General features: G+C 42.2%; 2 protein-coding genes across 2 annotated transcripts; both read left to right on the plus strand.

Moving 5' to 3' along the window:
* The first annotated feature begins 11,209 nt into the window (after positions 1-11,209).
* LOC8024705 (tryptophan 5-hydroxylase 1) lies at positions 11,210-38,887 on the plus strand. Its single transcript, XM_042293604.1, has 13 exons — positions 11,210-11,257; positions 16,448-16,478; positions 19,842-19,927; positions 22,148-22,302; positions 23,641-23,776; positions 25,016-25,083; positions 25,876-26,025; positions 26,114-26,160; positions 26,987-27,122; positions 28,997-29,123; positions 35,700-35,795; positions 37,314-37,447; positions 38,701-38,887. The coding sequence occupies exons 1-13, from the start codon at positions 11,210-11,212 to the stop codon at positions 38,885-38,887; spliced, it is 1,401 nt and encodes a 466-aa protein (XP_042149538.1).
* Positions 38,888-51,027: 12,140 nt separating this feature from the next.
* Positions 51,028-104,225, plus strand: LOC115314936. The gene is made up of 9 exons (XM_040210152.2): positions 51,028-51,118; positions 57,684-57,793; positions 66,852-66,917; positions 67,023-67,156; positions 78,753-78,790; positions 84,273-84,393; positions 87,355-87,405; positions 100,869-100,942; positions 104,206-104,225. Exons 1-9 carry the CDS (start codon positions 51,028-51,030, stop codon positions 104,223-104,225), a joined length of 705 nt encoding a protein of 234 aa, XP_040066086.2.
* The last annotated feature ends 39,954 nt before the right edge of the window (positions 104,226-144,179 follow it).

A 144,179-nucleotide genomic window follows, 5' to 3' on the forward strand; every position in this document is an offset into this window, starting at 1 on the left:
TTCATTTCGTTCAATGAAGCGAACAAATCAGATCTTTTTTGTATTTCCGTTTGGGAGAATCGAGTTAAGGAAAATGACAGGTTTGAAAGATTGAGTTAATGTTTTGTCAAAACTTACACCAAGAGGGACAACACGTCTCTACTTTCCCGCACATCACTTGCGGAGTGCCAATCTTCACAACCTACAGAGAAAAAAAAATTTCAGCGAATAACGGGGCTGAAAATATATGCACCGCTTAAAGAAACAGACCGCGCGTTGTGACACTGAGCGTAACGCAAGCACGTGAAACGTCTTGATCATTTCACAAGACGGACTTTTTTTATTTGTTAAAACGGAGGTTCGGGCGAGTTGGTTGTTCATGACTGACAAGGAAACAGCGCACCCTCAAAACAAGCACTCTACGCTTTCATGCACACAAAAGAAAGAGCCACTTACACTGCATTATATGCCTCATTGCGCGAATATCTGGCGTCGTTTGCGGCGATAAACAAGAAATGGCCGACGGCGCAAAGAGTAAATACACGTCAACCGTGTTCGGATTGATGTGAAATTTTTCAGAGAGGTTTCTGTAAAAAAAGTAAATTAATGGCTTTAAAAACAAAATTTGGTATAATAATAATAATAATCTTTATTTTGTTGGGTGTCCAAAAACAGCACAAGGCCTAAATAGTGGTACACCGCTCGTCATCAAGGATACATGCAGGCAACAAAACAAGGTCGTGACTATGAGCAAATAATTGACTCAAGCCTATGTCGAAAAACAATCAGGTCGCTAAAGATATCTACAGCAGATTGATCCAGTTTGTTAAATTCAAGTTGCATTCTTGTTAGTGGTGACGCGACATTCAAAGCAGACGGGTAAAAAGGACTTTGAAATCGATTGGACCGCAAGGGAGCGTGAAAACAGACAGTGCTTAACAAAAGTGTTGAGTCAACAGCACCGTTTACAACCTTATGTAAAAACATTAGATCACGTAATCGTCTTCTATCGAGTAACGTACACAACCCAAGTCTCTTAAGTAATTGTTCGTAGCTGTAGTAGCAAGTACGGTCGAAATATCTGTCGTAAATTATGCCTATGAAGCGTTTTTGAACACGCCCAATACAGCATGATGCAGTGAGGTTAATGCAGTTCCATACAGAAGAAGCATACTCCAGCTTCGTACGCACTAGGCAACAAAATAAACGCACAAGACAAACAGGCGAAGAAAACTTTCTCGTGAAACGAGATATCGCCCCAAGGTTTCTAAAAGAGGCGTTGCAGATAGTTAAAACGTGATGATTAAAATTTAACGATGAATCAATAAAAATTCCAAGATCACGAATGACGGAGACTCGGGTGATGACGCTGCCACCTATTGTGTAGGAAAATGCAAGCGAATCACGCTTTCTAGTGAGAGACATTGTTCTTGTTTTTTGTTCGTTCAGTGGAAGATAATTCTTTGCACACCACTGTGAAATTTGCAATGCGTCCTCCTGAAGAAGTACGCAATCGGAGTGAGATTGTACACGTCGAAACAGTTTGATGTCATCCGCATACAAGAGCACTTTTGAATTTTTCGCACAGAGCGAAATGTCATTCACAAACATCAAAAATAATAGTGGACCCAGGTTGCTTCCTTGGGGTACTCCAGAAGGCGATGAAAAATAATCGGACATGGATCCTGACACACGAACATAATTTATACGACATGTAAGATAACGTTTGAACCATTGGCAGTAAGTCAAGCACAAACCATAGCTATCTAGTTTCGTCAGAAGTGTGCTGTGATTAACCTTGTCGAATGCCTTCGTCATATCAAAGTATATTACGTCGACTTGCTCGCGGTTGCAAACCAATGGAACGGCATAATCTAAAAAAGAGCATAGATTGGTTTCAACCGACTTACCCTTCAGAATATTCCGGTCTGGGGGGGATGGAACCCGGGCCTCAGGGATGCGAGACAAGCACGCTTCCCCGACGCCTCGGCGGCTGCACGGTTCTGGCTGACTAAAGGTGTGCCTAGTGGTCGCGTCATTGCACACGTCCCGCGCAGCGTTGCTAAGTGCCTCAACGAGCCATTCGTAGGTTACGATGTCATTCTTTGGGGAGATTTGAGGCAACTGCTTTCGTTGAGAGCGTCCGAGGTCTACAAACGGGCGTCCCTTATGAGCAGCGTCTTCAACACAGCTCGGATGCAATGCGTTCACATTCCCACACGTAAGCAGTCTTAAATGTATGTGCCGAATTTTAAACATATTTTCAGCGTCCTTATTCGCCGTGTTCCCTCCCTAGATTGCAGCGATTTGTTCCCCCAAGTGCTTTGGGGAAAAAGATAGATAAACCATGAATTCTTAGGGTAGAGGTGGAGACTCGTTAGAGAAACAAATAGAAAAAAGGACGTTGGGAAAAATAGGACACGTGTTCAGTACGCGCAGTTAACGAGTTATCTCGATGAGTTTCTGTCAGCGTTCTGCCGCTTTTCCTAGCGCCTGTAATTGCGAGAGAAAGAGAACGCAACTCAGTTGTTCGGCTCGTGGAGATAACCGCTTTACCCTGCTGACTGGAATATTGTTGTTGCCCCGGCCGGTATGCCGGATGCACATGTCTTCGCTTTCAGTCACAGTGGTGTCTACGCCGAGGGAAAGCATTCGCTTAGTGAAACGGCTGCCTTGAAAAAAAATTCATTTGTTCTCTTATAAGCGATACAAATAAAACATTAATGTCCGTTATGAGTTCTGTCACTACTGATTGGCGGCGTAAGCTATTGAAAGCGTCGCTGTGGTCGGCCTTCCACGATTGGCTGAATGCTGGCTATGACGTCAGCACACGATTTCTCATCGATAAAAATAAATTGATAAAAAATTCAATTTTATTTACTCTTTTTTATTTTCAGGATACCTACAGCGCATTGAAGGCATTATTGTAGGAGGGGCAGGGAATAACGCACACACAAAAACACAAAATGGTCACTTGTCCGCACAATTAGTTGTACAGCCGAGAAAAAATGCACTGCTGTTTGATGTGCTCACCACTTCTTCTGGCAGCAAATTCCACTCTCTTATTGTTTTGAGAAAAAAGGCCGAGTGGTCGAGTGGTCTAGCGCACACCAGCTCGGAGCACGTGGAGCGAAAGCTCGCGCTGCAGAACCCAGGGATCCTGGGTTCGAGCCCCACCCCTGCCCGTTTCGATCTGGATGAGCATCGTACCGGCGTGCGGTCGTGTATCACTACTGCGTGGTGCACGTTAAAGACCCCAGGCTAGCGGCTGTACCGCACTGGCTAAATTTCTCATCTACAGCTGGGAGACTCGTCGCCCCTGTGAGGCAGACCAAGTTCTAGGCTGTATAAACACACACACAACCCAATTATTATTAGAAAAAAGGAATTACAGAAATTGTTTTTTTTTATAGGGATATTCAAAAACATTTCTAGTTATCACACCTTGCTGAAACGAACGTTGGCCCCAAAGGACACTAATTCTTATTAATACAGTATCGTTATAATAAATGCGATGAAAAAAATTCAGCCTTAATTTTTGCCTTCGAATGTTCAAAAGTTCCCAACCGAACATGGTTTTAACCTCTGTCATACTAGCGTATAGATCGTAGTTGTTGGTAACAAATCGCGCTGCTCGATTTTGAATTTTTTTTCTAATTTATTGATTAGTTACTACGAGAAGAGATCCCATATAACGCATGCATAATCAAGTATGGACCTCACGTGTAAAAAGTAAAGTTTTTTTTTATATCACGGGACGCGTCTTCGAAATTTTTACGGACAAATGAATAACATTTTACTTGCGTTATTGATTGTATAATCTATATGTTTATTCCATTTGGGTGATTGGTGAAAATAAACGCCAAGATACATTCAGAGATAATACAGATTGTCTTGTTTTTGATAGTGTAAATAGTAGGAAATTAAGAGTCGTTTCTTGTAAAATTAACGAGGTTACATTTTCCATGAAAAAACAGTGAGAGTGCGCAGGCGAGCTGGTAGATGTTGATCACGATGTAGAAAACCCGAGACTGTTAAAAGCAGGGAAACGGTGTCGAAGAAGAAAGACAGGGGAAAAGCTTTTACCACAGGCTCGGGTTTTCTACATCATGGTTACATTTTCCAATATTTAGGCTCATGTTCCATTGGTTGCACCAGCATGCTAACTTATCTAGATCGCTCTGTAGTATCTCGACGTCTCTTGTTGGATTTAATTCTCTGTAAATAACGCAGTTATCAGCAAAACGTTTTATCGTTGGCAGAATATTTTCTACAATGTCATTGACATAAACGCAGCAACGGTCCAAGAATGCTGCCCTGGGGGACCCCTGAGGTCACAGGGACGGGTGAGGATTTACTTCCATTAATGACAACACACCGTTCACGGCCGTTTATATAATTTGTTATGCAATTTTGAACCTTCCAATTAATGTTTCCAGAGGCTACTTTTATCTGTAGTAGGTTATGTGGTACTGTGTCAAATGCTTCGCTAAAATCTAAAAATACCGTGTCTACATGCAAATTTTTGTCAGTTGCTGTTGATAGATAATGTTAAAACTCAGCTAATTGCGTGTTACATGAATATCCACTTCGAAAGCAATGCTGGGATGGAGTAAATAAATTACAGTTATCAAGATATTTGAACATTTCACTGTATAAAATATGCTCAAAAAGCTTGGAGCACATTGAAGGAAACGATATAGGTCTATAATTTTCAACAAATTTTTATCTCCGAATTTAAAATCAGGAATTGAATTCGCCGTCTTCCAATCGTGTAAAACCAACCCTGTTTGAAGTAGAGTTTTATATATAATAAATAAGGAGTGCGACACAATGGCGGAACACTTATTGAGGATACCTTGTTACATATGATCAGAGCCAGTAGCCTTTGACTGACCTAGGCCGCGTAAAAAAGAAGCAATACTATCAATATCAATTTCAATATCAGCCATTATGCCAGCAGAACATCTAATGGGTGGCAACACCACAGACGTTGTAAAACCCTGAGAGAATACTGATTTGAAGTATGAATTAAAGCTTTCTGCCTTCCCTAAATTTTCCTTTAACATTTTCTTGTCAAAACTAAGAACTGGGAAAGAAACATCATTCTTTCTGCTCGTCTTCACATATTTCCAGAATACTTTTAGATTTCGTTTAAGATCACTGTTTAACCTGTTAAAAAATAACTGCTTTGTTAATTTAATTGTTAAGTTTAATTTCTTATTATTATCTTTTAACCCCTGCAAATTAAGAAAAGAGCTATCTTTACAACTTTTTTTGTAAGCCCGCCTTTCCTTCTCTAGTAGTTTTTGTATTTCAGTATTAAACCAGGGATTTTGTTTTCGCCTTTGCTGCAGAAGGTTTGAAGGTACAAAGGCTTTAATTCCAATATTTTATGGCGAAACGGACCCAGATCTTGTCTGTAGTACAGGACCCGGATAATAAAAAAAGTTAAGAAATATGTTGGTAATGCGTTAATAATGGCGTCAAAGTTTCCTTTCTCATACATGAGTACCCTGCGTGGCGCTTGTTCCTGTTCAGGTACGTCTGCTACATTCACTTTAGTAACAACAACGTCGTGGTCACTTATTCTATGATATACCAGGACCATAGAAACAACATTTGGGTCGTTGCATAAAACAAGGTCTTAAACAGCCGTCAGTCTTGTCGGTTCTATTACATACTGACTCAAACCAAACGTATCCTACAATTCTGTGTACATAGAATAAACTCAAGATTTCTTCCTTGCCGTCGTCCCATTTAACCACAAAACTTCCGGCAAAGTAAAATCGCCCCCCAGAAAGTCGGTGATTGGTATTACTGATAACATAGCTGATAGTAAAGCCATGCTTTTTTTCATTGCTCTCTGGAGGACGGCAGATAGTTCCAAACCCCACAGTGTTCTTTTTGGGAAAACGAACGCGACACCATATCGACTAAAAATGATTTTCAAATGTGACCTCACAACTACTGCACCAAGATGAAATCAGCAAAAAATCTCCTCCCTTTCTATGTCTGTCTTTACGATAAACTGTAAATCCTCGTGGAAAAAACCTCTGCGTCAAAAACTGTATCGTCCAACCAAGGTTCGGTACCCATAAGGACGTGTGGTTTCAGTCATTATTAAGAATGCAAACTCATAAACTTTGTTCCTAATGCTACGGCAGTTCGCGACCAGCACCGTAGGTTTCTCTAGCATAGCAGCAATGTCATGTTAACTCTTGCAACGTTAAAATAAGGGTGTCGTCATTCTGCTACATTCTGGGAATTAGGCGCACAGAGCAGGACTGGCTGTCATGTGTCGCTGTCCCAGATAAACGTCTGCCCATTGATAACTAATTTATTATGCTTCAAATAAACCCGGTTTTCTCTGTTTTGCGTTTTATCTTTCGCGTAGGTCCAAAGTTGACGCCGCTTTTATTGAACTGGGAGACTGAAATCTTCTGAGGCGCCAAACGGGGTGTTTTTAAACCTAAAGGCATTTCGCTTCACATTTTTTCTAGCTTTCCAACGAGCAAAACTAGCAACGATTGTCCGATTTTTTTCATATTTGAATGATCCTACGCGGTAAGCAATTAGATCGGAACGCCGTCCATAGGTAACGTTTTTTCTTTTGCAGATGCGCGTGATTTATTTCTCAGATTCTTCCCAAGTTTCTTTTCGCGAGTTGTCTGGAACACCAAAGAATACTAGGTTTGACCGTCGACTTCTATTTTAAAGGTCGTCTAATTTGGCCTCAAGTGTCAGCTGGCTTTCTTCAACATGCGACGCTCGTGTTTCTAGTTTGTTGGGCCTTTGAGATTACGCTGTCAATTTTATTATCAAGATCAGTTTGCTTTCTTTCTATGGCTGTTGACACTGTTGCCGGCGTTGCTTTCAGAGCTCAATCAATTCAAGCTTCCGCCATGCTCTTCAGAATCCATCGACTTGTTGTTCGCCAGGTAATGACGTCGCAAGAGGGAACCGCAGGAGGGCGCGACCAAAACGTCTCGCCGCTGATAGTCACCGCCGGCTTAAGAACGCAGGGCGTGCTGAATCCCGATAATTTTATTATCGTTCTACATTTTGGCATCAGCAGACCAGAACACCGGAAAACAAATAGCAAAGCAAGCGCAGCGTGATCATTTTAGGCTACACTTTGCGTTTCTTAAAAAGGATACTGAATTGAAAATTGGAGTATGCCTCTCACATTCAGGAATAAGTTATGCACAATCAGCAAAACGTGCTTACAATTGCGCGTCTGCATTCTGAAGGGATGGCTATATTTCTCGTTCCAAACGGCCGATTCCAGCGAGCTCTCGGAGAGTAGCCATCGGAGAGCGTGATGTGTTGCGGTAGTTCCGGCGCCTCCAGTGCGTTCGTGACGTCATGTCTAACGTCACGGGCAAGGATACAAAAAGGCTGGCGTGGTTGTGACCTTCGCTATTTGGTGGCGCCAACGCGTTACAACCAGGCTGTTCGGGATGGCCGATGACTGGTACTGCAATGCCATCCAAGGCGAAGAAGTGAATCATCTGCTTTTCATGCCCCCCTTCCAGCTCCCGGCAGGAGATAAACAGGCGCGGGAGACACCGCCTGTTCTTTAACATGTGGTGTCTTTTGTAGGGTATTATGGGATACCGGTCGTATGGGACGCACAATTTTGAAATTCTTATAATTACCTCGAAGCTCTGCTTTCACTGGGAGGTCTGGTGGTCAGGACTTACCTATTCTACTACACAAAAAAAGCTCGAAAACCATTTTTCTCTTCAGCTACACTATTTTGTTTTTTGCTTTCGTTTTTTTCCTGTTAGTCACAAGACTCATTTTGAGTTAGAAACACCAAACTTGAATTTATTCCTTCATTGTCTGGTTATCTTGGCCCTAATTCGCCAAATAAGTGCCAAAATTGGGCTTCACTGCTGGCACGTTTACTGTCATTTTGCATCTTTTGACCTAGATCGCCAGCTTTGCTCCTGGATTTTTGGTTTTCACGTGGCAACTTTGTGCCTAAAGTGCCAAAGAAATGCCAGGTTTAGGCGTTATCGTCAGTAGTTTGGCTGTAATCTGGTATTTTTGGTTTAAGTCTGGCACTTTGGTATTTATGTGGCGAGCCAGAGAAAAGCCGTACAAATGCCAAAGAAAGGTATTCTGGCACTAACACCTTAGTGCAAACCAGCATTAGGCAGAACTTAGGCCCATGGGATTTCCAAGCTTGTGCCAAGTTAGCCATTTCCCTTGCGCGCTACGTAGGCAGAGCCCCGTCAAGCGTGCTAAATGATTCTAGCTGAAGACAAGGAGGAAGGAGGGGTACAATTAGAATAAGTGCACGTCGCTGTCGCGATTCCATCAGAAAAGCTGAAATTTCGACCTAATTAAAGTTGCAAGTATTTTCTCCTTTCCCATTTTTACACCTCCCAGATCTCATCTGGAATCTTTATTCGTTGCGAAGATGGCAACACCTTGAAATATTTTGTCACTCGCTTGACAAGAACCGAGATTAGCTTTATGCACCCTGATTACCCTGGCACAACCCGCTGAACTAAACACTTTCTCAATCGCTACAAGGAAGAGCTTTGTTGTTGTGAGGTTCGCATATCTTTAAGCTAGAGTCTTCACTTTGTTTTGGGCTGCCGCGAGCGCAGGTCCGCTGCAGAGAAGAGAACCAGGCGAGCTGGTAAGTCGTCGGGTTTCTTGGTGTCCGCTTTCAAAAGTATTTCCTCCAATGTTGACTTCGAGTATTTTGGACATTTAGGCTTCAACATTTCTGGTTTTGGAAAACAGTTGTAGTGAGTTCTGAGAAAAGAGCTCTCATGTTATCCCTAAATTAGATCCTAAAAGGGCCGTAATTATACATAAATGTTTTTGTCTTAAAGTATTCCTGCTTTCAGACTGATATATGCATAGCTTCTTTTTGCGGTTCAGAGAGATTAGCAACTTATGAAGAAGAAATACAATGGAGAAGCTAGTGTGAGCTGAATATATATTTTTTTTTCAGTCACCGTATGCTTTCTTCTTGTAGACGGAAATTCAAACCGAGTGAAGATTGAGCGTTCAAATTAACATTTTTGCATTATGAAAGGTATGACACGTCACCAGCGAAATAATATACAAATAAGAAAATATTTCCAGCTTTCACGACTGTGTGTACAAAATAAAATTATAGATATACAGTTTTATCGGTGAACTAGACTGCAACTTCGGCACTGAGATGTGAACAATTAAAACCTCAGATGATGCATAGTCAGCGACACTTTAAGAAACCGGGGTCGTGGCGACTTCCGAGCACCTTATCATCAATCTGCAGCCAATGTGATTGCAACATTAGCCGATAAGAACGCTTCTTGCGCATGGGATTGCATTGGCGTCAGAACACCAGACTCTGATTGGCTCTGATGGAGGGATAGTGGGTCTACCTGAAGTCTACCCACTATTGTTCCAATCGGAGCCAATCAGTGCTCGGCGTTCTGACGTAACCGTAACCCCTGCTCAAGAAGCAAACGAATTTGCGCTCCGCATACGAAAGCAAGAAGAGTGAATATAATTAACATCGCCCTGCATTTCTTAAGCTGTCAACGGCTATAGTGTAATGCGGCCAGCTGGAAGCCTAAATACAGCGCTGTTCTGTGCCTCAGTAATCGTATTTGATATCATCGGTGCGTAACGTGGGCTCGTGGCGCGGGACTCAGGAGGCGACCATTTTGAACAATCGAGTGATCGGTTCGAGCGGTCATTAATTGCATTGTTGAATTCCCAGCTTCTTGTTTCCGTCAGAAGTTCAAACTACTTTTAATGAGAATGGAAACCATTTTGCAATATTCTTGTAAACACATATAGACCTCATCTTTTGGCATTGAGAAATAATAAATTTGCGTGACACTGTCTGGATATTTTATAGGTAGCTATTTTGACTTGACATTCTTCAGTTCTTCTATAGGTGACTCTTCAACTTAGTGTTTCTTTGTCAAAACACAGAAGCTCTCTTTAGCACGATGCCTTTTATGTTTTTGGTGCCTTCGTTTTTCATATGATAGCCAGACATTCAGCTGTTATTTTTTTCCCTACTAAGATTCGAGAGTATTGAAGTAATGAAGGATGAATATTGTTTCTGACGAAAGTCGCATTATCAATAGCGTTAGAATCAAGGCAGTTATAGCAAACTACAGAGAGAACAGCAATGATTGTAACAAAAATAAACACGTTAACATGTGGTATTGGAAAGGGAGATGGAAACTTGCAAGATGGCGTAGGCGACTTTTTGCTTCACTGTTCCAGATAGGGTTGTTTAAAATACCGCTATTCGTTATTATTGACATAATCGTGACCTCAAAATATATAAAATTTGAATATAACGTGCTCTATTAAGTTTTCAAACATCAGCAGTTGAGGTTTGAGGATATTGATGCATTGTCAGGTCCACGGGACGTTATTAACGTACCAGTAACAATATAAGAAAGTTTATTAAAAAATAACATGACTAAAATCAGAGACAAAAAGTACAGAAATGAGACAATCCATCAAGAAAGCTGGTTTTTCAGCTCCAACCAGTGGTGCTGAAGGTTTCATATGAGGATGAAAGTTCGTCTAAACGCTGCGCTTTTGCGGGTTACTCGTACAGTCCGCAGCCAATATAAACATGATTCGCTTCAGGTCCAAATATAGCTGCCACGTTGAAACTCGTGCCATCGAATGAAATCCCCAATAACGAGGTATTCATCCGATTCCATCTCGCTTGTGCCTTCTTCGTATACCACGAAGCCTTTCTGGAATTACCAGCGATCACAACGAAAAAGAAAAAAAGAAAAAGAGAAAAATAGAAACGGAAAAGGAATTTGCGGCCGTCGTCGAAATTCGATTCAAAATGAGCTTCATCGCATCGGAAACACGCCACCAACGAAAGGTCACGTGATCTGCTGCACCATTCTCTGCGAGAAACCCTCAGCCTGCAGCGGCGCGTCCCTCGGTGCCATCGATTGTAGGTGGCGCTGGCATCACCACCTTGCACCATGCCCAATCTCGCTCCAACAGAAGAGAAGTTCGGGGAGGGAAGGGGGGACAAAGAATAAGAGGAAATAAGTGAAAGAGAAAGAGGGGGCTCCTATAAGAGCGATAAGGAAGGGCTTTCGGGCCCCCGTTGCGAGCGCGTAGTCCCCTAGTGACGGTAGCAGAGCTCTCTTTCACCGAAATGGAGGCGACATCGATGAGACGGCGAAAACTTTTTCAGAGCAGACGTTGTTGCAGTACTCCGGCGATGGCGAGCCTGTCCGACTTCCCCGATTCCTTCATCGACGAGATCAAGGTGGGGACCATTGTGTTGATTAGGTCGTCCCTTGTTTACAAACTTTTTATGAATGTATCTAATAAACATGTGAAAACATACATGATGAAATAGGAACGTATATACACATTATATAATTTATATACGTTAAGATATGCTTATTGGACAAATCATATTACGATTTCTTTTTTTATTTTGACTAAATGGTATATATGGTTTTTGGTGTGTCATCAACATTATACAACATGCCAGATTTTGCCATCGCACTTTTTGTTACCGGATACTTTGTTTGATAACGTAATTTTATTAAATAGTTCTAAAATCCAAATAGGTTTTTTATGTATTTAATTATTTTACCCGTATTTCTTAACTTCTTTTATGGCACACCTTCAAGAAATAGCAGGACGACAATATCTAGGAGTGAAACATTTTGCACAAGCATATTAACAGTTCCTCGACGAGATTTAACCAGTTGTCTTGTTTTTGTGTATATTCAAATTTACAGCCTTTCAAATTCTAATAAAAACGACTTTCTATGTAATCCTTAAATAAAAGTTGCTTCCTGTTCGTGTTTTCGAGACCTGTTGGTCTCCAGATTTGACGCCCATTCTTACTTTTTTTTTTGTTTCGTTCTGGATTCTACAAAGTAACTTCTTTTACAACTTGAAAATTGCGCGCGTGTCCTTTTTTTTTGAGTATTTCACGGAGAATTTGACGTTTTTTAACTGGATGGGTATACTTATCCTTTTATTATTTAACTTCCCCAGGTTCTCAAGTTAAGAGTCTCAAAGTTCAAAGAATCTACAAAAAATAGTTTCGCTTAAATCACCTTGTTTATTGTGTTCTTGCTAAGCATAAACCTCTTTGCAATTTATATCGTATGACAAGTTTTCTGTTAACTTTTGAAGGTATCAGTTCGATGCTGCTTTTAGAGGACTCCATAGAACCTCTAGTAATATAAAATCTTCTCTTGAAATGGCTTGACTGTGAAAAATTATTAGAAAAAGAGTTGTTTATTGAAGTTAATTAAAAACGGAAGTCAAAGGCAAGCATCTGAAGAATATTTTGAAACTATTTCGTCTGTTGCTGCGCGTAGTTACATTGCTATAAATTATTATGGATGCTCCAGTGTTAAATGGAAACAAAGGTCTGAAAATTTCAGGCGCTAAAAATAGCAGAGAAGACAGAGGCGAGCTAGTGAACTATCAATTTTTTTTTAAATCCGAGACATATAAGCAACAAAATATTTCTGCCTTTAATTTTTTAAAAATAACATTCGTTTTACTGAATATGTCGTTTGACAAGAAAACAAAAAAGAAAAGCTTATTTCTTGTTTTTTTGAAATAATTTTTTTTATGAATGTGCTACGTCGAAAGATGCCTATCCCTATCCCAGGTGTTTATCACTGTTTTTGTGTGAGCAGCGCCGTGTAGTATTGAAAAGGTACTGCGTCGTCTATCTGTAAACCAGTCGGAATTTGGCGGTGTTCAATTCGTTTAAAAGTTTATATTTGTATTAACTTTGAGTGTATTTTATGTTAATTAGGAGTATATGAGACATTTGGTCAACACATTTTGATATATTTTATGGAATGAACATGTTTAGGCTACAACATGAAATATTACTTCCCTTCTCTGGTTACGTGTCGCATCTTGAGTTTAAAATTCCGAACTTTATATGTAATTGTGATATTTTCTTATGTCAAACAGATATGCAGTGCATATACATATGTGCGATTTAGTATCTCACGCTTAGGAAGTACGGTCTATTTTGTGCACATACGGGCTCTTTCGTAAAAGAACGAGCATTTAGTGGCGTGTAAGGACGAGCATTTTGTGGCGTGTAAGGCTTCAAATGCATTAGTAATGTGTTTAGGTTTCATTTCTATTTGCAGTGATTCATGCCAGGTTACTTAGACTTTTCCCTCGTGACTTACGTTTGTCCGTGAGTTTAGATGTTACGTACTTCTCCGTCAATACATAAGGCGAAGCTCACACACTTTTCAAATCACCCCAGTGCCAAGTAAATAAATATTGTAAGGATAAATATTGTTACTTCACTTGCTTTTACGCTCAGATATTGTGGTAAGTACTAACATTAAATAGAAAACTTTCCATTGGCCAAAATTCTGCTCAGCAAAGCGCCTGTGCGAAGTCCCGGTCAAAACGCTCATAGCACGAGATTCGAGTCTTAATAGCGGCCATACAAACAATATATTACAATTTCTGTTGGTAGTTCCTGATAGACTACTATACTAACTAACTGTGAATAAAAAATGAAAAAAATAAAAAGTGGGTTTTTTTAGAAAATCGACTTCAAACTTGCTAGTTTTTCGAAATATTCGTTTTTCAGGCACATGTAGCGCAATATATACTTGTGGCAAAATATTCAAATTATAATCAAAAGAAAGAGCATAATTGGCGCTTTACGGTGATATAAAGATTATAAAAGTATGTTGATTAGGTCACACAGCACAGCTTGCTGAACTTCGTCAAATATCGTCACAGAGAGGCGGTTTGACAAATAAAAAAAATCATTAAGAATGTTATGACCTAGACGCTTAATTAGCATGAAAAAGCCTATGTCTAGAGTGTTCCCAAAAAGTTATATTGATGTAGCGTAAAAAGTAGGGAAAAGGGATGGAGTGAAATATGGCACCTCCGATAGGCTGGAAAAACATCAATTTCCTCCTTGACCGCTTCAACGGTCCATAACTTGAGAACAAATAATCCGACGAAATAACCGTTTGCGTCTTCTTTTATTATAGGAATTGCCCCAAAACATATATTTTTTTCGTCAAAATTAAAAATTCGACCCTAAATCCGTGCCTGGGTTGAGATGAAATCACCTTGAGATGAAATCACCAGCCTTGTTAACTGGCAAGTTCCCAGATAACATGAAACTCGCGAAAGTTTCCGTTTTGCATAAGGGAGGTGATAAAAATGTAATTACAAATTATAGGCCAATATCTGTTTTACCCATATTTTCCAAAGGGCTGGAAAAAATTATTTTGCGTCGTTTAGATAACCTTTTTGATAAACATTCAGTGCTGACTGACTTCCAGTTTGGCTTCCGTAAGGGAAAGTATACGGAATGCGCCTTGTTAACGCAGAAGTAACTAATATTAACAAAAGATATAGAGCAACGACAGATGACACTGGGACTTTTTATTGACTTTAGCAAAGCTTTCGACTCTCTTAACCATGCAACGCTTCTTGATAAACTTTCCTGTTATGGTGTACGGGCATGTCTTTGGCACTCATTCAGTCATATCTACAACATCGCAAACAGTGTGTCTCAATAAATGGTTATACCTCATCTTTGCAACTATTGAAGTCTGGTGTTCCGCAGGGCAGCAGCATACTTGGCCCACTTCTGTTCAATGTGTACATAAATGACATCGTCAACATTTGTCAACACTCACGTTTTATAATGTATGCATATGATTCTAGTATTTTTATTTCTGCGACGAATATCGATGAACTGATTATTAAAGGTAATGTTATCTTAGAAAAGTTTCATTTATGGTCAGAAAAAAATGGCCTCGAAATAAATACTACCAAAACAAAAGCGATTGTTTTTAGACCTGTAAATAAACATATTGATGCTGGTTATGGGCTCTTAAAATTGGAAACAGGGAAATTGAAATAGTAAGTCATCATAAAACGCGAGGCATAATTTTTTCAGAGTTTATGCAATGGGATCATCATATAGCATTTCTAACGCACAAACTGGCAGAGGTAGCTGGCATCATCGGTCACTGTCGCTCTCTTTTGCCTACAAAAGTTAAGATTCAAATTTATAATGCTCTGTTCGGCTCACAAATCAACTACTGCCATTTAGTTTGGGGCACAACGACCAAAAGTAACGTCAACACAACTAATAACTCTTCAGAAAAAAATTATTCGTTTCATTGCTAATGTTCCGTACGACACACATGCTGAACCATTATATTTGAGCTACAATATCATGAAAGTTTCTTGTATTTATGACTATCGTTTGATATTTTCTTACGCCTTCTCAACTTTGGAGTTTATTGCTTTTTTGTCACAGCTAGCAAACCTGACTGAGCGTGAATCAGTCCTCGATGTTCGTCGTAGAGAATTCTGGAAGGTTCCCCATTTACCTACAAATTATACACTGCAGTCTCTTGCTCATAATCTACCTACATTGCTTAACAACATTGTAATGAACCGCATCGATATTCATTGTAGAGCTAAGAAAACATTGCTTTCTTTTTGTGTTCTTAAATTAAGAAAAAACTTATTCTCCAGTGTCGGTGATTTTAAAATTTTATAGGAACGTTTTAAATTGTTTGATTTGAATATTGTAAGAAATATTTAGGATTGTTTAAATATGATTGTGTTCCCTGTACATGCAAGGACACCGGACCCAGTCAAGCTAGCTTCTGTTAGCTTTTTGTCCGGTGTCCTCGGCATAATGTTGCTGAAATAAAGTTAAAGTTCAAGTTCAAGTTCAAGTTCAAGGACAAACTCACAAAACCTTTCGTGACAAGAAAACCACACGCTGGATTTGGAGAAACTGTCCACACTGAACTACAATAAGACTCTTCTGACATCCCCATCAATTTTTCTTAGCGTTTCATTTTACAAGACCGAAAACATTTGATATTCACTGGTATATAATACAAGTTACATAACATGAAATTCAAGCCTCGAGAATGCAGTATACAAAATGTAAACAGAACATATAAAACACTGCATGATTACAATCACCATACACATTGGAGACACCATAATTTAGAAATAATGCCTAATTTCCAAAAGATCTCAGTCAAGCTTGACATTAATTCGCGACAGATTATCAGCTATTATGCGAATTAAGCACATAAAAAATGCAAAAGCACCCAACGATTAGTACAAGACCCTAATGTAGTTAACTCACCAACTTCGAGGATTGCATGTTAAATCTTTTTCGCGTTCAATTGCTATTTTAAGCGAAAACTTCTCGAGAATTAGTCAATTGCTATTTTAAGCGAAAACTTCTTGAGAATTAGTTTGGTCGATTATTCAGTTTGAATAAGTGGGACAAATTATCTTAACGCAATGTTATTAAGAAATTATTGACGTTCTTGTTTGGCCTTTACATATATTGACAAGGATATGTTACTTTTGTTCTTGTGGCTAAGTTCATCCAAGTATCGAGAAAAAAATTACGTTAACCGATATCAAAGTTCATCCCTTCCCCCAGAATAATAATGATAATAAAAGAAAAAAAAACCGTTAGGAGTGTGAAAGAAAAAAAGATCAGAATTGTGCAGTTTGTTACTATATTCTGTTTCACTTTACAATGGACTGCTGCGGACTCTATGGGTCATCCGAGCCAATCAAGTACTGTCAACATGTCACGTGACTGCGCGCGTCCCTGCGCAACTTCTAAGGTCACGTGGCACTCACACAGCGTTGAAATGATTTCCAAGGCTCCTAGCGTCGTCTGAGATCCATTGTGAGCTGAAACACGGCATAACTCGGTTTCCGACCGACATCCGAACGGCAGAGAAGCATTACGTCTGTCTTACGCTTCTTGTCTTATAGGCAGTCTTTGTGTCAATTAGGGGGTCCTATATTACGGCCGCATTCCTTCAGGCCGTCGAGAAAAAGTTGTATCCCAGGAAACCGACGGTTAAAGGTCGGCGAGTGCAGCAGTCAATGACAGGACTAGGGAATCTGGACCAGGCAAGCTCCCGTCTAGATGGGTCTGAAACGAGGAGCTGACTACGGGTTCCCAATCCGCGGGTTAAAATCCCCCTGCGAGGCGTCAGTAATCGAACTGAAGGTAGTTGAGGTCGTTTCGCTCATCAGAGATCGCAGTTCTAACTTGTTAGAGGTCCCCAAGTGGAATTATGTGTCTTTGAGTCCTTTTAAGGGACGTTTAAGATGCCATTCGTTTTAAGGTAACCCCGTTCCCCAACATTTCTGAAAATAAACACTGTCTTGTTTAAGCGAAGTACATTGTAAGGAAAGAAGTCAAGGGGAGTCAAGCAGTTTCCAATGTTTTGCGCATTTGGTACTTACCGCTATAAAATAAATACCGTAACCTAATAAGAAGACATTTGGAAAGGCAATAAGAACGGGAGGGGGTGCGGCATTTGAAAGCACTAAAAATGAACGTCTTTTATTTCATTTCAAAACGCCGGCCCTGTAAACAACATAAGTTTAGCCATGTCGATTTATATACTTACTAGTCATATTTGGGATTCAGAGAAATCTACCAAATATTTAAGCAATTATTTTCAGGACGAAGTTTACCTTTCTTAAAAAAAGCACGGGATGTCATACCGTACATAACGGGTTACCTAGACTTTTTTTATTAACATATTTAGACTGCCAATAAATATTTGTCCCATATCCAGGTATGCGGAATATTCATAAAATCAAACGAATAGAACATAAAAATAGATACGAAACACTGTTTGGGCTTGGCATTGCTTCAATGCTGAAGGCGTAGCACAAAAACGAATCAAAAGGAAAATCACAAACTTTCTGACGCATTTTCACCTCGTTGAGCTGAAAAGACCACCCCGCGTTTGCCTCCTCGTATTGATGTGTTTTCGAAATTCGCTCTTATCGATCGGTTTCTAATTTTAAACGTAAATATATCCACACGAAGAGGCCCGGATCAAGAGGGACCGCCGTGGGTGGGGATTGTGGTTGGCAGACATCGGAGGGAGAAGAGTACGATAAGGCGTAATCAATTCAGCACGATGACTCCAAGTTGGAAAGGTGTGAAGAGGCACGGGAAAACGCTATTCTCGTCTACGAGGCGATAGTGTGCCTCAAGACAGGAGAATAATGATGCAACGGAGGGCCCTTCCAGCCACCACATTACCTCCCACGCAAAAGCGTATACTGATATTGCAGATTTGTTATATTTTCTTATTTGGGGTTGTCCGTGTAGCGTCTACGGGTACGAGTGAGAAGGGGAAAACAGAATCATAGCCCACACCTATAATAACTTTGAAAGTAGCATCAACATATTTTCATATTAATATGATTCTTCCGTCATTCTTTCTTAGTTTGGCTAAACAAGCTGAAGGATTCACCCAGTTCATCAAGGGCACTCGTTCACCGGAACAAGTGCATTAGAGAAAGATGATTTTGAGCAATCTAGGGCGCATTGTATTACCGGTAGATTCCTGTTCTGTAAAAAAACAAATAAAACAGTCATTATATTAGCTGTATGACACCGATCAATGATGTATAATGATTGAGCGAAAAGTCTAAGTTACAAGTAGCATAACCTAAACATGATTTACCGTTTCGAACGGAGAGGAATATTCTGCACCTCGTGCTAAGCAAGACGTATAGATAAATTTTATTAAAGACGACGGTAAGGAATTAAAAATGGTAAATTCCTTCTTCTTGATATTAGACACGTCGAACTACCTGGATGCCCAAACAAAAAAAGGAATTTAGACATACTGACTGGAAAAACTTGAAAACGATTCCTCTGGATTATTCACGGTGCAGTCAACGTTTTGATAGGAAACTCAACTGACCTGGCGATGCTGCTATGGAAAACGTCAGCAGTCACTGGGATGATTACAGGAGGGTTATTTTAAAGCAACATCTAAATTCACATGCGTATTGCCTTGCTGCGTTAGAACTGTCACACTAAATATTTCCCTTGTGCTCCTGTTTTAATTTGTTTTATTCGCTTCGTCACTATAGTTACAGAGGTTATAATCTGGACACTACGCTGACATTTCAAGCAACAACTCTGTTTACGATGACTTTTCATCGTCGATTTTAGTATCTCAGTATCTCAGTAGTAGACGGAAATCTGTCAGGGATGGTAGTCATAAAGAGTTCTTTAAAAGCGCCTACATACATTCGCGCGTGTATTATAGGTATATTTTGGCTATTTTAGTTCTCGCGTTGTGATTGTGGTTTTGTCAAACTATTACGCCAACGGTAATAGCGAAACATTTTAAATATTGGTATCGGACAACTTTATTTTTTTAAATTGTTTTCTCTTAAAAAAACGAAAAACACCGTTGGAGATAGGGCCAAACTGGGTTATTGACGTCAAATCTCAAAATGTTTAACTTTTTTGACGAAAAGCAATCGCCAAATGTTGGAGCCTGAAACGCGGAAAAACATAAATAAAAACAACTTAGAATTCTCATTTGCGTAACCCCAAGAAAACTACCAGCTTTAGTCATGCTTGGCATAATTTTTATTTTTCGTATTTATGGTCGCTAGCGTAGAATTTTGTTACTTGTAATGCACTATTATAGGGAGGCGTAGGAGCTTATTTTGGTTCACTTATAGCATTATGATATTGAACCAGATGTAAATTTTGACAAGACTAAAATATTTCATATAAATTGCATAACTCTTTTAAATTTCATAAACAGTTGTGACGAACACAATATGATTATCGGTTATGTATCAAATCGCAAATGTTCACGTAACACGTGAACATTTGCGGTAACACGCAACACCTTTCACGTAACACCGCCATGAAGCCATAACCGTCGAGCCAATGCTCGTACTCCCGTTGCAGAGCAAGATAACAGTTGCAGAAAAAGAGCATGAGTTGGATTGCGCTGATGCTGAAGAGAAGGAGGACCAAGAACCAGTCGAAAGCTCGAAGGAGAACTCCGCGGTCGTCTTTTCCCTTCGCAACCAGGTTGGGGCTCTGGTGAGGGCACTTCGAGTCTTCAAGGTATGTCATGCCTTTCACACGGGCACGGTGCCCGGAATGAGTGTTTGACTTGTGGGCTTAGCGTCCTATCCCGCTCATACATCAAAAGTTGTCTACGCCACAGAAGACGTCGTGCCAAGCTGTCGGATGTCGCGATCCTGTCGATTCGAGCTGGAAGTCTCGGCAAAAAGAGTACGAGCGAACGCGAGTGTCGCTGTTTACAGAGCGTTCCAACTGCTGGGCGTTGAAACTTCCGTAGACTGTCGAGCTGGAGAGCGACCTGAAGCAGAACAGGCGTCTGGCACATTTACCGCCGCTGCTGGGACACCGCCAGGATCGCAGGCGGAAAATAACATGACACTTCTATGATTTCATGAAGGGAAATCGAGGTACCACTCTCTTCAACGCAGTAAATACACCAGTCGGAGACGCGTTCCAGGCACCATACTATGCCTGGAAGTAAAACGCTTCTGTAGGCGACATGACGACACCAGAGGTGAAGCCAGGAGTGTGGAGGGACACGCTCCCCAACGGTGACCAAAACCACGGCTGTTTGGGTTTTTACACTGACCTGCTCAAGGCTTGATCGCTTTGAACATTAACGCTGATGTCCACAGTCACTCACCTGTTTTCTGAGGGTACTGCTGAGACTTCCTCAGTCCGCGCATCAAATAGAAACTTTTGTACTTGGCTTCCTCTGCTTTTATTTTACAATGAAACCATCTGCCGCAGGGCTAGCAAGGAAGAAACGGAAACCCTATCAGACAGGCGCGCTCATTTGACGTTTAGGAGACGCTGCCGCAGTTCGTCGCTCTGTTTGCAGTTGGGAGAGTTGCTGCTGAACGCGCTTAATGTTAGTTCTTGTATACTTTGTTTTACCGTAAATCAGAGCGCAGTCAGAGGTCAAGACCATACGAACACGAACAAAAGTACTAAAAGAGCAACGTCACGGCGCATTTCCTACCTTTCATTGTCTAAAGGATGCTGGCGCACGCACAGATAGATGACGGATGCCGTGACGCTGCCTTTTTGGCGTAACTTGATTGGCCTTATCGGCTCGTAGCGTCGGCTGCGCTCTAACGTAAAATGAAACAAAGTATATTTTTGCCTGGGTGGGAGGACGCAGATACATTTGTTCAGAGTTGTGTATTCGCTCTTTCTCGCGTGAGTTGAAACGTGGTGGCGCCAGTGTGCGAATAGCCCCGAATGACTTCCTGTGTTGAGCTAGACGGTGGGTTTCGCAGTATTTTCAAAATCAAATATGCACGCTATCCTCTGGAAATGATCACTTATAACACTGTCTATCAGACTTGATTCGCGCCTTTTATTATAAACGAATGATGAGTAAAATAATTGAAAATATACGTGAAGCGGAAGTGTGCCAGGGCTACCTAGTATATGGGGCATCACTGAGTTGCAAAACAAAAGGGGACGAATACTGAGAGTTTCGTCGATTGGCGGAGCTGATGGCTTATTAAAAACAAATCGACTTCGTGGAAAATGGGTCATGCTATCTTATTGAGAGCCGTTTGTTTGTTAGGAGCCATATGAAAAACACAAAATGTAAAAAGACCCCCCCCCCCCCCCCCCCCCTTTTGCTAGCCTCTCAGCCGTGATTGCTAGACTTTCGGCATCTTCAAAAGACTGCCAAACACTCCCAGTATTTGCATTTTTAAGTATGCCTTCAATATTTGCGAATTGGAATGAGTAAAAAAAAAAAAAAACGTGCGGTGCTAGCCTTGTTACTAGACTAGGCACTATCTGAGTCACAGTTAGCGGGAACATGGCATAGCTTGACATCGGGTGCTATCAGAGCACTCTAGCGACTTGCGGCGCGCGCCACTGAAGGGCATCCGCATTGCGGCAGTTGCAATTTCGTACCGGGCAGTTAGAGCGCTTTGATAGTGCCCGATGTCAAGCGTTGCCGTGTTCCTGCTAACTGTGATTAGGCTAGTACTTGAGGTTTAGTCATCATTTAGTGGTTGAGGAATGTTTTCAGTATGTCCTAATGTTTTTTTATCCGAAGTATCGCCTTGCCCATTACATATATATATACTTTCCTCGGGGGCGGGGGGGGGGGGGGGGGGAGTTGGGGCTTTTGGTTGCCAAATTTTAAAATCCTGCCACTCAAAATATTTCTTTCTGAGTTCCTGTTGTCAATTTGTGTTTCTTAAACGGTACTGATGGGGCACTACGTGCCCAAGTGGTTAACTCAACTTGATTGGATTTTGTTGTTTACAGGAGAAGAACGTAAACGTCGTTCACATTGAATCACGAAAATCGAAAGTGAATCCAGCGCAGCACGAGATCTTTGTGAGCGTTGATTGCGACGAAGGTCACATGAACGACGTCGTACATGCTCTCAACCACGAGGTGGATTGCATTCAACTCAAGGAGTACTATTCTTCGAACGGAAAGTCATTGGATCAAGGCGACGAAAACGCGTCGTGTCAAGCGAACCCGCCCGCTGGGACCGAGGAAGAGTCGATGGTGTTTTCGGACCTTCAAGCAGGTTAGCAATTTTATGAACTCTGATGAGCTAGTTCTGGACCATTTTGGTTGAAACTAAGGCGTAACATTTTTAGAAGTTCACATCTACAACCAAACACGAAGATAACCTATAAAAAGGTTTTACACTTTCATAAACTAAATTTCCATAAAAAATACATATTCTAGTATATTCTGATTTTTAATTTTTTTTAAGTGTTATCTATATTTTTTATTTTCCGCAGGATCCGGCAGGTGGCGAATAGGACGAGCGAACGATAACATTTCGCATTTTGGAACAAAATATTAGTAATATACTATACAACGACATGCCAGTATAGAAAGTAAATCGAAGACGAATCGATAAATTCAGATACTGCGGCTACGTCACTATTTGTGTATATCCAACATCCAGAAGAATGATGTTGAATTAAAGAGAAGTCGTAACAGGAGACATACCTGCCTGCTCTATTATAATTCTTTACATTATCAACAAGCAAGCTCCAGGGATGGAAGGTTTGTTGTAGAGGACCTTATTGAGAGACTAACATATCTCGCAGACCTTGAATAAATTTTTCAAAAGCGGGATAACAACCTGCAGGAGATATGATGTATGATGTCATCGTTATGAAAACAACCCACTAAGCTATAAACATTCAGTCTGTGCAGCGAAGGAATGGCTACAGGAAAGAGGACAGGTAAAACTTTCGGCTGCGCAAAGATCGCCAAAGGAATAGAAGACATATTTTTTGCTTTGTTTGATGCGCTTATTTGAGCTACTTGCTCTTGAGAACGACTCGTTGTAATAGTTGGTATTTGAAGCTTTCAAGGAAAGAAAAGCTGTTTCTCTTGTCTAAAGCGCCACAAGACAAGGGCATAAAGTAAGAGACACAGCACAAGCGCTACTTTATACTGACTGTTTATTGAAACAACACAACCTTGTCCTTCCTTGTCCTTGTTTTGTGGTGCTTTGGTCAAAAAGAACGATATACGAAATGGCCCATCTCTGACTAATAAAAGATATCACGTTTATCAAATTTCATGCTTCAACATTTGCTTGAGTTCAAGTCAGAGTTCCAATAACTTTTGTCGGGTAGTACCACAACCGCTTTAAGAAAAAATATACAGAGAGGACGAAACCCGTATAAAACATGTTTTAACCTCAAACGTGCGAAAAATAAAAGGAAGGGTAGCTAACCAAAAAATATAGTGTGTATAAACGAATTTAGTTTGTATAATTTCACAAGTTTAATAACGCCCTGCAACGCTTTTTGTGGTGCAGATTTGGCTGGAATGCCATGGTTTCCAAGAAAGATATCGGATCTTGATAAGACTTCGAATAAAGTGCTCATGTACGGAGCTGAACTAGACGCTGATCATCCGGTAAGAAATAACCAATCAATCAATAAATAAATTAATAATAAAGTTTATAGATACATATATGAGCACACACATTAATTGTAAAGTCATGACCCCAGAAATTCTTTAGAACCGTGGAAGAGGTCCTTTAATTCTAATATGTGTTGTTAACAAGCTCGATGCACATGTATATTTATCTGTGGTTACACGTTAAAAATAAAGGGTCTCATTTTGCATGTCAGGCTTAGTAATAGTTCGCACTATAACTTGAAAAAATAGTAAGCCCGACTTAGAAGTTAATAAAACTTGTTACAGTTTTTAATTAATGGAGAATTAACACAGATGTATAAGATAATGAAGTTGAGCGTGGAAAAATTACTGCAGAGACGTTCCAAGCGTAATGTTTTGAAAATATTTTTTTTTTAAATTTTGCCAGCAATTGGTTGCAAGTAAGATGCTCCTTATGTTTCACGTTATAAAGTGTAAATCAACAAATATATATTGAATGTGTGTTGTGTTTTAATGAACTAAATAAATATAAATGTTTCTGGCTTAATTATATATATATATATATATTTAAATTTCTCCACGGGACTGACGGATGTGTAGAGGTGAACTGTCTCAGCTACATGTGTGTTTATTAAACAACAAGGCGGTGGACAGTCCACAATAACATATCTTACAGTTTGGGGCATCAGAGTACGTTAGGCGTTCGATTTTAGCTGTTTTACAAAACAGCTAAAATTTGGCTTTGGGATCACGTTGTTAGTTCAGATTACTTTGAAGGGCTGTGTGAAAAAAGATCTCAAAGTTTTTTTTATTACTTGATTTGACGGATGGTAACCACAAATTGTCGGTTTATTTACGACGTTTAACATTTTGTTTTGCCAGTTATAACTGTAACATATTACACAAAAAATAGAAATACCAGTAATGTCTTATAGAAATAGCAGTAAGACACCGTAGGGGCTAGCATTCTTATTATTTTATGCCTAGAGTTGTAATAAAAAAATATTCTCCTTGTTCAGAACATTATCATTTTAGACTACTTGTCATGTTTTGTGAATCGGATGCAATGTTGGAAGATTTTTGCCTTGTTGTAAAGCAAAAAATATGCAATAGAGTGTATTAGTTTTACCTGCATAACCAGTTACCTTAACCTGCTGCAAAAATATATTTTTATACTGCGACTATAGTGCACAATGTATAAAACGGTCACTGGAAAAATGTATGCACGGTCATGATATCTGCGAATATTTCCAGGGATTTAAAGACCCTACATACAGACAAAGAAGAATGTTCTTTGCAGATTTGGCGACAGGTTACAAGTCGTAAGTACATTCCTTGTAGGTTGATTTTGTTAAATTTTAAATGCATTATAAAATATTCTCTACCGTAAGTATATTATTACCTTGAATAAAGGGCCTAGATTATTTAAAGTGAAATAATGATTAATTTAGTAGCAGTTTCTTCCCGCGCAGTCATTAGAAATATTCCATGTGGCATCTAGTAGCGTCGTCGACTTAAAAATTGTAGACTTACACAAAATTCTTCTGAAGGCATATTAAAATTTTCTTGCACGTCGTTTAGTGGTTTCTTATTCCTTTTTAATTCGAACCAGAAATTGATAAAGCAATTGGAACAATTCGTTTGTTTGTAGACTTTCTGAAATATTGCATCACTGTTGCTTATTAAGTGTCTTAATTAAAAAAAAGGTTATGTCGGTGTTGCTTATTAAGTATCTTGATTATTACGTATACAAAAATACTCCAAGTTTTATGTTAACATTTACAAAAATACGACACATAATAATTTAAGTATAAAAAACAATTGTTTAGACAATTTCACATGCATTGATAGTACAATAACCTCAATAGTTACTTCAGTTCATTTCCAAGTAAACCATTAATTATTTTTTCTTCATGTTATGCGTTAGCTTTTGGTGACGGTAATGTTCTATTGCATATTTACCGATGCTTTCTAGTGGAGCTTATCAAAATAATATAAAATAAAAATGCACAAAATTAAACATATAATTTACGTAGTTTTCATGTGTTTTATTTATGCACCTTGTTTTCTTATTTTCGTAGAGTATGCCATTAACTTTGATGTGCACATTTCAGCGGTCAGCCTATTCCGAGAGTTGAGTACACGGTTGAAGAGAAAATTACGTGGGGACGGGTGTTCACTGAATTGAGCATGCTCTACACAACACACGCTTGCCATGAGTTTTTGGAGAATTTTCAGTTGCTCATCAAGCACTGCGGATACAGGTAATTACGATGGTTTAAAATAATTCACTACTTACGGCTCCTTAAATATATATTTGATCGATCAACAAATTACGTATGCCGGTTTCAGGAAAGATAACATTCCACAACTCGAAGATGTCAGTCAGTTTCTTAGAGGTAAGTTGGCGTTTTAGATATTTTATATAGAAAAACGGTAACGTTAATTTAAATTCTCCCGAATAATAAGATGCAGATGGGCAAACGTGGTGAGGCTATTATGTGCTGCATCATGACAGGCAGTAAAAATCCGGTTGATGCAGACATGCTCTACATAATACCACTCTTGGGAAGTTGACTAACTGCGTAATAGAAACCTTAGGCCCTTGTTTTGATTTTTATATTTTTTATAAGATAAGGAATGAATACTAAAGCAAAAGATGAGTAGCTAAAACGCATAAATGAGCTTTATTATTTAAATGATCGCGAACACATATACAGAAAGTTTTATACTCCCAAATGCCATAGGAAATTTTTATACTTTTCTGATACCACGTTTAGAAAATATTTCAAGTTAATCTCTGCCGGTTATTTCGATAGCATATCCAATTAACGTTTTGATTGAAATTATTTTTGCAAGATGTTGAAAAAAACAAAACAAAAAATACAAAATGCAGCTTTACTGAGTCTGTAATCCCCCAACCAGAATTAGCACAATATCCTTAATGAAATAGATATACACGGAATATGTTTACATGTTTATATCAACGGTTGACCGGCGCTCGAAACCGACTGTAATATTATCTTCGAGCCTGTGGTTACATTGAAAGGAACGATGGTAGTGCCGAAACCCGCATGTCTAGAAATTGTTTTTTTTTCTGCGTGATTTCGGATCTGTCCTTCACTTTTAACACATTAGACATTGATGTGCATCGTATGTGTCCCTCTAGTCGTTTTTAGCGTTTTCTAACACACATAAATCTTCTGAATTTTGCATTCTTTTCAGAAAGAACCGGATTCCAGCTAAGGCCTGTGGCTGGCTACCTGTCCGCAAGGGACTTCTTGGCTGGAATTGCGTTTCGAGTGTTCCACTGCACTCAGTATATTCGACACGGATCTGATCCATTCTACACGCCGGAACCGTATGCCGTTTTATATGTTTAGTATAACATAAAAAAACTAATTAAACAAACTGATTGATTTTCTAATATTATCGTCTCTTCAGTTGACAGCCAGAGAGAGATTTTTTCAGAACTCATCAACTTTTCAAACTACAAGCTGCATTGATTTTGTTATCTATTGCTCTTTCGAATAATTTTGTAATGAGATACGTGTCATTGCACAACGTTTACCAAACGTAGTAAAACTGCGCTGCGATTCAAATAAAAAAAGAATGCTCGGGTATTAGTTATAACAACGTTCAGTTATTGATCAAGTCCAAAATGTTTGTTTGTCATGCTAAGTAATTTACCTGTGCTTAGCGCAAGCAAAGGACTATTTATATAGTAGCTCTAGAATCTAGAGTTAAAAAGAAAGAAACTGGTTCCAGCTGTCCTCCTTCACTCCAGCGTGTTTTGAATAAATTTACGTTTGAAACTTTAATGTTTTCGCTTCTTTAATGAGAAATTAATTGTAATGCAACCTGAAGCCAATGTTTTGTAGAATAATATATATGATTGTGCAGAACTAATATACTAATCAAAATCTAGCCCAACATGAAAAAGATGTAGCTACTATTTTATTTTTCTCTATTACCTAAAGATAAAGTTTTTACTTGTTTTTAAGGTTGTAATTAAAGCGCCTTATTGTTTTGTGTGGTTACCATAAGAACAAGGTACTGAATAAATTTAACGTTCCCTAAGTACTCCAACAAAGTAATTAACTTAGATGACAATGACGTCTGAATATATTAACAACGGTTGACAATAAATCATACATGGAATTGTTTACATCGCGTAAACATATAGTTTTAATTTGAATTGGTTAACAAAATAGATCACGTCCTTCAGTTTTAAGAAATACCGATGCCACAAATCAACTTGCCGAATATCTATGTGTAAAGCTGATACCTGGTGTCTTTGTTGCAATACTTTAGTTGCACATAAATATAAATACACGGGTATAATTATTTAGGGCTTATATCTAATAGCAAGCTCAGCTAGAACGAACACTTAGAAAAAACATTTAATAAAGCCAGAGGCACTTTGTTTGCACCGAGAAGAAAATTAATATTGGCAGGATGTACTGCAAAGCTCCTAGCCTTTGAAAGCTTTGTTAGATCCAATTTAAATTACGCGAGTTCAGTGTGGTGCCCTTTTACTACGGATGTAATTAACAAAGTAGAGCTTATTGAAACGCTAGCTGCTCGGGTTATTTTTAATGCGTATAATACAAAATCATCATCATCCGAATTAGAAAAAAAAAGCCCAGCTTCCGACTCTACAAACACAAGTTATTATTGAGAGATTGAAAACTCTTTACAAAATCATAGACGGTTCTCTTCATATAGATAGCTTCATTTACTTAAAACCTCTACAGTCCAGTTCCTCACAAATAAATCATTGCCGAGCACTTGCACAATACTGGTTTTAAAATGACTGCTTTAGATTTGGTTTTCCTCAGGCAATTCAGGGATGGAATAACTTAACTAGCGACAGTGTGAGTTTGATGACTTTCAATGACTTTGTAGATGCTATTGAATTGTACTTTAGCTAACTGTTTTGTTTGTGCGGTATTGCCCTTTGCTGTATTGTATTCTGTAAGCACTCCTACAATATCCCACTGAATAAAGCTGATAGTATTCCCAAACAATAAAAAATAATGCCTGCATTATATTCAAATAAAACAACTGTAAATGGTAAAAAAAGACACACCTAAAAATTAAATGTGTCTAAAAACACTAAAAATATACTTCAAACTAAATTTTGGATTTCTTTTCAGGTTGGACTTCACTTTGTTGTTTTATTCATAATTATAATTTTACTTTCACGTAACTCTGATTTCTGTTCCAATCCAGAGACTGTTGCCACGAGCTCCTGGGCCACTGCCCAATGCTGGCTGATCCTAACTTCGCACAGTTTTCACAGGAGTTGGGTCTGGCATCATTGGGAGCTTCGGACGACGAGATTGAGAAATTGGCTACGGTGAGTGGGACTTGGAGTTGATGGAGCGTAGGACGGGATCACGTAGGTAAATATTAAAATCACCGCCACACGTAGATTATATAATTTAGTTTTCCTTTTTGGGTGTGTCGTCATCAACAGACTTATGTTGCTGTCAAAAACTACGCGACTGTAGTCGAAATCCACTTTCATGACCTCCTACCAGCCAATACTGAGTGACATTAGTTTATTTTAATACACGTTGTTGTACAAAACAAAGCGTTGATTAAAACCCCATTCAGAAAAACTGAACGCGTTCGAGCTGCGCCACTGACGTCCTTAGAGACTGATTAACTTCATGCGCTGATTTTGAATGCGAAATAATTAACTACCGTATATACGCGTGTAATGGCCGCACTCGTATAATAGCCGCACCTCTAATTTAAAAAAAAAAAACCCGAAAAAATATATTTAAAATTTACTGGTGTATAGACCGCACCTACAATTTTAGAATCGTAGGTGCAGCCATTTTTTTTCAAGTACTGCCGGCAGATGGCGCCCACCCGGCTGCGGCAGCCAACAACATTGTGGCACTCTGTCCTGTCTGTTTGCGCCTCTCGCTTCATCTCGAACAGTCTCGAACCAAACGTAGTGCATCTCTTTGTGTTTGCGAATACCCCCGGCTTCCCACTGTGACCCACTTCAGGCTTCTGGATGGGGAAGTAGACGAGTTACACGGCCGGCTTTAAACTCAAAGCTATTGCCTTTGCTTAAGATAACAGCAAAAGAGCAGCCGGGTGAAAGTTCGGTGTCGACGACGCCGAGACGCCGGACGCCGAGATAAGTTCCGAAGATGAGTGATTTACTACGGACGAGTGAAAAGGACTTTGCGCATCTGTCTATGCAATACCCATAAATGTTTTCTTGATCTACCAAGGGGTGTGAGTACTTCCATTTAATAAAGGGAAGTAGTGAAACCTTTGGCGGAACAAAATTATTTCCAAAAATCTTTTTCATTTTTCTCCGTGTAATGATCGCACCCCTAGTTCTCACCCGAAATCATAAAAAAAAAATACCTGCGGCCATTACACGCGTATATACGGTATCCCATGGAGCGAAGCCGGCGGCGTCTGTAATCGCGAAGAGATGCGAAAGAAATTCCCATTCTTCCATTGGCCGAGCGAAACGGCTCCTAGAGGTCCATAGGCGGCCGCTTCACGAGAGCGCGCGCTCGGCCGTCGCTCTCGTGTCAGGCGTCGCCAGATGGGGGGGAAGAGGGCGCTGCGGCCGCCGCTCTCGTGTCAGGCGTTGCCGGAGGGGGGGGGGGGGGGGGGGGGTCCTGCGGCCGCTTCACGAGAGCGCGCGCTTAGACGCAGCTCTCGTGTCAGGCGTTGCCGGAAGGGGGGGGGGGTGCTGCGGCAGCTTGACGAGAGCGCGCGCTGGGCCGCCACTCCCCTGTCAGGCTTTGCCGAAGGAGGAGGGAGGGCTGCGGCCGCCATAGACCTTTTTCGCAAGCGCGCCGCCTTCTTGAATTGTCGTCACTTCCAGTATGGGCGAAAACATTGTTTTGCCGTCGCCACGCCGATAGAAGGTATTTAGGACATAAACGTAACCATCAAACATTCTCGTTTTGCCTCCCCCTATTTTTTTTCCCTACTATTTGCAGGTTGAAACGTTTTGATATTTTTTCGTCGCCCATACCGGATATGCCTACTTGGCGGTCGGGGGCGAGAATAAGCGGAAAAGGGCGCTCGGCCGCGGCTCTGGTGTCAGGCGTTGCCGGAGGGTTAGGTGGGGGGGGGGGGGGGGGGGGGGGGGGGGGGCTGCGGTGGCTTCTGCTCCTTTTGGCGCCGAGGAACATGGCGTCCCCTGAAGCATCTATATCGGCGGCGCCTGCAACCTCGGCAGCAGCGAAACGTGGCTGTCCACGCCAGTACACCGCAGACGAACTAAGGGAGCGGAAGAGCGACATTCAGGCTTTCGCATTCACAACTCATAAGAAGTGCTTAGATGTCCTCAGAATTATTTTAGAGCGCAGCTCTTAGGCGCCCGTTTCCGGCTTGAGCGGCGTCGCCGTCGCCGTCGGCGTGACCGCGCGGTGCATTATGGGACGCGTGACGTCACTGATGACGTCACCAGTGACGTCATCGGCATCTTTACTGATGACGTCATCGGCATCCGCATCGCCATCGTCACTGATGACGCCACCGGTGATGATGACGTCATCAGTGACGCCACTGGTGACGCCACTGATGACGTCATCGTCACGTGACCTCATAGGGGTCACGTGACCCCGGTGACGTCACGTGACCTCACGGTTACGCCGTCTGCGACGCCGCTCGAAGGGAAAAGTAGCAGACAGGATGAAAAGTTGAGGAGGAAGGAGGAAGGATATAGACCGACGCGCGGAGCGGCTCTGTTTACCAACACGGCCGGAAGACCGCGCATGCGCGGTAGCTATGTGGGCAAGAGCAGCCCGGCTCTCCGCGTTTTCGTCATTGCGCTCTATGGCGTGCGCTCGTTGTTGACGTTGTAGGAACGCTTGTATCTTTATTTGTGCGTCGTATTTCCTCACAACGTATGTCGTATGCTATGCCCGACTATTTGAGCTCGTTGCCCGAGCCTGAACGGCAGCGGTATCGAAACAAACTGTGCGTGGTCGGCGTTGACTACGAGGACCCGTACGGTCGTATAAACAAGACCTGCTGGACTTCCGACGTAAAGTTGCTGCCACCGACGTCGATGGCTCACGTCGTCGTTTATTTAGTTTTTTCGCCAAGCCAGTTCACGGCCGACACGGTGCAGGCGTACACGTCTCTCGAGGTCTACGATTACTTCGAGTTGGTTTCCGCACTGTCGGCGGGATCAGCAGGCTGTGCGTCCGCGGAAGTGTGTGTATTCATTAATTGATTAAATACACACAGCGCCTTCAAGTCAAGGTATGATATCTTCCCTGCCCTCATGACCACAAGGCATGACAAGCAGTAACGCTTTGTCCGTTCTGCAGTCTTGGCGGTAACAGGTTACAAGTAACGGCGTTGTTGGTAACACGTTACTTTTTTCAGTAACGTAGTAACCCACTCGTTACGTTTTCGACACAGTAACGGGTAACGCACTTACGTTACTATTTCAAGTAACGTAGTTACGTTACTCGTTACTACTTCCTAAGACTTAAAGAAATTACACTTCAATTTTTTACGTGTTTTAGGCGTCAAGCAATGATTTTCTGTGCGTTTTTTCTCGTAAGCATTAAGGTGAAACCGTAAAAAGAGATAAAGTAATTATGTTCAGTTTCTGCATGAACATAATGTCTCTTGATATATTACCTGTATCGTCGAAACCGTAAAATGTGTTAAATCATAATTTAATAAAGTAACGCAGAATCAGAAGTAACGTGCGTTACTTTTTATCGGTAGCGAACGCGTTCCTTTTATTTTTAGGTAACGTAGCTCAGTAACGCGTACCTTTTATTTGCAAGTAACGAGTAACGTATTTCCTTACTTTTTTTCGGTAACGCCTAGACCGACACGCGGAGCGGCTCTGTTTACCAACACGGCCGGAAGGCCGCGCACACGCGGTAGCTATGTGGGCAAAAGCAGCCCGGCTCTCCGTGTTTTCGCCATTGCGCTCTATGGCGTGCGCTCGTTGTTGACGTTGTAGGGGCGTTTGTATCTCTATTTGTGCGTCGTATTCCCTCATAATGCATGTCGTATGCTATGCCCGACTATTTGAGCTCGTTGCCGGAGCCTGAACGGTAGCGGTATCGAAACAAACTGTGCGTGAACGGCGTTGCCTACGGGGATCCGTACGCCGTAAACAAGGCCAGCTGGACTTCCGACGCAAAGTTGCTGCCACGGAAGTCGACGGCTCAGGTCGTCGTTTATTTGGTTTTCTCGCCAAGCCAGTTCACGGCCGACACGGTACAGGCGTACAAGTCTCTCGAGGTCTACGACTATATCCAGTCGGTTTCCGCACTGCCGGCGGGATCAGCAGACTGTGGGTCTGCGGAAGTGTGTGTATTCATTAATTAATTAAATACACACTGCGTCTTCAAGTCAAGGTATGATAGTTGTCATACCCTCATGACCACAAGGCATTAAAACCAGTAAAGGTTTGTCCGTGCTGCAGTCTTGGCGGTAACAGGTTACAAGTAACGGCGTTACCAGGAACGCATTACTTTTTTCAGTAACGTAGTAACCTACTCGTTACGTTTTCGACGCAGCAGCAGGTAACGTACTTATGTTACTATTTCAAGTAACGTAGTTACGTTAGTCGTTACTACTTCCCAAGTCTTAAAGAAATTATACTTCAATTGTTTCCGTGTTTTAGGCGTCAAGCCATGTTTTTCTTTGCGTTTTTTTCTCGTATTTAGGTGAAACCGTAAAAAGAGATAAAGGAATTATGTTCAGTTCCTGCATGAACATAATGTTTCTTGATGTATGACCTGTATCGTCAAAACCGTAAAATGTGTTAAATCATAATTGAAAAAAGTAACGCAGAAGTAACGTGCCTTACTTTTATCGGTAGCAGTAACGCGTTCCTTTTATATTTAGATAACGTAGCACAGCAACGCGTACCTTTTATTTGCTAGTAACGAGTAACGTATTTCGTCACTTTTTTTTTTGTAACGCTTACAACACTGCCGTTCTGCCGCCGATCCCCTTCTGCTCGGTAGCATGGGCGTAGCGAGCCTCCGATGAGCGCTTGGCCGGTGCGTTGTGCGCGAACACCGTCGGAACAAAATCCGGGTGGTCTCGTTCGGACAACGGTTTCCCTGCACATAAGCAGGCCTCGGGACGGAGATTGAAATGGAAGCCGCACTTGCCTCTAAGAAAGTGTTTGCCGCACAAACGGTCGCTCGCGCGAGGCGACCATTCTTTTCGATCCACCGATATTATCCACCTTCTATGCCTTTCAGAGTCTGCCGGGAACTTGTGGAAACTCACTCCGCTGCTTTTCTTGTACATTTCGGTGCAATTAACGGCAACACAGCTTCGCGGCATGCTGAAATGCTATGACGCCCATGCGAAACGTGCGCGCTTTTGCCCACACCCCCCGGCTCCGGCGCGATCGCAGCGCCGCCGCAGCTCCGTGACGTCAAGCTCGCGTGTCGGTGTATACGTTCCCCTCGGTACTCTTCCATTCCTCCTCCTCAAGAGTTGCGCTCTAATTCGGCGTTACAGGGAGTTGCAAATTGCTTTGATTTTTTCTTCTTTAGATTTTTTGCTTCTAAAGACGTATTATTTCTAACAACGTCAAAGACAGCCGTTCACAGCGTGTAGCCAAGGCAAAACGATAGCATCTATAAAGCTAACGTTTCGCCTTTGTAATGTATAAACAATATTATATTTAAGCTAATGTTAGAACTCAAGATATATCTTTAGGAATATATGCAGTACCTATACTTTTGTATGCAGGCTCTAGTGTGAGCAAAATACCAGTACCAGTTCTGGCCTTTGACAATAGGCAGAAAGGCAATCGCAAAATTTAAGTTTTCTGTCATTGCCTATTATTAGCACCCAGCTCGAAATAATGTCCCGTTCATGACAAATGCTGCAGCACTGTTGTTTTTTTTTGCAGGCAGCTTCTAGTATTGCAATTCCTCGTTAAGATTGATCCAGCGAATATGGATACCCCGCTATAGACAAACCTCTTGGGACGAAGGAAGCAAATACTTCTATTTTGTCTCGTTATTATGGGCGATAATTTGGGGAGCGAAGGTGTTCATATTAAAAAGACAGCACGAATGATTTGTTTCGCGTGCATGTTTATGCGGCCGGAAGTTTGTCAGCTCCAATGGACGTCTAGTGTCTCAGCTGTAGATGAGCAATTTAGCCAGTGCCTTACAACCGCTAGTCTGGTGTCTTTGACCTGCATCAAGCAGTAGTGATACACGACCGCACGCCGGTACGACGCTCATCCAGATCGAAACTGGCAGGCGTGGCGCTTGCAGGGGTGGGCACTGCCGCTCGAGCTTTCGCTCCACGTGCTCCGTGCTGGTTTACGCTAGCCCACTCTGCGACCGATGAAGCTATGTAGTTAAGTAGATGAAGCTGGACGTGAAATTGGAAGGTGTCTTATGCCTCAATGATTTCTTGTGGAATGAAAAAAAAAAAGCAAACAACAACAACACACACACACACACCGCGCAACTATCGCTTTGTTGATCACAATCAAGTGAGGACGCTGTGGTAGAAATTTTCACAATGAAAATAGGCTCTCGATGAAGGTAATAGAGTCACGAAATAAAATAATATAAAGTACGAAATTAGTCGCTGTTTGTTTCCTCCCTTTAAAAGTATATACTCCTTGTTCTTGGGTGCTATATATATTAATGTTAGCGCAACATTGAAGCTGCCGCTACAGTGAGTATTAATCTTGCCATTGCCTTGCTTGCAATTCGGTATAGCATTGACCCGTGCAAGATTTAACACAACTCACGCGGATGCCTATATTTCCTTCGACATTAAACGCTGCCACGCGTAGTGTTCCACGCTAAACTTAAAATAAATGTACAGAGTGAATGCTTTTTTGGTGAAGGGTTCATGTTACTACATGTGCATGTTGCACATTTTTGTACGACTGCAAGGAAATACTAACACGTGGTTTTACCCGTAGTGCTACTTTTTTACCGTGGAGTTCGGACTGTGCAAGCAAAACGGCGAAATGAGAGTGTACGGCGCCGGACTCCTGTCTTCGGCTTCTGAGTTGCGAGTGAGTATGTAGTGGGCAATCTGCTTTCTACAGCATTTCGACTAACGCATCTAAGGCACTTTAGACTTTAGACAATAGCGCTGCACCATACTACAGAGGTGCGAGCAGGTGGTGAAAGTTTACAGTAAACGATTCAAATATTGAACTTATATCTCGTTCAAAAAAAAAAAGAAAAGCAAAAACCTGTTTTGGGCAATCTACACAACCACTTCGCAAACGATGCACGCATAGAGAGAAGGTCTGGTGACAGACGGCGTATGGCGCGTCGAGGGAGCGCCGGCCGAATCGGGTTCTCGAATCGAATCGGGCAAGATCATCTGCTATCAACACGTGCATCGTCTGGTGAAGTGGCTGCTTAGATTTCTCAGAACATTTTTTTTGTGATTCGTTTCTTTTGAACGAGGTAAGCTGATTTTTTGCTTTTTTCACTGTAAACTTTCATCACATCCTTACACCTCTGCAGTAAATCGCAGCGGAACCATGATAAGTTCCAACAAAAATGTTGATTGTAATTTGAGGCGAAACTAAACGTAAATAACTCGTAACAACACGAACAATGCGGTGTACATATATAATTTTGAAAGCAAACCCGAGAGTGAACAAAAAAAAAAAAAAGATTACACAAAGGTATATTAGCACGTGGATACAGCTTGGTTAAATGTAATTACTTTAGTTCTGAAGATTGGTCGTAGGGAATGTTGCTTTATTTTTGAACAAAGCCTTATAAACGTTTAGAGATAGGTAAAATATTAAGTGAGAAATGGCGCAAACCAGTGGCGTCACGAGGGTCAGCGGCACCCGGGGCGGTAGCCCGCCGCGACACCCCCCTCGCCCCCTCGCTCTCGCGTGGCCCGCGGCGACACCCCCCTGAGCGCCGCACCCGAGGTGGTCCGCCCCCCCCCCCCCCCCCCTTGTGACGCACCCGAGGTGGTCCGCCCCCCCCCCCCCCCCCCCTTGTGACGCACCCGAGGTGGTCCCCCCCTTGTGACGCCACTGGGGCAAACGCAGCTGCACAAGTTTCGCTCTTGAGCTTGATTGACAATTTCTTAATTCAAAATAAATGTTACTGCTCAACCAGTACGTTGCTCATTATCGGCAGAAATAATGGCAGCCACAATTAATTACTTTTTTATTCATGATACCTTGCAAGGTCATTAAGAGCATTGTGTAAGGGGGTACATTTAAACAGATACATAAATAAAGAACGGGACGAATAATAATAAACAGAACTAGATTTCAGGTGTCAGTCATATACATACAGCACAAGATAAGATGGCTTGTGCTGCATGTATATGAAAACTGTTAAGTCGCGCAATTAAGGATATATTTAGAAATCTTATTTTTTCAGAAAAAAGTAATTGTTTTTATAGATGGCACTTTCTAAAGGAACGAAGATTCCACGTTTTTCCCGTCAGTTACCTACTTGCTAATGACTTAGACTTTTTGAATTCTGCATCATTTTGTAAACATTCTGGCATAACTAAACTAAAATATTACGTGTTGTAAAATTTTTTTCAGCACGCATTAACGGACAAGGCCAACATTCTTCCGTTTGACCCCGCAGTCACCATCAATCAAGAGCCTATAATTACAGACTTTCAAGAGGCCTACTTCTACACAGACAGTTTTAACGAGGCCAAACTTCAAATGAGGTAATTGCCCGATGCACTCTTATATTACTCACCGTGAATTCTACAAGTAATTTTTAGATAGGTCGCTTGTCGTTTTTTTTTTCAGAGAAGGATATTTTTATGGACTTTTTACCAACATAAGAGCTGTGCGCGATGACAATACAATATTTTTTCAGAATTCAAAAAAAAAAAAAAAGAAAGATGTGCAAAGGTTTAAAATTGTTGGTTTTTATGTGCACTGGTTACCCGAGAACAAAGTTTCAGGAGTATATTTTGAAATCTCCATTAAGTGTTCCAGAGGCTCGGCGTAAACCTCTATCAGCGTATAGGTTTTGTAAATTGCTTAATACACCTTTCGGGATTATACTGCCTATAACATCTGGGGTGGTGTAGCCCTTTATTAAAAAGTAATACAGTTTTATTTCTAGAACTATTTCATTTTAAGCGAGATGATCTTAATTATTATTAAACAGGAGACATCAAATTAGGGATTATCTGTGGTTCATACGCATACATATTGGCTGTGCTCAATAGGTAAAAATATTAATCACAGCCGAAGACCGAAACATCCTCACGCCGTGTGATTACCGCTAGCATTAAGAAAAATGACGACCTTGTGTTTCAAGGTATGAAATTAACAAGTCCGTAAAGAATATGTTTTTTTCTTGTTATGCAAAGGCATTAGGACGACGTGATTTGCCACGGATATATGTGAAGCACAATTTTGAAGATATGAATCTCCAGGATGCATATTTTCTAGACCGAAAGGAATGAAACAAAGTTCACTTAAATAGAAGAGGCGATTTATCCTTGATAACATTATCGGCAGCAGTTGACTTCAGATCCCAAGTACGACAGGGCAATGAAAAAAACATTTAGCAAAACTTACAAATTACTTTTATAATTTGTTTTTCTACGCTGGAACATTACAACTGTTGATGTCTGGTTGTCGAAGCTGGCCATAGCAGAAATTAGATGTAAGAAGACTAAATTTTGCTCTATTCTATTTGATGGCAAATCTTACATGCCAGATCTAAATTTCAAAACTAAGACGGACACGTGTGAAAAAATTATGGCTTAAAGAGATTTAGTAGTGAGCACTCTTAAGCAAAATTTTTTTTTCTTATCGGCTCCCGCCGTAACCTCATTGGCCATGGGAGGTAAAAAGATGCTTAGGACTCCCGAAGCCTTGTGGCTCATGAGCTGTCAGTATGTGACACCCTGGGACTACCAAATATTAAACAAATGTATTTTATTTTATTATACCTTTTCAGAGAGTTTGCGAAGACCATCAAGCGTCCCTTCGGTCTCCGCTACAACCCGTACACCCAGACCGTCGACTTGCTCACGAACACTCGAAAGATCGCCAACATCGTGAGCGAACTCAAGGGGGACCTGTGTATCGTAACTAACGCCCTGAGCAAGCTCAAAGTGTCCGAAAGTGAGGCTCCAAACCGCTAAGCTGGTGCTCTTGTTTCATTTGTTCCGTTACCCTACTGGAAGAAACAAAAACAACAACAACATATGCACCAAGACAGTCTATGGAATCTTAAGTGTCTGTTCTCCCGCAAAGCAAGTGGAAGAGCCAATCGCCACAATCTATGGATGGTGCGCGGCGAATTACGAGGCTTGAAATCTGTTTAGATCTAGAGGAAACTTAAACCAGACATCGCTGTGACACTGAGCATGGTGAAACATCATACCCAATGCTGAAGCATGACTGCTCTGTTAGGTCTGAACATATTATCAACCTCGTTATTCGCACAGCGTCCTTCGTAAATTGTAGCGATTGGCTCTTCCAAGTACTCTCCGGGAAAGTGGACAGTCAAGATTTTACAGGGCCGGTACACACCCTTGCAACCAACTATAACCGACTCCGACACGATCGGCTCGTAGGCCCCTGACAACCGCCATCGCTGCTGCACGGCCCGTCGTGAGCAGTGACAAGTGTCTTTAAAAAAACGGTTCTGTCGAAGTAGGTCGTAATCGGTCGCATGGGTGTGAGCCAGCCTTTGGACTGCACGATCGATATCTCATATTATTATATTAAAAAACCATGGGACATATTATATGCGAAGAAAGCACAGGTAAATTTGATGTTTGGCCGGGTCTGTCTGGCACACTTTCCTTCTCAGATGGCCCCTAAAGGTCATTGGTTTTCTAGCCATGTTTAGTAATTTTACAATTAGCGATATTTTAGTTAAATTTATGAGAGGCACAGCACCGAAAACATTTTGTGCGTGTTTTGTGTATAGTACGCACATACACTCAGAGAAATTCCTGCACGTCTATTTACTCAAAAAACACTCGAAGAGCCAATCTCTGCGATCCACGAAATCAGCTCAGTGAATGATGAGGCGGAACATCTGTTTAGACCTCAAAATGAAGTCTAAGCTGTGGCATTCCGCAATGCAAGCATGACGCTTTGTATTACTGATTCCACAGTGCACACTTCATTTTTAGGTCTAAACGGATGTTCCGCCTCATCATTCCCTGAGCTGATTTCGTGGATCGCAGAGATTGGCTCTTCGAGTGTTTTCCGGGTAAGAAGACGAGCAGGCATTTTTTAGAGTGTAAGGTATAGAAGGTTATTTCAAACCTATTACAAATGTGAATTCCGCTGATAAACTTACATCGCTTTTAGATTTCTTTCATAAGGATATTTCATATAGTATTTTGAGATATGGATTGTATGAGTGCATATGATTGTTTATTCTCAATAGGGTAAATTATGTCTGGGATTACAGCCACTGAACCATTGCTACAATACCCGTATGTGTCGTCAACAGAAGTGTTTGCGCTCCATGGTAAAGTATTTTTTGGATGAAAAGTGGCTAGTAAAAAATTTTTAAACTGCAGAAGCACCTGTTTATGAACAAGCAACAACTGGAACCTTAAGGTCACCTTATGATGCGGCCATACAAGTTTTGAGAAAGTATAGGATGAATATAAATTACAAGGAGCTGGAACTAGAAAGTGCACTGGATCGTGAAGTATGTAATTTAGATTGACGAAATGTTAGCGTAAAATTACTTTTCCGGCGACTAGGGCAATGTGCTAAATGTTGTCGGCCTAACGGTCAGCGCGGTTACTAAAATAAATGTTCGAAGCAACCAGGAATGAACATGAATGTCGTGTAACAGTGTTTTAATTTCTTCTTCAGCCGGCTATAACCTCCTGTAATAAGTTGGTGTCATTTCCCAACAGATAACATCGGTTATACATTAACTGTTGCTAAACCATCCATATATACTGTTACTTTTTGTTGAGTGTATTTTTGGGAAACGTAGGAACACGAGTGACTGTTACGCACACTCTTTGTGTTAATATTTAGTTGCACTAAATAAAAAAGGAAGCCACATAATACGAGAAAGGAAGTATCAACATTGTTTCAGCGTACTGTTTATGTTGTGATCTCTACCAATTCGCAATTGAAAGCATGGAGTCGTGATTAATGCGGACAAATGCGATTAGATAGTCTTTCGAAGAGCGCCATCGCAGCGTTTTAATTGTTTTCATGGTGCAGGTGCGGCTTCAGTTTAGCGCACTGCGGAATGTAAACTTCTTTTAAATGAATTGGTAAACATATATCCATGAGAGAATAATAAACAATATATTATTATATAATTGTATTAAAACTGTAACAAGCCTAAAGTCTAGATTTGTGCAATTTTATCTAGGGAAAAATGTGTACTTGCAGAGGTATATATTTGTAGTTAATTTCTTCACAATATTACCGAATTGTGAAAATTTATTTCTTTGTAGTTTATTGCGTTTTTAGTTTACTGACTAATAACATATATTGATTTTATTATTTATAGTTTCGTAGAAGTCGTAGAGTGTCATTGTCTAAAATGAGATCAATAAAATATCACAGTGTGACACTCACTTCCTCCTGTTGTTTTATGGGCGTGTGATTGGTTATTGAGAGTGATCAGCTAGGTAGGACAACAATAGTTAATGGTTTATGTAGATGTCGCCTTACGGAAAGTACACGCTTAATTGTTTTTCAAGCACAAAACACGGAATCCAGCTTTGAGAATTTAGTTTCATAACACCAAATATTTTAAAAATAAGTTGCTCAGGTATGTTAGTGTTACACCCATATGGCAAGCTATTGTATGGAGCAAGAAACATAGCTATTGACGATTACTTTCTATTATAACTCTTCAGGACAAACAACATTTAAAAGCCTTTTTGCTAGAAATTATTTTCCCACAATTTGTGTTTAAAGGAATGGTTTAGTTTGCTATATAGTTCCAATTATCCTTAATAAATAACCGCAATATGCTTCCGCTCTTTTGAATCCTCGTGATGCAGTATCTTCCGGATTCCCAATAGTTTTTGCGTCATCTTTCTAAAAAAAATATTTTTAGTTTGTTACGCGTGTATAAACTCCTTCAAAACGAGTTTTCGTAATAACCATATAGCTTTTTTTCAGTAAACGACATAGAAAGAGTCAAGATGTAAACTATAAAAAAATGTGTATTTTCACACGCAATACATTAATTTAAAAAGGAAGGACTCTGGAAATAGAAAAATTATTTATTCGGGATAATGGTATCCACTAAGGCGGACGTCGGGTTACGAGTGTAACGTTTCGATTAGAAGGTTAATTAACTGAAATAAACTAAATAACCTTCGAATAACAATTTTAGTTGACATATTTCAGTTAGAGATGTGTTGACCATCGCCAAAATATTCCGTAGTAGTTGTTAGGATTCAGACAACTTAATTTTGCTCTGCTCAATTCTCTCGCAAATTTAATTTTTGAGCTGACCATATTAAAAAAAAAATACATAAAAATACAAAAAAACAGAAAAAAAAGGACCATCGGAATTTTCATTTGAAAGCGACGTCAGCCTCCGCAGTGGGCAGCCGTCAGTAGATTACCTCAGCTGTGGACTTCCTGCGGAGGGGCGTACATGCAGTGTTTATGTTGTGACCTTTCCACATTCGCAATTGAAAGTATAGAGTCGTGATTAACGCCGGCAAATAAAATTATATAGTCTTTCAAATAGCGGGATCACAACGTCTTACTTTTATTTGAATGGTGCAAGTGAGGCTTCAGTCTAGCGCGTTGCGGAATGTTAAATACTTTTCCACAAAGTAATATACAATAATTGCAAAATTCACCACAAAAAATATTTTTTGCCTCTGTGTTTGTCCTGGAAGATTGTATTGATATGCAATTTTGTTACACTTGTTTCCAAAATGTTTTTGCCACAAAGAAAAACAAGATAGAACACAAAGGAACATATTTATAAGATAACGATAAACAAGATAACAGGATAGTATGAATAAATGTATTAAGACGGCAACATACGTTACGTCTAGATTTGTGCAATTTTATCAACGGGAAAATGTGTAATTGCAGAGATGTATATTCGTAGCATCCGAGTTCGCCCGAGCGGACTCTATGGCCAGGCGGCCTGGCCCGCACCTCCGCGCCTCGCCGGGCCGCTGCGTGCGCTGCGCTGCCACGGAGAGCGCTTCTCTGGCGGTGATTTTTGGAACCAGGCCGCACGAGAGCCAATAGGAGCCTCGTTCCTTGATGACGCGCCAGCCAATGAGAGCACAATCCATCAAGGATATAGCTTCACTTCTCTCCTTTGGGACATAGGAATTTAACTACCGTTTGGCGCGGATGATGACGTCGGCTCGCTCCATGGGACCAGTTAATGCTTTCGCATTAAAAGTTGCTCAGGCATTACCTCCATTTGGCAAAGGAGTATGAAACGTGAAACGCAGCTGTTGAATAGTTTCTATTAGTAACTCTTCAGAAAACACAACATTTCAACGATATTTTTTGTCTGTAATTTTTTCCAATTTCTGTTTAAAGGAATGGTTTACTTTACTATATAATTCCCATTCCCCTTAATAAATAACGGGAATAGGCTTCCGCTTTTTTGAATCTTCGAAATGCAGTCTCTCCCGGATTCCAAATATATAATTGCGCATCTTTCTAAAATATTGTTTATTTTTTTTATTTCTTACGCGTGTATAAACTCCTTTTAAATTATTTATTACAGGGTGTCGAACCGGAACCGAACCGAACCGAAAACCGGAACCGAACCGGTATTTTTTCCGGAACTGAACCCGAACCTGAACCGTTATATTGTTATCGCGATGAACCCGAACCGGAACTGAACCGGAAAAAAAATAACGGTTACCGGCTCATGTCAAAACGGTTCGGCCACGCGCTGTTGACAATGAGTGTGCTATCAATGCCATTTGTTTTTTAAGTGCCGTCAACTGACACATACCTCGCTTACATATTTTTCTTCTCCACTCAGTCTTAGGAATATAAACGCTGCATCCATGAATCTTGACAAACACTGCATCCATGAATCTTGACATAGGAACCAGCATTGCGCTGGTCGCGGCTTGCACGGAAAAAAGAGAATTGGAAGGCAGTGCAAAAAAAAAAAAAAAAAAAAAATCGCGTCACGGGATTTCATTTTCCTACAATCTCGCAAATCCTAAATGCTGCTGTGTGCTCATTTCATAACACGTGTCTAGAACGCGCGAGTTCTTGAAGCTTGCTTCCATCGGAATGAGAAAAGAAAAGGCTGTGGAGTTTGATAATAATGCATCCGGTTTCGTATAGGCACTTAGAAGCTAACATATTTCTGACAGCGAACCAGTCTTAGATAGTAACGCGTTAGTAGTAAGGCGTTACTGTAATTTCGTTACTTTTTTGGTAACTTGTAACTGTAACGAGTTACTTTTTAAAAATGTAACTTGTGACTGTAGTTCTAATACTTTTTTCTGAGGTAACGATGAAAGTAACGACGTTACTTTTGCCGTTACCTTTTAGCTTTTTATGAATAATATATCACTGAGCGAGGGTACAATTTAGCCATTTTTTGCGCTTTCCAAATTGTCTCTTCCGACATTTCGAGTGTGAAGTTATTTTTTGCACAGACGTTCTTTCTCGCCAGTCATGACCCGAATATAGCCACGTGAAAAAAAAAAAAAAAGTAGTTATCTTTAGCACGCGCTTGTACTTTGTGTCTGAACACTTGCATCTTAGTGTCTTGAAGAACTATCTCTTTCGCGATTTTTCTTTTTTTCTGCGCAAACGCTTCTTAATCGGGTGAATCAAAAGTGAAACAACAATACACGCGGAGGGCACTGCGAATGTTTCGTATTTTGATTAGCGCCGCCACTCCGCACTGCGCATGTTTCGTATTTTGATTTGCGCCATTAATCCGGTGTAGTGTCTACAGTGGAGGCAAAATTTACTGCTGTTTGCGCGGGGCTTGTTTCTGGCTTGCCGGGTACAAACTGAAATATGTCCAGGGACTCTATGAAACCAGCGCAACCATCAATGAGCCAGCAATGTGCTAGTGCTACCAAGAATATGAATGTTGATAAGTAAAAAGAAAAACTACCATGGCCGGCGTACAGAGTATTTTGCTGACGTGGAGGAGGCTACTAACACCTTGACCGCAGAAGACGGCACTCTATTGCCTCACCGCCTGCCCGGCAGTCAAAAACCTTTTCCGACGAAACAACACTGCAATCCGATCGAGCGCGTTAGACGAGCGCCTGTTCAACAAGGGCAGGGACGTGTTCATTATCAAACAAGGCTGCTAACTTAGAATACGAAGTAAAGAGCACACTTTTTAATTTTATGAAAATAAACTTGGTGAAAAGCGTTTTCTAGTTTTTCCTAATTTTTTTGTGTTATAGAAAAAGTAACTGAAACGTAACGGTCGTTACTTTTTAAAAGTAACTGTAACTGTAACGAGTTACTTTTTGTTGCGGTAACTGTAACGGTAACTTCATTACTTTTTTCTGAAAGTAACTGTAACGAATTACTTTTTAAAAGTAACTTACCCAAGACTGCAGCGAACTCTTCTATTTTACTATTTATCCTATTACGTCCTTCTGGCGTTGCGTTCGGTGAAGCGTTTTTCATATTCCGTATCTTGTTTAATGAAAACTTCTTTAAGGGTCTAATTTGGGTTACCGAAGGCTAGTTTAAATAAAGAAAGCTGTATTTTCTCCCCACTGTTCCTTCAATTGCTTACACGCCGAGGTGGCGGGATAGTTAGCGAGTTCTACTTGTAAGTGGGTTTGTAAGGAGGTCGCGGATTTTACAGCTACTGCGTCGGACCCAATTAGATGAAGTCCGAATGCGTAAACGTCGGTGAGGTAACCTTTGAGTGCACATAAAGAAAACCCTTCCTGGTAGAAATCCCTGAGCCTTACACTACGATGTATCCCGTTTCGTATGTGGTGATTTCAGATGTTTTATTTGTAATTTATTTTGATGTTGCAATTTGTCATTTGTAATTTCCGAACCGGTTCGCGAACCGGTTCAGCGCCCCGAACCGGTTCGCGAACCGGTTCGCGGATTGAATTAATCGAACCGGAACTGAACCGGAACAAAATAAATTTACCTGAACCTGAACCGTAACCGAACCCGTGTTTTTTTCGGTTCGACACACTGATTTATTAGTAATAGCTATATAGCTCCCATTGAGTTGGCGACATGGGAAAAGTCAGGATGTAAACTATAATAAGTGTGCTTTCTAAGACGTAAAAAAATAATTCTAAAAAGACCGGCACTGGAAAAATGAAGAAATTATTCATACGGAATAACGGTATCCACTGCAGCGGCCGTCGGGTTAACGAATGTAATGTTTAGATTAACAAATTAATTAACTAAAATCAACAAATTAACCTTAGAATAATAATTTTAGTTGGCACATTTTAATTAAAGATGTGTTGACCGTCGCCAAAATATTCCGCGGTAGTTGTTAGAATTCAGACAACCTGACTCTGCTCCGCACTATTCTCTCGCAAATTTATTCCTCGAGCAGACGAGATTCAGAAAAGAATGACTAAAAAAATCTTTTGGAATTCCCTCCTGACGTCAGCCTCGGCAAAGGGAACGTTACTCCCGCGGAGAAGCGCCCGCGGGTGGAACGTTGCCCGCTGCGGAGGCTGACGTCGCTTCCGGCTAAAAATTCCAAACGTTTTTTTTTATTTTATTTTTTATAATAAAGTACGCGTTTTTCCGCGGGAATAACCTCCCGCGGAGGGGCGCGTACCTACAGTGTTTATGTTGTGACCTTTACGCATTCGCGTTTGAAAATAGAGTCGTGGCTAATGCAGGCAAACAGAATTAGATTGTCTTTCAAATAGCGGGATCACAACGTTTTACTTTTATTTCTAACGGTGCAAGTGGGGCTTCAGTGTAGCGCATTGCGGAATGTTAAATACTTTTCCACGAAGTAATAGAGAATTAATTGCAGAATTGACCACAAAAAATTTTTTTTCGCACCTGTGTTTGCACTTGTTTGTACTCACAATATTTTAATGAATACGGTGCTCTTTTTTAAAACAGAATTCTTCATACTTAGAGCGTATTTTATTGGCGTTCCGTATACTAGAGGGCATTTTGTGTAAGTTCGCTTCAGTTACCGTATTTTTCAGACTTCAGTCCGCAGACTGTACATATTTAAAAGTTGAAATTTTACCCAGTGTGGAATTTCTAAAACTGTTTGCCTAAGCTTTTTTTGCGTGCTTGTGTGTGCGGCACAACGTTATGTTTTAAATGAGGTTGTTTATTCCGTCATTAATGAGCACAAAAATTGAAAAAAAGTGTAGTTTTGAAACTTTCTGTTATATAGTGACTGTATTAGCCGATTAATAAGTAGATTAAAGACTAGCAAATAATCGCTTTAAAGTTTTAATAGACATCGAACCTTAACAAATAGTATGATCCAAACTGGAAACGGAAACAGTGGCTTCATTCGTGGTCCGAAGAAGCACATGGGCCCACCATTGCACTGAACGAACCTTGACGAGATAAACGAAAATCTCCCTTTCGTAAAAAAAAAAAAAAAAAAAAAAATAAAAAAAAGAAAGAACAAGAACTGAAGTGTTTTTCAGGACAACTAACCCTGTGCCTTGACAAACCTTATTCGTAAAATATCGTCTTTTTGTTTTTATCTTGCCATTGCGACCTTGGAGTTCGGAGTTTTTTTTTATAAATCTGAATTGTCAAAATTTTTACCGGCGAGTGTTTTTCGGAGTTTATCGGATTTATCTGAAAACACGGAACCCTAACTATAGCCTACCTAAAAAAGCCGTTTGAAATTGGAACAGGTTTAAACTAGAACGGTACCTGTTCAACGAGACCGGTAACCGGTTCAAACCTTCTCTTAGCCGTTTAACCCATACTCGTTTGATCAAACTGCACACCGACTGAGTCGAACAGCTCACTGGTTTGCTCAAACTGTCACCGGTTCTATCACACCGCTTTCCTGTTTGGGCGTAGCAGTATGCGAACCTGTTCACACCGCAAAGCCGCCTGTGCAAAATATCGCAGGAAAAAATATTTTAACATCAATTAGCCCATATGGACTTTATATTTATACACTTTGTGCGGACCATAATCCGGGATCTATGGTATTCATTTGCCCCTACGACGCTTGTGTAGGTCTTTCTGTCCAATATGTGGTGTAGTTTCTGCAAATTCTTGGGAAAGTCGAATAAAGCTTGCACAAATTGCCCGTTTCTTTACTAGCCTTTTGCTATCAGCTTTCAGAAAATGGAGCACGAAGGAACTTGAAGCATACTTGGTTTTCAGGTACTCGCGCAGGGAAGATACGAATAAACGACAGAACTAAGACAATGACAAGTCCTCGTGCAAAGAGCAATTTGTTTCAGACGTTTGCTGATAAAACTTGCTGCTGCAGGCGGAAGCGCGTGCAGTGTGTGTAACCATAAATTCAGCATGTACCTTGTAGTTGAAGTTTTTTTACCGTCATCATAAGGCAATTCAGCTCATACAACCAACCTAAATGTCAGGTAAAATTAATTTTGGCAAATAATTAGAGGAGAGAAGTAGAAATCACGAACGCCTCCGGCATTATAGACCAATCTCACTAAGCGTTCCACACATGTGTTACGCCGCCAACTGAAGTTCACAGGGGACACTTGCCAGTGCACAATACAGCTCATGCTCTGCTCGCGCAGACCTCCCGTGCGGTTAGACTCCCCAAGATGCATGCCGGCAGCGGTGGCACCATGGAGGTAGCTGGTCAGATCGGTCTATTCCATTTGAAAGTCCTGTGATACAAGGGAATTCGTACATCTGTCACACAAGTTATTTTGTAGAAAACATTTAAAACCCTCTTTTGCATTGTGTACTGGAGCTAACCGCGCACACTGTTTCCCGTTGGTGTGGAAAGAATATTACAGGATTTTGTTTTGATGTTTTTTTACCTCTGATTTTAAAACATTCGCATTGAAGCTTTGAATGTTAATAGTTGTGTGCTGTACTCTCTGTAAGCTGTTCTACTTACTCCTTCTCGCACCATTCTTTCTATTGAAGTTCTCGTCTGGTGACCTAAACTCGTCGGAAAATGCAATGTAGCTAAGGCAATTCCTTAAGCTCAACACTGAGGAGCCTCCGGGCGTTAGCTTTAATGTCGCCAGAATGGCAATCCTGGGTCCCAGCCCCGTGCTCTTGAAAGCCGTGAACCAGGTTACACAGTGTCCTTCCCACCAGTTGATACAGAACAGTTTGAACTTTGAACTTTATTACAACAAATTGACGCTGAGGACCGGACAAAAAGCTTCCTATAGAAAGCTTGACTAGGCCCGTTGTCCCTGCACGTACAAAAAACGATACAACAGTAAAATAAAACAGCTAAGCAAAATATCCGCTCAAATTAGCGCACAGATAAAATACAGTGCAGTCCCACGGAACGTCTTTTTCGTTCCGGTAATCCGCGTTCCGCCATGTTGATGAACAGCGTCCGCCACTTTCGCCGTTTGTTTACGCGCAGACGTGGCGTCGTTTTTGGCGTTGGTGAAACGCTGCAGCCTGAAGATTCAGTGGATCCATTGTCGACAGAGCTAAGTAAGTACGATTGTTGACTATTTGGATTGAATAAAACCAAGTTTATTTTGATTTGCTTTCTTTCTGAGTCGTCCACGCGGCGCATCTTGGGGACTTCATGACCGCCGACGGGTGGACTTCTCGATCGCTGTATTGTCTTAAGTCGGAATAAAAATAACTATGCGTACAAATCGAGCACCAGGTATTGTGATGCTCCACTGTGTCGCTGACTACCCTGGCAACTGCAATTAATCACAGCACACCCACACACACACAAAATCGGCTGAGCTGAAAAGCACTGCCTTAGCGCATAGAAAGACATACTGCGAAAGTTCATCAACCTGGCGACCGGCTAGATTTCGAGACGGAAGTACGTAACGTGAAACCGCCTTATGCGGGCAGAAACCGATGAAGAGGAGGAGACGAGAGCGCGCGAGGACTTTAGAATGCCAGCTGTGGTTGGAATGATTATTTTGGTAGACGCATGTCTACCAAAATAATCATTTTGTCATTGTGTATTTTCGGCTCCCTGAAAGTTATCATGAACCAACTAGCCCAGATTGCCATTCTAATGGTAGACGCACATCTAGTTGCAGTTGTCTCCCATCACGGCTTCCTCCACACTCACACAGCCTGGCAGTTCGACGACGGAGCCACAGAGTGCCCGGTCGCAGATTTGGAGCGCGAGGATCTGCTACCAAAAAGCATCAAAGAGCCATTTGTTAGGGAACAAAGAGCCATTTGTTAGGGAACCTGGAGGTCAGCGCACAGCTTTTGCAGCGGCAAGGACCCGAAACACACTTGTTTGCTCGGGAGAAGTGTGTTTCGGCGTCTCGCCGCAACGGGGCGCCAGTCACGTGGCTCTCTTTTCATCCGTTGTCCTCCGCTCCACCTTTTCCATTTCGGCAGCCGCTTCTGGTAGCGATCTACCAGGCTTTGTCAGTATAGAGTAGGCTATGCTCCCATTCACTCGTCCAACGCGTTAGACTGCGAAACCCCGGTGTCCGGCGTTTGGCTTTCGCATTCGAGCCCGTTCGACGAAAGCAGCGGTAGCAAAGGCACCCCACGCGCTCTTGGCTTCTCCTACCTGCAGGTTCTGCCCACATAGTGGTATTTTGTTTCCGAGTCAACAAAATTAAAGAAGACAAGTAAACCAATTTGTATTCAGACAAAATGGAGTCATCGGAATAAGTTTAACTTCACAGATTTGCACTGAGTTCTGTGTTGATTAAAATGAATAAATTTTAATGTCTCACCTAAAAAAAAGTTATTAGCTTAAGGCCTAAAATAAAGACCACGATGTGACACTGAGCTTGATGTTTCAGCGTGCTCAAGTTGGGCTCCGTGTTGCACCAAACACATTATTATATTCTTGTCTAAGCATACGTTTGGTCTGGTTATTTATCGAGCTTCATCCTCAGATCCCAGTGATCGGTGCTAATGAGACGCGTATGGGTAGTCCAACCTGGACTTCGTAAAAACTACGTGACAAACCTCTATATTTAGTCTCTAATTCGTTTTTTTTGTTCGTACAACAGCAAGGGTGCTGTGTTTTCCGATCATTCCTAGGAGCGGTCATTGCTTTATTTCGGAAGCAAACCGTTGGTATGCCGCAAAAAAACTTATAAACAAAAATCTCTGAAACTGTTGCGGTCTTCCGTATTCCACTCAGATAAAAAAGCGTTCGTGACGTACAGAAACCATGATTTTTCTTTTCCCATTATAGCTGTGTAAAATGAAAGCTTTTATTAGAGTGCTTACATTCACATTATTTTCCTTCTGTTTTGCTACTAAGTTCAAGAAATACTACCTAAACAATGAAGAAGGTGAGTATATTTGATATATTATTATGATGAAGAACTGCGCCAATATACACAAAATTATGAGGGGTAACAATGCACTGCGATTGAATGCCTGTCAAGTTTAGTGCATAGACTTGTTCGTTCAACGTTTGTTAACTCCTGTTTTATTTTAAAGATAGAACGAAGAATCGGAATGCCACCCGACGCTTCGCTAAACACCTAAGTCTACTAATGAGACGTTGACTCTGATGTTGATCCTCAAGAGAAAGTTCATGTTAGACTTTGTTCAACGAAAAGAGCCAACACTGAGTTCCAATGCTCGAAAAATATTACATTTTTTCAGGAGCCCAATAACGAGTGAATAACCGTCGAAAAGAGATATTACATTTTCAGCATGTTGGGGTATGCGAGTCATGTGCACTGTCCGTTCTGTCAATTCTGCCAAGCAATGGCACACATTATAGAGGGCGATAACACAGTATTAGTTAATACTAATCAGAAACTGAGAAGCGTATACTCTGTATTCCTAGCCCCAACATACTTATTAGCATTGGGTGCTTAGGATCGTCTATAGAAAGTTTCGACTTTATGGCTAACTAGAATATTTAATAAACGTAATATTTCATTGTATTGTGATGGCAGGATATAATTTCAAATCGTTATAAAAAAGTCATGTTTAAAATAACAACAACGACAATAAAAACAACAACATATAAATGCTTTGCCAATACTTCACTAGGACAAAACTGAAAACCATTTTCGCGTCATACTTTAGTTCCCAAGATTTTGACTTCTGAAGGACCAAAAGCGGATTTTGGGGTTTGGGCTATCGTCACAGGTCGTGTATCTGGGAGCTTCGCCAGGCTCACATAGCAACCGCACTAAAAGAAAATTCGTACATGGTCTTAACTGTAAAAAAAAAAAAAAGCCGAATGTTTACAAAAAATAAAAAAACCTAGTATTTCGCATTTTTGGCGATAATTTACCTGGTTTGGATGATAAACTTTGTAACATTCAATATTGTGGCATGATCGAAATATCAAATGAAAGCTTAAACGAATACGTATTCAACAAGTACAATACTGTTATGGTCACATGAAGTTATTTTAGCTCAACGAAAATGCTTTGAATATGAGAGGAATATAAAATCTACTGATCTAGCGTTCATTAAAAACAATTATTTCTTTTAACGCGGCAGTGTTAAGGAGCTCCTGTCGCAGAAAAATCCGGCCTCGGTGGAGTGGCAGAAAAGCCGGCGTCGGTGGCGTGAGGCGAAAATCCTGATTGGTCAGCAGGGTCATGGTGTCACAGCCACTCCACATAACCTGGCGCCGTAAAAAAAACACACACACACAAAACAAGTAATGCATTTACCTTAAATAAAATATATTGAAGAATTTTGGCACACTAGGGTACACCTCGTCTTGAAAGTCAAAACGAGATGTACCCCGGTTGAAAGTCTTAGGGGCGTGTGCAGTTATGGGAGACGTGTGGGAGAGATTCGTATATAAACGACTGTGCCAATAAAGTTTAGTAGCTGCCTTTAAGACGTCTTGTGTGCTGCCCACTTTTTCGTCCGTCGTCTCCGGTTTTTCGAGAAGTGCGTGACATCAACCAGCTCGCCTGCCTACTCACTTTATCTTCGAAGAAATTTAGTCGGGATTCAAACCCACGACCCTTTATTTGCGCGCCAGACACACTACTGACGAGGCCATGTCCGCCGCACTTCCAGCTCACTGGGAGGAAGATCATGAGGAGCGAAGGCAATGCAAACAGATCCGATGACGCTCTCACGCTCTACTTTTAAAGGCGAAGCTTAAGAATCCTCCAAGTTTTATTTTTTTCGTACCCAGCCCTCGGCATGGTCTGAAACATCAAATAAAAATCATATGTAATATTTGGTTCGGGTATAGAAATTCGTACATTCGGAAGAGCGACATATTCAAAGTTCCATTCCATGCAAGATACAAGTTTTCGTCATTTTTATGTATATTAATTCTTGGAAACGTTTTATAGTATTTGTTGGCTTCGATTTAACACAGAAATAATTAAAGTGAAGCTGATGCGTACACGGTATGTTAAGCTGAATATTTGAAGGTTTTCTTAGAGACGACCAATTTAATAAGTTTAAACATCGAATAAATCGCAAATAAAATGGCTTGTTAAATTGTATTATGAAAATAAATGCGTATTGATACTTCCTTTCGAAAGTTTTAGGGGCCGACGGTTCTAGCTACAATTTCGATGTGCTGACGGCCCCAGCACGAAATTTTCAACTTTTTCAAACGGTGACTTCTCTTCGCATGCTAAGCCTTGTGAGGAGGCAGGCTCACTTAAGTCAAAGAGGTAGAAGCCTTAGAGCGATAAATTGGAGGCGACAAACTTCTACGTATTGGTAATCTATATAAAAAAAAGCAGTTTCTCAAAAATTATTTTGGTGTGAAAGTTATATGGCAGGTTACATAAAAAGTCTTAGTGCTCTTTCTTGTAGTAAACGTATTTGATGTACATTTGTTTTAGTGGTAGTACCCCTGACCAGATGACGATAGTTCAAGTCAGATAAGAATATTGTTACATAGAGGAGAAATGTGGCACTTGATGGATGCATTATACGATGTAGGTGTAATAAAGCAATGATACAAGCAACTTTTGAAATAATTTAATCTATGCGTTCAATCCAAGTCATATGACCTAAACGAAAAAAACTGCCAAAGTTTTCACATCTAATTTAGCGGGTTGTATTAAGCAGACACCATACATTTCCTTACAAAAATGGCATATCTAGACTTATATAAAAAACAGATATGGTTATATAACAAATTGGGCATATCTGGCCGTCATTGTTTCTATTTATTTGAATAATGCAGGCCTACTTTTGTGGGCCAAGGCATGTGAGTACATATGTGACATATATAACAGCACAGCTCTAGTTATACATGGCTTCAAAAAACAGAGTTGAAAAAAAGTAAAAGGCATATAATACAAGCGCTTCAATAAACAGATGTAACACTTGACAAATGATTAGTTGAATGGATTTAAAACTCCATCTAAGGCGTTGACAAACGAGTCGGATGTGGCACTGCCTGTAATGTTATGAGGCAGGCCATTCCAGCCTCGGACAGTACTCGGAGAAAAAGAGTAGTTAAAAATGTCTTTTTTACATTGAAACTCTCAAAGAAGATTGTCATGCTTCTGGCATGTGACTCGACTGAGATTGTACACCAGATAGTCTTCGAACTTCATTCCTATCTTATCGTGTATTAATCTATACAAATAATTCAGACGCTTCACTTTTCTGTGGGTCGATAACTGGGTTAACCCGGATAACTCATAAAGAGATGACATATACGTATGCATGCCGTATCCGTTATATATAAATCGCAGTGCTTTTTTTTGCACTCCCTCAAGTTTGTCAATCAATGACTGCGAATACGGGTCCCATAAAATGTCCGCGTATTCCAATAATGGACGAATCAATGTAGTGTACGCAACAAGCTTAGTTTCCGGGGTACAGTGTCGCAGAGTCCTTTGAAATTTCCACAGTTTATGAGACGCTTTTGCGATTCATGTTGAATAATGAACAGACCAGCTTAAAGTAGATGTGGTGGTAATGCCCAAATATTTATGAGAAGTGACATTTTCTAACGGTACTGAGTTGATAGAATACCAAAACAAGATTGGAGACTTCTTTAGTGTTACTGTCATATGCACGCATTTTTTACGTCCAAATCCATCTGCCATGCTTGACACCAGGAAAATATAGATTGTAGGCTACTGCCCAAACATAATTGATCGAAGGTGCATGACACTTTGGCGAACAAAACACAGTCGTCGGCGAAAAGACGGCACTGAATTCCGGGCTTATCTACACGCAGATCATTTATAAACACACACACAAACGAAAGGACCGAGTACCGAGCCCTGCGGTACTCATGACATGACTTTCAGATCCAGGGATTCCGCTTTCCCAACAGTCACGTACTGTCGACGGCTCGTAGGATAGGAATCAACCCAACGTAAAAGTTAATCGTTATCGAGTATCTGCTTAAGTTTGAACAGTAGTTTCCGATGTGACACCCTGTCGAAAGCTTTCGCGAAATCTAAGATGATACAATCCACTTGGCCATCGTTATCCACTGTAGCACCAAATTCATGGAATGTGTGGAGAAGCTGAGTAACTGTTGAGTAACCACGTCGGAACGCATGTTTGTCTTTTACCAAAAATTCTGCGAATTCTAAAAAAGTCGCAATGTGTTTAAAGAGAAAATGTTCAAGAACTTTGCTACATGTGCTCAGTAGCGAGACAGGTCTGTAATTCGAAACGCACTTTTTATCTCCACTTTTATGAATTGGCACAACTTTCGCTACTTTCCACTGTTTTGGCACATCGCCAGTTTTTAAGCTGCAAAAGTATACTTCACAAAGATACTACGCACTCCATTCCGCATACCTGTGAAGGAATGCGTTAGGAATCCGGTCCGGGCCGCATGACTGTTTAACGTCCAGTCGGAGGCTATGAAAAATACCACTTACTGACACTACAAAGTCGCGAATTTTACGATGGTCATGAGTAAATGATGGCATTATGGAATTATCCGTGGTATAAAAAGTAGAAAAAAAAAACGATAATCTCGCTTGCTATACTCGGTTCATCGGTGAGCCTGTTCCCGTTGTGGCCCAGTTCCTTGATAGTTAAATTTGTTTTAGTCAAATGTGCGTAAAAATTTTCTGGTGTTTTCCCTGAGGAAGTTTGCCATTTTGACGTTGTAAAAATAATACCTAGATGTGCGCACGAGTACCCGTAGTTGTTGGCGAAGGGAAGGAAGCGTACATTTTAAAATTGGTTGGTACCTTTCAATAGGGTGTATTTTACGTTTCAGGTGTCAAATATCTCGTGTAATCCGAAGACTCTGCTTCTTATTTCTTGAACGCTCCGGAACAAATCGGTCAATACACGATAAGACAACATTCTTAAAAAAAAGCCATAACTTATCAACACATACAGCATTCTGATTGCTTATCTCAGAAAACTCTTCAAATGCCTTTTCCAAGATATCGAGGATGCCAACATCATCCACCCTAGTGAAATCTCAGAACCGTTTCAGCTCTTTAGTACCGCTCGTATTTTGCCGGAAAGATAAATCACAAAAAACTATTGCATGGTCAGATATGCCCTCTACATTTGATATATTAACATTTGTGGCAATGGCCAGAAATATTAATAAAAAAGAAATGAACTACATGCTTCCTAATATTAGTTTGATAAATATTGTGATTCGTTTCAGTTTAACCGCTACACGGAGAGTAACAATATATAACAACTTGGCGTGTTGCATATCATTGTCCTGTGTAGGCCATTTTTAGGCACCCTAATATCGAAATATTTAGGACGTTTCTAGCGGAGCAGCATTTCTTGGGGCGGGATTTTTCAAATTAGTGAAGTGTTTAACATGGCGTTATTGTGCGTGAAGTCCTAAAATTCAGAATAAAATGTAAATCAAAATTCTGCATGGCCCTCTTGTTAAACCTTGAGCTGAATAAGGTTACATACACTTAATCTATTTCTACGCACGTTGTTGCTGCCTTTATGGGGGAAGGGGGCTAGCACAGACGGCCACTAAAGTGTAAAGAAAGATATTATTAAATTTACTAACGCTCAATCTTTGTCCAGCCTGTAGACTAGCAAAATACTTTATAAAATAAAAATAATTATATGTGTTTTGCTCTACCGAATCAAAAGGGCACATATGGCGGGCTTAACTGACTAAGCTAGCTCTAATGGTCTGACCAGTAATGCCTTTTTGTTGAAGCATAAAATGATGAATTAGCGCGCGATTAAGGACATGTCAGTGCAGTACATACAATAGCTAATTAACGCCATTGTGTTGTAAGCAATTTTACAACTTCTTTACTCCGAGTTCAGCGTCTTTGGTGAACTACAGATATTGTTGTAGTTGTCTCCCTTTTATTACAGTGTCTCCGATTTTTTAGCGTGATCGCTCATTAGATTGCATGTGAGCTCTCTTAATTATTGCTATAATTTCACTCTACTCGGCTGCCTTGGAAAAAAAGAAATAAAAATATGGCTTTATGAAAGAAATAGTTGCCTCTATTGAGAGTGGACATTGCCGTACAATTTGAAAACAAAATCATAATATAACAGTTGAGAAAAATAAAGATTTGTGAGGACAGTAGAAACCACGAGACGTCCTTCGTTTTTTGCGAGTTTGTTTTCAAAGTAGGGCATGCAATGAAGAGTATGTACTAGGGCTAGTTGGTAATTCATCGTGTAAGACAAAAGCGCTAAATCGACGCCTGGCAAGTTGAAGGTTGCTCACTGCGGTGTTCGTCGTGATCTATTTTTTCCGTCGTCTTTTTAGCACTTTGATGCCATACAACGTACAACGAAAGGTATAAGTGTCTTCAGCAATGTCGTAGCATCAGTTATGTACGCGAATGCCACTGTCACTAGTTAATCCGAAATATATCTTATAAATAAAAAAAAAAGAAGGAAAAAAGAAAACAGGTAAGTTAAAATTGAGATATATTTATTTTCGAAAAATAATAGTGCATATATATTTTTTTAAAGATGCTACAGAGAAGGGTATCACGATTGCCTTTCTTTTGGACGGAATGAGGCCAGAGGATGCAAATCTGAAATCTGATATTGGAGAATGGCTTGAGGGGGCTTCCGAAGTGGTAACCTGTCTTTGCATATAATAAACATACAACATAGTACAAGTGTCTGTTTTCAATATGCCAAAAACCGCTGTAATAGAAAGGTATAAGTGCTGGATTTAGAACATCATTTTGCTTCAAGTTTATATAATTACCTTATGACAGTGACCATACCTTGAGACAATGACCCCAAGGAGGTGCGTATTTACTATAACTCATGCAAATGACGTGTTCAAAATAATATGCGGCGCTCTGAACGAAATGCCCCGTCAATATCTACAGTGGCTGTTTGGAGATTCAGTTTATTTACAGAAGTTCCTCAATTTATGTCTCATAAACAGGAGGAAACTGAGGAGTTGTTTAAACACTTGAAAGTACGCGTATGAAAGGTCATCTGCGTAAAGATTTTTCTCGGTGCTATTGGTAGAAGCGACATAATCGCCAATTCTCATATTCACTGCGCACTCTCAGAAAAAAAGGGAATATTCTTACTCCCCTTGGCCCATATAGACACCCCAAAACTTCAGTTCAAGGTACAGCCGCGCTGACATCGAACCGACGTTCCCAACTTTCACAGGTGGCTTGGCAGCCGAGTGGTACAACTTATTAAAATAGCTAATGCACGTGTTATTGACTACAAAGAGAGTAATCGGGGTTTTCTTGGCATTACTGAAAAACCTCAGTGTTTTTTTTTTGTAGTCGTTCATAGGCGCTTTAGCTGTTTAACGAGGTACATCTCACCGCTTTCAAGCCCCTCGAAAACGTTGTGGCCGTCTGCTGGACGTCAGTGCGTTGTTCGTCGAACTGAAGTTTTGGGGTGTCGTATATTGGACAAGGTATGTAATAATATAAATTTTTTGGGGGGGAGTGTACCTACGCTTCATACTGCCCTCCAATTGCAGGACAGGTAGAAAACAGAGTGGGAACCCGAAGAACTATTTAAGGTGATGTCATCCGAATGTCAGATGACCCTTACTCGCGAGTGGCTTGCTGGCTCGGAGATTCCGGCGATGACGCCACGACGCTTTAGACGGATAACTGACGACAGAAAGTTCCTCCGGATGCGTTGCGCGGTAATCGCTGCTCGTTTTGTTTTCAAGATAAAAACGGTTTACGTGTACTTTGGCCCATCTTAGGAGCGTTAATTGAATTAAGGAAGCAACAAGAGATAGACGGGCTTTTCTAACCCAATTGTTTAGAAGTGTTTTTCAGTTTCTCTTCAGATTACTATCGTCGCTTAGAAGATGTTTCTTTTATATATATATTGGATCAAAAATGTAGGAAAAGCTACCCTGAAAGTATGTCAGGGCTGTGACTTTTTGGTAGTATGAGGAAGGCTGATAAAGAGGTACCAATTTTATCCGTAGCGTTCTTGTTGAAGTGCAGACGATCGCATAAAAATGCGGTGGTCCTTGACTATACGTTTCGTTAGAACAGTCGCCCGAAAACTTGAACTTGGTTTCTGCTTCAGAATTATGTAAGGCTATGCAGTCCCATCTAGAAGGTAATGAAAATCGTGACACTCATTGGGTAAAGTGTAGAGTTGAGTCAGTTTGTTCAATGACATCGTTTCAATAACACCGCTCAGGCAGTGAGAAAGAGAAGAGAAGAGAACAAAGAGCGATGTCTCCGAACTGATGTATTCCGAAAGGTAGAGAAAGACAAGGGATTAGAAATGATACATACGCATCAGAAAAATGAGGAAAACCAGTGACACATCAGTGAGTTGTCCTAGAAAGGAAAGATGAAGAAAAAAAAAAAACACAAACGAAAATTCAAGTACAATAAAAAAAAGAAACAAAAAAAAAGATAATGGAAAAATAAAAAAGAACAAAGGGAACATAAGAGGTATCAAATACTTGGCCGGCCAAAATCAATCGTTGTAGACGTTGGCTAGGAGAGCTACTTCCTTATCACTCAAAGATAACGAGGGGTGGCTCACACATAGCTTTCAACAAAAGAAAAAAAAAAAGAAAATGTTAGCGATGTCTGAGCTGGTGTGACCCGCCCCTCGCTTTATTTGAGTGATAAGGAAGTAGCCCTCCTAGCCAACGGCTAGAACGATTAACTTTGGCGGGCATAGAATTTGATTTCTCTTCTTTTTTGTTTTTCTTACTTTCCTCCTATTTGTTTAATTTAATAGACCGATCTCACCAAGCGTTCGGCGCATGCGTGACGCCGCCATAACTTTAGTTCGCAGGAAGCAGGCAGCAGTACACAAGACGGCTCGTGCCGCCTGATGCTCCACACGCGCAGAGCTCCAGCGAGGTTGTCGCACGTGCAGAAAGACTAAAGCTCCCTCGATGCATTGCGGCAGCGGTGGCGTAGTCAAACTGGCTGGTGAGATCGGTCCATTGGGTTCCCGTTGGTGGTTTTTTTTTTCTGCTTTTTCCTCTTCCCTTCATAGCACAACTTAATCATGTATCATTGTTTTTCCTTTTTTAGGGCGCCTGTGTTTCACTTTTGACGCCTCATCTTCCTTTTTATTTCACAACATCAGCTGGGAGCAACGTTACTAGAACAACTCATTTAAGAAACTGCCATAGAGCCTGCTTTGAAAAAAGAGGCTCTGATCAGTACTCGAGCACCGAAGTAAAGGTGATCGCAATGCCGCCATTTCTCCCACAGCGGCCACTCCGGGAAATGCATGGCTGCGCATATTGGTTCAGGTCGATTCGTGCTAAATCGCGGAACGGCTGGTGGCGCCATATCGCAGTGCCATTGCGCGCAGAAGCGATATAAATCAACTTTTATGTTTTGACTCGTCGCTAAAGGGTGGCGCTGTTATCACATTTAGGTTTGTCTCAGCGGATGCGAGCGGTCCGGGTTTCAAGGGTGAGTTTCGGAATTCAGTGTTTTAGTGACGTTGGTTGGCGGTCAGCGCACTGTGTTCTCTTCTCCCTTTCTCCTTGCCTGTGCGCCATTTTACAGTGAAGCTGTTAATGGCTAGGGTTCCGTGCATTTTTCGTGTGCGTCAACAAAAACTCGGTTTACGTCCACGCTCGCATTACCCCCTTTTTGTCGTCGTTCCAAGTGCTTGCACGCCTTGCTTCCTTTCCTTCCACGGGATGGCCGTCCCGTCTCGCGTGTGTACTTTCCGCCGGCTGGCGGTCCCGTCGCGCGTGTCTAGTTTCCTCCTGCTCCTCGGGGCGGCAATAGTCCTCGACGTGTGTGTGCGTACCTTTCGTCACGATGACCACCGATCAAGACAATAAATGTGTTGGTACATTTGTTAAATTTCTGTGTCACGTCAGCGTCGTGTGGTAAACAGCTTCGCTGGTCATCCACCTTGACAAAGTGGAATGGCTCGTGATTTTTTTTAAATGACACTCATCGGAAAATCACAAATACAACGTTTTAAGGATTTGATCATATTAGGTTCAAAAATGAAAAGAAGAAGATACATATTTATTGCACCCAAGGCTATCTTAAACTACAAAAAAAAAGAAAGAAATAAACAAAAGTATTAGAACAAACAGCAACCACAAAACAAATGGGCTATAAAAATATTAGCAGCTTTATGGAATAGTACTGGTGAAAGCATGCGAGTCGGACATGAATGCTTAAGATCGAAAGAATAAAACACGGAGGATAAACACAGGACAATTACGTTTTTTCATTTAGCAACGACGTTTATTTAGGCGGAAAAATTGCACCCTGAACGATACCCCAACTAAGATAGGGTGATAAGGGGGAAGGCAAACTGGGAGATGGAAAAGGTGATAAAGGGGAAGGAGAAGGAGATGGAAAGCGGCAGTAATACCGTGATGGTGTGGTTACTACGGGATTTGGAAAAAGTTCCCAGTTCAGGTCTGATGAATACTTGTTCCCGTCTTGATAAGGTTACTGAGGCCGATGAAACGTTGTTTTCTGCGTTCTGGATTAGGAAGGATTCGATGATTTTGCCTCCGTAGCGATTGCGGTGTCCTCCCTTTGTCTTGGTTCCTGCGAAGTCAGGCGCGGGATCCGGATAATATGGTCCCGGATATTATGGTCCTGGACAATATGGTTCCGGAAAAAATAGCACCGGACGTTATGGTCCCCGAAAAAATGGTCCCGAGTGCTAAGCCGGCCAAAATGGTCCCAAATCATTTTCGCGGCTTTGTATTTTTTTTGCTTGCTTTTCACAGGTTTGTAGATTGCGTGTATTTATTTTTGCTAAACATTTATGACATGAGCTGTTGGTCATTTCGAAGTTCGTTTTTTAATGCTGGATCTTCACAGGTTTCGGTTATTAAATGTGATTCTCAAAAAACTTATCCTGCGAGCCGTTTGTCAATCTAGAGTTTATATTTTTTGCGCATAATTTTCACCATTCGTTCTTCGTTTCATGCGTTAAATTTGAGTTTGAACTAGTCTATCGAGAAATGCAACAGCGACTTCTAACAGTTTGCACACAGTACGTACAAGGCAGCCGTACCATGAATGACCCCCTGAACAGCGTGGGCCATATTATCAGGTTACCACATCAAGTGACGCTTCAAGGTCGTAGACCTTTTGTTGGAACACAATAAAACGAGCCATGTGTTCAAAAGCATGTTTATTTCCATTGCAATTTGTTAACATTGCATCAAAACATACAGTGTCTGCACGATAAATTCTCTTTATTCCCCCCTATGACGAATCGACATGTGACCAACGAGCTTGAGCCTTACCTTATAGCGGTAAACCGGAACCCACTGCCTGCAGCGGAAATGGCACCCCCCCCCCCCCCCCTCGGTTGCCGCCATCTTGCCTGTTTGCCACATTAGTGATCACGTGACGTTAAGATGGCTGCGCCCAAAGGTGGGCCAGATCAGATTGGCCAGATCGCGCTCAGCAGATGGGCATTCTGGGGCTGCGTTCGAATCTTACTCAAATGGTGCCGAGTTATTCCGGCGGATCAAGTCACGTGACGAGATAGATGCAGCAACGCTGGACGCGGTTAGGTTTTCGAACGCAACGGGTACGAGAACTTCACCCAGCAGTGCCAGGAGTGAGATAGAAGCTGCGTTCAATTTATTTGCACCTCCGGCACCGGTGCGGAAAAGTGTGGGCGGTGTACTTCCGGTCGTATCTCAATACATATACCGGAAGTAGACTGCCCTACACTTTAAGATTCGAACGCAGCCCCAGAGTGCCCATCTGCTGACCGCGATCTGGCCAATCTAATCTGGCCCACCTCTGGGCGCAACCATCTTAACCTCACGTGATCACTAATGTGGCAAACAGGCAAGATGGCGGCAATCGGGGGGGTTCCTTTTTTGACCGCTGGTTTACCGCTCTAAGTTTACTCAAGCTCGTTGCATGTGACGAATGAGCCGCATTCCATTTCTATCACTCACCTTAAAAGTAGTCGCTGCAGATAACAGCGACATTTTAGAAAGAGCGTCAAAAGTCTCGAATAATTTACTTGGGACCATTTTGTCCAGTATTACACTCGGGACCGAATTGTCTGGGACCATATTGTCCAGGACCATAATGTTCGGGACCATTCTGTCCAGGACCATATTGTCCGGGACCATATTGACCTACACCCGTCAGGCGCGTATCCAATGCATTGTCTCGCGTGTACCGCGATCGGATAAATGGGGTTGTTAGTTCTTAAAGTAGCTTCATTTTTGTGCTCACGCAAGCGGTCATTTATACATCGCCCTGTTTGTCCTATATACTTGGCTCCGCATTTAAGGGGAGTGGAATGAACTTTTTCTGCGCTGCAGGCCCGGAAGAATGTTGCGTGTTTCTTTTTGCAAGCCGGCTTGGCTTCGTTTCGGTTGATCACGTTGCACATGCTTGCCAATTTGAATCTACTGGAAAAGACAACTTTTGTGTCATAGCGTGAAGCAATAGATCGAATACGATGGGAAGCGCTATGAATGTATGGTATGCTGGCTATCCTTCGACTGAAAGATGCTTTTGTGGTTACTTTTGGGTTCATAAGCTGGTGGAAAACGGACACAAGGCGTTCCACCGGAAATCCAAAACTCAGGAGTCATCGAGTTTGGCTCTTAACGCTATCTGTTGCCGAATGATGACAGGATTTCGTCTTAGCTGATGTGATTATCATGTTCATTATACCTATTTTTACAGACTTTGAATGAGCTCTCTCAGATCGGAGTACGGGCTTTTCTGAACGGTGCCTGAACGCTCAGTAAACGCCTTCGTTGGTTGTTTTCAATCACAGGTCTAGAAATTGGAGCCCTTCCGAGGATGAATCTTCCTTTTTAAATTTTAGTTTGCCTCCTGCCCTTCCGAACGAGGCCACGGTCACCTCGAATTTATTGGCTGAAGGTTGAATAATCAGGTAGTCATCAACGTAGCGGACTACCGTACATTCCGGGCAAGTGCTCCTGAGCTTAGCCCGGAATGTACAGTACGCTAATCCGCTACGTTGACGACCGATGACAAAAAGTTTATTCCATCCCCCTCAAATGTGGAGCTGAGTACATGGGACAAACCGGCCAATGTATAAATGACCGCCTGCGTGAGCAGAAAAATGAAGCTACTTCAAGAACCGACGACCCCATTCATCCGATCGCGGTTTACGCGAACGAATGCATTGGATGCGCGCCTGACTTGTGCAGGGACCAAGACAAAGGGAGGAGACCGCAATCGCTACGGACGCGAGATCATCTAATACTTCCTCATCCAAAACGCAGAAAACGTCGTTTCATCGGCCTCAGTACCCTTATCAAGACGGGATTAGAATTCATCAGGCCTGAACTTGAAAAATTTCGCAACTCCCCGTAATAACCACACCATCACGGTAGTTCTGCCCCTTTCCATCTTCCAGTTTCCCTTTCCTCCCCCCTTATCACCTGTTCCATCTCCCAGTTTTCCTTCCCCCTTATCAGCCTTTTCATCTCCCAGTTTGGGTTCCCCTTATCACCTTAACTTAGTTGGGGTCTCGTTCAGGGTGAAATTTGCCTGCCCAAAAAAAACGTCGTTGCTAAATGAACGAACGTGGTTGTCCTGTGCTTGTCCTTCGTGTTTTATTCTTTCAATTTTGAGCATTATGGAATAGTTATTTGGGAAATAAAAACGAGCATTGTGAAGTGTGAATTTGTTTTAGTAAGAATTTTTGGTAGAGGCATGTGTTTTTCTCGTAGTTTCCATGCTTCAACCAATAGCAAGAAAACAAAAACGGACATACACACAGACATCATCTCGAACCCGGAAAATAATCTTTATTTTCCAACCTCGACATAATTAAATCAACGATAACCTTCACCGTTCTCAATCACCTCTTTTTCTATAAAATACTAGACATTGATATAAATTATCTGCCCACTTTAACAGGTGTGTGTGTGTGTGTTTATCTTGTCTCGGGTTAAAGAATGAAAGTCAGTTACAAACTCTATAGCATATTCGCTCTTTAATTTTCATGAAGCTTTGGGAGAATTCGGAAGGCGTCTTTGTCTAGGATATCATAGACATTACCGAGAGTTTGACTGCTTACAGTTTTAATGTATATTTTCGTAATGGTATAGCATTAAAGCTTATTACTGGTCTTGGCGGTGTTCGGGTCTTTCATTATGCATATTTTAGGACCAGTAATAAAACTGATTGATCCTCAAAATGACAGGGATAATTGCGGTGAAAATATAATTATTTTAGGTGCTACATCTTAAGAGAAGATACGCTCTTTCAATTTATCGGTCCCTGTAGATTGCTATCGTTGTTGTGAGTGGTTGAATAAGATAAAATAATAAACCATGGCAATGAACGTAGTTGTATACCTTCAGTGAACGTGACTACATGGTATAAGAGGTAACAATAAAAGTAATTTGTTCGCATACCTGGCCTTTTTAAATATAAATATAAAGACCAGGACTCTAATAATTCTGGGTTTTCTTTAAAAAGTCTTAACTGAGCGAAAAAGAGTGTGATTAATTTAGGCATATACACAGCTGTGGGAAAGTTCTTGCGGAAGAGCTGTTTGCCCTCGAAAGAAAGACGAGACAGAGAATTTTTGATATAACTTTTAGTTATGTGGTTCAAATCCAATTAGAAAACAAAAACGAGAATAAGAAAAATAACTTAGTCAAATAAAAAATATATACAAAAAATATTCACTCATGACTGTATTAAAAGACCCGTTGGTAAATTAAATCACAGTCGTAGATCGCGTACAAGCGAAATAGGGCAGCGAAAGGCACTTCACCAGTTCGTATGGCGTGGTCAGCGTTGGCAGGAATGTGCAGTCGGTGGTCGTAGAACACGCAGCTTCCTTCGTCCTGGTGGCAGCCGTCTTCTGCTCTGAGGTGCCAAGGGTTCGGCCATTACGAACCGCCCTCGCGCCTCGGGATTCCGCCGAGTTTCCCAGGTTGTATGACGGTTCCAAGAAGGTTTGCCCTTGCCACCACCTTGACCTTCCACTACTCGTCCTCCTTTTTTCTTCTTCTCGTACCGATCCTACCCCAGCTTATATTTCTTTTTTTTTTTCACAGCGTTTCTCACTTGGCTTCGCTAGTCTCTTATATCAGCTCATCTGCAGCTAGGGATTTTACCCGTGCTATAAGTTGTAGCCTGTAGGTAGTGGTAGTAGTTGTGTTCAAAATAACTGCCAGAGTTGTTAGCAAGTCATTCACTTTGTGGCTGGCCAGCCATTACAGTGGCGCCACCTGAAAACGCAGACATTATAAAAGCGTTAGAATTATCGTCTTATTTATTATATTATACACTGTTTGTATTCGGTAGTGTAAAATAGTGCTGTAATTATTTAAAGTCGCATTGACAAAATAAACAGTGTTGCGAAGAGTCGACAGTGCACGCATAGAGATGCCCTAGCTCTCATACCGCAGATCTTAGGTTGGATAGATATATTGCGTCTAAAACCAAAAAACTCGGATTATCGATTACCTTATCAGATGATTCACGATTTTCAGGATATATTATTGTTTTTTTAAAGTTAAAAACATTTGATTACAAGTGAAGTAATTCTGCCACGTGAAACACACCTCGCGGAGTAGCAAACTGTATTATTACATTTTATCGGCCAATTACTAAATAAAAAACAAAGACAAAATCAGCGAACCTTAATTTATTTTTAGTGCAAGAAATTGTTATTGCATTTGTTTCATTGTAAGCATATTTCCAGGCGCAACAGGAGCTAACGAAGAACTTAAGTGTGCAAATTAAATTGGAGATAACGGATCTTACACTCGTAAGTGGTTCGGTTTTATGAATTATAGTTTCATTTCCTCACTTCTGGCGTCGTAAGTTAAAATTACCTAACACTATACTTTTTTTTTTGCTGTGTCCTTCATAGGCTCCAAAGGTCATTTCCGAGAAGATAAAAAGGCAGAAGAGCGGTGACCAAATCTACGGTCCTTCAATTTTGAAGTTCACCAAAAAGACTTATAACAAAACCCTGAACCCAGATATTATATGTGTTGTTACAAAGTGAGTACAACTCGCAGGCAATCTTTCATTTGGAGTCGTGAAACTATGATCACTTTTGAGAATTGTCATTGTAATGCCAAGTTAACGTTACCGACCAGATTTCGACTTTTAACAGGCTGAAAACGACGTGAGCCAGCACGTCAGATGAGAAGTCGATCGTTTGATGGTTTTCGCTCCACTTCTTAAAAATAAATTTACGTTGTTGTCATGGCATGGACAGAAATGAGGCATATATAAGAAATAATGAAATGCTGTCGCGCATACCTATAAGACTAAGCCACGAATACGGGTTATTTAGCACGCCCACGCAATATTTTAATTCATAATTTCTGCAAAGGAAGGAGATCGTCAAGCTTTTTGCTTGATTGATTGCTTGAAGAGATCATCAAGCTAAAGCAAATCGTCAAGCTGATTGAAAAGCTGATTTCACCAGTTTTTCAACCTTCGCCATTGCTCTGATGGGAAAGAAAGTCGTTTCTACTAAAAAGCCACAAAGCCAATTGCTATTAATTTTCCTGTGTTTATGTTCATTTAGACAATGGAATGCTAGTCAGCCTCAATGGGCGCCTGATATGTATTCCCTGTAAATGTTCAATTATTACCGTGCACTTCAACTGTTAGCCTGGTGTCTAGATAAGACTTTTTGTAAGTCCCTTTACAATTTGGCTGGCCGATCAATAAACATAATATAAAATATGCGTCTTCAACTGCTAAGGAGGATGATACTCAGCATAAGGTATCTCAAACGTTTTGTCCAGAAGCGATGAACCAACAAAAATACTATTTTTTACGAATGCATATAATATATTTAAATTCACAGGGTGCTTACTTTGAGTTAGAACATATAAAAACAAAAATGGGTGATAGTTGCGCGGATGCCCTTTTCAAGATAAATTTATCAGGTTCTGCGGAAATTAGATAAGAAGCACATGGATAAAATAATTTCCTATTTAACTAAAGTTGCTCATCAACTTTTTAGCCATTGGTTTCATGGGTCATGCTACAAATGAGCTATTGACGGAAATTGCTTATAGAAGCTAGAATAATTTAAGGAACTTGCGAAAAGTTATTAGTTACTGAGATATTCAGCGGCAAGTTTCCGGATTTTTCGTCGGATTTTAAAATTGAGCTCGAAAAGAGCTCCTGAAGCAGCGTCCAATGTAACTTGTAGAAGAGCCATATGATCGCTTCAATCCTGTCGTCACTATCTCGGCAGTGTATCGTCTGCGAATTCATCAATGACGCACTGCCAATATAATGGTGACGTGATTGGGACGACTAAGTCACTTTTCTAAGCGTGATCGAAGGCAAGCCTCGCATTTTTAAACCTCTGGAGAATTCTCGCTCGCAATTTCTAAACCGGGGAACACATTGCTGAAACTCTCGATGATTATATAAAATGCATTGCATTTTCGGAGATTATTTAAAGTATTCTACATTCTAAGAGTCATTGCCCTCAATATTACAATTGCAACATGACCATTGAGACTAATACTTAAAAAAAGTTATTTAACCTATTTTATTTATTACGCCAACTTGCCTTAACGGTTATTCCCTTATCCAATGCCCGCCGAGCCACACAAATGCATGGTGAAAAATGCACCTGTGTAACTCGAATCACTGTTTTATAAATCTGTTAGAATTAAAATTAAACACACTCAGTCTGTACAGGTTTTTGGTTTTAGGCTTTACAGGCGTGTTTCAAAAAGCCGCGAAAGTTGCTCGAATGCGACGTGTGCAGGTTAGTTATACGGTCAGGTGGAAATCATTGAGGAAGTAATCGTCAAGATTAGTAGAACAATTAACTATAGCTCGCAAAATAACTTCCTTATTACCGAAAATAAACTTATGGTTTTAATTAGAAACTTTCTGAACGACATCAAAACCATTAAAGTAGTGAAATTTAGAAACACTTTGAGCGCTTGGAATGTGCTAAAGGTGCGGATGATGCGGAAGAGTGGCGGTGAAGAAACGCGGTTGATATACCCCGACTCACACGGTGCGAGTTTTCTTGGAATTGGTATGCTGCGGCGTTAAGCCCCGCAGCATACACCATTCTTTTTCTGCCGCACGAAAGACGTAGCCACTGCCGCAAACAAAATCGCCCTATGTGAATTAGGCTTAAACGGGCTGGGACACGAACGTTAGACGGGTAAATTATTCTTGAAATGAAATGCTCATAGGCGACTTTGTATACTGGGTATTCGCGCCTCTTGCGGCCGCGGTGACAGGGGGATAAGGATACGTCCGGATCTTCTCTGTTTAGCTTGTGTTTGGGTGGGTGCGCGACGACCCTTGGTTTTCGAGCGAGCAATTGCGCGAGAGCTAAGCTCTACGAATACAACAGTGTCAGGCATTGAAGTTGTCGATGCGCACCTGCGCGATTAATGTGCCAAAAGCGAAGTTATTTCGATCATCTCGAGACGAGGGACGCCACCGACGTCCCAGAGCCTGGGTGATCGCAGGACGACGGCACTGGCAGACGGTGCTAGCCCACTTCGATGTGCTACCGACAGATGGCGCGACGCAACAAATGCGAGAATGCGGCACCTCGACCAATCATCTAAGTACAACGAGGGGCCATTACGGCACGTACAAATGCAAGGTTCACAGAGATGTGGAAAATAAACCTTAAATGCCAAGGCAAGCAAGTCAAAATATGAGAAGAGTGTGCATTACAGAGACCCGCATCACACTGAACGAAGAATAATAAACACTTTAAAGGAAAATTGTCCGCTAAAACCAAGAGCCGGCACGGCGACCTCTGCTGAAAAGCTCAGCGCGTACCTTCTGCACCTGGGTAGGTAGGTGCCCATCGCGGATGTCTTGCCGTTCGCAAAGTAGTTGAGCGTGTTTAATGACTTGCAGGTTTTAAGTAGTTTTCATGTATATGGGCCAGGCGGCTTGAATTGGTAGTCGTGTAAAGGCGCCCATGATACCTTTGGCAGATTTGTCATTTATTTGAGGAAAAATTGCTCTTTCTATTTACCCAAGAAATCAGGACGGCAAGTCGATCCCGTATAAGTAAATTTCAGTTGGCATTGCAGTTAGTCCTCCGAGGTGAGACTTAAAGTACGCGCTACTCAATGTGGGCAATCAAAAACGAGAAAAAACGATAGCCAGCCGGAAGCAACATAGTCACCCCGGAAGTTCGGACATGTTTGATTTTCTTTTCCTCCGCACACCCTCTATATACACCAAATTTAGCGATTTTTAAAGCTCTAGTAATTGAAATAAATTCACGAATCTTGATAATTTTCGTCTGGCGAACAGGCAAAAATGCCCAAATTAGTCATACCATGGTGCCAATAAACCATGTGATCGTGATGTCGAGCTCTGATGGTGTGATTCTCTTGTGCTGCGTCGGAGAGGCATCTTCTGAGATCACGGCGATCGCGGCTGAGTGCTGAATTTCCTCGACGCAACCCACAGCTGTACCCTTGGTAAGGTGCTGCAACTCTTGCCGGAATTTGGTGACAAGGGCTACGGTACTCCCGTCCTGGAGCTCGGTTACGCCTCTTACAATGCCAGTCCCTCGTCCAACGAGAAGCTGGACGCTTCCTTCTAACATTGCTACACCGTATACGTGGCTTCTTCGGTCCCGACGGGCACAAAGACACTCGCCAGCGGAGGCAGGTTTACGTGGCTGGCAAGGACTCGCACTGCAGCTAACGTCGCTTTGAGATTTTCCGCCGATGAGACAGGCTTCCGAAGCGCCAGCTTGTTCTCCAAAAGCTCGATGATGGCGCCGTATTCACACAAGAAGTCCATTCCGAGAATGGCGTCCCTCAAACAGTCTTGCCGAACGAAGAAGTTCACAGGGCAGGTTTCACCGTGAATCTCAACGCGAGCAGTGCACCTGGCGACATGTGTGATGAGGTGCCCCCCGGCGGTTCGTATTTGAGGGCCCTCCCGCGGCGTTCTCACTTTTGGCAGGCGGCGAGAGAGCGTCCCACTCAAGACTGAGTAGGTGTCCACGAGTGCTGATGCGCCGTGGCCGTCGATAATAACGTTTAGGTTGTTGGACACCGAAGCGGGAGCGTGGTTGCAATGCGCAGCGTCGGGAGAGTGGGAGCGCTCCGGCGTTCTTGGAGGCTCTTTACTTCGGTCGTCTTCGGCAACGCCACCTCCAGGCGTTGCCGCACTTAGTTTTCCGCCGGCGCAGGGGAGACAGGCTCTCTCGGGCGGGGTCGTGGCGCTGGAGGCGCTGAATGTCTGGGCGACGGTGAGCGGGATTCACGGCGGAGAGGCGATGCAGAGGATTGCGAACGTCGAAGTAACGCCTCAATGTCGTGAGGGCGTTCACCGTATACCTCGGGCGTGGGTCGTTCGGGTGGAACCCACGCAGCCCAAGTCGGCGGTAGGGGCATTCACGATAGATGTGGTTGGCTTCCCCGCAGTGGTCGCAGGGCGGGCGTTGGTCGACCGTTCGCCACAGGTCGGTCTTTCTTAGCGCAGCTTGTAATGAGCGGACGTGCGCCCGATCTTCCTGGCGTCGGGAATACTGCGCCGCTGGAGGTTCACGTCGGGGAGTCGCCACGTACGGACGCAGGGTTGGTGGTGCTCGTCGAACCATTGCGGCGTAGCTTAGAGCGGGCTCCGCTGGTGCTGCTACGGTGGCAGGAGCCTCCGGTTGGATTGCCCGCTGCACTTCTTCGCAGACAGCTTAGGCTATTGACAGCGAAGCCGGTTGGTTGGCAGCAGGCAGGAGCTTCCTGAGCTCTTCTCGGACGACGTCGCGAATTATCTCGCGAATTTCAGTCAGGCTGGAGCCGTGGTCGGATTTCGATGGCGAGGGTGCAGCTACGCCGAGATGCCGCTGGAAGTGGGTTGCCCTTGCAAGTATGGCACGCTCCATGTTCGTCGCCTCGGTGACGAATTCTCGAACGGTCGTCGGTGGGTTGCGTACGAGTCCACCGGAGATGTCGTCCTTCACGCCGCGCATCAGAATACGCAGCTTCTTTTCCTCGGTGGCCTGAGGGTCGGCGCGGGAGCTCAGGCGCAGGACGTCTTCGAAACTCGTGACGCTCTCATTGGGGCTATGGATTCTGGACTGCAGCGGATCTTCGGCCCTCTCTCTTCGGTGTTGATTGACGAACGTACGCGTCAACTCGTTCTTGCAAAGCTCCCATGAAGTCAAGGAAGCTTCGTGGTTTTCGAACCGGCGCCTTGCAGTTCCTTCAAGCGAGAAATAGAGGTTCTGCAGGTGCTGTTCGTCATTCCACCCGTTGTGGCGAGCCACAAGCTCGTACTGGTTGATGCAGTCTTCAAAGCCCTCGTAGATCTCGCCGAGGAAGGGAGTAGGCGTCAGCGGAGCGACAGGCACGACGACGACGGGCGGGGTGGTCATTGTCGGGATCTTTTTCGGCTTCTGTAGCAAGGGTCCGGATTCCGGGAGTTGGATTTTGGCACGGCGGCTTGCTCGGGTGTCGGCGTCTTTTGCGAAGGGTAGCCTTCCGGGGCTGAGCACCTCACTTGGCCGGCATGTCTTCGGAGGGGTACGCTTCACGGGCATAGAATGCGATACTCCGCACTTCCACCAATCATGAATGAAAATTGATGAGGCGATAATAACTGAATAAACTAAACGTTTAATGAGGCAAACTTGTGCCCCCTTCCACCCCCCCCCCCCCAAAAAAAAAAAAGGAAAGAGAAGAAAACAGCAAAGCGTTGCGGATGTCGATGTCGGCGAAACCGCGGGATCGAGCACTGGGGCGAGACCGACTCGACAAGATCGCGGGCGGCCTCTTATCTAAGGTGAGTCACTATCTCGAAGATTCGGCGAAGAAGGCTCGAGCGTCGCGCGCTCGGGGCGAGAATGAACACGCGCTTTCTAGAACAACAAAAGCAGGAATACATGATAAAAGTTAGGTCCGGAGCAAGAATAAACGAGAACCTTCTAGAGGTCCATGACCCTGCGCGCGGCAATATTTAATTAGACGCTCTCTCATTCTAGGCATTTCCACGCTCACCCTAGCTCGCCTCGCCTAAAGTAACTGAATCCTGGGAAAATAGCGCCAAGCTCACCTTATGTTCGCCGTTTTGGTTCATGAAATGAGCAGTTTTTTCCTATCCATTCTTGGTGAGCCGATCTAAATTTGCTGGTGACGGGTAGCTTTATTCAGACGTTCCTTGTATGCCGTGATTTTGCTAATCACACACCGGCGAAACAAGCGTACATCTTGGTACCGCCACCACATGCGGTGTCGGTGCTTGAAGGCATCGAAAAATAATTGTCCCGTCTTGAGGTGCGTAAGGAGAGCATTATCATTGTAAGAGATCAGTGGAGGCAAGCATGGTTGATACGTTGACTGCATACACAGTGTCGAAAAGGCTTATATTGGCGAAGGACGCTTTTAGTACAATGATGCTCCACAGCAATCTTAGCGCGACTGCTTCAGAATGATCCTTTCGAAGCTTCAAAGATTTGAATGGACCACAATAGCGATTGCCATGGCAACTGACACCAGTCAGCCATTCACCTTGCGTGGTTTTGTGTTATGTATGTTAGTGTTTGTTTCTGTCAGGCTAGCACGCAGGGAAGTCAGTGGTGCTACTTTCCCAAGATCCAGTCACTTTAGACTCGCCATGGTACGATCACATGCACTCACTCTACTCTCACTCTCGCCCCTTTGCCCTTTGACCTTCCACCCTGCATGTACTTGCGAGATCGTCGCTGACGACGCCTCACGATCTTGTCTTTGCTGGAGCTGGTCGCCAGCGGGTTGAAGTCAAAATAAACACCTTCTAACATCTCTTGATAACAATCACACTGATCGCTGCTGAGATAAGTGTCAGAGACTTGAACGAAGGGAGCAATGCTGTAGGCGTAATCACCTTGAAACCACGTGCTCAAAACGTAACTCGGAGGAGGGTCCGGCGTATAAATTGATTTATTTGCGAATCTTTCATGCATTTTTGAAAACAAATTGACAAAAATATAGGAACATGCCATGGGTCCTAGCAGTATAGTTATCTTATATTTATTTTTAAAGTGTCCTAACCCCTTTACGATAGAAAAAAAGCAGCGTGGGTGCGTTTTCGCACCAATAACTTTGCGCCTGTTGCACACGCGGCATATTTATAGCAGCACTGCGCTACCTACGCGCTCCAAGTTTTTCTAAAGCTCACTGATTTAGTGGGTTTCGCCGAAACTGAGCAAAGCATATAATTAAAACCGCATGTTTATGGTCACTAATTAAAAACTTTAGTAACATACTCGTACTTTTCTTGATGTCCTGAAGATTATCCCCCTGTGTTATGTCCCCCTGGGCGGATAACTCACCTGCGCAACCCGCATTAACAAAACTTTCACAACGCAAAAAGAAAAAAAAACAAAAAAACAAGAAAAAAAAAACAGCCTGTTATATTTAAGAACCTGCTGCATATAAATATTTGTTCTAGAAAAAGAAGGAGGCATGGATTGAAACAATTCCTGTTTCTTACATCTACTCGTCCCGCGAAGACATTTGGCTATGGAGAGTTTTTAACCTGACTGTAAAATAATAATAAAAAAAGGGACACTTAAAGGGACCATGAAATCACCTTTGTACTTTTGCCGGATAACTTTTGCATTAAACCTTCAACGTTCACTGAACGCCGAACAGGCATCCGTTTTCGTCTCGGTTTATTCACTTCTACGCAAAAAACGAATGAAATATCGACTTTTTCTTTCTCTCCAACTGACCGGAAAACAATTTGCGGCGTAATTTTGACGGTCGTGACATACTCTGGCACAGGAACCGGAAGTTCTCTCGGAAGTACGAGAATGGGAGTGTTAGCTGCATTAGCGGCGGCGAGTTGGGGGTGCGCCGGTAGGTTTTACTGCGCTGATGGCGCTGATGTCACCAACGTATTTTCGGAATCGGCGCCTCTCATCGCCGTGATAGCCATGGACACATCGCAGCTGAGCGAAATTCAATGAGATATGTTGCGCTACAGCGACAGCATGGGTCTAGTCCCATACGCCGGTATGCCTGTTGGGAAGTGCGGCGAGTCTTCCGGGAAAGACTCCAGAAGTCAACCCAACTGTCATTAAAAGGCGGCCCGTGTCAGTCGTTTGCAAAGCGACGTAGATAGAAACAAATTTCGTGGCCTCGGAGATACAGGAGCGAGCCGACGTTAAAAAAGATACGGTTGAACTACGACACTGTCAGCAAGAGCCACGTATGTACCTGTTGACACTCGGAACGAACGCGCCCGTTTGATGGAAGTGCTGTATTCGCGCTGTTGGTATACGCTTCGAGACCGATCTTTTATGATTGCAACTCGATATTGACGTGACACTCGGCAAAGGAAGGTTGGACCGTACACGTAGAAAAATAAACGTTCGTTGGTTGTCGCAACATGGTCACGTGGTCGCAACCAAGTAACTGAGCGACGCTGTCGGCCCTACTGCGCAAGCGCAGTAGTTGCTTCGTTTACCAGACGATAGATGGCGCTTGGCTCTCAGCATTATCAAATTTGGCAATTTTCGCCACATCTCTATTTATTCTACAAAATGTGGATATGAATATTATGTAACCAAACGTTTAGTAAACATTTCTGGCTATTTATTGTTTATGGTCGCGGTGCTGGTGAGGTAGGCTCTTACCCAATAGGCGACGTGGATTCGGCTGACGTGTTGCGGTTCCGCGGGTGCCTCATAGTGAAAAAGTAGAGAGCTTTCGAAGGAAAGAAAACGTAGAAGAGTCCAGTTTTCTTTTAAAAGTTCGATAGCGAAGAATTTTTTTTTGGCTCTCTATTTTTGTGTTCCTTTTCACACCCTTTACGACGATCGGTGGATGATATTCGATTTCAGAATCGTTTCATGGCTCCTTTAATATAAAAAAAACTATTTCAGAATAAATTCGTTGATATAAGAAAGCACCGGGGTAATAATGAGAAAAATAGTATTACATATTTACGTCAAAGTCTATTTAAAATATGTGACAAATGACAGCCATGGGCATACACGTGAATGTAGAAATTTAGCGCTTGGAAATCATGTTTCAAGAGCAGCATCGGCATTGTGCTCCGTTTTATTTCCTTACCATGAAAGTGTAACATCACAAGATTCGAACAGACTAAGAGCCACACACTTCCTTCAAAGTAATCTGCAAATGTTATTCAAAACTTACAAACACAGGTGCAGCAAGGTGAGCTTGATAAGGAAGCGTTACCGAAGCGAAACTATTCAATCAAATTTTCCAGTGGTTTTCTGTAGGATTGTGTAAATATTCAAATTTTCGAGTAACACGCTTTTTGATATTCCCTCCGAGATAACTGCCATATTCTTATTTTATGAAATGGTGCTTGCGGTGGGTTAGCCCCGTTGAGCGCGCTTCTTACCGCACACTGGCGAATTGCGGAGAAGCAGCAACCGTGGAGCTCGCTTGCGCCGGTGTTGCTACTCTGCAGTTCACCGGTGCCCAGTAAGAAGCGCGCTCAACGGGTTTGCCGGCCGCCATCAACGCTTCAAAAAGTACAAAATTGGAATCGCATACTTAGCAGAAACGCACACATTTAAACCTGTATGGTGCACGTGCGCGCATGGTGTATTAACAACGAAACATTGGTGAATGTTGCTATCTACGCTACATACATATATATATATACTCTGGTTATTATGCAAGAGTATATGTTAGGCAGAAATGTCCTGACAACCTGCATTTATAATTCATGATTGTCCGAAACCGAGACGCGATAACGGAATAGTGGCGTGGCATGTCGACTAGGGAGTATAAAGAAATGCAGAGGAGGCGACAGTTGCCGGAAATGACGTGGCTACACCCGATCGCGTTTTTTTTCCTCTACTTCTCCGGCCGTGCGATGCAGACGACAGTTTTTACATTGTAGTGGTCAAGCGCACGAGAGTGGACACCTCATTCGCAGTAATGCGTGCAGTCGACTGTAGATCAGAATGTTTGCTGCCGATTCCACGCTGCAATAAGCACTCCCCAGGCTGAAAGTCGGACAGCATTACGCATTGACCACATTCGCACGTTGTAAAGAAATCGTACACATGCATATTCAACACCAGGTACGCGCTTCGCGCTTGACGTATGGGCGTTTTCAAGCTCTTACGAATTCCTGTTCGCAACGCGAGCGATGTCTTCAGCCATGGGGAAGGGGCGACGACTAGGCGATGTCTTCGTGCGAATCAGCTTGGTGGAGGGGCATGTCGTACGGAATAAATCCAAATTCTTTTGAACGCTAAAAACACTTCCTTTCCAAAAAAGACAGACAGGTTAGTACCGCGAACGACAGCTCTGAAGTAGAGGTCTCACGCCATTCGTTCGCCGCTATCTTACCGTTTCGTCCAGCCGTCAAGCCCGCGACTCCCGCGCTGCTCCCGCGATAAGACGCCATGTTGACAATTACGCAGTGCATGTGGTCCCATTACTCTGCAACTTTGTTTTTTTTTCGATCAACGTATTTGCAGCTTCTTAAGAACCACAAAAATAGGTGTAAGTTTATTTTTTCTTAAATTTTATTTTTAGGTGTTTGCCTGCGATCGATGATCCAGGACTTTAATTATAATTTGCGGTTGTGTCTGAACGGCACGTGATCACGGAGAAGAGAGCGAGCGCGACTCAAACTGGTCAGTTCTCAATTATCAATTTTCGGGAGAAAAGAGAAACGAATTTTAAACCCCAAATTTTGTCTTGGGTGGCTGGGCTCTCATATGTTATGTACAAATAAAGACCTCGGCGAGCATAAACACCCTGTTGGTGTCCATTTAAAGCAATCCCGAAGATTTGTGTTCTCATCGTTCCCGCGCTCCAGACATAAGCTATGTTTCTTACAGCAATTCACGTGTTTATACCCCCAAAAAAGAAAACGTATGCCCTTATTTCTGGCGTTTGTGGAAATGTCGTTTGTCTCGAATTGAAGTTAACCAACCTTCTTCCCCACCAAACATAATGAAATTCTTAATACTCCAGAACTCTGGGATACCACTGTTTGCCACCATTCTATGGAGACGAACTCGTCCCTTTTCCTCTCTTTTTACTAGGGAATCCATCCATCTCACGTTCGTAAAAATATTTCGCTCTTAAATTGTCGTCGAATAGTTAATGGAAAAACAACATCTTCCTGTGTTCGAAAATGCTTCCCTAAGAAGACGGGGTTGAACTCGCTGAGGATTTGAGAATGACAACGTGTTCAATTACTTCCGCCTCGTGACTTTATAAATAGGCCGAAATGCCGATGATATCACAAACGGCTCACGGTCACATTTATAAGACCAAATAAATCTCAATTTCAGCAGGACGGCGAAAAATTCTTACCGGTTTTAAAATTATCATTCCTTTTAGGCACGCGGAGCTTCTGTTACTGACTTAGCGGCCAGATTGACAAAGCAGCCCTATGTAAAAGCTCATATCATGTTTCGACTTCTCAACGCCGCTTCACTGACGCTAAACTTTGGCATCGAATCTTCTCTTTAAATAAAATGTTACAATGGAACCATGTTTGAGTCGCGTCAGAGTTGGGCACCGATAAAAACAACATCGCCCATTTCATTCAATAAATCTGGGTTCTCTCATCATTCAGATATCATCTACTATATGGTTATTCAGATAAAAACAACAGAAAAACATGTTTGTTTTTTCAGATACTACATCTATGCTGGCCGCTTGAGGGACCTAGAAGGTAGGTGTTTCTTACTAGTTCAGAGCTTGGCATCTGGTGACGGTAGTAGGGTGATAAAATAGCGGTGATATAAAACGTAAGTAGTATAACGATGTTGAAGTTATCTATATTTTTTTTTTCAGAATAATATATATAGCGTATAATACGATAATCCACCTCGTGGCATTTAACAGTATTTCCAACAAAATAATATAGTTTAAATTTTATACAAATAACCAGATAATCTGCTATGCGAATAGCACCGCACCGTCAGCGGCAATTCAGAAATTATTACATCAGCCTTCTTACTGCACACTGGGTGCAGGCCCAATTCTCGAATAACATAATTGGCAGCGACCTTTAGTGTTTCATGTTTTCGGATGAATCCGAAAATTATCTGCCGGTAAAATTTTGGACAATTCAGATTCGTCCGATAAATTCAGAATTTTGATGTGCCGAACCTCCCCGCCCCCTCAAAAAAAAAAAAAAAAAAAAGAAAAGACGGTTTTTTGCAATATATTTGATCAGTGTAGGGCTAATGGTCCTGGGAAAATGCAACCGCAATCATCTTTCGAATCTGGAGCCATCGTCAAAAGGGGTCTTACCGCTCATCTAGACAAGGTAAATGCAGGACAACAAACAGGTCATTGTGCATGCGGGTAAAGACAAAAGACACTGTTTTGGTTTCCAGTTTGGGCCATACAATTTGTGCTTTAGAGAAAGGAGAGGTTATGTATTTGTAACAGTGAATGCTATGGACCATAATGATTTTATAAAAGGGGAAGAGGGGCAGTTGAAACTTCTCTATTAGGTCCTTAACGGTTAACCACTCCACCTTGCGCGGCCGGGGGGTAGGTTTTGTCCAGAACAATGAACGAAACTCGAACTACTTTCAATCTATCCGAGTCAAAAGCAGTCCATTTGTACGTTAGGTAGCCCAAGACTACCAAACCGCAGCCCGTCTTTCGTATTAAAACGCGTTCCAATTCTTTTTTTGGGGAAGTGTTCATGTGACCGGGAGGGTGGCCAAGAGGGTGGCCGGGGAGAGGGGGGAGGGGGTTGGTGGGGTAGGGGAGGGAGCCGCGAGCCGCACTTTACCACGCGAAGAGCCGCAGCTTGGCCACCCCTGATATATACGGTGCAGCCTTTCCCTATGGGGAGCGGAAATAAACAGTGCGCAAAAATAGACAAGGACGAAAGGAAGATGCGAACGACACAAGCGCCTTTCGTCTATTTTTGCGCGCAGTTTATTTCCGTTTACTATGAACCAACCCGCCCTACATCACGACACTAATCCTATAGGGAGATTGGCTACCTAGATATCTTGAGAGACGGGCCCTTTCCAACATTTGCGAGCTTAAATGACGTGCCACGTCACTGCCGCAACTCGGAACTAGCATGGGCTTCAGGTTCAAGGGGGTGCTGGGCCATTGTTACTGTGCTATTGGAAGTTCCTTCCGATTCTCCAAACTATTTTCTATGCGTCCTCTTTCTTCTGAGAAGTGTTGCGTAGTCGGGGCCTTGAACCAGGTAGCGTGCGAACAGTGGGGTCTTAGCATCTTTTGCCGCAGGTCCCCAGCTAGGAATTCCATGAGTAATTGTTTGCTGGCATCCATTGTCCGCTCCTAACCGTGTCTCTTGCCTTAGCCTACACAGTACACCCAGCCGGAAATGCTGAGTCGCAGTCCGTTGCAACACGAGCCTGGTGGTGGTTGACTTGAAACAATATCCGAATGTCTCTGCGCCCGTAATATTGCATGGCTCAAAGGTACGTCATCAGTCGACGTGAACGTGACCTGCTTCTCTGGTGAACCGATACCCAGGAAGGGGGCCAGACGCGCCTCGCTGTGTCGACCCAGTCGTCGTACATCTGTGACTCGTCTCGAGCACGCTGTTTCTCAGAGAGCTCGCACCTGATGGATTTGGATTTGGATGATGCTAGGCGAAACTTGAAGACTGCCATTCACGCGTTGGAGGCGCGGGGTCGGCGGGAAGGACCGTCACAACAGGGATGCCGCCGTGTCGTTTTTTCAACCTTAACAAAAGATAAGAGATGTACTCCAGAATGCTTCAGGTGGTCCACTATTGTCGAAAATTCTAAATTCAACTAACTGCCTGCACGATCTTCAACGAGGTCACTTACAACGAAAGTACGTATTGTTCTCTCATACAGCAGCGTGGGTAAATTTTCATGTTTAAGGCAACACCTACAAATAAAAAATGCCAGTTCTTTCCACCGTACGCCATGTGATCAATGTTGACTGGGACGCACTTAATAAACAGGGGCGTAATGAGGTTTTGATGGGATTTAGGGTGACATGGAAATTATTTAGAGGTCAAAGTCTTTTCACATGGCTCGTCAGACAGACAGGATGTCAGGGAAGGGACCGCGATCAATCCTTGATGGAACGTTTTTTGTGCTCATTGAAGACTCCTTTTCGTCCGGAACCACTACCTCCAAGGCGAAGTGCCAACCCTGCGGGAAAGTAACTTCGGGTTCAAAACTTCCACTTCAAACTTCAAGTTTCATCTCAGCTGGCGTCTCAAACCAACTTTAAAAATGTATTGCAATATCAGTATTTCAGTATTTGTATTTCTGCCCTCCCTAAAATGTATTCCTGTATTTGTATTTCCAAAGACGTTTTGCCTCTTTTTTATAATGTATTTCCGATACGTATCGCTAAACATTTTAACATATATATTTGAGTATCAATATTTTAGCTACAATTTTATGGATCTTAGTATTTGCATTTTCAAATACATTTCTGAGTATTTCTGCCGAACCTTAATACAGGCGTGATATTTTAGCTGTTTTATACGCACGACGCGGAAGCAAAGAATCAATTGAAATTGATTTTGGTAATTGATTTTAAATAGGATCTGAAATGTTTGGTAATTGTGCCATCGACAGAAGACGTGTTTTAAACTGCCTTAACTTCATTTACCGAAGTCCAGGTTTTATAAACATCAAAATGCGACCTAAAACTTATCTTGAAAATGATGACGTTTTCTGTAGCGAATAGTGGCATTCACACGATTTCTGCAACATTGGTATTGCAATGGCAAATTTTTATTTTTAGGAAAACGGCAACAACGTGCCCATAACACATCTTTCTCTTTCATCGGACATAAAACGCCTGTGGTAAACCAAGGTTGATTCTGTCTGCGTTTGTTTTACAGTCAGTGTTATTTTCGAAACTCTTCGTCACAGCATCGCACAAGGTATTGTCGTTTCAACTCAGACATTCTCTCCTCCCTAGCCAACATGGCTTTAGGGTGGGTCGCTCGACCACGACTAATATCACCTGCTTTATGCTAACAGCTGCTCATGTCGTTTCTAATAGAGGCCAGCATGATGTATTTACTTTGACTTAGTACAACATTTCCCCTTGTAGATCATTACATATTGCTAGCAAAGTTGTCGAAACTAGACGTTCACATTTATTACTTTCGTTGCTCATAAGTTACTTGCGTGATAGAAAGTGGTTTGTTAGCGCGAATGGTAATTATTATGCAACTTAACAGGCTACAACGGGAGTACTTCAAGGCTCAGTCCCCTCCTGTTATCCGTTTTTAATGCGAAAACATTAACGGTCCCTTGGAGCGAACCGACGTCATCAGATTTGAGGCCGCTCCAAACGGCCCTTTCTCCTTCCCCAATGTCGCCTGTAGCAGAAATCTGATGGATAGGCTCCCATTGGCTGGCGCGCGTCATCAAGAAACGAGGCTCCCATTTGCTTTCGTGCGGCGTAGTTCCAAAAAACGCCACCTGAGAAACTCTCTCCATGGCGGCGCAGCTCACGCAGTGGCCAGGCCGCCGGTAAGAGGTGGTGGCGGCGCAGAGCCCGCCCGGGCGCACTCCGGAGGGGATGCACGGCCGAGCTCAGCGCGGCGCGGCCACTTCACGAGAGCGTGCGCTCGGCCGTCGGCTGGCGAAACGTGGCCGTCAACGCCACTACGCCGCAGACGAACTAAGGGAGCGGAAGAACGATATTCATGCTTTCGCTTTCACAATTCATAAAAAAGCGTTTAGATGTCCTCAGACTTTTGTCAATTCAATGATGGTTTCCTACTCTTCTTTTCTACAGTACGAATATGATGTTAAGATGTTCATAGAGGTACGAGACGGTCTTGACTGTGTTTTGCTACAGAAGTATGGGAATGCCTTCGAAAAATGGTGCACCCATAGAGACTTAAAGCTGAATACTTCAAAAACAAAAGTAGTGTCCTAGACACGAAAGACACATAATATTATCATTCCTTTTAACATTCAGTCAGATCTTTTGACAAGTGGGAAGGAAATCAAAGATATTGGAGTGGTATTTGACAATACATTACGTTTCTACAGCCATCTTGATCACACAGTGAGCGCAGCTCTCCCCACGCTGGGTGTTGCGTGCCGCATCACTTAAGAGTTTAAGAACCCTAGCGCTTTTCTCACAGACTGCAGTGTCTTGTGTCGACCAGACATTGAATATCCTTCTCTTGTTTGCAATGGAATTTGTACAACTAATTTTATAGATCGCGAGTGTTCAGAACCAGTTTTTCTTTCTACTGACATCGATACTCACCGTGCAATGCGTCCAGCAAAGTCAATGACTTAGCTGTCCCAGTTCAACGTAGCTTGGCGCTGCCTACTCTGCGGCGTAGGAGACAAATATGCTGCTATTCTATTTCTATACAAACTTATCCATGTCTTAATTGACAGCACTGCATTGGTGTTTAAAGTACATTTAAAAATTCTCCTGATAACTACGAGACATAAACACCATTCGACAATGCGCGTCTAAATAATCTTAATTACCTCGTGTCAAGGACTGGATACGCACATAATTCCCCATGTTTGGTCGCTCTTGTTATTTAACATTAATGCACTGAAGTTCATCAAAGCGCTGAACGTCAACGCCTAAACTTTTTCTACTGTTTCCGGTTCTAGTTCGCGTTGTTCAAAGCCGAGTTTTAGAATCTGACTTTCTTTTTTCGCTTTACCTACAAATTGATCGTGGCGGTAGCACCGTCATTATTATATGTATGACTTATATGTGGCTTTTAATCTCTTTTTATTTTGTCCCTCTCGTGTGTTGATTTGTATTGTGTTATACCACTTATGTTGACTGAATACAACCGTACTGAGGCCGGAAGGTTTTTCCTGGGCACTTGAATAAAAACATTGATTGATTGACTGAATAATAATAATAATATAATGTTTTGACGGCAGAAATAGCTACGACGGTTAAAAATCGGAAGATAACACTCATGTAAAATATACAAACAAAATTCAGGTATACGAGAGGCTAAAGGTATGTGAAAGCAATGTACCTTAAATAGGTACATTGCTAACTCTATCTAGAAATTCACGTTACGCGACCTTTCTGAGACCCAATACTATGTATAATAGTTTGGTAGTTTAAAGGCACAATGAAGAATCTGACTTAACAAGGTATTAGAAAATAAGAAAACGTCATACATATGACAAAGTTCCCTCTTAACGTGTATATTAAAGGATATTCAAGGTACACGACTCTCTGTGAGAAGATGGTGCCAATGCTTCTGACGTACAATTGGGACACTGTGGACGACACTCCGAAGGCGGGAATATTGTTGTCTAAGTTAATCACAAGCAGGTGAGTAACGTTAATTTATTACTCCTGGTATTTATTCTCACACTTATTTACACTAGATGGTTAGCTGCATTCGTATCTTACGCCAGGCGACAATCAATATTATATTATATCTTATGTAATTAGGCACTAATTTACTTTGTTTAAACACGGCTATCCGCTTCTGTCTGCCAAAGACTTACGCGGAGGCCCGATTTTTATTGAGAAAAGCAGTTGCACATGCTACTTTTGATAACTAGCACCATGCCCTTAGAGTGGCGGCAAAACATGCATTGGTTTTCAAATATAATATGGAAACGTTCCTCTGTCCACTAAGCAGGGTGTCGAACCGGAACCGAACCGAACCGAAAACCGGAACCGAACCGGTATTTTTTCCGGAACTGGACCCAAACCCGAACCGTTATATTGTTATCGCGATGAACCCGAACCGGAACTGAACCGGAAAAAAAATAACGGTTACCGGCGCATGTCAAAACGGTTCGGCCCAGTTCTGCTGCGCCTGCGGCACAGCAGAACTGCATTCATTCATTTATTGTCAACATTCATTGTCAACAGCTGCGGCTGTTGACAATGAATGTGCTATCAATGCCATTTGTTTTTTAAGTGCCGTCAACTGACACACACCCTCGCTTACATATTTTTCTTCTCCACTTAGTCTTAGGAATATAAACGCTGCATCCATGAATCTTGACATAGGAACCAGTATTGCGCTGGCCGCGGCTTGCACGGAAGAAAAAAAATTAAAAGGCTGTGCAAAAAAAAAAAAAAAAAAAAAAATCGCGTCACGGGATTTTACTTTCCTACAATCTCGTAAATCCTAAATGCTGCTGTGTGCTCATTTCATAACACGTTTCTAGAACGCGCGGGTTCTTGAAGCTTGCTTCCATCGCAATGAGAAAAGAAAAGGCTGTGGAGTTTGATAATAATGCATCCGGTTTCGTATAGGCACTTAGAAGCTAACATATTTGTGAGGCAGCGAACTCTTCTATTTTAATATTTATCCTATTACGTCCTTCTGGCGTTGCGTTCGGTGAAGTGTTTTTCATATTCCGTATCTTGTTTAATGAAAACTTCTTTAAGGGTCTAATTTGAGTTACCGAAAGCTAGTTCAAATAAAGACAGCTGTATTTTCTCCCCACTGTTCCTTCAATTGCTTACACGACGAGGTGGCGGGATAGTTAGCGAGTTCTACTTGTAAGTGGGTTTGTAAGGAGGTCGCGGATTTTACTGCTACTGCGTCGGACCCAATTAGATGAAGTCCGAATGCGTAAACGTCGGTGAGGTAACCTTTGAGTGCACATAAAGAAACCATTCCTGGTAGAAATCCCTGAGCCTTACACTACGATGTATCCCGTTTCGTATGTGCTGATTTCAGATGTTTTATTTGTAATTTATTTTGATGTTGCAATTTGTCATTTATAATTTCCGAACCGATTCGCGAACCGGTTCAGCGCCCCGAACCGGTTCGCGAACCGGTTCGCGGATTGAATTAATCGAACCGGAACTGAACCGGAACAAAATAAATTTACCTGAACCTGAACCGTAACCGAACCCGTATTTTTTTCGGTTCGACACACTGCCACTAAGTATTGCTTTCCAGCGCATCATATTTTTGCACGCTAATGAATAAAAAAAGATTAGCTATTTGTCCACTTTAAAGCGTTAATTGGACGAAACCTAGTTCTATAAGTTAGCTTAATTTATATCGTACATTTATCTACAAAATACCAGACTGAAAGCTTTATTATCAAGCGCTGTAATCCAGCAGCACATTAACGTCCAATGCAACCGATTCAAAATTTGTTTCGATCTTTAAGGCCTAATAAAGATAGCAACAAAGGAATGACTGGTGTTCATTTATTCAGAGATATATTGAAACAAAAGCCATAGTAAAATAAGTTACTAAAATATATGCATAACTTAAGTAAGTGCTTACTTTTGTACAGTGCCAATCAAAGCGCAAATAGAAGCTGAATTCATGCTTTATTTTTCATAATGAACCAAGTGATAACTTGCTTTGCTCTAAGGCCTATTGTCAACCAGTCTAATGTTCTTTAATTGTTCATTTTTATCGAAAAAAAATCGCAATGACCACATATTGCAAAAACATTCTGCTTTTTTTAGGATCTCCAATATATATTATTGACATATATGAAAAAAAAAAAAACTGGCGCTCTAATATTTGTACTTTTAAAGAACTTAGTTAATAGAATACACTGTCTTTATAAGGCTTACACTTGGTTAAGAAGAATGACAAGTTGTTTTATGTTATACAGTTACGCGCTCAGTCTTTGTTCCTGTGACGCTGGCACAACTGCTGCTCGTAATGAAACATCGCCTAGAGAGTCTCGTTCCTTCCTTGTTTGATATTCCTTCTATTTTGTGAAACAATAATCAAGGATCAAGACATTTAATATGGGCCGCCTATGCGGCTGTATATCTGAGAAGATGAAATGCAATCTGCAGAAGAACACTGGGTGGTCCAATTACGTGTCCTCTTTCAAGCTTAAATTCCATAGAAACTTTGATCATTCTTCATCTCACGAGACCTGCATACATAGATTGAGGTTCGTAAACCCAATTTGCGTACATCTGTTTGAAAACAGTTGAACGCTAAGGTCACAAATATCAGTTTTATATTTTACGCAGAGGTAGTGAAGCTTAGGTACTTCAAATATGGTTAAACTTATAACAAAATACTACATAGATAGAAACATAATTTCTAGTGGGGATTTGAATAATGCAAGAATCAATTTTTATACGTTTCTTTAGTAATGCACGCTAGTACTTTTAATTATAGGTCATCATACGATTGATATATATTTGAGAGCAAGGATTCACCGAAAAATATTTGCAATTATGCTGCAATGTCAATAATTGTAGGCCAGTTTAGAAACTGAAAGCCTTTTGTAATGAAAATGGGGTTAACAATGTTATTATAAACTGATCAGTTTTGTTTTACAGTCTGGACTATGTTAAATGGAAATCAACTGTCCCAAAAGAAGACTACTTCATGTAAGCCGATAATCTGATTATCTTAATAAAATTCGTAATGCTTCGAAACTGAAATATATATATATATATATATATATATATATATATATATATATATATATATATATATATATATATATTGATATGTTCATGCATTCTTCTTCACTTGAACTGCTGACAGGCCTTTTATAATGCAGGCTGACACAAAATTACAAAAAAAATATAACGGAAGCAATACCTACAACGAGTGCCAATTTCATAAGTCTTTAAATTTCGTACAATTCGAATAAAGGTGTTTTTAACCCAGCATACATTAGCTGCATATATTCCAAAAGTATTAAGTCGCATGGGTAAAACAGAACTTTATATTCAACTCGTTGTCAATGAGGGTACAGCAAAATAAGACTTAGAAGCGGAGGAGCCTAAATAACCACGTTATGCCACAGTGAGCATAAATACGAAGGCCATTTTAACGACTCGCATAATCCTCGTGAACTCTCCCGCCGTTACGGTGATCGTAATTGTTTTAAAATTGCCGCTGCACATATTCTATTCTCTTAGACAAGAGAACTTTATACAATTAAAAAAACTTGAAAGACAGATAAACTTGACTAGTATTATAGTTGACGTATACTGTAAGAACTGATGTTTAGAGTAGCGCAAGAAGTCACATATGCAAGCGTATAGATGGTTGAAAATGATACAAATTTCAGGATTCCAACTCAGGCGTTAATAGACCGTACTTTATGGGCACGCGCGATAGTACATTTTGCTATGGAAAAACTGTCTAACCAAATAGGAACGAAGAAATATTTCTGCCTCGAGAGAAAAACAACAACAAACAGCCTTTGTTGTTCCGATATTTTAAAATTGTATGTTCGTGCTATACTAAAGGGGAACAGCATCAAGGTATGGCTGTAATAGCGCACGGTTGAGAGAGGCTGAAATACCAATATATATATATTACGCCATCTGCGAAGTGGAGCACTTAAGAATATAAGATGCTTGAGTCAAAAACATTAATAGTTCTATAAAAAAAAACAAAAAAAAACGACAATACAAGGTTTGACCATTGCAGTACTTCGGACTTAAGGACATAATAAGGGTTCGGTTCCAAACCAGGACACCGTGTTTGATAGATTAGTGAGGTAGCTGGGTAACCATTCATAAAAAAGAGCTATATATTGGACAGTTCAAAATAAATCGAATGCCTTTGACCAGTGAAAATTAACTATATTGTCCTGCCCTCGACACTAAACCTTTGCGAACACTATAATGTTACAAAATGCTGATCTCGGACAATAAGCGCCAGCGATGAACGCAAGCCATAACGATGAACTAAGTATAAACACTGTCTTTCCGTTTCCATTTTATTAATACACAAGTCCACACCTATTTTACCATGTTGAATTAACCTGAGACTGGGGTAGAGAAGAAATATCAAAACGTAAGAGGGACAGAAAATAGACAGGACGACGTCTCCAACTCAGCTCACTTCTACGTTCCCTTTACGTTCCCTTCTACGTTTTGATGTTTCTGCTCTACGCCAGTCTCAGGTTAATTCAACATGGTTAATATTCGCCAGCTCGCCTGCACTCTTACGATTTTTTACCTATTTTACATTTTCTGAAGTGAGCACCTCATCTAATCTTCGTACAACTCTCACACTTTCTGTTTGAGAGGGAAATTATTAAAAAAAACACTGCATTTAAAGCAACTGTCGGCATGTACCACCTAAGTAAAAAGATTAAGGTTGTCCCTATAATCATCTACTAAAATAATTAGCATCTGAAAGCTATTTGGAGATGTTATCGTTTCAGCCTTCTCAAACGTTTAAAAATAAGGTTCAAAATATCGCCCCCAATGTCTTCAGCACAGTGGCATTCTTTCGCATAGATCACTACGCACATTCGTTCTGCTATTTGTAAGTGTCTGGTTTACCTTATGGTCGCCAATTAGATAAGATCCTGTTGATACGAGACCAACTTAGTATATTACAGGGGTGACCAGTGTGACATAAAGTTAGAGCTGCAGACAAAACTACAAAAGTTCGAAGAGCTTAATGAAAGAAAGGGGGGGGGGGGGGGCTACTATTAACAAGAAATGTAATGGAGAAAGCAGTCCTTTCCAAAGGGGACAACCGCAGTTAATGAAAAAACAAGCACCAGGCAGAATAACGTTTCTTCAAACGCTAAGCAAGTGCTCGGAAATGAGTACACAGATGAACATATGGGTGCTTCAACGACAGATCATTGAATAATGGTCCGGGTCATGTTTTCTTATATTTATGGTGCCATGCACTTGGGAGGAGCATTCAGCTATATGCCCACTTTGTAGCTACTGTTCTTCTAGAGATATAAAATTTCGAAGCTCGAGCCATGGAGATTGCCAAGGTTTCACTATGTTACTTTGCACAGCCGTCTATTTTACACCAAAACATGCATGTAGTAAGATTTTTTATTTATTTTATAATATATTTACACCATATGTACATAATACTAAAATCACAATAAAATATTCATAGTCATACGAACAAAAGCTACAAACATGTCAAGTAAACATGTTAAAGAGACACGCTCACAAATTATTTACCAACAAAGCACTTCGTATAGAACGGTGCAAAATATATTAAAATTAGCATCCTTAATTACGTTTTACGAATATATATGAAACGATAAACTTGACCAGTTTAGAAGTTGTGTTGTTAATGCAGATTCGCAGCTGATCTTTGTAAATGTGGCAAAATTGATGGTCGATCTTAAAAAAGTCAATTTTATTCTTTTTACACCGGAGATGTTAAGGGCTAGTTTTCCGAGGATCGTGTCCCCCACAAAAGAATGTCGACATAAAACTCTCGATAGCTATCGCCATCTATGAGTGACGGCGGCAACCAGAACACAGGCTTGCCGGCCTCGCTCATAGATGGCAGCAACCTTTCCAGCTTTTCCTCTCTGGTTTTAGCCAGGGTGGAAAGGCTTAATTTCTCTTGGCGTCGTCCTAGATGTCGTCCTCGAGATCGTCCTCGAAGTCGTCTTTGAGGTCGTCCTAGACATCGTCCTTGAGGTCGTCCTTGAGGTTGTTCGAGAGGTTGTTCTTGAGATCGTCCTAGAAGTCATCTTTGAGTTCGTCCTAGAGGTCGTCCTAGAATTCGTCCTTGAGGTTGTGGGGCTCTTTACGGAGATCCCTCTACTAATAATCGCCGCCCGATCGGTATGCGCTCCGCCCGTTACCCGTCACCACAACACAACGAGAAGACAGCGAATGGGTTTACTGCACCTCCCGGTTGCCCGTCGTCGAGAGCCGGCAGTCCAGGCCCGCCGACCCCTGTTGTGGCCCATCGATCAGAGCTCACAGTCGGAGTCCGTGTCCAGGCCTGCGGATTGCCTTTCCCACGCCAGTGCTGCGTAGGCTGGCTGTCCCGGGCTATCAATGCCCGAGTCTCGCTGCGGAACCACCCCGGGATCGTGGTAGCCCAGGTCATATGGCCAGGACTCGCCGTTTCCACCGGTCCGGACTTCGAACCTCGCTGGTGGACCGCTCCGGGGTTCGCCATGGGCCAGGCCAGGCAGCCCGGCTCCGACGTTCTTATCCAGCTCCAGCCTCGCTCAGCATGCACCGTCTCGCGCCAGCTTGTGACTTCTTCGCCGACCGCCTGTCACATGCCCTCTGCTCGTCTTTCACCCTCGGTTCCCACAAGGTCGTCGTAGACGTTGTCCTTGAGGTCGCCCTAAAATTCTTCCTTGAGGTTGTCCTTGAGGTCGTCCGAGACTTCGTTCCTAAGGTGGTTCTAGGCGTCGTCCTTGAGGTCGTCCGAGACTTCGTTCCTAAGGTAGTCCTAGGCGTCGTCCTTGAGGGCGTCCTAGACGTCGACTTTGAGGTTGTCCTAGAAGTAGTCCTTGAGGCCGTCCTAGACGTCGTCCACTAGGCGTCGATCCTTGAGGTCGTCCAAGAAGTCGTGTTTGAGGTCGTCCCATCCTAGCACAGCTTCGCTGGTCTTCCTTCTTCACCAGAGTGGAAAGGCTGAAAGTTTTCTTTTAACTCTCTTCAACCGTTTGCAGTGTCTTGAACTAACTTGAACTAACTTGTTATGGCAAGATATTGAGTAACATATGACCTCCCAAATAAAAAAAAAACGACAACAAACCTTCATTCGAATCAAACGAGATTGTCTGCGACATAGGGGTTTTGATGCACGACGTCGCCTGCAATGAGACGTATTTTAGAGCCGGTGAAGGCTGTACAGCGGTGCTTCTCTATCTTTGGGCGTAGAAAGTTGTGCTCTCTCTAGCTTAGCTTTATATTTGTGTTTCCTTGTACTGCCTCCTAAAAGCCCCCTCCTCCCCGCTTTCCCGGTCATTTTTCTCACGAAGGAATGCCGACTGACGCCACTGCTGCCGACAGTTGAAAATTGTATCGACAGTTCATTACCTTGAAACCGAAATCCCGCACTCACTAGAGAAACATCTGTCACAGCAAAAAAAAAAAAAAAAAAGACAGGAAAAGTAGTATTTGAAACTCTGTATCTTGGTGTCCAACATTACGTGACGGAAAAGAAATCATCCTACCATTTCTAAGTATCGGTGCGTACCGTACAATGGAAAACAGGTGGAGTGTTTTGTTGCTGGGTGTCTCCATGTCAGCTCATACAATGATAGTACGGGTAATATATTTTATATTTCTGTACCACATGAAAGTCATATGTCCCTGGGGGAGGGACTCAGCTATATACAAAGGGTGTTTTACGAAACATAGGGCAAATTGTTCCTGTGGAAAGTACACCTTACACAGGAAAAATGTTAATGCATATTGGTCCCTGCCAAAGGGCAGATTTAGGAATAAAGACCAGTGTTTGATATAATTAGGTTAATAATGACTTTTATTAATGATTTGTTTAATTATGAAACTTAAGGGTTTCATTTCAATTAGAGACATGGTGGGCATCTTCGAAAGCTATTAAACCTACCCAGATTATGAAGATTAGCATACACAGCATTTTACGGCGCAAAAAACAAAAGGAACACTGAATTGGGAGTGTGTTGAAAGTGGTGTGGGCCGGATTGGGGGGGGGGGGGGGGGGTGTCAGCCGACACTCTTTCGTGAGAAAAATGACCGGGGAAGGAGGAGGCGGATGGTCTTGGGAGGCAATGCAAAGATACACGAATATAAAGCGAAGCTACGGACAACACGACTTTCTACACCCAACGATAGAGCAGCACCGCTGTAGCCTTTATCGATACTAGAAACTGCCTATTTGGGGCCGACGTCGAGCGGCAAAGCCTCTATAACAAAAACAAGCGAGCTCAATTTGAGTGAAGATGTGTTATCGTGTTGCTCTCAAGGAGGTCACAGGCTACTTAATCTTTTTTATATCACATGTCAGTTGAAAACACCACAAAAACCAATGGAGAGTTAAAAAAATAAAGTATGATATTAAATAGTCATAAGCAATTTTGCCGCATTTAGAGAAATCAGCTGAGTTTCTAGATTAATACCAAAACTACAATAATGGCCATGACACTGATCTGCACTATAGGGGCCTGGATGGCTCATAGCTGCTCTCTGTGACTGGCGCAAGTGAAGCCACCGGAAGTTCGAAGCTTGTCCCGAAAGTCGGGCGTGTGCTGGGCTTCCTAGTGCATTCAGTCAATGTTTTGGTCCATGCTTTTTTGTGTCTTTGATTGTGTTTTAATGCTCCCGCTTTGAACTAAACCCTGATAATAAGGCATTTGAACGTGGGACATACGCACACTTGATCAGCTAGAATCTCAAAATGTTCACATCGAATGGCTTCCCAGGAGACTTCTCGGGTCCGCTTTCGCTGTTACTCTGCAACAAACAGGCTCTGTTGGGATGACAAGAAAAAAATACAGCCCCCTGAACGCTGTTCGATGCAGTACTCGGAAGAATTGAAGAGCTTCCGGGACAAGCCTCTTACTTCCGCGGTGGCTTCATGCGTGTCTGCTCAATGCGCCATCCAGCCCCTATAGTGGAGATGAGTGGGCCAAGATTCTCATTTTGATGTATTTTTGCGCAATTTTATTAGAAGAAGTTTTTAGGTAAATAATTTGTGAATGTGTCACTAAAACTTGTTAACTTGATCTGTTTTGTAGTTTCGTTGCATAAAAACCTTTCATCGGAAGCTTTATTGTATTGCGCATGTCGAAAACCTTTAAGAAAATATAAAGAACAAATGATTATTATGTACATGCTTTGGTGTAAAATTTATAGCTATGCAAAGTACCATAATGAAACCTCCCGTATTGAAACTCGGTGTATGGGGCCCACCAGGATTTCTGAAATGTTTTGATGTATCCATCAAACTGTTTGAGGGGTGTGAGATGTTTGTCGAAGTATTCTAAGGGGCCTGCGCACCCTTTAAGAATTCATAAAAAATCTAAAAGACCCGTCCTAGTTTTTTTAACTGGTCTGTGGAAGAGATCACCTGATCTTCCACGATATAGGCGTCGGGGAATCCGCATGGCCATTTTTTAACTGGCGGTCGCAACGAGTGTTCGAAATCGAGGAGACGTTTCCTGTCCCTATCCGGTCGTTGCCTTGGCTAACGCGGCCCCGTTGCTGTGTCTGTGAGTTGTGTGTATATGTTTCCTGAATGTGTTAGGGACGCCAAAGGACGCCAAGTCCTCGCTCACGAGGGGGATAGGGTGCGTGGGAAAAATATTGGGGGGGTCTTTTTGCTGTTTGTCTGAAGCTAACCTGTTTTTAGCCAGTCGATATATGGCCTTCGTGTGAAACTGGTTGGCCTATTTTTCTTCGCCAATGAGCACAAACGAAATGTGCAACAACGAGCGGGCGCTCAGTGTCGGCTTCCCGTCTCATGCGTGGGACCTATCTTCTAGAGCAGCTGGGTTTGCAGACCAAGGCACTCTCTCAAGTGCCCTGTTCCTCGTGTCTCTTCGTCCGTCCAGCTTCAGAAGCGTCCGGCGAGCGAAAAAGACGCAGGATGCGCCACCGCGATGGCATCAGAGACGACATCGTGACTGTGCTCAGGTTTTCTCAACGGTGGGGGATATTAATTAGACGTTCTTGGTCTTCGCTAAACTTGCTACTGACAGTGTGCATCTGTGGGTATGATGCACCTTATCGGTTTTATTAGCTGAATTACCGTACATCTTAGGAATTTACCTAGCGGCAGTGTGGGCACTGCGATATATATTTGTTTGCGCAAAGAGCTGGGTGGACCCTATTTAATATTTTTTTTATTTATTTATGATACATACCCTCAACCGCCAAAAAATTGTAGCGGGGAAGGGTAAAGCAAACAAAGATAAAACAAAATGACAAAACAAAAAAGATGTGGCGAGAAATTCAGATATCAAAAATATACTCCGATTGGCAAAAGCTGGAAGCAACAAAACAAACAAACAAAAAACAAAATAAACAAATTAAAATGAATCATGTCAGCTCATCAAACCGAAATGGAAACAAAAATCGGCGAAAAAAAATAATCGGGTATAATTGCGATATCTGCTGGAAGGTGGTTCCAGTCGTTTGATGTATGCGGGATAAATGAATAAAAAAAGTATTCGTTTTACAACGTGTTAATCCAACTTCATTCTCATGGTCCAGACGGGAAGAGTAATAGTTAGGCAGTGTAAAAAAATGTTTCACAGCGACTGATGATGATACACTTGATGAAACCGGCAAAGTCGAAAAAACTTTCTACATATTGACAAAGAGGGTAACAACAAAGTGGACTTAATTGATGATATGCTGGCTGTACGATTATAGTTAAACAGAATAAAACGAACGGCGTTTGTCTGAACCATTTCGAGAACTTTATGTAAAAAGGCGTGCTTAGGATCCTATATAGAGGCTGCATATTCTAATTTTGACCTTACAAGAGCGTTATAAAGATGAGGTTTTAAGTTAACTGGGGCCGTTCTGAACTTCCGTCGTAGGTATCTTAACATGCGGCTACCGTTGGCGATTATTATATCGATATGAGGTTTCCCGGTTAAGGTTGATGATATAGTAACTGGTAAAGGCGAGCGAGTTGAACATGAATGCTTAAAATCGAAAGAATAAAACACGGAAGACAAGCACAGCAGAACCACGTTCTTTTATTTAGCATCGACGTTTATTTCGAGCAGGAAAATTGCACCCTGAACGAGACCCCAACTAAGATAGGGAGATAAGGGGGAAGGAAAGCTGTGAGATAGAAAGGGTGATAAGGGGGAAGGAAGACTTAGAGATGGAATATAATACAATCAGCAATACAATGGAATACAATACTATATGCAAAGCCGTACGCAAGCCCCTACCACCAAGTTTGCCCCACCGACCTTTCTAACAAATGCAAAACTGTCCTCCGACACAGAGGCTCTTCTTTCAAAAGAACCTAAGTTCGCATTAGATCTTCCCGTCTCGAAGGTCAACAACTTGGCAGCCATCCACCAGGTTGCAGCAGTTGCAGCAGCCGGAACAACAACGACAGGAATTTTCCAGGCCAGCGACCAGTTCGGTCTGCTACCATCCAGCTACCCGGCCCATGGCAAGTGTCAACATTCGGTCGGCACTAGCGTAAATTTGAAAAAAAAAAACAACCTCAAGTTCCCCCAGGTAGATAAAACGGGAGGTTTCGTAGTAATTAATGACGAAATGTACAAAAGGAAAATCAAAGCCGCGGTCGATAAAAACTACACAGCCATTAAGAAGAGGCCTTCAGGATCTCTCCGCAGCAAACTGAAAGAACTATGCGTTCAGCTAAACCCACCAAAAATGAAAAATTCGGTAACAGCTCCAGTCAACCAGTATCTGCAAGTATTCTTCGCAGCTAACTCGCATAAGCCGGACGTCCCTCTCCGCACAATCGTATCTGAGATAGGATGCTGGTAGAAGAACCTCGCTAAGTTTCTCCAGAAACACCTTTCCGGCGTACATCCTTCACAGCCTTTTTAAATCAAAAACTCTCAGGAGCTTATCAACGCCCTAGAACCGGTTCATACTGGTGCTCCTAACTTAGATTCCTTTTCCCTAGACATAGAAGATATGTTCTACAACCTGGACATTTCAATTCTTCTTGAATCCGTAGAAGAAGCCGTCACCGAACACGGAAACTGTAGCTTCCAAAACTCATCCGGAGTGTCACTTTCCGGCTTCCTCGAGCTTCTGCAAGTCTACCTGAAATCAACAATCATCGTCACGAACGAAAAATCTGGATACAGAAATCCGGGGTGTGCGTATGAACTTTCTTTGCACCCATATTAAGTGAAATCTACCTGTCTTATGTCGGTGGAACCATACAGGTAAAGCTTAAGAACACTAGCCCGGAATGCACCGAAGTCCGCTACGTTGATGACTACCAGATTACTCACCCTAAAGCCTATAAAGTCAAGGTGATCGTGGCCGCGTTTGAAAGCGCAGGAGGCAAACTAAAATTCAAAAAGGAAAATTCATCCCCGGACGGGCTACATTTTCTAAACCTGAGATTTAAAAAAAACAACAAAAAAACAAAAAAAAAAAAACGAAGGTGTTGGCTGGCCATTAAGGCAGCGTTCAGAAAAGCCAGTGCTCCCTTTTGAGAGTGCTCATTCAAAGTCTGTTAAAATAGGTATAATCAAGACGTTAATCACATCAGCAAAAACAAAATCCTCTTCACATTCGGCAACAGATATCATAAATAGTCAAACTCGACGGCTCCTGAGTTCTGGATATCCGGTGGAACGCCTTGTGTCCGTTTTCCGCCAGCTTATTAACCCAAAAGTAACTACAAAAACGTCTTTCAGTCGAAGGATAGCCAGCATACCATACATTCATAATGCTTCCCATCGTATCCAATTTATTGCTTCACGCTATGACATGAAAGTTGTATTTTCCAGTAGATTCAAATTGGCAAGCATGTGCAACATGATCAACCGAAAAGAAGCCAAGCAGGCTTGCGAAAAAATGCACGCCACGCTTTTCTGGGCCTGCAGCACAGAAAAAGTTTACTCCATCCCCCTCAAATGCGGAGCCGAGTACTTAGGACAAACCGACCGAGATATAAATGACCACTTACGTGAGCACAAAAACGAAGCCACTTCAAGAACTGATAACCCCATTCATCCTATCGCGGTTCACGCGAACGAATGCATTGGATGCGCGCCTGACTTCGCAGGAACCAAGACAAAAGTGGAACACCGCAATCGCTACGGACGTGAGATAGTCGAATCCTTTCTCATCCAGAACGCAGAAAACGTTTCATTGACCTCAGTAACCTTATCAAGACGGGAATCAGAATTCTTCAGGCCTGAACTTGAAAAATATCGCAACTCCACTTAAAAACCACACCATCACGGTAGTTCTGCCCGTGCCTCGTGGGTCTTCCTCGCCCTTTCCATCTCCCAGCTTTGGTTTTTCTTCCCCCTTATCACCCTTTCCATCTCGCAGTTTTCCTTACCCCTTGTCACCCTTTATATCTCCCAGTTTGCCTTCCCCCTTATCTTCCTATCTTAGTTGGGGTCTCGTTCCGGGTACAATTTTGCTGCCCAAAATAAACGTCGTTGTTAAATGAAAGAACGTGGTTGTCCTGTGCTTGTCCTCCGTGTTTTAGTCTTTCGATTTTAAGATATAGTAATACCGAGATAGTGGCATGAGTTTACAGATTCACAGTGGAATGTCGGTTAGTGTATATGCCGAAGGGCGCGCGCGTTGCCGGGAAACCCGCATTAGTTTGCAGTTGTTAGGGTTTAGTTCCATACACCATTTTTGGCACCAAAGAGTAATATTACTTAAATCAAATTGCAAAAGGCGTTCATCATCATCATCATGAACTTCCCAATAAATTACACAGTCATCCGCGTATAAATGCATGGAGGAAGAAACACAGCTTGGTAAATCATTAATGAATATTAGAAAAATAAACATTTTAATCTGATTGCTTTTGTCAACAGCCGCTTGCGGCCGGCTTTGAGTAAACGTTGCTTTTTATCTTCTTTTTAAAGTACAACGTGCATGCAAAACTCAGTGTCTAAAATAAATTTCCAATAAAGTTCTAAACTGCATTTTTGATCTGTAGTTCACAGTCATTTGGGCGTCTAAAGGGCTGACGGGGTATAAAATACTGAAGGATCTTAACGGCTGAAGGTGTCGAAAGGGCTGAAAGGGTGTGAAGTACTGAAGGGTGTGAATATCTGGACATACAGATAACATGGTGAAAGATGCGGTGGGCGTTCGGGGTGCAATCGCGGTGCCAGACACAGGACACGAGGACCGTGAACACGAACATGACAGTTCATACATGGCGGCGTAAGTCACCGAACACCAGACTCGAGAATTAAACAATTTTGACCATGACTCGGCCCCTTTCTTTGTACAAGCGGTGAGCGAGAATTCCCCATTTGGCGTCACAACCTGGGCTCGCCGCTTTTCTGGAGTTGGCTTGGCTCTGGTGTCGAGCTGTACCTGGCGGCCGTGAGAAAGACGTCTGACGAACGGAAGGTCGGACTTCAACTTGGGCGGCTAGGCCTTGTCCAAGCGCCGAGGAAACTGGTTTCTGAAACCTGAAGGCCTGAGAAGCGTTTTCTGCCTGGAGCTCATCTTCCAGTGCTTGAACGGGCAGGTCTTGGAGACATTTGCACCATCGGAAAGAAAGAGCGCCACCGCTTCTTTCCCTTCGTTGAACAAGCTCCTCAGCGGCGTCAGCAAAGGTCGGCTATTGCAGTTGCAAATATGCTGTCTGACATGATTTTGAAGAGCCTCACGCTACTGGACAAGATTTTATAAAGCTTGTGAACTCTGAAAACAAAGAAAGATTTCATGTCGCCTTCGCCCATGAAAAATGTCTCGCTGTGACGCTTTTCCCAGAAAAAAAAGAAGAAAACCACAGAAGCGCGCTATCTTCTGACAATTCTCAGTCTTTGCCTGGTTCTTCATGGTGGTTCGCTGTAAGTATTTTCAAGTTTAGCTTCATTATTAAGAAACCGATTCTTGAATATTGGGACAAACCAGATGAGAGAGTTCTTCCCTTATTTTTGCAGTTTATTAAGCTAAAACGATACCCTAACAACACATCTAGTAGTATAGTTAGCACCAGCAACCTGTGCTACGGTGCTGCATGAAGACCTCTTTACCTGATGAAGAAAGGTGCCACAGCTAAATGGACAGCACATTCAAGAAGAATGCCGACGAGGTCGCGAACGCTGAAGAGTCTCGATAATGCCAAGAGGAGTTGGAGGACATTGAGATGGAGATCGTCACGTGCAGCGTCAACCTGTTCATTTTGACATACAACTGTCCTGTGCTTTCGCCTCTCTACCGTTGTCGCGTTTGCGGCGCATCGGTGGGAGACTTCGCAAGGGTGAACTGATTAGAACTCAAGCCTTATAATTATTGCTTAATTTATTTTAACCCAAAAGGATGGCCTTTGTTATGACCGTTTTCTTTTTTCCCACGTGCTAACCCTGGCGAAAGCTAGAAGAGTTTTAAATGTTAGTGGCGCCATTGATGATGCTCAGATGGGGAGAGAGCCCGGTGTAAAAGCAGGCAAATATTTCGGTATTTTAATTTTTCTAAATTTTAGGACATTTTAAAGCCTAATGATAAACTTGCCTAGGTTAATGTTACTTGTGAGGCTTTATATCTTACTACGAATGTTTGGCGGCGTGCGCAAAATAAATATTTCATTGTATTTTTGAGTACTAGTTTCTTCACCTGTGGAGTGTTGTAGGTCCTCGCAGTGCAACAGAAATCGTGTTTGCAAGACCATGATATTCCTGTGCAGAGTTTGGTAACGACTCCAGTATCGAACTCTAGCTGTTGATTTTGGGAAGCACGAACACTCCAGAAGGAGGACGATGTGGGGATTTGGACATGTGGGTAACATGCTCAAAGAGGCGGCGGACGCGAGGGCTGCTATCGCGGTGCAAGGCACGGTTCACGAGGCGCGTGTAAAAGAAGAGGACCGTATGCCGCCGAACACCAGGCTCAAGATTTGTAGAGTTTCCTAGATGGCTCATCTCCTTTCTACGGACAAGCCGTGAGCGAGAATTCCACAAGGGGTTTGAAGGCCTGAGGGGTTTGATGTACTGAAGGTGTTTGAAATGCTGAAAGGGTCCAATAATACATTACAGCTGAAGTAATATTTTTAATGGGGTTGGCAAGCTCCATACCTTGAGTGCAAAAATGTTATATCTCCGGAAGAAAATGAGCTAGTACCTTTTACATACAGTAATGCTCCTCCCAAGAGCATGGCTTTCATTAATTGTTTGCATAAATAAATCTAAAAAATTACCCGGACTATTAATGTATGATATGACGTGGAAATACCCCACCTGTAGAAAAACCGTATTTATCAAAACCTGTCGTAGCGCAAATTACCCTGAAGACAATTCACTCTGTGGCAATTGCTTTTCTTACACTCACTTAAGCTGAGTAGTGCGTTACCGCTTGAGTTTACACGTATTTCCAGTGACTGACGTGTTTCATTCAAATTTTATTTCGCGTATTGATTTTGGCATATAATAATGTAATCCTTGTTACCTTAGTGGATGTAACATCAGACACAAGCTTAAAGGATATGGGGATGATTATGATTATTTCGTCCTTCCCTTTAACAAAGGTATGAAAAACTATTTCAAATTCTTATGCTTCCCAAGTTCTTCGAAAACATACCCTGATAAATATTATGTACCAGAAATGCTTAAATGAAAATATCAAAAGGCTTTTGAATTTGCCAAAGTATATAGTTATGTTATCTATTTAACATCCTAAGGCAAATACGCAATCGGCACCAAACAATTTTGATATGTAATTAGCTATGAATGTAAATTTTGTTTGTCAGAATATATAATGCAGGTTGCGAGAGATTGCGAGAGCCAAAACTGATATGTTTATAATGAATGAGTTCTACATAACTTGATCTAAAGGACCCCATCGTGAGAGTCAATCCAGCAATTTATTTTAGGAAAACACGGGGAAACGACTCTTATTTATAGCAAATTTCTTCCACTGCTGCATTTTTTGCGAAACAAGTTCCCATATAAACTAAGCCATTTTTGGCGCAGGATTTACATGTTTAGGCAGCCAATATGACAGCACAATATTATTTTTTATCAGAATATTTTTTGTTTATTTCTTGATAAGGCAATTTACTCCTGAATATTTGAACAGACACTGAGAACATTGTTATTTGAGGCCTCGTGATTCAGTCTGAACAAGGCAATGTCATAAATTACTATTGTGTTTGTTAACCATGTTTTTATTTCTGGTAACCACCCAAAATAATATTGTTAAAAACGCACATAATGAAAGAAACTTAGACAATGAATTATAAAGCATAAAAAAGTTAACACACGTTGTTTTCGCTAGTAATACTCAAACTCATATTTATTTTTATCTGAATGTTGCAAAAAGAAAACATTGATTTAGAGTTCTATTGATGATAGGTTAACTATTTTGAGATATGTTTTTGTGAGCTTTTATTCAACGTTTTTGAACGTCTTACTATGCATCTACAGATTTGCACACCGAAGTCAGCCGAAAACGGTATTTTTGCCTGCTTGCGAAATCTATAATATTAATAACAAAGACTACATGTTTGTTCCTGGACACTATGTTGAACTACTTATAGTAATTAGTAATATTGCTAATAACCTTATTAAATTGCTCATCTATGACAGTTCCAGCGCACAAAAAGCTCTTGATTTTTAATTGGTTTGAAAACTGAAGACTGAAACCTTTTATTGATTACCCGATAACTCAAAGTTCAGGAATCTTAATGACTAAAAACATGCGCAACGTCATAAAGCCATTTTGATTGTCAAAGTTATTACCTTCCGGTGCAATCACAATTTTTCCGATGGGGAATAACGTCGCTATAAATATATCACGATCTTTGGAGGCGCTGGCCATTATAAGTACTTTATTTTGAAACCTTTGATTAATTTACTGATTAATTTAATTTAAACTAATACTTTGAGTGACTGTAATATCTGGGTAAAACCGAGATTTTAAGATGCGTCACTACAAGTGCCTTAATATAGCGAAAATTCACCAATGAGAAATGAAGCATGGCTGTATTAAGTGAGAACTTGCATTCTTCTCAAAAACAGCTTGACTTGGGCACAGTAAATATTCTCAGTATATGTCTGCTTCTAAAGCCACAACCAAGAACGAGCAGTTAGACCTGTAGAACTAAAGACTGAAAAAGTTTCTTAATTATCCCAATAACACAAAGGTTAGGGATGTTCATGACTAAAAACTCAACACCTACTAAATCTCCTTTAGTTTTTAGATGTTTGACTCGGTGTCGATGGAGGAGAACTAACGGTGAGGTTTCTTTAGGATTAATAAAATATACACTTTTCAATTAATTGTAATAAACACTCCAGATATAGTTACATTGTGCAGCAAAAAGCCACACCCATGGTTTATTGTTAGCATGATTTGACAGGTCGACAGCTTGCAGGGTATATATTATCGGATCTGAAACATACTCACAGAATATTAAAATATGCGCGAATATGGTTACAAATCCAACACGTGGGACAGATATAGAACTAAAATAAATGCTTAATGAGGTAAACTTGAAATTGTAACTAGGACAAAACAAGTATAGCACACAGTGCGACTGCGGGGAAGACAATCGATTCCTAGGCAGCGAGCTATGGTTGCTTTTATGCACACGATACGTACAGCATAATCCAACCTAGAACACACGACAACTACTTAGAGGCAGTAGCAACCTTTCAAAAAAGCGATCTCCACATCAGTGAAAAACCTGACAGACGGGTTTGAGCGCCACATATCTGCGTGGCGGCCGCGTGTGCTGCCGATTCCGCGTAGCACGCGGATATATTACCGACACTCAAGTGGATCCTTTGTGTCAAAAAACCGAATGTTTTCTACGTGTCGAGAGATATCCGACGAATTAGCCACCTGAACCTTATTTCAAAAAAATGCAAGAACTACCTGGAGGACTATGTTTCCAATATATAGAACGTAAATTCTTGAAAAGGAGTAATGCTTTAATTTATCTATATCAAGATCACTTAAACCAATTTCATCAGGAGTTCAATATAAGTACAAAAGGATATTACTTGAACGGCTTTTGAATAGCGCCAACAAATTTAAAATTCGGTTATAGGCAAGTGCGCTGCGTTATGATTCCGATAAAGTTAAGATATTTTCTTATAAACTTTACCATATTACCATACAGTTGATTATGATGTCGCAGGTTTCAGTCGTTTCGTGGAAAAAAAAACATGTATTAATTGCCAAAACAAGCCTTTTTGGTTTCATACATGGTAAAGGGATGTGCATTGAAATTTCATGTGATGTATTCGGGTTACGGGGATTAACTATACTTCAGAAGTTTAAACGTTTTCTGAACGAGAACTCTATTTACATATAAAATTATAAGTTCTATTACACGAAAAAAATAGATATAAACTATTCATCAGAAATGAGCACTTTGTTATATCAGATTATTTTTCACCTAAATTAGGGCGCATAACGTGAAAAAAATGAACACATTTTTTCCCAATCCGAACTTTAACGAACCGCCAAACGCATAACGATTTTTTTATTCCAAACATATTTCACGTTTATCACAAGCAGAACGTTTGTGCTGAATCATTTATTCCTTAGCAACGACGTCCCTTTTGTTTCTGTGCCTCCGGGTTTATTAGGTTGCCTAATATTTACCAGCTCACCCGTACCCTTAACCTTCTTTAATAACAAACTGAAGGAAAAAAAGCGTCTTCAGAAATGAAAAGTAACCTCTTTAATCGGGAATCATGATAAAAATTGGAAGTTGCATTAATTCTACAGAACTACTGTCCTGTCTGCCATTGATATAAACATACTAATAATTTTTTTCAGATGATTATTACAGTTATTGAAATACTCTGAAGTTATAAAAACGCTGCTACTATACTGCGTGTCGGCTGTCTTTCAAGTTTTTTATATTGAGGTGACTTGCTTTCACACGAAATCAAATTGATTGGAGTCTGCGGCATGATGTGCATATCAAGTCAAATGACAACTTCTATTTCATTAGTTTATCAAGTTTACCTGAAGATTACACTGATTTGATTTTGAAAATAAATGTCTAAAACAATGACGACTTTTCTCTGTTAGTGTTTTACTATTCTATTTTTGGCATTGGGTATGATCAAGTGTTATTTAAAAATGCGAAAAAATATAGGTGCACAAATGTTATCGAGAGCATTAATTTTATGATAAAGCATTTCATATTTCTATGAGAGCTCGAAAATTGAGTCTTTGTCGAGAATAAGGTAGCAATGTTGCGATTTGATATTTTAGGAGTATATTATTTGCTACTGCACAGCCACAGAAATATTTTATTTGTCAGGTAATTTTGTGTACAAAATAAAACAGCGCATATATAAAGTGATGCGTTACTTAAGATAAAATCAAGCAAATTAATGCATTTTTTTATGGGCTAGAGAAAGTAATAAGCTAAAAACGTATTAATGAATTTTTTGCTTACGGCTGTGAATTCATCAAAATTGCGATTGATCTATTGCACTACCATTGCACGAGCCAACGAGATAGAGGAGCTTAGCTTGATAAACAGAAATCCCATTCTCCCATCTGCCGCCATTGTTCAGCTTATTGACTACTCGTCACGTGACCTCACAAAATACGCGATTTAACTGACAAGATCTCAGCACCCATAACTTGTTAGAGGTGTTCTGCGTTGTCCTTGTTTCAAGCGTGTTGATTTGAGGTGTGGAAGCCGTAATTTTAAGACGGTCAAAAGCAATCTTGAGCGTTTTGCTCGGTCTCACGTATGTATGAGGTGGATGTAAGAAGGAACGGAACTATTCGTACGCATTTCGCTCCCGATTGGCGTGGGTATTGTCACAAAAGGATAAAATCGGTCCAGGGTTGCTTGGCCATTAGATTGATTTGGATATTGCAAGGATAAATGTTAACGTGATGTTTTTGTACCCTCGTTGAGCAGTCAAGTAAATTATTTTCCACCTGATATGGAGCGCACCTCTCGCCCTCTAGGCGACTGGTGGATGCTGAAAAGATTCACCCGGTCTGGGAATCTATTCCTAAATACACCAAGACTAATGAAGCGCTCTGCCAACTGAGCTAACCAGGATCTACGTAAATTTCTCCCCTGTGGATTTTCTTTAAAATCTTTATATCGTATCGATTAGAATGGGAATGTTCGAGATGTGCGGTGAAACGTGTGCGATGTATTTGAATGCACTATTCAGTTAGGCAATTACGTAAGCCCTGCTTGGGAGTGCGCAGCCTCAAATTCGCTTCATTTAAAAGTTGTGCGGAAGAGCTGACTTTAAATTAGCAGTTCCCGTGCGAGACTAGACGAAACAGCGCTGCTTTTCAAGTTGTCATTGCTTCGACATGAGCTTTCACGAAGCACAGGTGCTGCTGTTCAAAACCAAGAAACTGGTCTCCAATCTGTTTTTGTGTGTTTCATTTACAGCAGTCGTCAAAGCACAAGAGAAGAAGGCTCCTTCGGACAGAGCCTGACACTAAAGCAATGCAACTTCTTCACTGACCACAATCCATGCTCCTTAGTAAGCTTTATTATGTCATATTCTGTAGAAGAACATTCAGGCCATAGATGAACTCCCAAAGGAAAGTGCCTGCTTCTCCCCCTGCTTGTCTCATGCTAATCTTGTGGACAATCTTAGACACATCACGAAAAAGAAATCCTTGTAAAATTGTGCATTGAAAACTATGAACCATAAATTTTCGCCAGCGTCAGGTAATCAACAGGAAGTCGGAAACCGAGCATGTTCAGTCATTGTCTCCTCAAGTGAGAGGTTACACTGTAGAGACATAGAGAAACAAGTACTATTTCAATGTAGACCGATTTCCAGCAGAGGCTACGCATGAGGTGGCCCTTAGATAACCTCTGAAACATATTGAAACTAAAATAAATTGGCGAGAAAGCACGAAAATTGACATAATATTATCTGAATAATATAACACTTTTGCAAATTTTTTAAATGCGTCTAATTTCTAATAGTAATTTCCGCCAATGCTGCGATTCCAACATTACCCGTAAAACCACAAATTAAAAAGGTAATTATTAAATTTCAGTTAATTATTCAACTTACGGTGACGATTATCACCTCATCTAATGTCCACCAAGCCTGATAAATACATGGTGGAGACGGCACTTGTGCATATATCACCTTTTCTTTATTCTGTTAGAATAAAAATCAAACAGGTTTATCTGCACCACCGTTACCAGGTGCGGCTACTTTGAAATACGATGACTTGATACTCCGAAGTCCAAACACATTGACTTAACATTATCTTTGCCCCTGTTCGGATGCAAGGTCATTGATAGCCGCTATTGCTAATATTCACATGTAAAAAAAGCCCTAAAATAATAAAGATTAAAATGGATTTTTTTTTGGCAAACGCTTCACTTGTTTTTATAATGATGTTTTAAAATATGCCCAACGTCAGCATTATTTCTTCTCTTTAACAGCAGCCCGTGTTTGCCCGGAAAAACGTTGATTCCTAAACGTTACTTAAATTTAAGTCATGTATGTAGTTCCATAACGTTTACAGGGAAGCTTTTGAGATCTCGTTTGAAACAGTTTTTTGCTCTAATATATTTTGCCCTTCGACACATGGCAATGGCTATATTGTACGTATTTAACGACCAGGTGAATAGACAAAAGGTAGCAAAGCAAATTGTTGTGTGTATGTTTATACAGCCGGAAGGTAGTCTGCCTCAGTGGGCGTCTGGTGTCTGAGCTGTTGATGAACAATTTAGCCAGCGCGGTACAACCGCTAACCTGGGGTCTTTAACGTGCACCGCGCAGTAGTGATACACGATCGCACGCCGGTACAATGCTCATCCAGATCGAAACGGGCAGGGGCGGGATTGAGCCCAGGATCCTGGGTTCTGCAGCGCGAGGTTTCGTTCCACATGCTCCGAGCTGGATTCTGGAACACAGAGAGTAGGGTGACCACCCGTCCCGCGACTCGCGGGACTGTCCCGCATTGAGGGCTCGTGTCCCGCGTCCCGCAAGAAATATCAAAATCGTAAAAATGTCCCGCATTTCAAACTGTCCCAAAATTCACTACGCAACTCACTGAGCTGCCGAACAACGGGGCACGGGGAAGCGTGGTGGTCGCTGGTAAACGTGTGAATCGCAATGGTACACCGTTTTATATCCAAGCGTTGCGGGAAGCGACCGTCGTTCTTTGCAGAAGACCTGACGCGCATGCACCGCTGTGCACCCTCTCTTTAGTGGCAAAATAGTGCAAGAAAAGATTGCTCGACAAAAGTTGAAAAATAAATTATTGTAATTATTTTTAAATCATGCTGTGTCAATGCGAAAGTGTTGCTGTGGAAAAATGCTTTCTTTATTTTTTTTTGTGAAGACGATTACACAAGGCAAAGAATACTGCAACTCACAACGACAAAAAACAACACAAGGTTGAAATTCGTGTAGGAGCATGTTGGTAAAAATGAGACAAACAAATTAGTCGTTAGTTGTTTTATACAGCAGGAGTTTAATCTGCCAGAACATGGCGACATTGTTACCCACTCTAGATAATCAATTTTACCAGTGCAGTCCGACTGCTAGACTGGGGTCTTTAGCGTGCACCACGCAGTAGTGATACACGACCGCACGCCGGTACGCTGCTGATCCAGATCGAAATGGGCAGGGGTGGGAACTGAACCCAGGCTGCCTGGGTTCTGCAGCGCGAGCTTTCGCTCCACGGGCTCCGAGCTTGAGTGCACTAGCCCACCGATTCCCCGTTAAAATAAGAATCGACAGAAAGCAAGAAGCTCTACAAGATTTACAAGAAGCTGTACAAGATTTACTGCATCTTCTTTACTTTTTATGCATTGAGTTCTGCTGCAGTCGATTTTATGTTTTTAACTTGTACACATTTATTAAAGTATATGGAATTTAAACTTAAAATATATTCTTGGGAGTGAAAATTATTTGAGCTTCTATATAATAGGCTTTTGGAGACGAGAGGGTATTAAATATGTGCTAGCAAAGTCACATTTTCTGGCGTGTGTTGATAAATTACACCAAACAGTTTTTTTCATGTTGCTTATTAACCTGAAACTGGGGCAGAAGGAGAAAAGAAAATGTTTCCTCCTATTGTCCCAGTCTTGGGTTAAAAAGCAGCATGGTAAACTTCTAACAGCTCGACTGCGCACTAAGTTATTTTTTGCAGTTGCCGCAGTCGAAATATAATACCATATTTCCCTCTTACAAGCATTCCCCCCCCCCCCCCCCTCCCCCACGGGTCAGCGTGTCCCGCATTTCGCTAACAAGAAGGTGGTCACCCTAACAGAGAGATAGATGAACACCAATTTTAGATTAACTAAACAATGGGTAAGGCGTAGTATTTCGAATAGCATAATCGAAAGCTACACAAAAAATAAAGCACGCCTACCTCGTAAACGCGTAAAAAATTAATGGCTTGTTTTAACTAGCCTCCTCAAGTACTCTAACGACTTGCACTGCGGAAACGTACAATGAAGACTGCCATGCGTAATGAAGGAGGAAGAACTGAACAAAAATTGTAGAGCCCGTCCACTTCACGTGAAAATTGAGGCCCAGCGAAGCTGTTATCTTTACGACAGCTTTACGACAACTATAGGACATCTATACACTCCGTGCGACGCGACCGGCGCGCCGCCGCGCGGCCGTTACCGAAGGTAGGAAGTGAGAGCCCCAGCGAAACGAAATCACGCCGCGTACATTGGTACGCATTGAAGTCGGAGCGGTGCGGTTGCGCTAGGTTGACAGCATGAACTGCTGCGTCGTTAAGTGCTCCAATAGTTATGCGTCGTATCTCGTGGGGACGAAGTTTCACAGTTTTTCACCTCGCCGGTTTTGTGGAACAGCGACAACGATGGACCCGTGCCGTACGACGCGAGAAATTTGGTCTCCCGATCATGTCTGCCACTCTGTCGGCACGGCTGACATATTCTACACTGCCGCTTTGTGCTCTGCGTTTGTTTTCGTACCAGTAACGCCTACATATCTCAGCTCGAACTGAAATGCCATCCCACACTCGCGGGTATGCAGTGCGAATTTCGTTGGAGGAATGCCCTCCAAAGAAGTTTCGTCCTCATCGTAGGTCTCGATGATATTTTCGGACCAGTATGGCACGCAGTCTGTACTTCATGAGGAAAGATTCGGACGGTACAAAAAGTGACAAATATGAATCTAGGGAAAACTACAATGAAACTTGGAATCAATGGACAATCGATGTTTGAGTATGAAGGTTTATGTGGTGTGCTTTTTTTTTATAGGCCTCTTTTTGGATGTGGAAACGCTGACACCCCGAGTTTTGTAGACAACATTTTTTTTTCTCGGCTTTAGAGCTATCTATTGTAAAGTTGTTCGAACTGGAAGAACCGTCCCACTGGTCCCTTCCTACCTGTAAAGTGTGCACCTCCCGGCCATGATGAGTGGTGTTCTCTTGACACCCTTTGACGGTCAAGACTGGTTCCCGTTTAGTTACGCCGCTCAAAAATATTTCTACCTGGTTAAACTATGCCACCTCTTTAAGGTATAATGAGTGTTTTGTCAAGTTACGGTTGTCCAAGTACCTGTGTGCCGAAAATCAGCACCTCGCACAACCAGATTACTACACAACAGCTCACCGCAAAAGCCTTTGACGGCCAAACCGTCTGTTGGCCGGCAACTTGGTTTTCTCGGCTTTGAAGCCACCTTTCGTAAAGTTGTTCCAATTGGAAGTACAGTGCACTAGTCCCTTCCTACCTGTAAACTCTCCATCTCCCAGGACGAGTGGTATTCTTTTCACAGCCCTTTCACGGTCAAAACCGTTTCCCATTTAGTTACGCCGCCCATACCAAATTTCCACCTGGTTTCCCTATGTCACCTATTTTTGGTATTAAAACTGTTGTGTCAAGTTACGGTCATGTCCAAGAACCTGTGTGTTCAAATCTGCACTTCGCACAGCCCGGTTATAACACAACATTTTGGATCCAAGATTGGATATTCCTGACAGCTTTATTCCTTTATTCGTTCGAACCATAATTTTAACACCTGCTGTCTTAATAAAACTTGACTTACTTAGTGCACAAACTTATTGAAAATCTCACTCGCCTCCAAATATCATCGTCACAACAGTCCTACGTTTACAGCGACGAGCGAAACAAATTTCCCACCGAGAGCAATTATGGTGGCGGCCCTCTAAAGGCCCGTTCACACTCTTGCGACCGACTTCGACTGAGAGAGACTAGAAAGGGTTTTTAAGCCTTTTGCAACTTCTTAGGACCGGATGCAATGCACCGGAGCTGGTCCTAAGAAGTCGCAAGAGGCTTAAAAACAGGTCTGGTCTCTCTCGGTCTAACTCGGTCGCAAGAGTGTGAACGAGCCTTTACTTTACGGAAAATTGCTCAAACCTATTTTTCGACCACAACTAAAGAAATTACCCCTAATAACGACTCAAACTCAATATATAAGAAGCGGAGAACAGCTAAATGCCCTTCTTAAATCTGCCGCAGCCCTCATGCAACGTCACCCTCAACTTATCGGCTCAAAAAGCGAAAGTTCTGTCCGTGCGCGCTTCCGCCGCCACAGCTTCGCACGCGAAAAGGCGCCGCAGGCTGCTGAGCGCGCCTCACTGTCGAACGCCAGCTCCTCCGCTAGCGGCGCTACGCGCGTTTTTCAAAGCGCCCCCTATAGTTCCCGCACGGAGCGTATACGCCTTATATATGATTGGAGTGAAGACACGTACACGACTGCATTTTTTAATTGTCTTTTTATAATTCTTAGTGACTAAAGTGATCATTGCCTTATGGTCACTCATGGGCAAGTTCTAAACCTAATTTTTCGAGGTACGATCGAGGTCAGTTTTTTTCCGTTTGAGCCCGTCTCTCTATCAGGATCGCGGAAGCGAAAAAGAAGAAGGTTAGATCGACGCTTTCTGCCCTAGTTTTGTCACAGCGCACTCTTAGCTGAGATAAATAGTTGACCACAGATGACAACAAGGGATCATTATCTCCTTATCTAGTAATGCCAAGGAAGGCTGAGTCACGCGGGTTGCCCCCCCCCCCCCCCCTTTTTTTAATTCTTGCCACGAGCAATCAGAACGAAGGAGCGCCGTTTAAGCGGGAGTTTTTTTTTTGTTTCATTTATGGACGCATTTTTTTCCAGATCCTAGCACATAACAGCTTGGCTGTAAAATGTGAATAATTTTATATTTAAGATTCAATACGTTATTGTTACGTTATTTTGGACTGGTTGACATATACCCCTGTCAGACGGCAGCTAAAATGAGATTTACGCCAAATGACATTCAAGTTTTCAAATGAAATTCAAGATAGGACCTGCCAGACGACAACTAAAATGACATTTAGGTGATGTTTATTACTATTGCGATCGCAAATTCGTCTCGTGCACATAGATCACGTTTTCGTAACTAAACAATTTTAACACGGCGAAACGCTTTTTTTTTTGTGTTGTCTGCTGGGACAACAATATATAACAAAAATCCGGGATAGAAAGTTGCGCTCACTAGTTCTATTTGTGTTCGGTTTCTGACGAAAAAATAAAGCGAAGCGTGGGGCGAAATCCATTAGCCGACCTAACGTCGTCATACGCCGATCCGTAAGACGAGCCTCCCGCGCTCCGCCACTGCAGCTGGCAGCCTGCTCGCACAGTTCTTTCGGTAATTCCGGTAGTGCTTGCTTTCTCCGGTTGTCCCTCACGCCCGATCTTCGTCTGCCGTGTTCACTTTTATGTCTGCGAGGGATCCTGGATGCCGTATTGCGCTTCCGCTGTCACTATCACGGCGGTATGGGTTGATTTTGGTTCGAGCGTCACCGGCTGTTGAGAAAGCCGTCCGTCATCTTCGTCGTAGACGCATTCCGCGAGCTTCGGTTTGAAGACAGGCTACCGTACCTACTAACGTACTACGTCTTCAAGCTGGCGTTCGGTTGATGCCGGCGACATGATCAGGTAACTTGTGAATATGTGTCGGTGTTACATAGAGTGCTTGGTTGGCCAGGTGACTTGTGTGCACCTAACTACTCCAGTGAGAAAGCGAGTCGGCGCTGCAAAGCCATACTCCACTGCGGAGGACAGAACCATCGCCAACTTGGACGTCGTGTAGCACTTCACTGCCAAGTGTTCGCATCCATCCGACGCGATTGGCCGAAGGTCGTGAGCGCCGCCGAGACCGCTGAACGGTTAAAAACACACGGGATAACCGAACTGCCCCAGGACTCCCTAAGGTCATCGAGAGTCGCTGTACGAATGCCACCTGTGACATCAAGTTCCAGCTCCAGCGGCTACCAAATAAAAATAAAAATAGTAAATACCCTTTTTGCAAGAAAAGGAAAAAGGTTTATTGTAACGAATAACGATTTATTAAAAAAAGAGATGTTTGAGCTAGTAGAAATATTATCACTACGTGGGTTTTCGGGCTCTTAGAAAATTCAGGCAATCTTGTTTCAAACTCACAAATTAAAAAAAAAACTTTATTTTATTGAGCGTCAATCAAAACTAACTGATATAGCTCCTGTCAATATTCTAAAGTTATTCGTCAACTCGTTTTAATGCGAATAAAACAACTGGATTGGTCATCTTCCTAATTGTAATAAAACGGGAATCGGTGTGCATGCTTGATGAGGTGAAAACGACTAAATAATTGTTTCTAAATATGAGACAAGAGTGCCAGTTTCTAGCACTTTAAATACTATGTTTAGAAGCTATAGAACGTTCTTCATTCCGTGGAATTTTAAAGAAATGTTTCAAACTAGCTGTGTGGTGAAATTTTGACTGCACTGCTTCCCCATTGAATCTCCAATTTTGAGAATAATATGTCTAAGGTGCAAGATATTTTATGCCTAGGAGACTGATGCATCTATTGCAATGTTTCTATCCAGCTACAGTGATTCTTCTGGCTCTCCTAGACCACTGCTACCAGTTCCAGTATATCAACGTTGGAATGTTGAGGCAGTGTCGTGACCCTGTTCCAGAGGTTGGCACTGTCTACCACTCAGGAAGCAGGCACATATGGCGACAGTCAATGGGACCGCCGTGTTCCCACGGATCCTGTGTAGCCACGTGTTCCTGATTATATCCAACATGCTGAAACCTTACCCAACCCAGGATATTATCTTGCGGGGAACTGCACGTCGCTCAGTCAATTCCGTACATGTGACGACCCTCCCAGACTTTTCGTCATCACTCCCAACTTCTTGTAGTAATGGATAAATTTCAGCCTACTACTAGCTTGGAAAATTAGAGTGGACACAGGGGCTATTGTTTCATTTACTTCATGCGCGAGTGAAGCTGAAGCTATGAGCATGAGAATGTTGACCTGAACGATGGTCCCACTACATGAGCGTGCATGCTTGGTAGCGGCATTGAAAGCCTGGATCTTGCACTTAAAGTGAAACGTAATCTTGCTGTTGTGTGTTGTGTGTGTGCATCTGGCAACATCGGTGAGTCAGCAGAAGCCAAGCCAAGGCGAGTCAAGCTGGTTTTACCGAGCCGTTTGCCATTCCGGGGACTTGTCATAAACCATGTGCTTCTTGTCTAACTCCTTTTTTCTGCACGGCCAAGTCAGCCGCCTGAATAAAGCTTTGGGTGGCGACGAGAACGAGGAACGTCAAACTCCGAGGCACGCAACCACACTTTTTGGAGCAACGACAGCTTCCTGGCAACTTAGCAACGACGAGACCACATGGCGGATAAGGATGAGCCCAACATTGTCATCAAGGGTCGGCTGGGACATCTCGAAGAGTTCGTTCCAGACAGGGTTCAAGCGTGGCCCCTGTACCAGGAGCGACTCAACTTTTTCTTCACCGCGCACAACATCGTCGAGGGGTCCCCAAAATGCGCAGTCCAGTTTAGCGTTTGTGGACCGACAATATACGCCTTCATATGCCCCTTGTGTGTGCCGGTGGACTCCCTATGCGGACATCACGTCGGAGCTCACCGCCGACTTCACACCTTGCCTGTCAGTGATTGTTCAGTGATTTGCGTTTCATAAGCGGAGCCAACAGCCTGGAGAAATCATCGCGAATTTTGTCACCACCCTGCGCCGCTTCTCCGAACACTGCGACTTTGGTGAGACCTTGTCAGACATGCTATGGGACCGTCTGGTGAGCGGTGTCCTGAACAAAGGGGTGCAGCGTCGTCCCCTGGGCAAACCAATGTTGGAGTTCAAAAAGGCGTTTGAGACTGCAAATCCTTCGCCTCTGTAGGATCTCCAGCGACGACATTGATTTTCGTCAACAGCTTAAAGGGGCACTCAAGTGGATTCTGAGATTGTCTACTTATTGGCATAACTCAATCTACGGGCTTTAAGCATCCTAAAAAACCCAAAATTACATTCAAGGGCAGCCGATATTCCTTTTAAAATCTAAATAAAGATTGTGGCACGCCACTCTTCCTGCGCCGTGGCGCAGAAAGGACGGCATGCCACGATCTTTGACTGGAATTTTAATAGGGAAATAGGTTGCCCTTGTATGTAATTTCAGGTTTCTTAGGATGCTTGGAGTGCATAGATTTAGTTATGACGCTAAATAGACGATCTCAGAATTCACTTGAGTGCCCCTCTAAGACGATGACCGCCTTTTGTTTTTAAAGTAGCTACCCACTCGGTCTTCTGCGCAATGCGAGAAGTCGCGTCTATAACATGCAACCACGATGTTGTCGTTGCGCGGCACGTCGCACTATTTCCCCAACTAAGATCTAAACCACCATGCAACCCACTGATCATCACGTTCCATTCCTCCATACCCAGGCTCAGCAAACTAATCATGGACGCCACTTCCCACCGCGTAGACTCTATAAAGTTATTTCTAAAGCACCCGCCCAACCAACCGTCGTCTGCCCAACTTACGATCCCTTCTAGTACGCAGCAACCAGTCTGAAACTCCCTCATCTTTACGTTCCATTCCTCCATACCCATGCTCGGCAAACTAATCACTGACGCCACTTCCCACCTCGTAGACTCTAAAGTAATTTCTAAAGCACCCGCCCTAACTTCTCGTCGTCAGCCCAACTTACGATCCCTTCTAGTAGGCAGCAACCAGTCCGGAACACCCTCATTTCTACATTCCATCCCTCCATACCCAAGCTCGGCAAACTAATCATGGACGCCACTTCCCACCTCGTAGACTCTAAAGTAATTTCTAAAGCCCCCGCCCTAACTTACCGTCGTCAGCCCAACTTACGATCCTCTCCAGTACGCAGCAACCACTCCAAAACCCTCTCAATTTTATGTTCCATCCCTCCATACCCATGCTCGGCAAACTAATCATGGACGCCACTTCCCACCTCGTAGACTCTAAAGTAATTTCTAAAGCCCCCACCCTAACTTACCGTCGTCAGCCCAACTTACGATCCTCTCCAGTACGCAGCAACCACTCCAAAACCCTCTCAATTTTACGTTCCATTCCTCCATACCCATGCTCGGCAAACTAATCACTGACGCCACTTCCCACCTCGTAGACTCTAAAGTAATTTCTAAAGCACCCGCCCTAACTTCTCGTCGTCAGCCCAACTTACGATCCCTTCTAGTACGCAGCAACCAGTCCGGAACACCCTCATTTCTACATTCCATCCCTCCATACCCAAGCTCGGCAAACTAATCATGGACGCCACTTCCCACCTCGTAGACTCTAAAATAATTTCTAAAGCCCCCGCCCTAACTTACCGTCGTCAGCCCAACTTACGATCCTCTCCAGTACGCAGCAACCACTCCAAAACCCTCTCAATTTTATGTTCCATCCCTCCATACCCAGGCTCGGCAAACTAATCATGGACGCCACTTCCCACCTCGTAGACTCTAAAGTAATTTCTAAAGCACCCGCCCTAACTTACCGTCGTCAGCCTAACTTACGATCCTCTCCAGTACGCAGCGACCACTCCGAAACCCTCTCAATTTTATGTTCCATCCCTACATAGCCAGGCACGGCAAACTATAATCATGGACACCACCTTCCCCCTTGTACACTCTAAAGTAATTTCGACAGCCCAACTTACGATCCCTTCTAGTACGCAGCAACCAGTCCGGAACCCCCTCATCTTTACATTCCATCCCTCCATGTCCAGGCTTAGCAAACCAATCATGGACACCACCTTCCACCTCGTAGACTCTAAAGTAATTTCTAAAGCACCCGCCCTAACTTACCATCGACAGCCCAACTTACGATCCCTTCCAGTACGCAGCAACCAGTCCACAAAACCTCCGGCTTTGCTCCCCGGTACTACGCCGCGCGGCACGCCGACATTGTTTGAGTGCAAACACACCCGCCCTCCTCCAAATCTGCCATTGAGAATCCCTCCGGCCCTTCAAAAGTGTCACAATCAAATATTAGATAATGCTGCTCTCTGCCTAGTGAAGGCACATCTGAGATATCATAATGACAACTGTGCCCAGTTATGCAAAAAGCTCACCGTCGCTAAAAGGCTTTTCAAGTTCCTTGACTCGTCTTTCCATTCTCACTCACGCGGACATGTCGACAAAATTCTTGAAGTCAACTCGTATCTCTATGCCAATGGTCTCGCCTGTAAATCAAGGAAACTAGACAGTGTGCTGCCCCGAAATGATCAGGCTGCCGTCCATCGCAAAGATGATGTCACCAAACGAGACGATTTACCCCTTAGTTCCCCTGAACACGTTATCTTATCGAAGAACCTGTCCTTCGTCCCTACACATCAAAGCCGACCTGACCCTTTTTCTTTACATGTAGAGCGCGAACAATTCTTCTGATGCCTACTTTTAGATGCCCACTTCACCCAGAATCCGTCTGACTTTAATCACACCATGTTCGACACCATTAACCCAAAGAGTAGTACCTGGACCCCGCTCCCTGCCAAACACCCTGAAACTGACTATTCAATCAAAGCATGTCGTAGTATCCTTGCCAACTCATCTAGCAACCTAATCTCTAAATACTGCGACGCCACCCCGCAAGAAGTTACCGCTCTAAAATCCCTTCGAAACCGCACTGACCTCGTAACCAAGCCAGCCGATAAGGGTGCAACCATGGTGGCCTGGCGCAGTGATCTCTACTCCGAAGAGGCTCTCCAACAGCTCTCCGTTCCTGATTTTTACCAACCCCTTTGCTCTGATCCCACCGCCGCCTTCCAAGATAAAATTACAGCTACCGTAAGGCTCCTAGTCGGTACCAACACCCTTCACCGTGCTGCAAATTGCCTAATTGTTTGACATCCCTGCGCTGCCTCATTCTGCCTCATTCTACCTCCTTCCCAAAATTCACGAAGCTCGATCCGCTGGCCGACATATTCTGTCCGTCATACCTGCCCCACTTACTTCATCTCCGCTTTTGTTGATTCGGTCCTTCAGCCTATTGTACAAAACCTGCCCAGTTACGTTAAAGACACAACAGGCATCCTCTAACGCCTATCTAATCTGGCCCCGACTCCCGACACTATCCTCTTCACAATGGACATCACGTACCTGTACATGGTAATTCCTCACGCCGAAGGACCACAGGCTCTCTCACAGTTTCTTGATCAGCGTCCCTCAAAATCCCCCGTCTCACGCCATAATCCGCCTCGCCGAACTAGTCTTAACACTAAATGCCTTCCAATTCAACTACTTCTATCGCCAAAAATGTGGTGTAATGATGGGCACTGAGATGGGTCCCTCGTTCGCCAACCTTTTTGTCGGCTACGTCGAGCAGTAGTTTTTTAATTCCTTCCCACACACGCACCCGAAATTCTATGGTCATTATATTGACGACATCTTTGGTTTTGAGCCCCTCCCGTAGTTGACCGCTTCACCCATGCACTCTGTAACGCCCACCCCTCCCTCAAGTTTACCTCAGTGATATCGAAATGTTCTGTCAACTTCCCAGACTTAAAAATCACTAGTGACAGTCACAGGTTCCACACCTCTGTGCACTATAAACCCACTGACAGCCTGCTACCTTCTTTACTTCTCGATCCATCCTAGATGCCAAATCGACTTTATTCCCCTCTCACAATTCCTTCGCCTCCATAGGATTTGCAGCGACGATATTGATTTCCGTCAACAGCTTAAGACGATGACCGCCATCTTTACTGAACGTAGTTACCCACTCGGCCTTCTGCGCAATGCGAGCAGTTGCTTCTCTAACATTTCGGGGCACTGCTGCTGCGACTCGCTTCTTCCGAGTGCTCTACTGGAGCATGTCGGGCTGCTTAAAAACCGAGCCGAAGCAGCTTCTACGGCTATGTGGCCTCTTCCTTTTCACTCTCGTCAGCTCAGCTGCACATTACTGCTTGTGCTGGCCCTTATACCACTGCTTCGTCGGCCCGTTCTGGAACTGGTGGCATTATCACTGACTTTGCCACTGGTCTCGGGTATCTTGGGGTCAATACCAGTGGCGGCCCTGACGTTGGCTATTGCACTGTCCTCGTCAGCCCCACACAGTTATTTTATTGCCGCTTTTCCAGAAGGTACTTCACACAGGTTGCTTTCTGCGGTGCTTTTGCACTGCACGTCTGAAAACAAGCAAGGCGAATGTCACACAAGTGGCCATGGCTGCAAAAAACTGCCACTTGTTATTTAGAGGCAGTGATCCCAGGAACTTGTAGATTTCTCGTAATGTAGCCAGCTCACTTTGCCTACTTCTATGGTGGCCCCTAGCATCAGATGTTTTCTGGAACATCTTAAGTAACAACTATGCAGCAGCTGTATTCAATATATATATGGAATACCTTATTAAACAATTTTTAGGATGTTTTGGAATAAAATTGTGCACGTATCATGTAAACACACGTAGTATATTTAGCTTTGAAACAATATGGGACTATCCAAGATCAAAGAAAGCTAGAAGTAGAAACATTCAGACTAACTTCATGCAGCATTCCTTCTTATTTTCTTTTTTGAGCATGTCAATGGGAATGTAAAAGCCGGTGAAAAGTCACGGTGGTGAATACCTACACTTTGTTTATTAGAGCAACAGACCCTTTAGAAGATTTGTACCACTTAAAGAAAAGTAACCTATTTTTGTCGTGTTGCATTCTTCCCAGAATCTCTACACGGCGGCCGTGCATTGAACTCGGTCGAGGTACGCAGTGCTGCGACGAGCCACACACGCAAAACCAATACTAGGCGGCCGTCCGCTCCGCTAATTGTTTTGCGCGCTCCTGTTGGCTACGCCCACTTTCAAAGTTATATCTTACCCAAACATGTTCCTTGAGGTTTCGGTGTTGTGATGGACTTCGACATATGTCTTGAGGAAACCGAGGGCTTCTAAAATCACCCGTATGCCGGTGCAGAACCCGCCGTTCCGCTTCTGCTATCAAAGACATTCGAGGTGCTCGTCTCACGTAATTTGAGTACCGACGTCTCGCGGATGGTATAGTTGACAGGTGGCCTTTTTTTGCCGGCAGGCGCTCCTTCCGACATCGTAAAAACGCGTAAATGTGGAGCGCATCGCAAGTGGGACCAACGAACCGAGAGCCGACCGAGGCGAGCACACGACAGGTTGAGCGGTTGAGAGTCATTAGGCCTACTGGATAACTGGAGCTGTGAGTAGGTTAAACAATTCGGAACGTAAATTGTCTGCAAAATATGCGTTAAACAAACTATTTTCGTAAATAAAACGATGTAAAAATTGTTTTTGCAATATATGCCTTCTTAAAAAAAAAGCAACCGTAACATGTGTCGAGCGCTGCCGACGAGAGAACGTTTTGCGAGCCGTAAATGAGTTTGGGGAACTCGGTTTACCCGAAATGGCATTTAGATTAAATGCCATTTGAGTTGCCGGGTGGCAGTCTAAATGGCATTTACACTGAATGGCATTGGCGTAAACGCCATTTTAGCTGCCGTCTGACAGGGGTATAAGTGCCTCAGATTCACTTCTACAACACACCACATAAATAAACTGTCCTGCAAGATGCGCATGATGGCACTTCACACATATGGTAGAAACGTAAGGTAGGAAATAATTTTGTGGAAAAAATATTTACCACGGACTGTGGGGACCGGTTGCCCTTTGAAATAGCACAATGAAATCATTCGTTATTATTATTATTATTATTAATACACAGATAAGTTCTTATCGTCTTTCGTGATTTGTTTTAGCAATGGATATATTTTTTACGCGATCGTCTGAACAGACATGGAGGTTATTATTCATAAGGAGTGTTTACATGACGTCAAGATTGAGTCAGATTCTACTGCGGCCGCTGTTGCCGTGTGTTGAAGTGTTAGTTGGAGGCGCATTTCTACTTGTAGATATGCCGTGTGTCATGAGGTATTTTTGCAGTTCATATTGTTCCCTTTGTTCTGTGTGGGTGTGGATATGACAGATAGTCAGTGCGCACGTTTTAGGTTTCTATTTCTCAGGCATCCTATTAAGCGAATGCTATATTAAGGAAGCATGCGGCTGAATGGCCACTGATGGCGATCGCCATAGGTTGGATCGCGGATCGAAGCTTGTTTCCTTGGAATGGAATGGAACCACTGGTGGCCATTACTTCACAAGAGCAGATGTATTGAAGCATATGAAAAAGACTTGAAAAAGTTAGATTTCTTTTATTTGTGATACATTTTGGACGACCGCACTTCGACAGTTTTCTAGTATTAGTGAGAAGAATTTGTGTTGTGATGTCAATACCTCCTACAGTGAAGTTTTAAGGAAAAATACTTTTCTATCCTCCGCTAACATCCTCTACGGGCCCCACGTCCCGTCAAGCAAGCAGCCAGAAGTGTTTGGTTCGAGGCCACGCTTACGTCTATAGCTTTACTTGCGGAGGCTTGCGGATAGAGTTTGAGGCATCATTTCTGTTTCGAAATCAAAGAAGACGATGTCTGATGACAAACGTACTCTTGCTTGCTAAATTAACTTATTTTCTTAAGAAATTTTTGTAAGACTGTGTTCGTGTTGCGAGTTAAGCAAATTAAGCAAAAACGCAGGTTTTGAAGCATGACGACAACGATTTGGAACAGTGGAGCAAACAAATTTCGTCGATGACAGTAGAGGACAGAGACTTGCACGCGGTTAGTATAATTAAAAACAAACCTAGCATTAACTGTGCAAATTATATTTTACTTTTCCTGCGAAACCCCATGCAAATTTCTCTACAATACACTTCAGACAAGCTTCAAGAAGTTCAGTTTTGTTCATTCCTCCCATAGATTTGCATGTATTACGGGTTGTCAAACAATAGCCGCCCGGGGGGGCCACCGTCGGGCTCCTGATCCGCGATCCAGCCTACTACAATAGAAAGTCAGCGTGTATAGCTTTCCGAAGTGCGTATCCTCTAAAAATTTCGTACATTTTGCGATAGGGTAAGAAAGGCCGGTAGATATTCAGATTATCTAGCCTCTAGTGCAAGCCTCCCTTTAATAACACTTCAGCATCTTGTGAGCTTCAAGCGTGCAGGCGCAGTCAAATCACGATGGAAGGCAACGATAACAAGCACGGCTGGACATTAGAAAGAGGCATCGTGCATTTCTTGTCATCTCGGTAAATGCAACTTATCGTAGGTGTTTGGATGGAGTACCGCAAACCACGTTTGAAACTCAGTCACGCATTTAAGGTAGAATAAAATGGAATAAGCAATTACATCATGCATGAGACCTGAACAATTAAAGGCATCTGTTTTAATTTCCAATCACAGTAAAAAAAAAAAAAAAGACAAGTGCTACGCGTCGATTGCATACACATGGCGCACCCTCTGAAACCTACTCTATTCATTAGCCGATAACAATCTTTAAGTTTTAGCACGGGCTCCTATAAAAAGTAATAGCGTTAACTGTTAAAAGTGAAACGAAACCTTTTGAAATTATTTTGTTTTGTTGGCAAATTCGTGATTTGATAGCGTGATAGACCAACCCTCATAATAATACACAGGTAACCTGTTTGTTACAAACTGGTCGCTTCGAAACACCAGGTGCTTTCCGCCAGTCAGTATTGCTGGGCGGATCTTTAAGATCCGCTTGGCATGACGACCTCCAATGAATAAATTTATTGTTCCGTTTTTTTTTCCTGTGAAATTTAGTACGAAAATACTGCTTATTTACTCAAGTTACTCTCGTCCTTTGTTTTTAAACCTGCGATGGCGCAGCTAGGTGTGCAAATTCCCTGCTGCGAAATGTGGCTTTCACTAAGTTGATGGTAGTTGCAAGCGATATCTGCACCTATTGAGAACACAAAAACCGTACGTGAGGCGATTCATCAAACTCTCAAAATACTCCAATCTCGAATGATTCAGCATAGAGGTAACAATACATTTCCTTGAATAACCGATAGAAAAATGTACCTAACTGCTGGTCTTTGTACCCTTTATCTTGAGGATGAGACACGATTCACCAGGGCCTCGGAGAATGCTCGCGAATTCAAATATGCCTCAACAAAGGCTTAACACGCAGTGACTTTGTGTCCCGAGTTGCCTCCTCCGAAATCCTAGCTACCCGAAATACTTTTCAAACACATATGGAATCTGCTTGTTCAGCTGAAGATTATTTGTATTCGTACGCCGCCCTCTTTACCCCTTATTTATATTTTTCGATTTCTTACTATGTTGTACGTTGCATAGACTAACGTATAAAACAATACTGAAATATGTGCAGACTGCCTAAAACGCTGTAACAAGAGCAATTCTGTTTTGCAATTATAGGGTTAAGATTATTTTCGGTTATAGCCTATTAAACATTTTTACTGTTCAGCGACATCTAGAACGCCGTATGCCCGCATTAACCTTCATGCTTTTCTCTAATCTTGTACACTGCCGATCAATGCATCTGACACACCAAAACACAGACTACCCACTCAGATCATGTACACCAATATCTCTCATTGTTCCGGAAATTCGGACTGACTACGGTAATTTTTTTATTTACATATGTAGTGTAATATAGTGATCATTGTTGCATATTACAACAATGCCATTGTTGCATGACCGGCAGGCGTGACCGGCGCGTGAACTCTGAGGTGCGCGAGCTGAGCTCGTGCTCCTATGGTTTGATCATCGGCAACCAGCCATGGTCGGTGAAGAACGCCAGTCTCCATTAAAGAGGTTTTTTGCCGCTATGAGTGCCTGCATAAGCAATAAGCTGAAGTTGCCGAGCCATTGCATCGCCTTCTAGACCAAGAAAGAAAATGGGCGTGGACGCAGGAGCATAAGAAAACGTACCGGGACCTAAAAGGGCTTCTCAGCTCCGACGCAGTGCTAGTACGCTAATACCCAGCGCGTCCACTGATCTTGTCGTGTGACAATTTACCGGTTGGTGTTGGTGCAGTTCTTTCTCACAAGGACGATGAGGGTAGAGAAGGGCCAATAGCTTATGCGTCACGAACATTGGGCGAAGTGAGCGTAATTACGCTCAAATCGACACAGAAGGGCTTGCCGTAGTTTATGGTGTTAAGCACTTTCACCAGTATCTCGTGGGAAGAGAATTAACGATCTTGACCGATCATAAACTGCCTCTTGGGATTTTTGACACAGGGAAGCCAATGCCACAAATTCTGTCAACGAGGGTGCTGCGATGGAGCTTGCTGCTGGGAGCGTATGACTACAAGCTTGTGTTTCGACCAGGAATCGACAACACCAACGCAGTCGAGTTAAGCCGCCTTCCAGCACAAAGCGATGTCGACGAGCCAGTGTTACCAGGTGACGTAACCCTCCTATAGGCCGTCGAGTACCCTGCACTGCAAGCAGCAGATATCAGAAAGCTGACAAAGCAAGACCCTACGCTGGCAAGAGTCAAGCAATGGATACTCTCTGGTCGGCCACGAGAAACCCTTGGAGGATACTCTGCACCTTTAGAGGTGAGACGCACAGAACTTTCCTTGCATCGAGATTGTATTTTGTGGGGAAATAGAGTGGTCATTCCCGAGCAAGCCACAAGGAAGGTCCTACTATTGCTTCATGCCACCCACCCAGGAATGACAGCAATGAAAACGTCGGCCAGGGCGTACATTTGGTGGCCTAAAATCGATCAAGCAATCGAGGACTTTGTACGCCATTGCCAACAGTGCAAGGAAAGCAGGCAGAGCGATTCCAAAGCACCTGTTCACTTTTGGATAAAGCGACAAAAGCCCTGGAGCCGGCTGCACGTAGATTTCGTTGGACCTGTTCGAAGTGAAAGTTTCCTCATTGTGGTGGGCGCATTTTCTAACTGGGCCGAAGTCGAGATTATGCCGTCCACGAAATCAACTGCAGTGATTACGGCACTGAGGAAACTATTCGCGACACAGGGGCTGCCCGACGTAATTGTTTCAGACAACGGAACGGCCTTCAAAAGTGCAGAAATGAAAGAGTTCCTGAAACTTAATGCTGTGCGTTTCATCTACACAGCCCCGTACCATCCTGCGAGCAATGGCACGGCAGAAAGAATGGTAAGGGAAGTCAAGTGTGCCTTAAAGAAGCTAACTCAAGGCGACACAGAGTGGAAGATTTTACGTTTCTTTATTTAAGCAGCACACGACACCTCACTCGGACACCGGGAAGAATCCGGGAGAGCTGATGATGGGCCGGAGGCCGCGGTCTCCGTTGAACAGACTGCATCCTGACCTCCAGAGAGATCCAGGAGCGAATCAACCAAGGGTCAAGCGGTTCCACGTAGGCGACACCGTCTACGTCCGGAATTTTGCAACGGGACCACGATGAAAAGCAGCAAAGGTTGCAGCAGTGACGGGACCGGTCTCCTACAAGGTCCAGCTGGCCAATCGAGAGGTTCATCGCCGTCATCGTGATCACCTCAGGAAGGCTTGGCTTGACTGGGATAACAACATTGAAGCTGACGTTGACTGCGACATCAACCTGCCACCAACGGCTGCGCCTGGACATGAAACACCACAAGCATCTCCTGCCAGGCGAAACCCAGGAAGACCTGTTCCTCAGATTGGGCCGTCGAAAGTGGCTCAGCCGGAGCAGCCGCTCAGAAGATCAGCACTAGAGCGACGTTCAGTTATCTGCTACGGAAATGTCCCACCTGAGGGGGAAGGAATGTAATATAGTGATCATTGTTGCATAATACAACAATGCCGTGGTTGCATGACCGGCAGGCGTGACCGGCGCGTGAACTCTGAGGTGCGCGAGCTGAGCTTGTGCTCCTGTGGTTCGATCATCGGCAACCAGCCATGGTTGTCGAAGAACGCCAGTCTCCATTAAAGAAGTACGTTGCCGCTATGACTCTGCTTGCATAAGCTATAACATGTAGCAACTAAAACCTGGAACGCTCTACCGGAAAGTATAACATCGATGTCAGGTTTTCGAACATTCACCCTCGCTATGCTATCATATATTAACTCTAAAATTTCACTGAAAATAAGCTGACTCACCCTATACTGATTCCTTTCGATTTGTTTTTTCGTGCATTCATCTTTTCTCAACTAACACTGAAGATCAAACTGTGTACCGCTCAGGTTTCATGGATCATGCCAAAACTGTTCTTCAACTGTCTTAGGATATCGTCTTAGCGTTAAAAGTTAATTTCTTACTAAATGCATGTCGCGTACTCAAGGAATATTTGTTTGCTTTTTATTATTACTAGAAAAAATAGAAGCAATTAAAAATCAGTCATTAGTTTTCTCGCTTTTTAGAAATAATTAGCTATGTATCGTTAATTAGTGAATCGCCTACTCACCTTGTTATAAAAACGGGGACAATTAATTAGTTTCCTTTGAAAACTTCGGGACCCTTGCCTTAGTATACTTTGTGTTTGTATTACAGCCATTTGTACCGAAATAAACTTTGAATTTGACATTGATTAGTTTTCATTTTGTCGTTCATGTTCACATTCATTTTATTGTGGCGAATGGTGATGGGGTGTTCAAAAATTAGTTATATTTTTAATGTAGACCGAATGTATCAAAAAGTGTGGAAACTGCTGGCTGATGGCATCTTGACTAAGTGTTCCTCGAGTTTGGCGGATATTAGCTGAGGAAATAATCCTCATGGTAAATTGGCTGATTAACTAATATTTGTTAATTAACTTTTTATTGATTGGTTTTACAGGTCATGTTGCTACTGCAGAAATGAGGGTAATTTCTATCAGAAGCCCGACCAATTGAATGAATTGGCAAGATTTTTTGGTGTTTTAGATATTAATTAATACATTTTAACGTTTCTTAACCTGATCTAAAAATTGTTCCCAAGAAGCGCGCCGAAAGTCACGCCCACAATGACACTCAGAAGGGTGACTACGTCACTCTTCCAGGGGTCATTGTGGGCAGGACTCGATAGCGGCGCGCTTTTTGTGCGCTTTTTAAGATAGGCTAAAAAATATAAAAAAATTAATAATTAATATCTCACAAACTCATAAATATTGAAAATTCATTTTATTCATATGGCGTCTAATAGCAATTTCCGGTATTAACAATCCGTTGCATTAATCTTTTATAGATGAGGTAGACTCCCAGTGCAAGACTAGTGATTAAAAACATTTATTCGAATTATTACAGGAGGTAGTAGAATATCGACACATGCTGTCTGAATGAGCTAAAGAAAGGTCATTCCTTCGAAAAAGGTCAAATGCTTTAGAAACTGTTCAAACGCCTTCCGCCTGACGTGCTTTTAGCTATCTGGTTTCATGTTAATGTGGGGTCAGTGGTGCCTGAAAATTTACGCATACCCTAAAATAATTGTACGACAAGCTTCCTAGCAAATAGGACCGGCATAAAGTGCATCTGAGTGCAGCGCTCCGCTCGCAAATACTGTCTTTCCACCTCTTCTTTAGTTCATGCCAACTAAATCCCTAATGGACCGCGGAGAAAACAAACAAAAAACAACGCAGACTAAACAAAAGATGTACAGGGATTGGCCGTAACAACCAGCACATTTGGCATTTCTTGGAAAATTCGAATTTCAAACCTACATAGCTAAAATTGTGTACGCGAACGTTGTTGCGCAAAATGTTTGATGTTTATCTTGTTTAGAGCTGAACTAAGAGCTACGGGAATAAAGCAAATAGAGCTAAAACGGCTGCCGTGCATTCCCAATGCCCTATACCGGCCTGCTCTTCGTCTGCATACTGGTTGGAGAGCTCATAGTCAGGCGGCATAGCAAACGCAAAAATGCTAGAAACTCTATAGGAGAGACTATAGACGAGCAGGATAATCGCACTAAATAATTTTAACAAAGTAGTTGAACGACGATGCAGTTAGATTTTCCGTTGATAGACAAGCAAATGTTTTCTTTCTAGTAAAAAAAAAAGACGGTGCATATATGTACTATTCTGTACAAATCTCCGTAGAACTACGTGGGGGTAGCGCAAGAAATCAGAGGGGGGTGATATATGAGAGGCCGTGCCTTGTCTACTCGTCGGAGATGTGTTGTTTGTGGCAGCTGAAGATACGCCCACGTGTTCGTGCCGCACGACGATGGCGGGTGTGCCAGGAGTAAATGCCCGCGGCTCGGGTATACGCGAAGTCGCTTCACCTGACCGTCATGGGACCTACAAACCAATTCAGTTTCCGCGCTAAAGTTAAGTGAAAATTGACGTCACGTGACCTAGACACCAGTTACGTTTCCCCGCTAAATTTGGCTGAAAAATTTCTGTAACGTGACCTGACGTCACATGACGTATACACCAATTCGCTTCCCCGCTAGATTTGACGGGAAAATCAATGTTATGTGACCTGACATCACGTGGCTTATACAACGCCTCAGTTTCTTAGCAAAATTTGGTGAAAAAATTGATGTCCCAAGACCCGCTAAATTTAGCACGGAAACTAAATTTGTGTATAGGTCATGGGACATCAGGTCACGTGGCATCAATTTCTTCGCCAAATTTCGCGGGGAAACTGAATTAGTTTCAGACATTTACACGTTACCCCCAAAATGTAACTAAATACCGTTACTCATTTACTCATGCAAAAAGTAACTAAATACCGTTACTCATTTACTCGCGCAAAAAGTAACTATACTCCGCGACAACTTTTCTTGGCAATGCAGTGGAAGGTACGTCCCGCGTCCCCTCTCCCATTTTGAGTGTACGCAGGCTCTCTTTCTCTCCCCATTTCCGGGGAGAGGAGGAGAGCCCGCGCTCACTCAAAATGTGAGAGGGGACGCGTGCCTGTACCTTCCACTGTATTGCCAAGAAAAGTTGTCGCGGAGTATAGTTAGTTAGTCGTTAGGTATTCTCAAAAAGAACGCGTTACTTTACCTAAAAAGTAGCAAGTTACTCTTCTCGTTACTTTGACGGCCAAATGCATAACTGCTTTTAATTCCATGATTTATTGTTTTCTGTCCAGTAGCCGTTGCGCTTAAGCGGTAGCTGCCTCTCGAAGTTTTTAAGAGTTATGTTTCTCCGCTTTCTTGCGAATACATCCCCAACGACGCTGAAGAGTCGTTCTACTCAGACTTGGAAGTAATCCGTTACAAGTAACGGAGTTACTTGTAATTAATTACTTTTCTAGTAATTTTGTAATTAATCCATTACTTTACGTAAAATGTAATTTGTAATCTAATTTTATTACTTTTTCAGTAACGCGTTACTGAATTTACTCGTTACAATTCTTCCACCCCGTCAAAGGGAAAAATAGAGAGGAAGAAGGGCGATGCGACGGCCTTCGCGCTTTTAGCATGGTAACACAAGACGGGGGTTCGCTCGCGAAGAGATCTAGCGCTGGCGAAGGAAAGGAATTCACGGAAACCGCGACAGCCCAGCCAGAGCCCGTTTCTGGACTTGTTCAGTCAGGCTGAGAAGATTCGACTGTCTACTCTACATGAAGGCAAAAAGCTTCGACTTGGAAAAATAACGGACTGCTTCGAGCGCACAAAAGAGCAGAAAACTAATGGCCCATAAAACCGTCGAGTGGGAGTCGTGAAGAATACGAACGTGGACACTGTGATCGGGGTGCAGATGTCCGCTCGCCCCTCCCCCGCTCCCCCCCTCCCCCCGCTCCCCCCCTCTCCCCCTCCCCCCCTTCCTTTCCGCCGCACCCCCTGCGTGTTGTCCCCCAAAAACCAATCAGCATTTTTTTTGTCACACCAGACTGTCCTTTGCTTGTCGATGTTCTGCCTACACATACCCACCCCGCAGACAAAAAGATTGTAACAAGAACTTGACCCTGTTCATCTTTGACAGCGCTGTGAGAGCTAAATACTGGCTGGACCAACCAGCTTTGTAACTTCTGTCACTTGATTCCGCACTAGCGGATGCGTAAGGCACAAACATAATGGAAGCGATGGCAGCAGCTCATTGGAACAGAAAGAAATGTAGCATCAACACTACTGTCAGTTCAAACAGTAACTTTGCACAGCAGGCGATAAGGTGGCCGGGGAGCGCAGCCAAAGGGGATTGGGACTTCGGAGCTAAACCATCTTCCCAGAAACGAGAATGTTGGGGTTCTCGTCAGCGGATTCTGCCTACGGGAACTTACTCCGACATTTTAGGGGAAGTGAACACAGCCAGAGTTTTCTGAGAATAAACAGTGGCTGACTTGGACACAGTAGGGTGCCTACACAGGAGTTAAGGTAGCGTCTGCTGTAAACGCGTGAGATACATTGATGCCTGTTGGTCACTGACAATTGTGTTTTTATAATACAATTTCTAAACAGAAAAATCAGCTTGGATGAAAGATTGTGGATGAACATTTTCTGTGAAGTTTCGGTTTTGATTAGTTTGATGATCAAGAAAAAAGATCAAGTAGGTCAAGGCCGCATAACAACATTCAACAAGCGGTACTCTGAAATCTGCCCAAACGCAAGTACCGCATGTAGGTCTCACAGCCAATTGGTTTTAGTGGAGCCAGCCCCTATTTAGGCAATATATGTCAATCGTAGATAAAGCAGATTTTCGGGAGAGTCGTGTTCTATAGTTTGCCGATGCCATATTTCGAATGGTGTGCGTGCCTCCGCCACCGATGCGCATTCGTCGCATGTTCATGGGATTCAGTTCTGTCCCGGTCGACAGCGCTAGATTCGTTTATATCGAACACCTGTTCCAGTCCTTTACAGCTTTATAGATCCATCGTCGTAAAATTATTCTAAAATAACCCCTAGATATAGTACTGATTCTGTTTTATTTTTGATGGGGCCCGAAATACCCCCCAAAACACGCAGTAGATTTTGCAGGTATTTTGCGTGTTTCTTTAAAGTAACGCAAAAGTAATTGAGTAAAGGAACGAAGTAATTAATCAGTTACTTTTTAAAGGGAGTAATTTCTAACGGTAATCTACTACTTTTTATGCCAAGTAATTGTAATTGTAATTAATTACTTTTTTGGAGTAACGGGCACAAGTCTGGTTCTACTGACGCGCTCGAAGGAACGACAGTGTTGTGCTCCAGGAAGAGCTGCTGAATCTGGGATTCCTCTCTCACTTTTGTTCTTGATGCTTCTAAAGTTCAAAGTTGACAAGGGGTTGTCTGCCTTCCCGCTTTGGCAACCTCCGGGTTTACGTTCGGTTTGGACACGATACTAGAAAGTTCAGCCAACGAACCTTATTGTGTTTGCTGAATGAAGGACATTCCCAGCTGTGGTGTTCGACTGACGTGTCCAGCGATAAGCATTGCTATACTTTCCTACTATTTTTTTGGGGGGTTACTCATCTCCCTTTCTCGTAATAGACGTATACTCAGGTTAGAATTAAAACGAGCCTGTTTAAACGAGGGGGGAGTGTTGGGCGAGTTGGTGATTCATAAGGCTTAAAAAGAGTAACAGGACAACGGACAGAAAAGAAGACACAAACACTGCACTACTCCTCGAAATTAGCAAAATACCGTTACTCGTTACTTGACCTTATAAGTGACTAAGTACAGGGGGCAAAAAAAGTTTGCGGGGTGCGGTAGCGCCAGCCAAAATTACTGGTTGCGCATTCTGACGGTGCATGGCCACACTGAAGATTAACGCTTCGAGGATGCGCTTCCTTTCGTGCTCCCAATCATGTCGTTTTTACTCGCTTCCGTTTGTTTTCTCCGAAGATGTAACTAAACGGTTAAAATACGCGAAAAACCTCCGACCAATCGTGACGTCATGTTTTTCCCGCCAAGTGGTTGTCTCTAGTGTGGGCAGCGCGTTCGGAATCGCAAGTTTGCCACGTATATTTTTCAGCACTGACGCCAGTCGTGACGAATAATTCTTACCTTTTTTTTAAATAGCAAGAGTGCACGTGAATAGCTTTGACAGGCGCTGAAGATGTGCGAGAGCAGGAATTCCGAAAACTCCTAGTATGACGTCACGCCTCGAGAAGGAGGAGCTTCAGCGGTAATTTAAAAATTAATTTCTGCAGCGTCCGTGCACCAAATTGAAAAATTATCTCGATATTTGTGATCCTGGAGGCCAAATGAAGACAATTTTGGTGTTCTTCCTCAAATACAGAACAGCTTCAGTTTCCATTTAAACGGAGTTGGTGTAAATGTCACATTTGCGCTTTGGAGATTCATACAGCTGAAAGTGAAAATGGCGCTTCCTAGCAGTGGTCATTGCTTGATTCGGGAAGCAAACCGTTGGTATAACGGAAAGTAACTGAACAGCTGCAGACTGGCAAACATACATTTATGAAAACAGGTGCAGTCTTCCGCAAATCGCTCATACAAAAAAAGTGTTCACAAAGTAGAGCAACAGTTATTTTCTTTTGGCCATTTAATGTGTTCAAAATGAGAAATTTTATTAGAGCGCTTACATTTCAATTATTTGCTTTTTGTTTTACTGAAACAAACGGCAAACTACACTGAAAAAAAAAACACTTGTCTTTTAATATTGATATTTTTGGGAAGGCGAGTATCCCGAGGTCCTAGCATTAATTTTGGCAGTTGCTCCAGCTGATCGAGAGTTCGCGCAGTCAAAGTCCATCCTTCAATGAAAAGCTCGCGACTGCACCCTAGTAGCGGAATTGTTGTACAGCACGACAAAAAGCAGGGCCTAAGATGAAGCAAAACAAAACGCAAATGAACACGCCTAAGTATAGAGTATGTGAATACACAGAAGAGCAGAGTTGTACTTTTCGAGCGGTCATGAATCGGAGAGATGTCATAAATTCGACACATGCCATCTCTAGCGATCAAGACATAGGAACCAGAACTCGTAGCTGGTTGCTTGGAAGCCGCGTCCCAGCGAGTCGTGGCCGCATGAAGCCTGCAGTCGCGTGTTTGAGACCCCTGGTATAGAGGGTTGAAAATTATGGAAATAATAGGATTGAAACACAGGTGTGAATAATTCATACTCCATGGTCGCGCACGATGATAAATTTTAATAGGGCAAAATTGTCTAACCAAATAGGAAAGAAAAATTTCAGCCTAAAGAAAAAAAAAACAAGCAAAAAAAAAAAAAAAACACCAACAGCCTCTGTTTTTCTGGGATTTTAAATAACATGTTTGTACAATCTGAAAAGGGAATAGCATCGAGGTGAGGCTGCCATAGGTCACGGTTGAGAGAGGCTTAAATGCCAAGATAAATAATTACGCCTTCTGTGACCTGAATCAGTTAAGAAATTAGGATGCTTGAGTCAAAATAATTCAGAAATCTACTAAAAATCAACGGTACGAGGTTTGACCATAACAGTACTCCCTACTCCAAGACGTACAATAAGGGCGTGGTTCCAAACAAGGACACCGTGCTTGATCGATTGGTGAGGTAGTTGGCTAGAAGAAAGAGCTACATTTTGTACAGTTAACAATAAACCAAATGCCTTTGACCAGTTCATTTATTTTCATTTATTTTCACCTTAAGGGCCCCGTTAGGGCATTACATAAGGGGAGGGCAGTAGAACGAAGAATGCAATAGCAGACGCAGTAGTAGAATAATAACAGTAACTATAAACAAGAACATGAGAAATTATACATAATGGGCTAGTAGATTATCGCAAAACACTATTCCATCAGAGGTGCTAACGATGGAGGATGGCAACTGGTTTCACTGTGTGATGGCATATGGGAGGAATGATTCGTTGAATGAGTTAGTTTTACCAGAAATACGTTTTATTGCACAAGAGTTGTTTAGGCGGGAGGATATTCTATCGGGGGGTGCGAGCAGGGCGTTCTTTAGTTCTGGGCAATGATAATAAATTTTATGAAGAAGGCATAAACGGGAGAGTTTTCTTCGAATGAGTAAGGGTAGAAGCCCGAGTTGACTTTTTAGAGAAGAGACACTGGTGAAGTGGTCATACGATGATAAGATAAATCGGGCGGCTCGGTTGTGTACTGACTCCAGGTGATTGATTAGATAGACTTGATGAGGACTCCAGATTGCAGATGCATATTCTAATTTTGGCCTTACATAAGTTTCATATGCCAACTTTCGGACTTGGGGAGGGGAGTCTTGCAGGTTACGTCTGATCAATCCGAGGGTCTGGGAAGCCTCTGCAGAAACGGCTTCGATGTGAGGTTTCCATGAGAGGTCAGGCGTCAGTCTAAGGCCAAGGTATTTATACATTGAAACTGATTCGATCACGTCTTTGTCTAGGGTATAATAGAAGGGTAATTGAGTTTTCTTGCGGGTAAATGGCTTAGCTTACACTTAGATTTGTTAAGCGACATGAGCCATTTTCCGCACCAGTCGTTAACTTTTATGAGATCATTTTGAAGCAAAAGATTATCAGTGTCTGTTGAGATGGTGTTATAGATGACGCAATCATTGGCGAAAAGTCGTATTTTGCAGGAGATGTCATGTGGGAGGTCGTTAATAAAAATTATAAAGAGCAGTGGGCCAGGGACGGAACCCTGAGGTACACCTGAAGTGACGTTTGTTAGCTTTGAATCATGCTCGTTAACAACCGTGTATTCCATACGAGACGCGAGAAAGCTGCTAATCCATGAATATGTAAGGGGATCTAAGTTTAGGGATGATAGTTTAGAAAGCAGACGTTGATGGGGAACACGGTCAAATGCCTTCGAAAAGTCGAGAAATATGGCGTCGGTTTGTATATGGCGTTCTAGGTTAGTCTGCAGTTCATGAACAAATTCACATAGTTGGGTCTCGCAGGAGAACCCCCTACGAAAACCGTGCTGCTGCCTGAAGAAAATATTATCTGACGTTAGGTGAGTCATGATGTTAGAATACAAGATGTGCTCAAAAAGTTTTGACGCAATGCAGGTTAGAGAGATGGGACGATAGTTCGAGGCGGAAGATCGAGTTCCCTGTTTGTGGACTAGGGCGATCCTCCCAATCTTTCAGTCGATTGATTGATTGAAAGATTGATTAAAGATGAGACTGAGAATTTCACCGAAAACGTTGGCTGTATTTTTTAAGATCTTTGCATTAATATTGTCTGGGCCTGCTGAGGAAGTGAGCGGTAGTTTTTCTATTTGCTTAACAATACCGGATGAGTTAACAGTAATCAACGACATGGGATCATAACACTCTTCAGGAAAAGTTGGAACATTTTGTGGGGATTCAGTGGTAAACATAGAAGAAAAGTAATCGTTAAGCACTACAGGGCACTCCCTCTCCGGTACAGGCTCACCAGCAGTATCCTTCAGAGTGATATTTACGTGGCCACTTTTAGGTGACATAAGCTTCCAGAATTTTTTTGGATTATTTTGCAAGATTGCGGGCAAGTCCTGGGAAAAAATTTTAATTTTAGATAGCTTAATGGTTTTGGTATAGTTTTTGAGCGTAGTGTAATAAGCGTCCCAGGCAACAGATAAGTTAGTTCGTTTTGCCCTTGCAAACAGTCGTTTTTTCCTATTGCACAATGACCGGAGCGCTTTATTATACCATGGATTCGAAGAGTCCGTCCTATTACGTAAAGTAGGGACGTATAATCTAACCAGATCACTTATTTTATTCTTGTAAAGTACCCAGTTTTCCTCAACAGATCTTATCGAGAATTCAGATACGTACAAGCTTTAAAAGTTTGATAAATCATTGTTCATTGCTACGTAATCAGCTTTATTATAATCGTAAATAATTTTACAGATTGGGTTGTTGACAAATACCGGGAACGACAGGTCAACGTGAAGGATACTATGGTCGCTCAAACCGTTACAATGACTTACTGTGTTTGCAATGTCCGGTGATGTAGTTAAAATTAGGTCAAGAATGTTACCAGAGCGTGTCGGTTGGTTAACCACCTGCGTCAGATTAAAGGTTTGACACATGTCAAGAAATTCTGTCGATCAGATAATACATTGACCCAATCGATTAGTGGAAGATTAAAATCACCAAAAAGCAACAAGTCAGCTTTTGGGAAACGATTTTTAATATCAACTAATATGGAGGAAAGAGTGATGGTGAACGATGAATCACAGTCAGGTGGTCTGTAACATACAGCCATAACAACAATTTCATTGGATGGCGTGCAAACACATACCGCAGAAAATTTGATGCTTCTATTTGAAATCCTAACATCAAAACAAGAAATACTTTTTTTTATAGCTGTAAGTACACCACCCCCTCTTCGAATGGCTCTTTCATGGCGAAAAATGTTCCAGTCATCGTTATGGGGGAATATTTCATCAATACTAGGATGAAGCCATGTTTTTGTTAGGACTACTATATCGGATTCACTGTCCGCCATGACGGCACAAAGATCATCGCGCTTCGGTATGACACTTGGATTGTTGGTAAAAAGAACAGAATGTAGTTGGTTTTTATCGCGCGGTTCAGTGTGGCGGGAACTGATTATCTTTCCATTAGCTTTTTGCTTTGTTTGCTATGCATTTAGCTCGACAACATACTGTGAATCTTGATCAAAGAAATAGCGTTTGTTACCGATGTGTAATTTATCAAAGCGCACCTTAAAAGATACGTTAAGGCTCTTTCCGTACTCAAAAAGTTTGGCTCGAGATTGTCGCACTGAAGCGGAAAAATCGTCGCGGACAGCAAAATCGCTTCCTTTCAGCTTAAACCCGGAAGCCAATATACTCTCTTTGTCCTTAAAACGAGAAAATTAAACGATAATAGGTCTGTTCTTGCCATCATGACATTTACCTAAGCGGTGCGACCGTTCTAGATTGGAGGGGTCCAGCTGGATGCCCAGTTTGTCTGAGCAGAAAGCAAGTACAATTTTTCCGATTGACTCGAAGTTTCGTTCAGAGCGTCAGGGCAGCCAAAAAATAACAGATTACACCGTCGGAGTCGGTTTTGGTGGTCATCACATTGTTTTTGAATGTTAACTATCTCAGCCGACATGCCGGCCTTTGGTGCAGCGCCTGACACAGCTTTCGCCTCGGCCAGTTCCTCCTCAATAGCAGTTACTCTCGCTGACAGCTGACCTACCAAAGCACTCGTACTTTTTTGTTCATTTTGGAGAGCCATAACCTTAGCCAGCATGTCGCCCTGAGTAGCCTCAATTCGCTGAACAGTACATAGATGTTAGCAATAGCTTCGGTATTTGGGCCTGGGTTTGATTCAACGTCTCCCGACATAACCAAAAGCATTTGCGAGAGCGAAACAATGTAACAGCGCTCGATACAGAAGCGGGAAAGCAATCTTAAGTAGTGGCGAACGTCGTCGTTGGGGCACGACACCATAATCAAACAGTGGTCGCTAGTGCGAAAACATCGTGCATTGTCGTGGTAACTAACCTGAAGAAACATAACGGAGTGCGTCATTGCTTGCTCGGCGGTGACGTGCCCCAACTGGCCGGTCAGCGAGAGCTCCTATTGTAGGCGCTGTTCAGCTGGGGCTGTCCCCGGTTGCCAGGTGAAGTGCGGTGATGTGTCCAGATTTGGCGAGGTACACGGTGCAGGTGCTGGTGTCGGTCCGTGCTTCGGGAAACAAATCCCCCACTCGTTGTCGCTGCCATTGGACCCTTCTGCTACGAAAGTCGGTGGAAGAACCAGCGGCAGGAGCATCTGAAGAAACAGAAGAGTGTGCGTCATTGCTTGCTCGGCGGTGACGTGCCCCCAGAGCAAATTATATCGTGCCTCAAAGCAAATTATATCGTCCTGCCCTCGGGAATAAAAAAAAGGTTTTGCGAACACCATAATGTTACAAAATGCTGATCTCGGACAATACGTGCCAGCGAATGCAAGGCATAGCGATAGACTAAGTGTTAACATTGCCTTGAGGTATTCAGTTTAGTGTGCTTTATCAATTCGCCCCTTTTAATGCGAAGGCATAAACTGTCCGATGGAGCGAACCGGCATAATCAGCGTCGAAGCCGAGAAAGACGGCACTTAAATTCCCCTCTCCCATGGAGCGAAGCCAGCGTTGTCTGTAGCAGCGAAACCAGGTATAAATTCTTATTGGCTGCGATGCGTCAAATCAGATGCTTCGTCACAGAAGTCGGCGGGGTAGCTCAAAGTCAAAGCGGACGCGCCTCAGAAATAAAACACAAAGAAAAGGACAGCAACGTATATGCATCGTCACGGAAGCCGTGGGGCTGGCGGGGGCGCCGCGCTAGAGCGGTTGAGAAGCGTGATGTCACCGACGGAGCGCAGTGTGAAAAAGGAAGACGTGGCGCTCTGCTTGTATGAATGCAATGCGTGTAGGAATGCTTTCGCATTCTTAGACGTAAGCAGTCTTAAGTGTCTTTAACGAATTTTTCACCTTTCCTGCGATAAGCATCTCATTTTATGTTCTTACAACTCTCACACTTTTTGTTTGAGGGTGCCATTTTCAAGAAACATTGCATTTAAAACGGCTTTCATCAAGCATAATCTATGTAAATAATTAAAGTAGTCCTTATAATTACCTAGCAAAATAGTTATCACGTGAAAGCTCTTTGGAGCTGTTATCATTTCAGCCTTCTCATACATGTAACAATATAGTACAAAATATCGCCGCCAAGGTCTTCAGCACACTGGCATACTTTCGGATACGTCATTATGCGCATTCGATCTGTCATTTTTAGGTGTGTACCCCACACTATCGCCGTGAATTATATAAGATCCTGTTGGTACGAGATCAACGACGTATATTCCAGGGGTGGCCAGAGTGACAAAGGGTCAGAACCGCAGAAAAAACTAAAAAAGTTAAGGAAGACGCAGAAAAAAAAGGGGGGGGGGGGCTACCTTTAACGAGAGACGATATGAAGGGAATAGTTCTTTCCTAAGAGGAGAAGCATAATTGTCGACTACAAGAAATAACACCAGGCAGCAGAACGTTTCTTCAATCCCTAAGCAAAAACGAAAGCATGGTTTGCTAGCCATGTGACTGTTCCTGAATCCCGTTATGCGTATACGGTTCGAAATTCTTTCAAGAACAATAAAAGAAACAGGGTCACTAAACACGTCTATGTGCCACAATGCAGTCCAACTGTACACAGAAGGGAAAGGGGGGCACGCTTACCAGGGAGCTGCCAGCCGCACTTGGATCCGCGAAGAGACGCATGCGACTCGCGAGTCGCAAGTTATCAATCCCTGGTATATTCACTAACCAGTGCAGATTGTTATTCTTGCCACTTTACTGCAAAAAAGACAGCACAACATTGCCTTTTTACTTCTTATTATCCAAAAAATGCTTCACAAATATCACAAAAACAGAATGCATATTTGAAATACACTCGTATGCGGTATTGTGATATTTTAGTGCACGTTTAAACTGAATTATCTCGGACGAACCAGTGCATCATTTGACTCGATCAATAGTGGACAACAAATATGCTTAGCTTGAAAAAAAACTTTGGATAGGGCTACTTGGTTCATTATGATCTAGAGGACTTTTTAGTCCTCTAGATGCTTACGTTGTTCGCTCCATAGAACAGATAACGTGGAATAAGATATTAGCATGCCGGCTTTGAACTGTAGTCTAAAATACTATTCTTTCGTGAATATTTTCTTAGTGCGGTGCAAACAAATGCTAATAAGAAGTACAACGTTAAGGGAAGGTAAATTTTTAATTTTTTTAAGTGTAGTTAACATTTATTTATAATATTTTATTATTTATTTAAATTTAATTTTCCTCGAAATATTTTTCTAATATATTTACACTCTCTGCTTTGCTTTTTCAAAAACTAGAGATGGCAGTTTCTTTAGTTTTACTTCACATACCCTAATGGACAGATACTAATTTGTAACGCTCATTCTGGTTAACATAATGGAGACTAAATCTTTTATATTTATTATCAATAAGATAAAAATGAAAGACGTTTACAACTCCATGTAATGCCGGTTTAGAGCGCAGGTTTTGAGGAGGAGGAGGGGAGGGTACGGAGGGTAGGGTACGTACCTCCTCGTCCTCCCGTCCCCTCTCCCTCTCCCCTCCTATTTAGCGGAAAATTTTTCTCTACATTTCTCGCTAAATTGAGCGGAAAAAATCCCCGCTAAATTTAGCGGGGATATTTTAGCGGGCAATTTTTTTCGCTAAGTACAGTGGGGAAGGTTTTCCGCGGAAAATGTTCTGCTACACTTAGCGGGAAATGTTTCCGCTAAATTTGGGGAGAAATGTTTCGGCTAAATTGAGCGGGGAATTTTTTCGCTAAATCTAGCAAGGAATATTTGGCGCTAAATCTAGCGGAAGAAATTCTCTCCTCCTCCTCCTTCTTTCTTGTGATACTCGTGACATCACACGTGACGTCACACGTGACGTGATAATGGGAAACGTCCCATAATGCAACGTGCGGTTACGCCGACGGCAACGCCGCTCAAGCTGAAAACGGGCGCCTAAGAGCTGCGCTCTAAAAAGTACTACGATCAACCTAATTGTAAAAATGCTGATAGTGATGCATCTTTCGTGCTTAATAAACTAAAATATTATGTGTGCTGTAGACGTCAATATATGTGCCTAATTATATTGTAATTGTTGAATTAAATAAAAAAATTTCTGTCGATGCAATGCGACTGCGAAAGAAAGTCATGCATTCTTAACATGTGATCTTTGCTTTTTTCAGAAGAGCAACCATTTGGTCGGTGAAGCGCTACAAATCACTCCTAAAATTGTATTGGGCACTGCTGAGAAATAAGTACACAGAAGAATAAAATTGGGGTTTCGACCACAGATTACGCAATAATGGTTCGGGTCATGCTTTTATAGTTATGTAGACAACACATCTGAAAGCCATGTTTCTGGTTCAGCTGTATGTGAACATTCAGCTGTATGTGAACGTTGTAGCTAATGTACTTCTGGAGATAAAAAAATTGGAAGTCCAAGGCATGGAGATTGCCAACGTTTTACTATGGCACTTTGCACAGTCTTCAAATTTAGACGTTAATGTGCACTTAGTGAAATGTTTTTATATTTTTCCTATGAACGATTTACCTCACATACAAACAATATTAAAATTACTATAATATACTTAAATAACAAAAGCTACAAACATGTCAAATAAACGCGTTTTATAGACAGATTCATAAATTATTTACCACAAAACTACTTCTTATAGAATGGCGGAAGATATATCAGTATAAGCATCTTTAAATACATTTTACGAATATGTTTGAAAAATTGCCTAATCATTTTCGCTGTCCTGTTGTTAATGCAGAAACGCAGCTGATATTCGTAAATGTGGCAAGATCGATTGTCAATCTTACAAAAACGTCTAGCTTAATTTGTTTTAAAAACCTCCTTAACCGTTTACAATGTCTTCAACTACCTTTTGATGGCAAGATATTGAATGTCATATAAGCCTGTTGGCGGTAACGCGTAAATTTTTGTTTTGTAACGTTGTAACGATATTTTGCTACATTTTCTATGTTTTAACGGACAACGCACTTACCTTTCTTATTTACAGAAACGTGTAACGTAGCTACGTTAGTTTTTATCTATTTTTACCAAGACTTAAACAAATTATATACATTCCATTTTTCTGTGTTTCTAGGCGTCAAGCAATATACTTTTTTGCGTTTTTGTTTTTCCTTTTTTGCGTGCGTATTAAATTGGAATCGTAAACAAATATAATGCAATTATGCCCAGCTTCTGCATGGGCATAATGGTTCTTGAAATATTTCACTTAGGTACTTGTAAAGTCAAAGAGTATAACGTGTTAATTAATAAATAAAAAAGGAATGCAGAAAAAATGGGCGTTACATTTCAACCGTTTCGGTAACGCGTTCCTTTTATTTTGACGTAACTTAGGTCGGTGATGCGTTCTTTTATTTGGAAGTAACGAGTGACGTATTTCTTTACTGTCTTCGGTTACGCGTACACCACTGCACATGCCCTTCCAAATGAAAAAAACGACATCAAACCTACACTAAAATCAAGCAAGGTTGTCTTCGTTATAAGGCCTTTGCCACACGACGTCGGCTGCAGAGGGACATATTTTAGAACGGACAAAGGCTGTACACAGGTGCTGCTCCATCATAGGGTGTAGAAAGTTCTACTGTCCCTAGCTTTACTTTACATTTGTGTTTCAGACGTGACATCAGTGTCACGTAAGAGTGGCATCACACTCTAAAAAAAAGGGTATCACCGTACACCCTTTTGTCCCATATAATACACCCCGAAACTTCATTTCGACGTACAGCGCCCTATAGTCGAACAGACGCCCCCAAATTTTACGAGGGGCTTGATAACGGTGCGATATAACTTATTAAATTGCTAAAGTACGTATCAAAGACCAAAGAAAGAAAACACGGAGCTTTTGTAGTACGGCCAAGAAAACTCCGATAGTCTTTTTTGTAGTCAATAATACGTACATCAGCTATCTTAATAAGTTGTACCACACGGCTATCAAGCCCCTCGTAAATTTTGGGGCCGCCTGTTCGATTAAGGGGCGCTGTACGTCGAATTGAAGTTTTGGGGTGTATTATATGGGACAAGGGGTGTAATAATACACCTTTTTTTCTGAGAGTGAGGAGTTGCATCAGCTAGCCAACGGAGTGTCCTGATTCCTCCTGACAGTTAGGAACTGTATGCACAGCCTGTAACCATGAAACGCAAAGCCAGCATACAAGGAAGCTCTGTCACCGCGAAAACAAGGCTAGGAAAGTAGTATCTGGAACTCGGTTTCTTGGTGCCCAACATTGTATGGCGGCAAATAAACCAGCATACCATTTCTAAGCCTCGATGCGTACTGTACAATGGAATACAGATAGAGGGTTCTGCTGTTGTTTGTTTCCATGTCTGTTCATACAATGATAGTCATTGTTATATTTCGTATATCTCTGCAAAATATATACTCTATTAACGTCATAGCTTCTGGGAGAGGCACTCAGCTGTGTAAAAAAGGTGTTTCACGAAACTTGGGCCAAATCGTACATATGAAAAGTACGTACTGCGCATAAAAATATTGATATTGTATTGGTCCCTAACAAAGGACAAATTTAGGAATAAAGAACACTGTTTGATATTATTAGGTGGGTATCATTGAAAGCTAATACATACACCCAGATTATAAAGACATAAAGCATGCGTTTTGAAAGGGGGGAGGGGGTCTTAGGTGGCAATAAAGGGAAAGACGAACATGAACCGAAGGCAGGGTCAGCACGACTTTTTACACCCAACGAAAGAGCAGCACCGATTTAGCCTGGGTCGATCCTAGAAAATATCTCTATGGGGCCGACGTCTATAACGAAGACAGGCTAGCCCAATATGAGTGAAGGTTTTTTAACCTTTTTTTTTTCTGGAGGTCACATGCTACTTAATGTTTTGCCATCAGATGTTAGTTCAAGTGCTTGCAAAAACCTATAGAGAATACAAAAAATAATGCACATTTTTAAATAGTGACGTGCAATTTCCCATTATTTAGAGAAATCAGCTGAGTTCCCACATTTACCAATACTAGGGCTGGGTGTCGGTCAAAACTTTTAACCCGATTTATTGCCACCATTTAATCAACTAATTGATTAATTGATATCATTAATTTCTATGCATGATAAATTAAAAACGAAAAATATTGCTTTGTTTTTGTTTAATTGGTGACAAACGGCGCATTATACAATTTTTATAGGGACTCAACCTCAATATGTAGCTGAGAACATCTTACGGACACTCACACTCACAAATTGTTACTTCAGCTGCATGAGGCAAAGAGGTTCGTTGATATACTGCGGCAAGAGCGACATCCCTTTTATTGTTGACAACAGTCTGCTGCGCTAAACAGACACTGGTACAGCGCTGACGTGGCCGGGACACATGTAACCTGCAATTGTTTGGAGTTACAAATCTGGCCCCTACAGTTTACTTTATTCTATCACTTGACATAAATATCGCCCTTCACACACGTGTGCTCGTTCACGTCTGCGGGGTGAAAGCCCTGAATTTTTACTATCGTCCGGTTTGTCAGAAGTTTACGGATTAACCGGTCAAAAATCGCGATTAAAGCATTATTTGATTTGTTGATAAGATAATCGAACCCAATTAATACCAATCTACAATAATGTCCAAGCATATATTTTTACGCATTCGTAAAATTTTGATATATTTTGCGCCATGTTATTTCAACTAGTTTGTTGTTAAATACTTTGTAAATTTGCCTAAAACGTGTTGACCTGATGTGTTTTGTAGTTTTTATTTTTCGAAAACATTTCATCAGAAGTTTTGCTATTTTGTGCATGTTGAATACCTTTCATGAAATAAATATAGCAGATGATTACCTGTGCACGCTTTGGTGTGAAACTGAGGGCTATGCAAAGTACAATACAGAAATGTTGGCGATCTCCATACCTCGAGGGGCGAAATTTTACATCTCCAGAAGAAAAGCGGCTACAACCTTTGACGTATTGCTGAATTCTCCTTTCAAAATAATGGATTTAATATATTGGTTGCATAAATAAAGCGAAAAATATGTCCCGGACTATTAGTGTATGAACTGACGTTGAAACAGCCACATGCAGAACAGCCATTGCTATCATAAGCTGTCGTAGTGCAAATCACCCTGAAGACATTTTATTCTGCAGCATTTCTTTTTGTTACTATTACTCAAGATGAGTGGTGGGTTACCGCTTGAGTTTACAAAGATTACCAGTGTTCAACAAGCTTTATTGAACTTTTAAATAAAAAAATACTTTTGGCATATTATAATTTTATTTTCGCTGTTTTAGTGGATGGATGTAGCACCCGACACAAGCTTGTAGGATCGGAGGATGATGATGACTATTTCGTCCTTCCTGTTAACATAGGTATGAAAAACTATTTAA

This window comes from Ixodes scapularis, unplaced genomic scaffold (assembly GCF_016920785.2).
Source record: "Ixodes scapularis isolate PalLabHiFi unplaced genomic scaffold, ASM1692078v2 PGA_scaffold4__175_contigs__length_147842914, whole genome shotgun sequence".
In the NCBI taxonomy this organism is placed as follows: Eukaryota; Metazoa; Arthropoda; class Arachnida; order Ixodida; family Ixodidae; genus Ixodes; species Ixodes scapularis.

Coding starts and splice junctions, on each gene's coding strand:
- LOC8024705 (XM_042293604.1), top strand. CDS start 11,210: ATGGCGAGCCTGTCCGACTTCCCCGATTCCTTCATCGACGAGATCAAG. Junction 11,258..16,447: donor CCTTCATCGACGAGATCAAG/GTGGGGACCATT, acceptor CCCTTCCCCCAG/AATAATAATGATAATAAAAG. Junction 26,161..26,986: donor TGTCAGTCAGTTTCTTAGAG/GTAAGTTGGCGT, acceptor CATTCTTTTCAG/AAAGAACCGGATTCCAGCTA.
- LOC115314936 (XM_040210152.2), top strand. CDS start 51,028: ATGAAAGCTTTTATTAGAGTGCTTACATTCACATTATTTTCCTTCTGT. Junction 57,794..66,851: donor TTGAGGGGGCTTCCGAAGTG/GTAACCTGTCTT, acceptor GCATATTTCCAG/GCGCAACAGGAGCTAACGAA. Junction 84,394..87,354: donor TCTAAGTTAATCACAAGCAG/GTGAGTAACGTT, acceptor TTTGTTTTACAG/TCTGGACTATGTTAAATGGA.